A 144,179-nucleotide genomic window follows, 5' to 3' on the forward strand; every position below is an offset into this window, starting at 1 on the left:
TATCTGTTATCATTGTATCTCCTGAAGGACTCAAGACAATCCTTAGAATATAGGATATGCTCAATAAGTGTATTTTTGACATTATTGTTTCATTAAACTAGTTTAAAGAAAGCGAAAGTGAAGTTGCTAAACCATATCTGACTCTTTGCGACCCCATGGATGGTAGCCTACCATGCTCCTCCGTCTATGGGATTTTCCAAACTGGTCTTTTAAACTAAAAGACCACTTCAGGTTTTTTAAGTTCTGTGGTGTCTTGCTCCTTTTATTTCATGGATATACATAAAATCTCAAGCACTGTTAAATACTTTCTAACACTGTCACAAGAGAAGACTCTACACATGGACATCACCAGATGGTCAACACCAAAATCAGATTGATTATATTCTTTGCAGCTAAAGATGGAGAAGCTCTATACAGTCAGCAAAAACAAGACTGGGAGCTGACTGTGGCTCAGATCATGAACTCCTCATTGCCAAATTCAGACTTAAATTGAAGAAAGTAGGGAAAACCACTAGAGCATTCAGGTATGACCTAAATCAAATTCCTTATGATTATATAGTGGAAGTGAGAAATAGATTTAAGGGACTAGATCTGATAGACAGAGTACCTGATGAACTATAGACAGAGGTTCGTGACATTAAACAGGAAACAGGGATCAAGACCATCCCCATGGAAAAGAAATGCAAAAAGGCAAAATGGCTCTCTGGGGAAGACTTACAAATAACTGTGAAAAGAAGAGAAGTGAAAAGCAAAGGAGAACAGGAAAGGTATAAGCATCTGAATGCAGAGTTCCAAAGAATAGCAAGAAGAGACAAGAAAGCCTTCCTCAGTGATCAATGCAAAGAAATAGAAGAAAACAACAGAATGGTAAAGACTAGAGATCTCTTCAAGAAAATTAGAGATATCAAGGGAACATTTCATGCAAAGATGGGCTCGATAAAGGACAGAAATGGTATGGACCTATCAGAAGCAGAAGATAATAAAAAGAGGTGGCAAGAATACACAGAAGAACTGTACAAAAAGAGCTTCATGACCCAGATAATCATGATGGTGTGATCACTCACCTAGAGCCAGCCATCCTGGAATGTGAAGTCAAGTGGGCCTTAGAAAGCATCACTACGAACAAAGCTAGTGGAGGTGATGGAATTCCAGTTGAGCTATTTCAAATCCTGAAAGATGATTCTGTGAAAGTGCTGCACTCAATATGCCAGCAAATTTGGAAAACTCAGCAGTGGCCACAGGACTGCAAAAGGTCAGTTTTCATTCCAATCCCAAAGAAAGGCAATGGCAAAGAATGCTCAAACTACCGCACAATTGCACTCATCTCACAGGCTAGTAAAGTAACGCTCAAAATTCTCCAAGCCAGGCTTCAGCAATACATGAACCATGAACTTCCAGATGTTCAAGCTGGTTTTAGAAAAGGCAGATGAACCAGAGTCAAATTGCCAACATCTGCTGGATCATGGAAAAAGCAAGAGAGTTCCAGAAAAACATCTATTTCTGCTTTATTGACTATACCAAAGCCTTTGACTATGTGGATCACAATAAACTGTGGAAAATTGTGAAAGAGATGGGAATACCAGACCACCTGACCTGCCTCTTGAGAAAGCTGTATGCAGGTCAGGAAGCAACAGTTAGAACTGGACATGGAACAACAGACTGGTTCCAAATAGGAAAAGGAGTATGTCAAGGCTGTATATTGTCACCCTGCTTATTTAACTTATATGCAGAGTACATCATGAGAAACGCTGGGCTGGAAGAAGCGCAAGCTGGAGTCAAGATTGCCGGGAGAAATATCAATAACCTCAGATATGCAGATGACACCACCCTTATGGCAGAAAGTGAAGAGGAACTAAAAAGCCTCTTGATGAAAGTGAAAGAGGAGAGTGAAAAAGTTGGCTTAAAGCTCAACATTCAGAAAACGAAGACCATGGCATCTGGTCCCATCACTTTATGGCAAATAGATGGGGAAACAGTGGAAACAGTGTCAGACTTTATTTTGGGGGGCTCCCAAATCGCTGCAGATGGTGATTGTAGCCATGAAATTAAAAGACGCTTACTCCTTGGAAGGAAAGTTATGACCAACCTAGACAGCATATTAAAAAGCAGAGACATTACTTTTTCAACAAAGGTCGGTCTAGTCAAGGTTATGGTTTGTCCAGTGGTCATGTATGGATGTGAAAGTTGGACTGTGAAGAAAGCTCTGAGTGCCAAAGAATTGATGCTTTTGAACTGTGATGTTGGAGAAGACTCTTGAGAGTCCCTTGGACTGCAAGCAGATCCAACCAATCCATCCTAAAGGAGAACAGTCCTGGGTGTACTTTGGAGGGACTGATGTTGAAGCTGAAACTCCAATACTTTGACCACCTGATGCGAAGAGCTGACTCATTGGAAAAGACTCTGATGCTGGGAGGGATTGGGGGCAGGAGGAGAAGGGGATGACAGAGGATGAGATGACTGGATGGCATCACCGACTCAATGGACATGAGTTTGGGTGAACTCCGGGAGTTGGTGATGGACAGGGAGGCCTGGCATGCTGCAGTTCATAGGGTTGCAAAGAGTCGGACATGACTGAGCGACTGAACTGAACTGAACACTGTCAAAGACAGAACTTCAACAGTGGAAGCAAATAACCTATGTTCATAATTTACACATATTTTGACTGTCCTCTAAAATAATTTCCTCTGTTGATTTTACACAGGTAAGAAAGAGTAAGCTTCTGTGGTGCCTTTCTAAGTCACTTCATTTTGCTCTTCTATTTTTGTTCAGCAAATGTTATATTTGCTGAAAATCCGAGTGCCTAAGACTCCCTGTGTCCTTTCATAATCTGTTAGCATGCAGTTGTTCATCATTTGGATTTCACTGCAGTGTAGAAATGACCTTAGTCTTTCCTTGAGTCATTTAATTTCCATCTTTCTGGCCTTTCTCAAGGAGTCTCCTCAAAGCCTGTAATCTCAAGTACCGCTTCTTTTCCTTCTTTCTGGGTTTATAGCCACCCTGCTTGAGATTGCCCAGCCTTTCCTGCAGTTAGACATGGCCATGAGCCTGAGTTCTTACCAAGAGGTGTGGTGATGGTTACAACTACCAGATCATCTGTTTAAGGATGTCTGGGGTTTGATTTCAAAGAATCCAGGAAAAGGGGACATATCTGGGGCACAGAATCATATGACCCTAACTTGAAACTGAGTGATGGGCACATGGGGATGAATTATACTACATTATCCCCACTTTTATTTCAATATATTTGGAATTTTCTATTGAAAAATAAATTCAAAGGTGCTTGCCCTAGTTGTGTTGTCTCCTTTCCTTATCACTGGCTGGAAATAGAAATGACTGGAGCGAACTTGGAAAGCACCTGTGCAGGATGGCAGAGCCAGCCCCCCAGCCTGGGTCCTGGAGCAGGACTTGTCCACCTGTCTTGTAGACTTCCTGAAAGAGAAATTGATTTCTCGCTCATTTGAGCTATTGCACTGTGGGGTCTCTGATATCTACAGAGTTCTCTACATAACTCAAGCCCCTTATTTAGTTACATTCTATTTCAAAACAGACTGGACCATAAGGTCTTTGGACCATGAAGAAGGCTGAGTGCCAAAGAATAGATGCTTTTGAATTCTGGTGTTGGAGAAGACTCTTGAGAGTCCCTTGGACTGCAAGAAGATCAAACCAGTTAATCCTAAAGGAAATCAATTCTGAATATTCATTAGAAGGACTAATGCTAAAGCTGAAGCTCCAATACTTTGGCCACCTGATGCAAAGAGCCAACTCATTGGAAAAGACCCAGATGCTGGAAAGATTGAGAGCAGGAAAAGAAGGGGATAGCAGAGGATGAGATGGTTGTATGGCATCACTGGTTCAATGGACAGGAATTTGAGCAAACTCCGGGAGACAGTGGAGGACAGAGGAGACTGGCTGTGCTGCAGCCAAGGAGTCGCGAAGAGTAGGACACGACTTATCGACTGAACAATGAATTTCAAAACAGTCTCCTTTACTCTAACAGCCAGCATAATCTCACTCATCTTCCCCATTCCTTTACTTTTCTTGGGCTCTCTTATTGGTCGGCAGGGTTTTAGAACTCAATCAACATGTACTATGGTTACATTTTTTTTGTTCCTCTGGAGATCAGGCTGAATCACAAGCCATACAAACACCTAGATGGCACCAAGACTACCTTAAATTGCTCACAATCCAACTCACCGTCAAAACCCTTATAAAAATGTCACTTTTTAGTCTGCAATTCTATTATTTATACAGTTATTGACAAACTTGATTTAGAAAGGAACTATACGTTACTATAGCAAAACTTAGGATGAAGTAGTAATGTAGAGAACATGTCAATCAGATAATAAAAGGTTAAGAAAATATTTAATTTTCTTCACACAAAATATGTTTGTATTCTAAACCAGTATTCTTGCCTGGAAAATCCCATGGACAGAAGAGCTTGGCAGGCTACAGTCCATGGGGTCACAAAGAGTTGGACACAACTAAACGTGAGTGCACACACACACACATTCTAAACCACTGTGTAGGCTGCATCTGATCCACCAGTGTTTTGTCGCTCACCTCCCCAGGCCAGCACAATCCAACACAGTGCTTTCAGGATCTTTGAATTTCAGTGTGTATACAAGGCAAATGCTCCCCAGTCCAGAAGTTTCTGTCCTTCCCTGTGGCCTCACACCAGCCTCTTCCACACTGACCCTGGCCATAGATTGGGCTTAACATGTATAGCATGAGGTCCGTGGGTTAAAATAATTTTCTAAAAGGAGTTGTTAATCCTTGTGATGAATTGCCAAAGAAGGTCACAGACTCTTTCTCCAAAGGTCCTTAGAAATAAAGTAGATTTTCACAGAATGACTTTTAGAGGAGGTCCCGTGAAGGTCAAAGGATGAACTTAGGTAAACCAACAAAGAGAAAAGCAAAAACAGGATGCAAGCTAATGTTTGTTATTCGTTGAAACTAAACAAAAGGAGGAGTTTTGGGAAGTTCTCTTTTCAGGGTTAGACTGCAGGTTTCACTCTACTCACTTTTGCTTACAGGGAAAAACCTAGTCAGCTGTAAGTACAGCCAACTATTCCCACCCTCGGCCCCCCAGTATTGTTCACACTCCACACTCCTCCCCCCGTCCTCCTGTCCACATCCTTCAGGAGAATTCTGTCTTTGCCAGACTAGTTCCTGAGCTATGGCTGCCCAGGTTGAACGAAGTGTGGGCAGGAATCGAGAGAATTGGGTTTACATTAAGAGTAAATAAGGTTAGAGAACAAGGAAAAGGCAAGAGCCAGTGTGGGCTAGGATCTGGAAGTTTGGAAGGACTAAAGTTATCACAAGTTCAAAAAAAGCTGACAAGAAATGTGAGATGTAAATATCTATATCTATCTATGTATATCTATCTAGAGACAGAAAGAGAAGAGGACTGAGGCTTTTAAGAAAGTTTTGGAGGTTAGTATCAGAGTCCTTTGGTATTTTTTAAAGAGAATTCAGTGAGGCTTTAAATTATTTTTCAGTTGCTTTTTAAAAGTCAGACTGGGCTTCAGCTTTAAATGGGATTATATGACATAGCAGACTACAATTGGAAAAAATACTAGTCTGTCCATCAAGTCAAATATTCCAACTTAATCATACACTATTTATTGAATATTGATCACTCTATTATGTACAAACTGAGCTAGGCACAGTGTCTTGGAAACAAATTAACCAAAAGAAATATTTCACCAAAATATTTCATCGAACAGTTTCTTGGATAACCGAAAAGAGGAATCTCAAGCAAAGCTTTGATTGACTGCCATGTAGACCTCATGAATGGACAACTGCATCACCATGTGAAGGTCTTCTGCCACAGAGAAATGAGACATGAGGCACTGTAACAGCAGGTTCTTCTACACCCTCCGAACAACCAACATTTTCCAGTTCCAGGAGGCAGACCTCTCTGAATCACCTACCACCATCCCTGAAGTTGGTCTACTGCTACTTTTGCTAGTTCTGCCACAGGAAAGGGGCTTTAAGAAGGGTATACCCTTTGCCTACATAGGAGTGTAACTCCTCTCTGACTCTGGAACTCCCTCTGTATTAAACTGTGGGTGGTGCTGGGAGGCTGGGGTGGGCCAGAGATAAAATGCATTCTTCATCCTCCAGGGGCTTCTGCCTGAAGAGAAGATGGGTGACCAACCGTGCAGCGCAGGGGCATGGGTGCTGCCAGAAAGGCAGTGCGAATGTGAAGTAGGTCCCGCGTGGAAACAGCAAAAGCGGCCCTGCCCTGCGGGGGGTGTGGTCAGAGTGGGCATCTGCACCAGGAGACATTTCATTAGAGTCATGAATAACTAGGCGAAATGAACCAGGCAAGAAGGCATGAATAAGGAAACCCAAAGAGCCTTTCAAGCAGAGGAAACTTGCTCTGATTTCATCAGCACCTCACAACTTGCCCTCAGGGTGTATTATTATCTTCATGTTGTATACAAAGAAACAAACTCCAAAAGGTTGAGGGGCCTACCCCACACCACTCATCTTTAGGCAGTGAACCTAAGGTTTAAACTTAGCACCATACTCCCTACCTCTTTACAGAACCTGGTCACTGAAAGGGAATCCTTCTCATTTAGTGATATCCACATTGACTTCCCTGGGGGCTCAGTGGGAAAGGACCCGTCCAACAGTTCAGAAGACGTGGATTCAAGCCCTGGGGCAGGAAGATATCCTGGAGAAGGAAATGGCAACCCATCCAAGTATTATTGCCTGGAAATCCCACGGACTGAGGAGCCTAGGGAGCTACAGTCCATAGGGTCACAAAGAGTCAGACATGACTTAGTGACTGAGCATACAGGCACCCATCTCTCACACCATATCCTCAAGCACACTTACAATGAGCATATACGTGCTCAGTTGCTCAGTCATGCCTGACTCTTTGCGACCCTATGGACGGTAGCTGCCCAGGATCCTCTATCCATGGGATTCTTCAGGCAAGAGTATTGAAATAAGTTGCCATTTCCTCCTCCAGGGGATCTTCCCAACCCAAGGATGGAACCCTCATCTCCTGCATCTCTTTACATTGGCAGGCAGATTCTTACCACTGAGCTACCTGGGAAACCCAAGGATGAACACAAGTGTCCCTTAATCATTCTGGGAAAAATATCCAAAGTATTATAGACTCAAAAGATCATGAAATTTTTATCATTTTTTCGGACAAAATTTTGTAACAGTATCCCGCCCCCACCCCCCGCACACACACACACACACACACACACACACACACACACACACACAGTATATCAACATATGAAAGGGACTGGGAAGTCCTGCAAAAATAATAGGCCATGAAAACTTCCACCCTACCTCCTTTTTTCCTTTTCTTTCTTTCTTTTTTTAAAATAACATTTATTAACACCTTTAAAGACATTCTATATTTAGTCTTTTTATTGTACTGATGAGAATATTGCAGTCTACAGAGGGTGGGAGCTGCCTTTGGGTATGTGTTAATGGCAGAGTCAGAACCCAATTCAACAGATTTCCCTCCTGTCAACACTCTCTTGGGTAAATCACACTTCAAAGTGTCCATTCCATACCTCCAATATATAAACAGTACACACAGCACAAGAGCTGATAACCTTGTAATTGTCAACTTACAAATTACTCTCTTAAAAAAAATACAAAGAAATCCCTAGGTGAGAGCTGAGATGATGTATACAAATTTGAAGTGTGTTTATACACACTATTAATCGCCCTTGTCATGGTTTACACTAGTTATCCAAGTCTTGCTGATATCAATTGTTTATCTTCACAGACTTCCCACTGAAATAATAATACTAATAACAACTACTAGCTCTTTTTTTGCTCTCAATGTGAAGGATAACATTAATATATTGATGCAAATTTCCAGTGTTTATCTTCATGCATGCACTTAAATGGAACCACAGCTGAAGAAATCACTTCTTAACAAGATAATCACAAAACAAATCTTTGTACCAAGTACTTCATTACTAGATCAAATTCCATTATCACTAACTAAAAAAAAAAAAAACTTTGGAATCTGGTTGGAATCAAGACAGCAAAAAAAAAAAAAAAAAAGGTGGGAGAGGAGATTGGAAATCCTTTTGTTTTTGCAAAGATTCACATTATAGCACTATTTCTTATATTAAAATTGAAGTTGTTTGACTGGAAATTCTTTAACGTACAAATTTAAAAACATATTTCAAGAGCAGTCAGTACTCAACTTCGTAGAGTATTTATGAATAATAACATACTAGAAAAGGTCAATTGGGCTTTCTGTCTAAAAAGTTAAATATTCAGCGCCTGTATTCTGCATTTGTTACCAAAGTCCCCTTTATCAGCAGAAGGAGGCAAATGATACCCTGAAAATGTTTTAAACGTGCAACTTTGCTTATCTTCCTGTATTAATGATCCTTATGGCAGTTGTTACATTAACCTTATCACATTGCACAGCAATAGGGGAAACCGATTGTGAAAAGAAGAAAAAGAAAACGCATTTAGTTTAATCTTGAAACCTTTTTTTTTTCTAATCGAGCATTTTTCTGATTGTCAAGGAGGGTGAAAATGAAAGTTAGATTCTTACTGGGTTTTCTTAAAACCTCAAAGAAGAAATGAGACATTTCCAAATGGGTGACTCATTAACCATCATATACTGTGAAAAGGACACAAATTAGACTATCGACGAATGGCTCATTCTATGAATTCTGGGTTTCCTGAGATCCACAAAGAGGCTCTGACTAGGAGACAGTCAATGGCTCCGGAGAAAGCCAGTTTCTCTTTCAAGGCTCCAAATCACTTATTTGTGGATATGTTATTCAAAACTTGCCATTTGCCTCTAAGACGTCTATGTCCTTCTTCATACATTTGTGTGCACATAGAGGAAATTCAAAGGCTCCATCTTTTAATCCCTTTTACCTTTGACAATAGTAAACCTGACCCTGAGACCCTTCTATCTTCTTATTCTCTCCAGGTCCTTGAGAAACCACCTAACTTTATGACTAAAATTAATGTTTTTATTCAACTGCAGATGCTTGAGCTCAACACCCATACCAGCAGGGTGAGAATCAGCCCCTTTCGTTCCTTCAGCCAGGTAATATGCTTTTTCCTTTTTTTTTTTCTTTCTTTTTTTCATTTTCCTTTTAATGCAGAGCAGGGCTACTGATTACAAAGAGGCAGTCTGACTCCAGCAATAGGTCTTCTTCACTAATCCTCACTGTCATGGAAATTCCAGCTGCTACAAGAATAAGAGGCTCAATCCATATTTGCCAGCTCTAATATGAAATCTGTCAGAACCCAAATTAATGAGTTCCAAATTCCTTACATCACGATAACAGGTTAAGACTGGTCAATTAATTACATAAATCCTTCCCGATTCATTGTGCGTTTGCAGCCCAGATTGTGTCTTACATTACTCCATGACACAGGCCTTTTGGCTCCTGTTGTTCTGCAGAAAGGCCCCATTTAAGTGGAGGCTGCCTGCCACGGCAAAATGTTAAATGTCACCCGTTAAATTTGCACTTTTCTATAATTGCTTTTGTTAAAAAAAAAAAAAATTAAATTACAGCACAGGGCTCCCAATACACCACTACGCAGAGGGCTGGGGTTGTACTGAATGGATCCCAGGGCAGGCAAGCTGTCTCTTAAGGTTTACACAGGTGTGATAGTTTACAGTCTCCTTTTTACCTGGTGCCTGGTAGGCAGCAGAGCCCAGAACGTGCACGTTTATGAAAAATATACCAAATTTCCCTAAGATCGATGGCAACAGAAACATGTATTCAGAAGATTCTTTTATGAAAAGATTAAAATAGGATTCTTTAGCCAGCTTCCTTTTTGTTTACCAGTGCAAGTATTAGATATATAAAACACTTGATCTAATCACCTTTTCAGGACTATATATTGTACAGATGTGAGTTATACCTGTTCAGGTCTTTGTGTTGAATGTTGCTGATGGTTTTGCTATTTGTAACTGGCACACACCTACAGAGGGCGAATAATTGAGGATTAAGATCGCAAAAGACTTTTTAAAAAGTATGCAGACTTTAATCCTTATTAAAACATCAAAATGCACCTGGAATTACAATGGTTAGATTTAGATCTAGAACCGTAAGGGGTCCAACTTCCGAATTCCAAGGGCCATCTCTCTTCACTGCACTACACTTCTGGTGGAGTGGGCTCATTATGCACCTAGTTGCTCTGTATCCGATGGAACCAGTGCCGGTTGTATTTCCTGCGTCATCCTTTCGACAGCTGGCTGTTCTGAGAATAAGTAAATGAACAGATGACGCTACGAAGTACCGACGGAAACCTGGGTAAGGCGTGGGTTCTTTCCCCTTGGAAGCCCCACCATCACACCACCGGGCAGAGGCTAGCCAGACCCCAGGCGGCGCGTTCTCCCACGGATCGCCGGGCCACCCGCTGGCCTGGCAGCGCCCCCCTCTGTCCTCCTGCAGCCTTGCACCGGGTCTGCTACCGGCCGCGGCCTTTTTTCTAGGGTAAAGGAAGCTCGGCCTCTGGGCTCCCGGCCCTAGTGGGGTAAGGGACTTGTCTTTCCCTATACATTCCCCCCACACTCCCTCCACACACACGCACACATCAAACGTTGACCCAGGGCTGTTTCAGGACCCAGAAGCACGCGCTTCTTCCTCGGCGACCCAGTACCGCAACCAAGCGCACCTGTCCCCTCCCTACCCACCAGGAAGGGGGCGCATTAACGCGAAGGCGCCTCCACCGTAGGGTTTATTTAGGGCTCTGGGGAGACTACAGGGGAGAGGGGACAACCAACGTGTGCGGTGCGGGCGCAGATGAAACATTTGGAACGCGTGGGCTTCGCCCCAGCTCCATCGCGACCCCGGAGCGCTTCCGGGCCCCTACAGGCCACAACCACACCCTAGCCGGCGGCGCGTCTTCGCCCTCTCTTGGGCCCGGCGGCGGGGTCGAGGGCGCAGCGCCGCGCGAGCTTCTGCAGAACAAAGACGAGTCCAGCCCTAGAGTGAGAACCGCCGCCGCCGCCGCCGCCTCCCCAGCTCCGGCCCGGCCGCCCTGACCCAGCTAAGCCTGAAACCCACCCGAGCGACTGGCGGCAGCCGGTTCCACGCCCGCTCCCAAACCAGCAGGGCCCCGGAAACGACTGAACCTGCAGTCCCCGGGGGTCATCGATATTCAAACCTCCCTCCCGCACCAAGCCCGTCACCTCAAGCCCCTCTGCATTATTATTTTTATTATTTTTTTCAAGCCGCCAAGCTGTCATTCTATTAGGAAGGGGGCCTCGCGGTGCCCACGTTCGAGGCAGGTGGGCAGGGGAGGGGGCACTGCAGGTCGGAGCTGTAAATCCTGTCTCTTTGCGGTTGTTGTTCCCACTCACCACCCGCCGCCCCCCTCCACCCGGGTTTTTTTTTTTTTCCTTTCTTTCCGCCTAGCAGTTGCTATGGGTTACCAGGACGGTTGCCATGGGTTACCGGACTGAGGCCGGCTGGCTCGCTACCTGCCACCCAGTCGCCGCGGCCGGCGGAGCGGCCCGGGTGGGAGGCAGCGGGAGCGCGCGTGTGCGGGCAGCGGCGCGGGAAGTGTGCGCGAGCCGGCCGGACGCCGCAGCCAACAGGCGGCCTGGGGGCCGCAGGGGGAGCGCCGCCGCCGGTGGGGTGGGGGGCAGAGCTATAAAGAAGGCCCGGAGGTAAGAAGCAAGCAAAAACACAACCACAAGTTATGCCCGTGCTGTGCCTCTAGCAGCAAAGACAAGCGGTGTGGGGTTTTGGATGCGTCTACACTTCTCGTCGGGGGAGAAAGGGTATTTTCCTGTTTAGCATAAACCATCTGTATAGTGTCTTTAGAGTTTAAATTCCGCAGAAAAATTGTAGCTAATTTTTTTTTCTTGTTTCCTATTATTTTGAAAGGAAGTCTTTGGAATTTTGGAGAAAAGGGGTCAACTACCAGTTTGCGCAGCTAAAATAAATTAGCGTCCAGTGCACTGTTCCTAACAATGATCTAGAAAAGTTTCCATCAAGAGTGAAGAGCAATTGTGTTTGACTTAAAGGAACAATGGTGACTCGTTTGTGAGCTGCATATGGCAAAGAAGAAAGCCAGAATCCTTTGTAAATATTTCAAATTTAAAGCAATTGTTGCTTATGTACATCCTAAAGTTTTTGAATTCCATTCTACTAAAATGTATTAATTCCGTATGACCTTTATGTGCAAAGGAAAATTGTACCTATGCTTTGAATGTCTAATTACAATAATTTCAGACAGTTTTTTGTATTTGAAAATGTGTGTATATACATATGTTATATATATATAATAAAGGTCTATATTCCAAACAAAAGCAGAAAATAGTATGAAATAAATTGTCCCTCTGTTGAAAAGATGCTGCATTGTATTCACAAAGTGACTTAAATTATTAAGAAGAAAACTTACTTAGAAATAGAATAAGCTTTTGCTATTTTTGTCATAAAATTTTAGAAGCCTTTCATGGAAAAGGGTCTTCCTTTATGGCTGAAATATTGAAAACCTTATCTGTACCACAGCTGCTCAATAATGAATCCTCAAGGCACCAAAAAACATAAACTGAGTTCAAAACAGCATTCAATTTAATGTTGGGATATAATGGTAATTGTGGCTAAGCAAAATGAATTTGTTTAAATTCTTAAGAGCCATAAAAGAATTTTTTTTAATCTTACTATAGTAAGGTTATTGCATATCACTTGTTTGTATTTAATTATTTAGTAAAATGTGAACCAGAGTTAAAAAGCTCCTGCAAGATATTTAATATCTTAAGGTACATAATTCAAGAGTAGCATTTGTTTTTTCTCAGTAATTTTTAAAACTTGAAATTTTAACTCAATTTCTTTAATCACTTTCTTCCAAGTGAGACTTTAAAAGAAGCCCTAAGTAACAGGTTGTTGACTTTCATTGTTGACACTTTCGGATTATACATAAACTCAGTTCTGAAACAGAACACATAAACTAGCTTAATAGGTGAATAGCGTGCCCTTTCAGAATTAGCCAGAGAAACATAGTTTTGCTGTATATAAATCATAAAACATCCAGGTTAAGAATTCTTTAAATTTGTTACATTTTAAATAGTTTTAAATAAACATCTATTTTATTTAGTTATGTAAGTACTTGTTTTCTTTCTCTAAAGAAAGCTTTATAAAAATATGCCAGAGAAAAATAAGAGACTTGAACAAAGCAAGAAAGCCACTAGGGGCTGAAGTTCATTTAAATCTCTCAGCTGCTGGGAAATCAGTTTTAAGAAGCCAGTACTTAGATATCAAAACAACCAAACCAAGGCTATGCCTTAAATGTATACAACTACAGTGAATATGAAATCAAATTTTAACAAAATTATCCATTAAAAATTACTGATGATTCAGAAATATACTGAATTTAGATCTAAGTCAGAAGAAATATATTGTATAAAATAAGCAATCCAACAAACGTTGTTTTTTTCATGTTTAATGTGAAAATGACGATCTCATGAAGTTTACATACCACAGTATTACGCATTACTTAATATCAATTTTGACGGCTATAGTTTCGTCATCTAAGAATTACATTACAATTGGTGGCACGATATATGCTTTTCAAAACTACTGTAAAACATAACATGAATACAAATACATATTGCCAAGGAGCTGGTGACCACACTGAAATGACTGAATAGCAAACTTCACATGTCAGCAAGATAAAAAGAAACTGCTAAATCTTTTTTCCTCCAGTATTAAAATAATGAGTCTTAGATGATAAAGTAATAAGTTCCAAGATACATTAAATCAAAATATTTACAAAAAATTCAATAACATTTTAGACCAAATAGAAAACAAAAAGGCAAAATTAAGGAAATCATTTGTATTCTACATTTAATTTTTTTCTGTTGACTCTCAGTTACAAGCATTTCAAAGACTTTTTAAAATAATACAGTAACTTTTAATAAACTCCTAGTTAAAATGAGGGTGAGGTAACATTTAATTAAAGCAACAAGTTATCCCCCTTATATAAAGATATCTTCTTGTTAATTTCAGAGATATTTCATACCATTCAACAAGGAAGAAATATGAACAGTTATCTCAAGAAAATGCTGCCTCATCTGAAATTTGAAGTTCAATGTAGTATATCTAAGATATTTTATCTTTGACCACTATAAAAAGAGACATTTTGTTAAATTATACCAGTCCTTAGGCAGATGCCTTAAAAGAAAGGACTTTTTAAAAATGAATAATTAATTCTGAAATTAGCAAGTTCATATCCTTTTCTATATTATGGGAATATTTACTGGCAAATTTTATTAATTTTTATAAGATCCTACTTTTAACTTAAAGTAACAAGCAACCGTCACAGATACTGAAAGTTATCTAGTGCTAAGAAATTGCACATTAAGTCAGAAAATAAATCATGAACCTCTAATTCTAATTACACACAGATAATGAAAACAAATGGTTGTTCCCAGAAACCATGTGTTAAAGCTGATTTTGGACAATGAAAATGTATTTCTGAATCTATATATTGCAGATTCGTTACCGCTAAGCCACCAGGGAAGCCCTCTATATATTGCAAATATAAGCAAAATGACTAGCGCTATTTCTGGGCTTTTTATTTTTAAAGATGTAAACATTATTTTAACATGTCTCTATTCATAAGATACATTTTCCGTCTAAGTGTGAAATAGAATAATGGAAAGGTTAAACACTCTTAAAATATTTCAATCAACCATTCCAAAGCTCAGTGTTTTTCCAGTGCAGAGGAGGGACCCACAAAATTCCAGCTGCCTGTCTGAGAGGCATTCTGGTCTGTGCCGTCAGTCATACACATACCTGCTGTGTTTATGCTAACACTGCCCCAGTAATACAAGAAGAAATGCTCCATCTGGATTTGAAATGCTACCTATTTACCTATCTTTTAAAATGCAATAAAGCCAACTAGATTTTGTTTAAACATATAAATCATTTCATCTGAGGGCAGGATCTCATTTTACCAATAGCGTGCGCTGATCAAGGAGAGTGCTGCATTCACAGGCTTTTAGCTTTTCACAGAAGCTTAGCCAAAATAAGACAACATAAAAATACCACTAATAAACAACACAACATCTTTACAAATTTAAATACTTAATATGACAGTGAGCTTTAGGTAAGAATATATTATTCGCAAGCTTTATTCTCTATGACTGGACACAATTTGCTATTCCTAAAATGGTAACATTAGAATTATTTTTCAGGATTCCTGTGGAGCTGTGCTCATTTTACATCCGTGCGAACTGCTGTCATCACTACTATGTCCAAACCCAGAGGATGAACTGGAAAAGAAGAGAGGGGGGAAAATAATAAAAAGAGGAAATTGGTTTTCACAACACACTCAAAGCCTGAGTAACAGAGGAGAACTTTAATTATCTCCAGTCACAAAGAGAGACAGGAAATTTGGACTTTTAATTAGCCATTTGGAGTGCAGTTGGATATTTTTTTAGCTAGATAATTTAAACGCGAATAATTCAAGTCTGACTAAATGAAAGTCACATAATCAGAATGCAGATAATTGAATTTCTACTGCATTCATTAATTCAGTGTGGAGGTGTGTGTGAAGACTACTATGATGAGCTGTCACAGCTCAATAAAATCTCAGTCAATTAATTTTTTCATTATCTTAGTATTACATCAACAAAAAGTGGAGTGTATATATGTCTATACACACGCATATGTGTACGATGTGTTATATAAATATGTATACGTTAAATCAAAATGCAAGGAAATACCTTTCTGAATCATAATCTATATCGTTTTCTTTTTTTCCTTCCTCTTCTTCAGGGAAACGTCTGTTCATCAAGGCAAACTTGTGAATTGCTTCTTCTACAGAGTACTTAGTCTGCCCAGAAACACATGCCTCGATGTCTTCTGAATTCAGATGACTTTGCAGGAAGAGGTGAAGGCTGCTATCTGAAAGCAGAAGTGCATTCTGTAGAACCCTATGTAAAAGAAAAAAGAAGACATGATCAGTGCACAGGGAGGGACAGTTAGAGGATGGGAGAGAGAAAAACATTAGAAATGTGCCACTGACGTGATTTCTCTACTCTGGCAAACTTGGCATCAATTACAGACTCTCCCTATTAAAAGGATGAAAGCATATGTTAACTTTTATTCGATTATTTGGAAATTTAGGTGAGTAAAAACATGAAGCTAATAGTTAAGAACATCTGTTAAAAGAATAACTTCAAGGACATTTCTTCAATTTAACCATCTGTTATGACCATGTGGATTAATTATGGAAATATTTTGCTTAGATAGTCAGAGAAATTTATTCTGCCTTTAAAAAATTTACTGCCTACCAGCATGTCAGTTCTGTGATCTTTATTGGCTAGGCTGTCATGAAACATCAAAACTTTCAACAACTATTAAAAACTGTATCAAAAAGTCAATACATTTCTCAGCATGTCTTACATTTTCAAACTTTACAAATTGCTTATATATAGGTTCACAAGGGCTCAATTGAGAGGGAGCATTTTTTGAATAGTTAAGGTTGACCTGAAATTTCTCCAAAATCTTCAGCATATTTTTAAATGAGTCACTCAATAAAATTGCTCCCAGCCAGTTTTACCATATATGTAATTAAAATATGATAAGTCTATAACAAGTACATACAAGCCTTCCCACATTCCAAGATCAAAGTTTACAAAGGGAGTACAGATTTCAGCTAGTACATCATGGAGAATGAAAAAGTGCCCTGTAGCCAAAGATATACATGCTCAAATTCATTTTATCAGTTAATGTGTCTTTTCTGACATGCATATCAAAGAACACCCTTATGTTTAAATAAAAACTGGTTTTCTCTTTTTAGCAACGATTTTGACATATGATAATTTAGTCTCTGTTAATAGTTCAATAATGATATAACACAAAACACTAAGACCGGATGCTGGGGACAAACCTGGAACACTGAAACGCAAGTATAATTCTGTTCAACACAGGATTTTTCATATGGAGATCTATGAGAAATAGCGTCTTTCAGACCAACAAAACTTACCTTATATTCTGCATGTTTAGATGCAGAAAACAAGTTAATTAGAAAAGTAAACAAGTTAATTAGAAAAGTAAATCTCTTTTGATCATTCATATCAATTTACTTAAAAACCAAGGTCACTGGAATATTTCCTTCTCTTTCAAAGAAGACAGTTATTTCTTAAAGAAGGCAAGCATCTAAAAATACACAGTATCAAAACCAGAATCTGGCTGTCCTCTTTGCTTCAGATAGGTTTACAAATGGTTTTTGAGAAAACTTTCTTTACTGACCTACTAAAATGAAAAGTAAAACCTTTGTGCGTTTTTAAAAGGCAAAGCCTCAAGCAAAATAGCTAAATATTTCTACTCTTCCATGTCCTCTGCCCTGAATTCCCTCAGTAAATGACCATATCACATGATAAAGATTAATTTACCAAGTACAAGGAGTAAAGTAGTAAATCCTTTTTACTACTCTTTGAGATTTATTTTCTACATTTATAAATGTTTACCACTCTTGTTTTAAATGCTTCAAATCAAGAGAAGATTTATACAGCAACGACCCATTAATATTAACTTGCATTTGCTGTGAAGTTTGAACTGAGTGTTTCCTGTGTCCTTTTGTCAGTGGTTTCCTGCCCACGATGTTACAAGTAACTGTTCATGGGATTATACTTACTGCTTTGTTTCTGTTGGAAATGTGTTTTATTTTCTTTATAAAATAATGGGTAATCTTTAAAATTGATTTTGGATCCTTCGAGGCATTACACTACAAAAGTAATGAGCACTAATGCCAATGATATTGGACACAAATTCATTTTAGCTTTATTTCATGTCTAAAGCAATTCTATTGAGCCTTGAACTGGTCACACACTGTTATTAACTTGCTAGTAACCTAACACATGGGTACAGCAAACAAAAGTGATCAGAGTCCAGGTTGATCAGAACCTCGAGGCTACTGTCTTTTTTCTTGAACTATAATTCAATTTCCAATTTTACTGTACATTAGACTCATTATTTCCGTCTTGTCTTTCTGCTTCATACTGCCATCTGGAGGACACATAAGTGAACAGCCAGAAGGAGCTTGGCACACCTAGTTCAAAATTCTGAAAGGGGAGAAGGATGTGGCTGGGAACATCTGAAGACCCGTACACAGTCTTGAGTGCAAAAACATCTGCCCAGTTTAGGTTTTGTGAATTTCCTCTGTCTGGTTAGCTAAATTTATGCCATTGTACTCCATGGATAAGTTTTAAATAAGCAAAAATAATTTTTAATTGTATTTATGATTTTTATTTTCAGTCAAGTGTTTCATTCCAAAATTAAAAATACAAAATTTTCAGTGTTTTCCCATCTGGTTCAGTAAGCATAATTAGTTCATTTTAAGTAATATCTGATTTACTATATATCAGAGTATTGTGACTGCCATCATAATATTAAATCCTATTTTTACTCTAGTCATATTTATACCACATTTTCCACAAATTTAATAGCAGAAAATCAACTTCAAACGACATCAACTTCAAACTTAAGGAGTACTTTGTAAAACAGTCAGTAAAATGTCACCTTTATAAGTCTCCATAAAAATAAATGTATATAATTTTCAAGCCCTCATAAAAGGAACAAAAAATAGCCTCGAGAATTTTAAAGGAATTTTAAGCACAAGGTATTTATAACATGAGTCAAAAGTTATTCCTTTCTCCATAATAACTTTAAACAAAGCCAAACCTGTTTTTGCTCGAATTAAACACATTTGAAAATCTGGTTTTCCTCAACACGAGTTTATTAGGTGTATTCTATATTGCTTCAGCTGAGAATATATATAGCTATGCAAATCATGTAACCCTAACTAAGGATGCCCTGAGTCTACAGAACCCAATATAATGATATATATACACATCTGTATAGCGGGTGGAAGGTTAGCAGTTTGATGTAGACAAAAAAATTAATTCAGCCTGTTTACCTCTTACCATGAGAAAAAAACAAAACCTACAAATCTTCATTGAAGACATTCATGATCTGTGCTGTGGTGCCCTCTATTGAACATAGACTTATAAAAATTGTGTGTGTGTCTATGTGTGTGTGTGTGTCTGTGTGTGTATAAAACTAGCTGTAGTGTTTCCATGATACCTTTTCATAAAAAATCTTTTATATAAATTCATTAAATTTTTAAGACATACAGAACTGTAATATGAAAGTCTACCTTGTAAGGTACGTGTAGTTATATTAATGGGATGAATTCAGTAAAGAAGAAAAGCTGGCACCCACTTGTGATAGCAAAGTGCAAAAAAATAGTAGGAATGCCAGTTTCGTAGCTGGAGACTTTACCAACAGAGCTATAATTTAGTCTATAACTTCTTTGTTCATAACTATTAGTAAAAGTGACTTACAATTTAAAACTAGCCAGGGAGGAAATCCCAAAGGGAGATTATACCCAAGACTGAGGAAAAATGAATATATTTGAAAAATTTCACAATCATACCAACTTTAGCTGGCATTTAAGAGTTCTAATTATAAAGCTGCCAGTTCCTGGGATTAATATAGTGCCTCCACCTTTCTTATAATTTCCTTATCTATAAAACTGAGATGAAACTTGACCCCTAATATTGTCATAGGTATTGAGATAAAACATGTAAAAAGCTAAACATAGCCAGTCTTCAATAAAATGGTATAAATTCCTCTTATTTGGTACCTCAGCAAAGGAACAACTTTCTAATTTCTCTGTGAAGACTGCCTGGCTATGTACTTTGCTATCAAATATGTATTACTTCACAAATGACCTTAAAATGGAAAAAATACATATTTATATTATAGATACACACCTATGCACAGAAACAGCAGTATTTTGGTTTCAAAGAGGTTGAACATATATAACACTCTTGGTTTATAACTTCAAAATTTATATAAAAACCAAGTTTTTTAAGAATTCAAAAAGCAGCATGTTTTATTTGGGGCATTTATTGGGGAGCCCCCTAATTTCATTCCCCTTCATCATCACCAGTTTAAAAACCACGTCTTAAAAATACATGCTAAAAAGGGAATTCCTGGTGGTCCAGTGGTTGGGACTCTGTGCTTCCACTGCAGGGAGTTCAGGTTCAGTCCCTGGTCAGGGAACTGGGATCCTACATGCTGTGTGGTGCAGCCAACAATAATTAAAAATACACGCTAAAAATCTACAATACACAGGCATATTCCGTACTTTAATATAGGGGTGTTTTCTTCTTAAATTCCAAAAGTGCCTTACAAACAAGGAACAGGCTACCAATAGTAGCCTCACTTAACGGGTAACCAACAGGGCCTCAGAGGACACCAAGGTGGGGCCAGGACACAGATGGCTGAGTTGCACGTGGCATCCAGGTTCCCAAAGTGGGCTTAGGCTGGGGGGACAGAGGGGTCCACTAGAGGCAAAGACATGCAAGGTTGCTATTTCTACACACACGGGACAAAGAACAGGACTATGTATCAGATTTGAGGGGCACAGAAAAGACGGTGGGGAGGATAGCAGGGGCCACAGCATTCAGAGCATTTAAGTGAGGACTGAATCCAATGGTGTGGTATTAGACTCCTTGTTTCCTTCAGGAGCAGACTACATAGAAGAACCAGCTTTCATTTTTCATGTGAAATTCATCTCTTGGAGACTAATGTTCACAGACCATAATGGGACAAATAACTCACAATGGTGTCTGCTCCATGATTTGACTTCTGGATGACATCAAGATTCAACTTTGATGAATCAAGACATCCCTGATAAGTATGCAGTTGCCTCCCCGCTAGAATGGAAGCTTCAAGAGGACACGGATATGTGTCCGTCTTGTGCAGTCCTATATCCTCAGTACCCAGCCTGGTCAAAAGCAGTCACTTCATACATTGGCTCACTGAGTCCTTTCCCAACCCTCCTTTGAATGACACAACTATCCAGGAGGTCGGTGATGCGTGTATTACATTATCGCACTTTCCAGCAAACCAAGGCTCACAGGAATGATTGACTTTTCTGAGGTTACAGAGCCAGAAAACAACCAGGAGCCAAGATTCACAGGAGAGCTGGAACCCAATCCCTCGAGCTCCTGACCCAGGACACTTTCCATTATGACCTCTGCATGAAATTCAACCAGCAAACTGCCAAACCATACAGTGTGCAAGAATAACCTAGAGTAACTAAGCACAACCCCTCAACAGCCTACTGACTCTCACACCAGCATGAATTTGGTTGCCCAATTGTGCAAGGAAAGGTCATGTTCAAAACAATGAAGTAATTCCTAGTCAAAAAAACACATGCCTTGAGCTTAACAAGCAACATAACCAAAGAGACACATGGTGTCCTTTGATGTCAAATAAGGATACTTCTCTACAGAAAACAGGCAGCTCCCCAGATGCTTACGGAGACTGCAGGATATGACTAGCCCTGTCCAGGACTCACTGGCGATGGCTGGTCTGCAGTTTTCCCCAGTAGCATCTGGAGTGACAGGCCACTCTGCAAACTTGTCTGTGGCGATCAGCTCTTTAGGGAGAGGCCATCAGCCACCTGGGTCTCATATAGACAATTAAAATTGGAGCTATCCCCAAAGGGAAAGGGCAGGAAAAACTTGAGCAGGTCTTTGTTCTGTCATGCCTATGAAACGCCACAGAACATCACTGTTAGGATTTCTGAGGACTTGGCTTGGTTAGATTCTTCTGTTCTCTTGTCATTTTTATTCCTCTGTTTCTACCCTCCCTTTTTCTTTTCCAGCCCTTCCTCAATTTATAACCTTGGCTGTTTCTGTATGTCTCCATGACCCCTTCAAAGGAAAAGCATGATACCAATCTAATAGAAATAAATATTAATATTCATGTGGATACTTAATACCCAAGCCTTTGATGAGTGAGCCATAGAGAGAGCAAGCCAGAGGGCAGTATGTTATTTCAGGCTAGCTCGAAGGTGCCAAGTAGAAAATTCAAGATGGCCTCAGATCCTGAAGCTAGTAGAAAAAGAGTTCAGGAGACTGGGCCCTGCCAGTAACTAGTAGTCATAGGACTCAGCTTATTCCCTTATCTATAAATAGGAAGATAGAAAAATTAGCTCAAAGCTATTTCATGTCTAAGTGCATTAAAATAGTAGCTGGCGCTTGGATATCACACATTATATTTCAGTCTGTTGTGAGAGCTTTACATTCATTAACTGATTTAATCCTCTTGACAGCCTTATGAAGTAGATACTATTATCACCCCACTTTACAGGTGGGCAAACACAAGCACAGAGGAGGTAAAAGGCTTGCCTAAATTCCCAGCTAATAGGTAGCAGAAGCAGGATTTGAACCCAGGCAGTCTGCCTCAGAGTCTGTGTGCAGATTAGTGTGTTGTCCCATGGGATGAATATTCCAGGATTACAGAGTAGAAATTAAAAAAAGAGGAATTATAGCAGTATGAATTCAAGTCACTTTCACTGCCGTACCAACCATTACCAAGTGTTCCAGAGCTAATAACCCACTGTGTACATGTGTGCTAAGACAATCAGTTGTGTCCAACTCTTTGCAATGCCATGGACTGTACCCGCCAGGCTTTTCTGTCCATGGGCTTCTCCAGGCAAGAATACTGGAGTGGGTAGCCATTCCCTTCTTCAGCAGATCTTACTGACACAGGAATTAAACCCATGTCTCTTACATCTCCTGCATTGGAAGGCAGGTTCTTTATCACTAGCACCACTTGGGAAGCCCTAATAACCCACTAAGACTATTTAAACACCAATAAATACTCTCTTATAAACATTCCCTCCAAAGAGTAGCAACAAGTTATTCACTCAGAGGATCTCAGAACAGTGTTAGCAGCCCACTGTAGAGCTGATGTTGGTATGTCGATCCTAAACGTTGTAAATAAAGAGAGTTTCTAAGAAGTGCCTTTTAATAAGGCACATTTATTTCCTGGCAAATTTTACTCTTGTCAGCTAAACTCCCAAGCAATTTGGCTCCGCTTTATAGCTTAAGGGAGTATATATTTATTATCTGATTCAATTAGTTCATTGTTTTCTTTCTGGAAGGTTTGGTCCTGAATATGCACTGTGTGAGGTATGCCACAAGGTGGTGCTCTAATATAGGAAATGACTGAGCACAGCACAGCACAAATGGATTTATAGTTCTGAGGAGGATTAGTATTGGCTTCTATTGCCCAATACCTGAAAGTTACTGTAGAGGACTGAATTGTGTCTCCTTGAGAGAGATGTTCTTCTTAAATCCCAGTAACCTATGATCATGACCTTATTTGGAAATAAGGTTTTAGCAGGTGTAATTAAATTAAGGATCTCAAGACAAGATGATCCTGGATTTAGGGTGGGCTCTAAATCCAATGATTGATGTTCTTTTGAGAGAAAAGAAAGGAAATCTGAGACACAGGGAAAAGAAAGACATGTAAGGATGGAGGCAGGGATTAAACTAGCTTCCCTGGTGGTTCAGACTCTGCCTACAATCTGCCCAGGTTCAATCCGTAGGTTGAGAAGATACCCTAGAGAAGGGAATGGCAATCCACTTCAGTATTCTTGCCTGGAGAATCCCTTGGACAGAGAAGACTGGTGGCCTAAAGTTCACGGAATTGCAGAGAGTCAGACACGACTGAATGACTAACAACATAGGAAATAAATTATTGAGCATCCCTCCAAAGCAGATTATCAACATTTTACAAACAGGAACATTCTCTCCGGCTTGATCACAGGACCCTCAATTCTTACAGAATGCTGTGCTCGCATGTCCCATCTGGCCACCAGAGTTTCTGCACACTTACTTTCTGAGGAAATCTTCTAAACCCTGACGGCGCTGATCTACATGCTGGCGATTGTTCATGTTGAAAAATAGGTTTTTAGACGGAAGTTCTGGCAGTTGTCTTATGAGAAAGAAAAAAAAATTTTTTTTAATCATCAAATCAAGGTGATTTAGTTACAGAAATCCCTCAAAATGAAAGCAAATCATGCATGATAATTATCACACAACTATTATATAATTATACACATTTTATAGTTATATTATACAATAAGGATATGAAAAAATCAGTTAACTTAAAGAAAAAATATTTTTAAACATTTTTGAGGACTTTCATGATCAATACTCATATAAATTAGTATAATTCAAGTGGTAAATTTTGAATTCAGAGGCAACAGCCAAAAAAATAAAGCTATATATTGCAATTGAGAAGAAAGCCTACAAAATCCTTCCTATATATCAATACATGTCAATTTTTTAATTGATGTATATTGTTTACAATCTTATGTTAGTTTCAGGTGTTTTCCATTGTTTTTCAGGTTGTTATCCATAAATTGTTACAAGATATTGAATATAGTTCCCTGTGCTATTCATTGTTACTTATTTTATATATAGTGGTGTGTCCAATTTTTAAGTATTGAATATAATAATAAAGTCTTTTTCAATATACTCTTTAAATCACTTACACCAGTAATGCATTACTTTGGAGTCTCTGCCTCAGCCACACAAATTCTCTATACCTTCTTCTCACACAGGATGTTTTCATTGTAAAACACATGCTATTGGTCTGTTTAAAGAAAACAAAAAACATAAGCCAAAAAAGTGCTTTTCTTGTATCTTTAACACTCTATATGTCCCAACATTCATTTAAAGTAGGATTTTAAAAATCAAAAATAGATTTGCATTTATGCCAGACTCAAATCTTGCATATAACCCACCAACATAGCATCCATGAAGACAGCTGGGGTGACATTAATGAGCAGTGATGTCCTGGGGCAAGGCATGAACCTGCCTTTCCCTGAGTCCTGACGTAGCTTCCTGCTCATCTATAGCACTCCTTTCAGAGGCAAATCATAAACATTAGGCAAAATCCTGAAGCATAAATGATCAGTAAAAGCTCAGGGTTATCCACTGCATTTAACCCCATCCATCCACCCATGGAGAAGTCTTTGGGGATTAGCAACACCTTCTCATGGTCCTCAACATGACATTGCAGAAGGCCACATCCTTGATACGGCCATCACCACAGACCACACAAATCACCAGGGATCCTGAAGTCACCTTTAAATAAGAGATCAGCATTCCCCTTCTCTACTAGGTGTGCAAGAGAGTGTGATCAAGTGAAAGAGGCGTGTGGTGCACAGGACAAGTATGTGTGTGGAGCCAAAGTCCAGTCCTGGCTCTGCTATAAGGAAAGTGACTTGAACTCCAGTTCCTCAGATGGGAAAATAGGGATGAGCTAGCACATCCCTGTTTCCCAGGGTCATTGTCAGGACTGACAATATGCAATGGTAAATGTTATCTCAATATTATCATTAGTTACTAGATGTAACTGGTACTTTCTGTTACTTTAAGGCAGATTTAGGAAAAGCCACCCTCAGAGTCCCTACCTGAAGCAAAACCTCGATGCTTCTCCTGTGGGTTTTACCCAAGGCTGTTTCTCCTTTGTGTAAAATAAGAGACTGGCTTATGTCTATTTGTTTTGTAAGAAGATCTCTATTCTGCCTATTAATTTCAACATTCTATTTAATAATCTTTATACTACCAAATGACAAATTTTTTTGCCCCAGAGATTGATATTATTTCAAAAACTGTTATCTACCTGCTTAATATGCACCAAAGGCTGTTTCCTCTGGGAAGTGTCAGTGATAGTAGGCATTAGTTCCTAACCGTCCCCATGAGATGTACAGCACAGTTCCTGGTATTCCTGAACTTTATAAAATTCAAAGAATCTCAGGATGCAGAGAAGTTAAGAAATTTGTCCACAAAGTAGTTCCTGGCCTAAATCTCATTGTGGACAATTTGGCAGCAAAACGCGCTAGATGGAGTTTGTAGCACAATAATAACATTGTGTGTGTGGATTTCAAAGCACACCAGGCCCTCCCTCTGATGTGACCCTTGGGGACTCAGTCGGCAGGCCGTTTACATCAGAGTTTGTGCCCCAGCGAGGCCTGGGTGGGCATCCTCTCAGTGCTCTCTCCCCAGAGAGGACCAGGCCACTGCAGAGGCCTCCTGAGCCTTGGGCACAGACGGAGTCCAGGTCAGCTCCCTTCATTTCTCTGCTCAGAACCACTGTGGATGGAATAACTGGAGATCCATGTGGTGCCCACACCAGACAAAGGTGTATCTATAAGTCCTTCATTTGCAGGACAAGCTCAGGAGAGAATGCATGAAGGGCTACTCACCTCGACCATCTGTTAGTTTAAAATTCCAGGTAAATGCTACGACTTCAGAGTTGTCTGGTATTATTTCCCTTGAGGCTAATTTAAATGGTTTAAACACCAGCTCCTCTACCTGCAAAGCTCTATGGGTCTATGGGTGCAGTGTCTAAGCAAGGCTAACTAGAACTATCCAGGCTCCCCACCCATTCCTAATCATACAACAGGTGGAAGCCTCTTCAGGATCAGGTTACACTGAGAAAACTAATTTATTAAGTTCCTCTAAATTTAGTTGCTGACTTCTAGAACATGTATTTATTGTCAATTTATTAGAATCTCAGAGAAATGCCAATCACTACCACCACAGAAAAATGCCGGAGCACTACCAAATAGTACTTGTGGAACCCATTATTTCTGGCTTTTAATGGACATTTGTGAACTCACATCAAGTTATTTATGTAGAAAAGGATCTATACTTTCATTAACTCCCTGAGGATAATTCAATTTCATACTTACTATAAAGTGTGTCAATAAATATGTCAAAATTTGACCCACAAATTTTTTAGAGGAAGTCAGAAGCCAACTAAAGAATTTCATTTTCAAATGCTCAGTCTTATATACTCGTGTTATAATTTTCCACACAGAATGCATATCTAGAGTGACCTTATGGGTAAAACCAAAGCAAAATCAAAATACAAGGCATACCCTGATAATGCCCTTCAACACCATCATAAAAAAAAAAGCATTCTGAGTTTTTACTTATTTTCTAAGTTGAGGAAGTTTGAAAGAAAAAGGGAAGAAAGGAGAAAAAAGAGAAGTTTAGTGGCATTGAGGTGACCAATATAACAATTTAGCTACTAACAATGGGAAGAGTAAAAAGTGGCTAAATTTTATCTCACTTGTATAATACTACACAGTTACTGATAAAATCTGAGCCCATTTCTATGCTCTCAAGAGAAGTCTGAACTAAATCAGACAGAAGAAGTGACTATCTTCATGGTCAAGGGCTAATAAGCTATACACACCTGTGGGCCAAATCCAGACACCACTTGTCTTCACAAATAAACTTTTACTGGAACACAATTACACTCATTCATTTATGTATGGTTTATGGCTGCTTTCAGTTATTCTGAGAGTCTGTACAGCCCACAAAGCCAAAGATTTTTACTACCTGGCCCTTTACAGAAAAAGACCTTTATTCAAGATAATTATAGGAGGCCACACAACACACAATACTCCTCAAAAGATTATGATACAGTATTATTTCCTAATAAAATAAGTCATTTCTAGTTAATTACTTCTCTTAATTACTCAGAATTGAGACCAAGGCAAAAATAATTGCACATATTCATTTCCCACTTTTCTGTTCTACATATAAAACACTGCACATCTCTTTTCCAGAGAACTGTACATCCTCTCAGAACTTATGATTTATCAGGTAATATAGTCTGCAGAAATATGCCATAACAGATCATAAAGAAATACCATTAATGAGCTATAAAAACTCTTTGTGAATTTTAGATGTTTCACATCTTCAACATGAAGGCAATAAACATTAAAATATTAATATTAACAAAGGTACAACAAGGAATTCAAATAAGTCCATTTTTCAACTTTAGGAACCATCATATTACTTCATTTAAGAGAAAAGCATTAGTTGCAATCATTCAAATTCAGTTCTTTGAATTAGAAACATTTTTATAAATTTCACTTATATCGTAGTACCCATCAAATGTATGCTACCTAAAAATTACTATGATTTCTATGTACTATTGATGGCATACTTACATGAATACATATCTCATAGTCGATATAAGAGTGCCAGAAGTCCTCCTTCTGAATCCTAGGATCTCGAACCCAGACACTTACAAATTCCTGTAAGGGCATCACAAAGAAATATGTTTCCAAATTGCAAGTAGGGCTCAGAAGGGCTGAGAGAAATGACTGTACTAGAACAAAACTGAAAGGCTCTTTAACTTATGTGGTTGTAATCCTTTAAAAAAACAAGAAGTTAATGAATCAAGCACCACAGGAAGTCCAAAAAACACTATTGCCACAAATGGAATTTTTACAATAACGCAAAACCGAGCTGGGCGCGATTTGGTTTTACAGGTTATATGAAGACAATAAGAACAGAGTATTCTGAAACTGATTTTCAATTTTTAATCATGAAAAATAGGTTCACATTTTTATCAAGTTTTAAAAAAGGTCATTTCATACTTTCTTCATTTCTCTGCATTAAAACTACAGGCCCTGCCTGATAAGTTACTTGCTGCTGCTACTGCTAAGTCGCTTCAGTCGTGTCCGACTCTGTGCGACCCCAGAGACGGCAGCCCACCAGGCTCCCCCGTCCCTGGGATTCTCCAGGCAAGAACACTGGAGCAGGTTGCCATGTCCTTCTCCAGATAAGTTACTTGCTAGAACACTAACAAGAAAGAGTGACAAAGGTCGTGTGAAAAGCAAGCAAGGAGGGCTGAAAATCACTTTTGTGCACCCCATGCCTGAGAATAAGCAATACTAACTCAGTAATATGAACAGAAAGATGGGTACTTTTAACATATGTTTCTATTCTTAAAATATACTTTCCCATGTGGTAAACTACTTCTTCATAACAACCTCATGTTATAGGTAAAAGTTAGAGAAGTTAAAAAAATACAGAGTAGATCATTTTATTCCTTTTTAAAGATAATGAGAACAGGAAACACAGGGTAAAATTTAAAATACTTTTTGAAAAAGTGCTCTTCACTACGTCAGCTTAATTTTAAAATATGAAAACATGTACAACAAAAAATTGTTATGTTTGGCATGATAATCTTTGAAAGTATTTATTCATTTGGTGATTATAAATTTGCTAACTGAATTTCATTTTAAATATTTTTAACCTTTTGTTTTGAAGAAAAAAAAAAGACTTCAGGACTGAAATTGTAGGCATTTCTACTGCTTTGCTTTAGCACATCTGAGAAGCAGGCTGTCAATCCTCCAGAGCAGCAGCAGAAGAAATATTATGGAGTTTTCTGGACAAAGAACCTCCATTCTGTTATGCAGATAATAAAATGAGAGTCTGCAAGACAGAAAATTAACAGAAAGGGAGAAAGACAGTCCACATTCCCTTAAATCACTTTTGCTACCTGTAAGTCTCAGCTTCTAAAATAATACTTTGTTCTTGCATTGGCGATTTCTACCCAACTGCTTGTTCTCAATACGCATACAGAGGTGATGACTTAATGCTCCAAAAAGACTTATTTTGAAATCTTTTCATTATGTATTTTTAAAGTCATTTAGAAGACAGACAATAAAAACAAGGCAATGTTCTAAACATTTTGGCCATTATTTCTTAAACACATTCTTAATTATAAGAAGGATTATAAAAACAATTGTTGATAAGAGCCCCTCTTACATAAAGTGTGGCTGGTTCAGTGTAAAGCAGATTCTGCCCAGGGGCAGAAATGAAACAGAACCCAGGCACCCTGCCCTCAGGACACATTTCACCTCCATCTCCTACCAGAGTGTGTACGTAACTCATTTTCCCGCAGTGCTTTTCACGCACCCATAGTTCTTAGAAGGAATGAATCAATCATCAGTGAATCAATAAACAGAGGGACAAATAGGTTAAGAATAGGAGAGAAGACCAGAGTCCAGGGTAGACCACATCTAACCCTCTAAAGTGTCCCCACACACTCAGGGCAAGACAGAATGGTGACAAGGGCTACCAAGGTTATCCTGCCCCCATTCAGCGGGACTAAGGGAGAAGTCCCCTAGTCAACCAGTCACATGTAAGCCACACTCCCTCACAGGGTGCTGGCAGCTCCACTTTTCCACTGGAGAAGCAGAAGTTCTTGAAAATCCCACAGGGAAAATTAAATATTTCCAACAGTTCAGTGTTCCACATTAACAGCAGAAGACACACACCCGTTACTGAAATAGTGAGCCTTTCCCCAGGTTTAACAAAAACGAAAAGACAAACAAATGCATTTGTCAATTTTATACAAACCTGTCATTTAAAGAAGGGTTTCTGAACTAAAATTATAGAATCCACAGTTACTACAGCATCACAGACTCCTTGACCACTCAACATATTATTAATCGAAGATGGTAGTAATGACAAATATTTCTCAAAAAAATCAGAACTTTTCCCCCCTGTTTGTCTGCTATTGCCCAACTACTAACATCTAAACTTTGAGTAATATGTCCCTTTTCATGGAAAGAACACTGAAATTATGGTCACAAGACCAGGGGTAAATTCTTGTTCACTTCCTAAATTATGTGCTTATTCACTGAGCCTCTGTTGCTACATCAGGAAAATAGGAATGATGGCTATCCAACCTATCTCAGCTGTTCATTAAGAGGATCAAATTATAAAATACCTGTGAAAGCAGCAGGAAAATTTTATTGTGCTACATGAAGTCAAATATTATATAGAAAGGAAAGTGCTTATAAACCCAAAGCATGAAGGTCTTCCCATAGACCTTGGTAATAAGCAATTCAGAAACGCTAACACAATTATCTTTTTTAAGTACAAATTTATTAATTTAAGAACCTAGTAGCAAATACTTTAATACTGTAATTTTTCAGTAAAAGGCAGAGAGACCTAAAGATTTCACAGGACTTGCTCGGAGCAGGCCCCTCATAATATTTGTAGAAGGAATGAATATCATAATGACAAATTAAAGTAAGGAACCTAGTTTCCTCATCTTACTGGGTTAGAATTCTCAGATTCTACCTTTATTAATACTCATTACATCTAATTTTTATGTAGGGAAGGATATGTTGAAAACAGATTCTAAAACTAAGCTGGGGGAAAAAAATCTCCGAAGAACACAGCAATGCACTTTAAATGCACACTCAAAATTAACTATGGTGCTAAGTCTCCAAATACTTTCTCAGTCCTGAAAATCTTTAACTTGGTTGAAGTGCTAAATGGTAAGCTTCCTTCCTTCTCATTCCCTTCCACATCTCTGTGGCCCTGAGAGCCATCCCAAGCTGCTGTTCTTCACATCCTGTTACCATTCCAGGGTGACCTCATCCAAACATATGGTTTCAAGCACACAGCACGAACTGATGATTCTCTCTCCATCTCGGTCCAGGCATCTCCCCACATATCCAGCCTCCTGCCTAGAAGGTTCACTTGAAAATCCCATTAGTGTACAGAGTCCACACCCTTCCCACATCCTCCTCCTCATCTCATCCCCAGCAACCCAAGCCAAAAATCCAGAGTCCCCAGACTTCTGTCTTTGACACACTGACCAAGCCCTGCAGTTTCACACTCCTTTGATACACACACCACTCTATTCCCTCTGTGAGTGCTCTGACCCAAGGACGGATAGCATGCCCAATGTTAATGCAAGTGCTACTAATTGATCTCTGGGCCTGTATCCAATTCATCCCCCATACGAAAACAAGAACAGTTCCAAAGCACACATCTGATGATGTCATTTTCCTGCTGAAAATCCTACAAACCTGTCCCATGACCTTCAAGATCAAGTTCAAACTCTGTAGCTAGCACAATACAGCCTTTCATGATTTTCACGCTACTTATCTCCAAAGACGAAGCTTGGGTCACCATACATGATAGGTCATTTCACACCTGCACGCCTCTGAACACGCTGTTCTCTCTGCCTGCACTGCAGTCCTCATCTCGCTTTCTGCTTTTTCCTTTATTGTCATCATCTGGTTCTTTTATTTTTTGCTAACTCAAATCTGTTTTCAAAACGTAACTCAGTCTCTAGAAATCCTTCTGGAATTCCTCTGGAAATCCTCAGATTCCTCCAGTCTGATTAATTTGACCCTTCTCCAAGCCCCTATCGCCTCCGGGCAGACCTTGGGCATCCTCTCTTTTCACCGTGCCTTGTTGCACTGTACTTACCTGCAGGCCTCCTTCACTAGATGCTAAGCTCCTTTAGGGTAGCTTAGGCTTTGCAGTATAACTTAAGTGCCTGGCACATCCAAAGCAGTCCATTAATATCACTTAATGAATAAATGAATGCCTGTAGGAATAAATGAATTGTCTTCAGGGGGAAAAATAAAGATGAGATCAAACTTCAACTGAAATAAAAACCTCATCCACTTGGGCTCTTGGACTCCATGAATTAATGATAAGTTATTTAGCAGCTGGTCTAAAGTTTATCTTAATTTAACAAACCCCTTCCTCTAAGGGCGTGCCAATTAACAGCACATGGCTACAAGAGCAATGTTTAAGATCTATGAGAATCAACTGTTTTTCGAGCACCCTAAAGAACTCCAGAAGCACCTATTTACATAGAAATAATTGAAAATCATCCTGAGAGCTCCAATAACCGGAGTCCCCTAAGACTTCTACCAGATGACAATTTGTTTGCCTAGTTGGAGTTAAAATACGTACTTGAAAGTAATAAAAGTACATTTATTTTAAAATATTCCATAATTCAGATGGGCCTCCCCTCCCCCACACCACAATTAGTAGGAATTAGTGAAGTTTCACGATACTTCCAGCTATGAACAGCACACCCAGGAAGCCAATGTTCACCTATAATCCCTTAATTAGACGCATCCCTCATGATCCTGCCCACCATCCTTCAAGGGAATGTTGACAGCCTGTCAGCCACAAAGGACAGCTCCAAGTTCCATACCTAGAATCATATGGATTTCCTATGAAAATTGCTTCTGCAGCAGCAGTCAGTCAATTTAATAACCTTATTAAACACTTTAATGACTTCTTGGGCCTAATGATTATTTCTAGTATGAAGGAAGAAGTCAGGCAGAGTAGAATTAAAAATTTAAGCTAACCGATCCCTACTGTTCTCCATGTGAAACAGGCTTCTGAAGAAAGATTGCTGCACTGTTTGAAAATCTAATTCCTATGTTGTCTTATAATAATCACGCCTTGGTTTCAGTGTACCCCCTTCCCTCCCCCAGCCCCATTCCACATTCAACGTTTATCCATGTATCCATCTACCTTGTCTTTTTTCCCTTAGTCCTTATATGAGATGAAATCAACAGTAAAAATCATCATACTGAACAAAGCATGCATATGGGTCATGCACTGTGGTGTTTTACACATGTTTTCCTTTAATCTTTACAACAATCCTAAGAGGTCAGTAATATTATTACCCCATTTTACAGACTTTAAAAAAAATTGGCTTCTAAAGCTTGAACAACTGGCTCAAAGTCAAATGGCCATTAGGCTCAGCTAGCTTTCAAACTCTGGTCTGCCTTGCTCCAAAGCCTGGGCCTTACACACATTCTATCTGGTGGTTCTTAAGCAATAAATAATAAATCTCCAATTTCACTGTATTTTCCACTTCACATAAGTGCATTATTCTGGAGTGGAAAAAATTATTTTCTTTGCTCTTAGCTACAGCATCAGTTCAACCAGCATGCTCTTCTGAAATTCTGTCCCACTAGCCTCTCAAAGGCCTTATATTTTATTTTCATATTTGTAGCACCAAGCACAGTACTGGCATCCATTAGTAAGTACTCATGAAATGCTTGAGAATTAATTAACCAAGTGATTTCCTAGAAGATTCAAAAACAAAGGATGTATAGGTTCTGTATGCTGAAAATTATAAGATGCTGTTGAAAAAAATCAAAGAAGTATATACTTCTTTGTATATATTTATGGATTGGATGGTTGGCTGGCAACACCAACTCAATGGACATGAGTTTGAGCAAGCTCTGAGAATTGGTGATGGACAAGGAAGCCTGGCGTGCTGCAGTCCAAGGGGTCGCAAACAGTCAGACATGACTGAGCGACTGAACTGAACTGAACTGATACTGAAGCTGAAACTCCAATACTTTGGCCATCTGATGCGAAGAGCTGACTCACTGGAAAAGACCCTGATGCTGGGAAAGATTGAGGGCAAGAGGAGAAGGGGGCAACAGAGAATGAGATGGTTGGATGGCATCACTGACTTAATGGACATGAGCCTGAGCAAACTCAGGGAGAGAGTGATGGGCAGAGAAGCCTGGCATTGCCGCAGTTCATGGGGTCACAAAGGGTGGGACATGAGTTAGTGACTGAATGAACAATAAAACTTTTAGAAAAGAAATATAGGAGAAAACTTTTGCAACCTACAGTTAGACAAAAAGCTCTTAGATTTGACAGCAAGAGTATAATTCATACAAGGTAAGAGAGCTAAGGACTTCCCTGGTGGCCCAGTGGTTAAGACTCAGCACTCCCAATGAAGGGGGCACAGGTTCGATTCCTGGTCAAGGAACTAAGATCTTGCATGCCACACACTCCAGCCAAAAAATAAAATACTATAAATAAATCATTTAAAATGTTAAAAAAAAAAAAAAAGGAAAGAGAGCTAAATTCTACCTCACCAAAATTAAAAGCCTTTGCTCTGTACCTCCTGCAAAGAGGCTGCAAAGACAAATTGCAGACTGGAAGAACATATCTGCAAATCACTCAATCCTCAAAGGACTTATAGTTAGAATATATAAAGAATTCTTAAAACCCAACATTAAAAAAAAACAACACACAAAGAATTCAACTAGAAAATGGGCAAAACACATGAAGAGACATTTCACTAAGGAAGACAAACAGACAATGAAGAAGCCCATGAAAAGACGTGCAACATCATTAGCCGTTGTGCATGTTTGTTAGTCGCTCAGTCATGTCCAACCCTTTGGGACCCCATGCACTGTAGCCCGCCAGGCTCCTCTGTCCAAGGAATGCTCCCGGCAAGAATACTGGAGTGGGCTGCCATGCCCTTCTCCAGGGGATCCTCCCGACCCAGGGATCGAACCCAGGTCTCCCGCATTGCAGGCAGAGTCTTTACCATTTGAGCTACACAGGAAGCCATTCAGTTCAGTTCAGTTTAGTTCAGTTCAGTTCAGTTCAGTCGCTCAGTCGTGTCCAACTCTTTGCGACCCCATGAATCGCAGCACGCCAGGCCTCCCTGTCCATCATCATCTCCCGAAGTTCACTCAGACTCATGTCCATCAAGTCACTGATGCCATCCAGCCATCTCATCCTCTGTCGTCCCCTTCTTCTCCTGCCCCCAATCCCTCCCAGCATCAGTCTTTTCCAATGAGTCAACTCTTCACATGAGGTGGCCAAAGTACTGGAGTTTCAGCTTTAGCATCATTCCTTCCAAAGAACACCTAGAGCTAATCTCCTTTAGAATGGACTGGTTGGATCTCCTTGTAGTCCAAGGGACTCTCAAGAGTCTTCTCCAACATCACAGTTCATAAGCATCAATTCTTCAGCGCTCAGCGTTCTTCACAGGAAGCCATTAGGGAAATGCAAATTAATACCACAATGATATGCCACTACATACCTATCACAGTTTCTAATGGTATTATCACTATTTTTTTATTTTAGCCATCTTGACAGATATACTTTTTAAATCTTCACTGTAGTCTAGCTTTAATCTTTATAGTATAGTTAACATAACTGTGTTAACTGAAAAAACATTTACTCGGATTACAAAAAGATGAATACAGACAAAAGATAATGCCCAAAGCAGAAGGTGTTAGGTGCCAGTGAGTTTCAGTTTTTTATAGCCTTGATGAGAATTTTATATCACAAAAATGAAAACTTGTTTCATTTTATACTCCCTTTCTCAGAACATTTTTTTCTATTCCAAAGTATATACCATTTTATATGTTCATGTATTTGAACTGGAAGACTCATTCATTGAATTAAAATCTGTTGAGCCCTGGCTCAGTGCCAACAGAGAACAGAATTTAACCCAACACCTTATTCACCAGGGTTCTAGCCAGGACTCCCACATAACAATCTCAAAACGAAAATTGAGCCCATTTCACACAAACTACATTCTTTTACAAATAACAAGCTTGAAAGGCAGAAGAAATGTACGAAGTAACCTTGCTTTATTTCCTGATAACAATTATAATAAATAACCTAAAAGACATACTACAAGGGATGTTACTTGTCACTTTATAGCTTGAAGTAGGTTTAAATGCCATGCTCTGGCAGTTTTGAACGATGACTTTTAAGAAAGCTTTTATTACTTCAGGATAAATAACTGTGGGTGAGCTTTGCCTTTTACATGAATTAGAATAATTTGTGATGTTACAAGCTTCTCTACACAAGCAGCATCCAGAATTAAGTACAGTTACCTTTCTGCATCTCATAACAAATTAGGAAAAGTGAGTCGAAAAAGACTCACCTTTTACAACAAGAAATAATTGCCAACCTGTGTTAAACTACACCACAAGAACACGAAAGATCAGCAAAATCCAAAATATGAAAATGTCTACAGGTCAAAAGGTGCAGTTTCTTCAACAAATAAATTGCACAAGGGGGAAAAAGGGCAGAATAAGAGGTTTTAAGCAATCTATTAACCAAATGCCATGTGTATTCCTTATTTGCATCAGGATTAGAATAACCAAATATACAAAGTTTTCTTCAACATCATCAGGGAGACTTGCACACTAATATTTGATGGTATAAAGGAATTAATGTTAGTTATTTAAGATGTGATAATGTGGTGTGTTTCTAAGAAGGGTCATTTGTTAGAAATGCATACTGAAATATTTACAGATGAAATTACACTGTGCCTAAAATTCATTTCAGATCATTCACCGGGTGGTAGCAGAAGGAAATGGGTGGGGGTGGGGCTTGGTCATGGATTAATAATGTGTTAATTGTTGAACCCTTAGGCATATAAGGGTTCATTACACTGTTCTACTTTGTATATGTTTAAATTTTATAATGAAAAGTTAAAACCAGTAAAAGAAGAGAAGCAAGAGAGGAAGAGAAAAAGGGATGGAACTCATCTCAAGAGGACTGCTTTACGAAGAGACACATGTGGCACCCGAAAGTGAGAGGAAGTCAGAAATGTGAATCTAAGAGCTAACCTGAGTTCAGCCTGTACTAACACCACCAACATAATGACGTCCTAACACTTACCTACCTCTGGAAAAGAAGAGTTTCTCACTATCATAAAAATAAAATATTATGTAACTAGAGAGAGACACAATTGCAAATTCAGATGATAACACCATGAAAATGAAGTCCCCCTCCAACTGCACTCCTAGTTTCTTGTCCACCTATCTAGGACTTTTATATATTTTTAATATTATATATATATATATACATATAACTGGCATATATATGGATATAGCATGTATACATGTGCCACATATATATAATATTATATACATAAGTAACATATCAGTTCAGCTCAGTTCAGTCGCTCAGTCGTGTCCGACTCTTTGCGACCCCATGAACCACAGCACGCCAGGCCTCCCTGTCCATCGCCATCTCCCGGAGTTCACTCAAACTCATGTCCATCGAGTCGCTGATGCCATCCAGCCATCTCATCCTCTGTTGTCCCCTTCTCCTCCTGCCCCCAATCCCTCCCAGCATCAGTCTTTTCCAATGACTCAACTCTTCACATGAGGTGGCCAAATTACTGGAGTTTCAGCTTTAGCATCATTCCTTCCAAAGAACACCCACGGCTGATCTCCTTTAGAATGGACTGGTTGGATCTGCTTGCAGTCCAAGGGACTCTCAAGAGTCTTCTCCAACACCACAGTTCAAAAGCATCAATTCTTCAGCGCTCAGCTTTCTTCACAGTCCAACTCTCACATCCATACATGACTACTGGAAAAACCATAGCCTTGACTAGACAGACCTTTGTTGGCAAAGTAATGTCTCTGCTTTTCAATATGCTGTTTAGATTGGTCATAACTTTCCTTCCAAGGAGTAAGCGTCTTTTAATTTCATGGCTGCAATCAAGTGATTCTGGAGCCCAAAAAATGAAGTCTGACACCGTTTCCACTGTTTCCCCATCTATTTCCCATGTGATGGGACCGGATGCCATGATCTTCGTTTTCTGAATGTTGAGCTTTAAGCCAACTTTTTCACTCTCCTCTTTCACTTTCATCAAGAGGCTTTTTAGTTCCTCTATATATGTGTCTATATATGGATGTGCTCACTTGTGTCCAACTCTTTGCAACCCCGTGGACTGTAGACCTCCAGGCTGCTGTGTCTATAGAATTTTCCAGGCAAGAATACTTGAGTGGGTTGCCATTTCCTTCTCCAAGGGATCTTCCCAACCCAGGATTGAACCTGAGTCTCTTACATCTCCTACACTGGCAGGCAGGTTTTTTACTACCAGAGCCACCTGTACATATATGTATAATTTTTAATGCAAATGGGAGCACACTGTAAATACTGCTTCATACCTTGGTTTATTCATTGCACAATCTTTTAGAAATCTTTATGTGTGAGCACATAAAACTCAATGCTATTTGTTTTAAAACAAATTGTTTACTTTAGTACAGTTTTAAACATACAGGAAAACTGTTCAAAGATAACAGAGAATTCTCATATATCCTATATGGGATATATGGAAACTATATACACAGTTTCCCTGATTATTACACCATATCACATATGTAGGGAGGAAAGGAGGAAGGAAAAACAAATTGATTTCTGGCGATTGGGAAAGGGGCATGTCTTGTCTTATCGCTGCCCTTTAAATGTCCCCAGCATCGCAGGACACCAGGTAGAGGCCTTGCTTATGGATATTCTTCAATATTATTCATGGGTTCCAGGTTAGTCAGTTTCCAGTCAGAAATCAACATTTAAAAATGCTTTCCTAGAGCAAGCCCAAAACGTTACCATCAATCAGCCTAAGTGTATCTTGGACATCTAAGTGTCAAGCTCAGAGCCAACACATCCAAAATAGCAGCACCTCCCTTCTAACTCTCCCTGTAGGGGCCTGAGTGGCTGGGTCCTCATGGGGCCTGGAACTTTCCCAGACACTTTGGTTCTGCTCTGCTCAGGGTACCTGCTGCCACAGAGCTAATGGATTTATTGTCACTCAAGTGTCAATAAATGGTGAAGTGAAGTGGAAAGTGTTAGTCGCTCAGCTGTGTCTGACTCTTTGTGATGGCACGCACTGTAGCCCCAGGCTCCTCTGTGCATGGAATTCTCCAGGCAAGAATACTGGAGTGGGTAGCCATTCCCTTCTCCAGGGGGTCTTCTCAACTAGGGAACGAACCTGCACTGCAGGCAGATTCTTTACCATCTGAGCCACCAGCAAAGCCCTAATAAATGGTAACTGACATTATATCCAATATAAAGTACATGCATTTTGAAGGAATAAAAACTCTTATCCAAAAGGCATGAACCTCTAGAAGTTTAACTCAGCCATCATGACTCAGGAGAGCTGGGGAGACACACACACACAAAACAGGTCTCAGCACACCCTTCCTGTCACATCACATACACAAGACTGTCTCACTTAAACCAAGAAAGCCCTAGGCAGAGGAACAAACCCAGTTCCTTGGAGGGGCTAGAATGTCACACTTCATGAGACTGTAAACTGCTTATTTACATATCACATAAGATGAGCTCCATGTAGCTGGAGCCAAAGGGCCTTAGTAATATAGAAAACTCAAACTGTTCATTCTGGACATTAAAATATACAGAGAGCAAAAATGCCTGACTCCACAAAAGACACCGTCTGAAACGTGTTTCCTGTCACAGCCACCTGCCTTTTCATAAGGGTTCTGGGTTCTGTCTCATTAAACAGAAGAGTTGATTCAGTTGGGTCCATCTAATTATTCTTATTAAAATATGTAACCATAATATTTTAATTGTAAATTAAAGCTGCATGCATGAATGAATCTGAATTCATTTTAATTTTACAATGGCCCAGTGCCAAGGCCTTTTTATGGGGAAGATCCATCAGCACGGATACTGCTCTCGTGGGAATTCAAACCAATGTGCAAATGGAACATGTTTAACTAACAAGGGAGCCTCTCCCTCCCTGCTCTCCTCTCTCTAGATTTATTGCAGTAATAAAGCTATTTTAACGAGAGAGTGCAATTGACTCCCCACCACCCTCGATCTTTAAAAGAAAAATTTACCAAACTTCTAGGCTGGCACTACCAGTTAGGTAGAACCAAGATGTCAGTCCGGGGCCATCTGCATCTTAAAATTTCTTTTTTTTTGCCACACTGCATGGCTTGTGGGATCTTAGTTCCTCGACCAGGGATCGAACCCAGGCCCTAGCAGTGAAAGCATGGAGTTCAAACCACTGGACTGCCAGGGAGTTCCCCGGTGTGCATCTTGAACAAGGATGGTAACTAGGTCTCGATTCATGTGCCAACCTCATGATTAATTAGCAACGTTTCCTGTGGGCACTGAGTGCAAAGTGCTTATACACACACTGCCCCCTGGGTCCGGATTCTAGAATAATTAGGGATACTGCATTCAGCCCTCACATACCCAGTTGTGGGGGAATCAAATTCTTTTCCACTAAACAGCCACCAGCCACTAGAATATTTAAAGTCTCCACCAAAACCTCCTCCACTGCTAACTGGCACTGACTCCAGCATGCTGCTGGGTAGGTGCTGATATAAAAATACCTTGATAACTGAGGCTTGAGGAAAGCCTCTTCTTGACTTATAAGCTGAGGCCTGAAAAATAAGGAGTCAGTCAGCCAAGGTGGTGTGAAAGCAGTGGGGAAAACATCTATGAAAGCGCAGGAGCCCAGGGCTAGCAGAGCAATAAAGTCCCTGAAATAAGGAGTGAGATGGGTGCTGGGTGGAGGAAGGGTGGGAGACAAGCCTGGGGAAAGAAGCAGGGTAAGATCATCTGGAGCCTTAGAAACCACATTGAGGAATTTGCACTTTGTTCTAAGAGCAACGTGTTAGAAGCCAGGAAGTTACTCTGACCACATGCAGGAAATGAACTGATATGTGACGAACATGAATGTGCTATGGCACATTGAGAATCTTGCTTTGCTGTGCTGGTTTCTTGCTAACAGAGGCCAAAGTAAATTTCTAGACATTATACCTCTTTCTCCTTATGGGTATTTTCCTTTTCAGTTGAAGGACTTTCCAGTTTAAAATTCTTTAACGTTATGCAGCTGCACTAACACTCTGTGTGTGCAATGTGCTCAGTCATGTCTAACCCTTTGGAACCCCACGGACTGTAGCTCACCAGGAGTCTCTGGCCATGGGATTCTCCAGGCAAGAATACTGGAGTGGGCTGCATTTCCTTCTCCAGGGAATCTTCCTGACCCAGGGATTGAACCCAGGTCTCCTGCATTATAAGTGGTCTCTTTAGTGACTGAGCCACCAGAGAAACATTAATGTTATAATAACATTAAGGTTATGATGTTATATAACCTTAATGTTATAATATTGCATAATTATTTATAATAAAGGACTTTCACAAGGTCAATAAAATGCTTTCTTTATGTAGTCGGTTAAAATTTGTGTCTAGTTTTTATGAATTGAAATGAACTAAAAATTAACATCAAGCAATTAAACCAGCCAAGTCAAAAAGAAAAAGAAACGCTGCTTCTAACCGGAAAAAAAGTCTCTGTTGCTTTCATGGGGAGCTTTCCCCACCAAGAGAACAATTTTTAAAATGTGCCTTTGGAACAATGCTGGCTGTCAGCACAGCGCTGCTCCCTTGGCATAGCCTGCCCAGGGCTCAGGCCGATACAGGTGTGTAGTGAAGCATTCAGCTTACCTGAAGGGAGGTCTGGCCTCTGCCTCTGACTACTGGGAGGTGATCTCTAGGGCCCCAGAATGTCCTGACTGACAAGAGTATCTTTGTTTGCCTGGGCTTTGACCACAGGACAGTCTAACAATGTGAATAGGTTGGAGGCTTAAGGTCACGCTGTATGAGCCATGACCTCTGGAGGAACTGGAGACTAAAGGCCTGATCCCAGGAGCAGTGGACACTAAAGACTGACCATGCAGGCAGGATGCTGTTGTTGTTGTTCAGTCGCTAAGTCGTGTCTGACTCTGGGACCCCATGGACTGTAGCACACCAGGCCTTCCTGTCCTCCACTATCTCCCGGAGTTTGTGCAAGTTCATGTCCATTAAGTCAGTGATACTATCGAGCCATCTCATCCTCTGCCGCCCTCTTCTTCTCCTGCCTTCAATCTTTCCCAGCATCAGGGTCTTTTCCAATAAGCTGGCTCTTCGAATCGGGTGGCCAAAGTATTGGAGCTTCAGCATCAGTCCTTCCAAGGAATATTCAGGGTTGATCTCTTTTAGGATTGAGATCAATATCTGAATATCCTGGTTTGATCTCCTTGCAGTCCAAGGGACTCTCGAGAGTCTTCTCCAGCAGGCAGGATGAGCCTCAGAGAAATCTCTGGACACCAAAGGCTCTGGGGAGCTTCTCTTAGGCATTATCATACAGAGGAGAACTACTATCACACCCAGCAGCTCTGCATTTGGGCCCTTCCCCAGGCTGACCCTCTTTACCTCTCCCTTCAGCTGATCCTAACTGGTATCCTTGCTCTGTAATAAACCATAACCGTGAATGTAACTGCTCTCAGTGAGTTCTGTGAGTCTTTCTTGTGAATAATCAAAACTGAAGCTGGTCTGGGGAACCCCTGAACTTGAAATCACTACTGGAAGTGATGGCAGTGTGAGGACTTGCAGTTTGGCCAGCGTCACAGAGAAGGTGTTTCCTGAAGCAAGCAGCTTGGTCCCAGTACTGTTTAATACAAGGACAAGGAAAAACCATCCCTGATCATGGTACTGTGTGGAGCTCACTCTGTGAGGATGTTAGGGAGACTGACTGGAAAGGGATACAAGGTACCTTCTGGGGTTCTGGAAGCATCTATACCTTGATCTGAGTGGTGGTTACACAGTTGTACACATAAGTGAAAACCTACTGAGCTGCATACACAAGATATGCGCATTGTATGCATTTACTGCAGTTTACATGTGTTATACCAATTTTTAAAAACTAAAAAACAAAAACACTGCCTTTGAAAATGGGGTGGGGGGCAGCCTGGACTACAAGTGTGGAAGTGGGCTGGACTACTGAAGAGACTCTGAACTCAAACACGGGGCTGAAAGAAAGAATGAGAGATCTAGCAAAGAAGTTTTCTGGAAGAATTCTCTGAAATGGATTGTTTAGGGTTTTACATTTGGGGAAAGCAAACTAAGGACCATGCAGCCGTGTCTGACTGTGTCTGCGACTATGTGTGTATACACGGAACTGTTGTGTGTACACATGTGACTGAACCTGAAAGGTCCAACGAAACTACTGAGTTTCATTCAGCTCATCTAGTAACGACATGTGTACTACCACAATCATCAGGGCAGACAAACAGGTTCTTCTGAGAGAGACCGCTCAACCCAGGGCTGGTGTGCTGGTCATCCTACCCATCTTTCAGCCAGACAGCAACTCAGCAAGCTGGAGTCGGAAGCCTGGGAGGCCAGGCTGGGATGGGGAAGGGACAGCCTTCCCCAAATTATGTGAAACCAACCCCAGAGATCTAAGAGGCAACAAGCAGGACAAAACTGAAACTAGTGGCAGACAGTTACCCTGGGTGGTTACCAAAGGTGGGGGAATTCAGAATTAAGTAACGGAGCAGAAAATCCGAGACAGCAGGCCAAAGGGAGACTGTTCAAAGCAAAGCGGGGAGCAGAGCCTGGGAGAATTCTGAGTCATGGAAAACGATACTTTCAGAAGCAGTGGATGGGAGTGAGCAGAGAGAAAGCACAGCCACTGGAACCAAAGAATAAGGGCCAAGATGGCTGCAGCGATGCTGGGGAGAGAGGGTGTGGGAGCAGGAAGACAAATGCTTTGTTCTTTCATTAGCCCCCTTCTATGATGCCCTATGGTATCTTGGCTTTCCTCTACAGATTTATGGTTAGAGAACAAAGATCCAACCTCAAGTGAGTCAAAGCACATGAAGTCTTTATTTTCTGATTTCTTAAGACATACCTCTTTCTGCTGTTCTGGAAACATCTTCAACACAGAACACGATCAATCTGAAAAATAAGATACAACACTTGGTGATTTGGAACCTCCATACAGGAGTAGATAGGCCCCTCAGGGCCTCCCACCCAAACTCTCACTGAGAACCTGCCCTCTGGGTCTCTGAAAAGTGTACCTGTGCTCCTCCCAGACCCCAGACCCTGTAGACTACACCAGAATGAAGATCGGTCCACCTGGGGATTGGGCGTTTGGGACATGGCAAGACCAAGGCAGCTAGATGATGACAGGCCTTCGAACTGAAGATGAGGCACAGTCAGGCCAGAGTCAAAATCTTGGGGAAATCAGAAGGGGCTGGAGATGTCAGTGAGCAGAGGGGCCATGAGGCACAGCAGGGCATGCTGGTTAGCACTGAGATAGAATGAAAAAGATACCCAGAGATCCACCACTGAGAGAGGCCCTGACGGTTTCACTATCAACCCTGTATCACTATCAACAGCCCATTCCTTTGACATTTAAACTACTCCGAGTTCAGATAAGAGATGGTGTGGCCTCAAGAAGGACAAAGGTTGGAACCTTGACTCTGACCCACAGTCAATGCAGGCAGCCTATCGGCTGATTCCAGACCCTGCATGTCCCTAGGATTGTCTATTGTTCCTTAAACTCTCATTTATTACAACAGCTCATTGGAGTTAACACCTATTCCTTGCCCCCTCCCGCACCTCCCCCCCAAAAAAATTAAGTCCCCCAACTATAGACATGCACACGCACCTTACAATTGAAAGGTGGCTATGACTGCAAAGTCAGAATCTGCCTTTATTCTGATAAAGTACATCTGACCTCATTTTTCCAGATGATTATCATCCACAAGTATTTCCTGAATCTCTAAAAACATCCCTGGAACCCTAGGGAATACGAGGAAGCAGGAACACCAGCTCTGGCCTCCAGTCCCACGTGGTGTTGGGGAGGAGAGAACCCAGAGCAGACAGAGGAAAGAGCTCCTGCAGGAGGAAAGCAAGCCTAAACAGGGAGGTGGGGGAATGTCACCTGGGAAAGCTTTACTGAGAAAGTACTTAAGCTGAGGCCTAAACAGTGGTGTGATTTAGCCCAGAAGGTAACAGGAAAAAGGCATTTTAAGCAGAGGGACTGGGATGAGCAAAGGGGCAGAGGCTGGAAGGAGGAGCAGCTCAAAGAGTTTTGGTTATTGAAGGAATCTCTGCATCCCCTGAGAAGTAGGCCATGGGTTGCATCCATCTGGGGATTTGGCTGAAACAATGATTGGGCGGGTTCTTGACCCCTTCTAGATCCTCCTGCCAAGTCCCACTCCTCTTCCACGATGCTGCCCAGAAATCACCTACCAGCTCTTGCCCCAGCTCTTGGCCCCCATTACACAGCGAATTATGCGATTCCCTGCTGGCATTAACCTCACTTGCATCACAACCTTTGTATATTCTCTGTCTCCCCAATTGGCTGAATTTCTCCAACAAAGCATTCTGTGTTTCCTTGTGTAAACTTCACAACCATCCTGTGAAAGAGATTTAAATGTCCTTACTTTACAGGGCTTCCCTGGTGGCTCAGATGGTAAAGAATCTGCCTGCAATGAAGGAGACCTGGGTTGGGAAGATTCCCCTGGAGAGGGAAATCGCAATCCACTTCAGAATTCTTGCCTGGAGAATTCCATGGACAGAGGAGTCTGGTGGGCTACAGTCCATGGGGTCACATAGAGCTGGACAGGGGTGAGCGACTAAGCACACACTTTACAGGTAAGGAAATAGAAGGAGGGTTAAGTTGCCCCAGGTCACAAAGGAAGAGAGAGATGGCAAGTCCACTTCCCAACCCTTGTCTTCTCATTGCCCAAGACTGCCTTCATAACTGTGTGATGTAGACAAATGGTTCAAAGTTTGGGTCTTAATTTAATTCTCTCCAAAGGGTTTGAGTTTTCCAACCTCTCCCAGCCAAGGCAGAGGGACTCTGCAATTCCCATGGGGCATTGGCTACCCTGAGAAGCTAAAGACCAAGTCAAACTGTAAAAATAGGAAGCTAAGAAGTTTAAACCTGTCCCAAAACATCACAGAGAACACATGGTCAAGCTTTAATATTTTGAACCTGGATAGTGGGATAGGGGTGCGGTTAGGGGGCAAAGAGCTTTATTTTCCACTGATACACTTCCATATTGTTTGAATTTTTCCATAATTTTACACTTTATGAAGTAATAGTCATTTTAAAATAGACACCATAATTCTATCAGAAGTGTTAAAAAAAAAGAGATGACAGGCCCAACATAGAGTTACTTGTGCTCAAACCAAGACTTAATTCCTAACCCATCTGCCATTACAAGGCTGCCCAGGTGGTGCTAGTGGTAAAAAACCCACCTGCCAATGAAGGAGACACAGAAGACTCAGGTTTGATCCCTGGGTCGGGAAGATCCCCTGAAGGAGTAAATGGCAACCCACTCCAGTATTCTTGCCTGGAGAATCCCATAGACAGAGGAGCCTGGTGGGGTACAGTCCATAGGGTTGAAAAGAGTCTGACACGACTGAAGAGACTCCGCACGCACTGCCGTTACAACCTTTCCCAAGAGTGCAATCCTAATCAGTGTGGAATTTTCTAGTCAGCACCAATGAGGCCGCTCTTTCGATCCCCCAAAGGAAGATGAGGTAATCCCCCGTCTGTCCCCCCAGGGAGGTTACCTAAGCCAGAAATGATCCTTTTGCTTGTTTGCGGCTTCTTTGTCTTGCCTCTGAAAACCTCTCCCTCTCTGCAAGCCTCTGGAGCTCCTCTCTGCTTGCTGGGTGGAATCTGACAGATTCATGAGTCATTCAATATGCAAATTAGATCCGTAAAATCTATCAATACTTGGTTGCATTTTTGTTATTCTACAGAAGAAATAATGACTCAAACACAAATTATAGAAGTTTTTACTTCATGTTAAATAAATAGCAGATTCAAATATAGGAAGAGATGCTACCTTTACAACATGTGACACACCGATAAAGTGGGGGGAAAAAAGAAAATTATATACTTTTAAAAAGAAAATAAAGCAATGTATTTGATGACTTTTCTTACTCTCCCTTTGTGGGGGGGGAGGGGGAACAGCTCAGTTAATTTCACTTTCTGTGTTTGTTTCATTTCCTCCCACAATGTTCAGCAAGCTTTCTATTAAAAAAAAAAAAATCACTGACTTCTTATTTTCATCTATTTAAGGATATACCATCAGTGGGGTTATTTAAAATTCAAGGTTTAATTCAGTGCCAGTTTTCCCCAGAGCAACTCTTGTTGGCACCTATGTCCTTTGCAGGTCTGCAGTGGGGACTGCAGGTGGGGATAGGGGTGGAGGGCACAGTCCTCCCCTCCTCTGGGGGAAGTTCTTGGCCAGGGTCTTGCTGCAGGGGGTGGCTCTACAGGTATCCTGTTTCCTATCACCTGGGGGGCCCTCCTCAGACACAGAAAACAGCCTCAGGGATGGGCATCGGACTCCAGAGAAGCCCATCCCTAGGGTAGCCAGGTGCCAGAGGCGTGGCCTGGCGTGGAAAGCAGGGAGGGCTGGCACCGGTTTCCTCTCAGCATCTGCAGTAGGAAACACCAAGACTTGGCAGCTCTCTGGGTCCTAAAGCTAGGAAATGATGGTGAGAAAATGGAAAGATAACAGTGCTTTAACTGGAGTTCTGCAGACCAGAGCTTATACTTAAAAAGAAGTCATGATGTAGATAAAAGATCTCTTGAGATATTAAAGAAACTGGCCACCAGAAAAGCTGGGTTTGCAGAAGCCAACTTCAGCTCCTGATGTGCACACGGCTGCCTGCACCGGCACCATAACTCGGAGGTCTTACTTCCCCAGGGGCTTAAGTGCCCAGGGTCTCCGGTTCCCACGCACAGCATCCTTACGATAAACAACCTCTTGGTCGAGCTTGAGGGAGATAGCAATTCATGTAACCAAAAGAGCTCAACAAAAAAGAAAAAAGAGCTGCACCAAAACATGAGAATGGACAGAAGTGGGGCGTCCATGCACTTTTGAGGAGGGCCAGCAAGGTGTGCAGAACCATCCGTAAACCAGACGCATGTTGCTCTTCTTAGAGCTTTATAAAGGCAAAACTCAAATGGAAAAATAAGATGAAATATGAAATTCAGTTAAAGACAAAAATTATCATTTTTTTGTCTGGAAAGACAAAATTACCATTAAATTTTCCCAGCATTTATCATGCAAATACTCACAAATATATTAAAGAGGCTGGCTGTTGTTCAGTCGCTAAGTCATGTCCAACTCTTTGCGACCCCATGGACTGCAGCACGCTAGGCTTCCCTGTCCTTCACCGTCTCCCAGAACTTACTCAAACTCAGGCCCATTGAGTTGCTGATGCCATCCAACCATCTCATCCTCTGTCACCCCCTTCTCCTTCTGCCCTCAATCTTTCCCAGCATCAGAGTCTTTTCTAACGAGTCTAAAGAATGAGCAGCCTAAAAAAATTACTGGTTCATAATACATAAAATAATGAAATACTAAATTGCTAATCTCTAAGACATTTCTACAATGGGTTCCAATTATGGTCATAACTCCAGTACTCTTGCCTGGAAAATTCTATGGACTGAGGAGCCTGGTAGGCTACAGCCCATGGGATCGCAAAGAGTCGGACACGACTGAGCGACTTCAGTTTCAGTTTCAGGGCAAACGTAGGGTCTGAAATCCAGAAACAAGAAAAAATATATACATACGTATAATATTTTAGCCTCACAACTATTTTGGAGGCCTTTAGGATAAGTGCTACCTTTGACTTACGGATGCTCCAGACACAAGCATGTGCATGACCTCTCCTTCCCTTCATGCACATGCTAAGGAGAGTTACTGAGGGATAGCAAAATACAACCAGGATAAACAGAGTTCAAGGGGGAAAGTCATAAAAAGCAGATGAAGGAGAGAGGAGGTGACCACTATAGCAGACAAGCAGGCAATACTGGACTTCCTAACTTGTGCTGTGACATCCTCTCTCCTCAAAACAACCCAAACTTCCCAGATCAAATCCGAAAATATTTTTCACACTTCCCGAACAGTCTCCTTCCTCTTTAATGCTACTAAGTTTCTCCTAATTAGTGATTCATCTGGTCTACTCATTTTCCCCTTGTAGAAAAAGCTGATAAATCTCAGAAGCTGGGGGAGGGGTATTAGTAATTTAAATATTTAATGTGAGTTAGTCCAATTGGATTGCATTTCTATTAACCAAGAGCGATCAGTCTTCACCTACTCACTCCCATCCCCCACAGCACAAAACCATGAGCTCTTGGTTATATGGAGTTCTTTCCAGGCTGATGTATCCCTCAGCGCCCTGCCACAGGACCATGAAAGACCTAGGCACACAGCCTCCTGAAGAAGAATAGAAGATGCCCTGCTCTTTTCTCCTGTCAACAATTGGAGAGGCATTCTTTCAACTCTCCACTCACCCTACCCCTTCACTTGATAAGAGGACTTCCCATCAAAATACTACCTGATGGTAGCATCAAAAGAAAAAATATCTGGAGGTCCAGTGGCTAAGACTCTGTACTCCCCAGTGCAGGGGACCTGGGATCCTTTGTGCTGCAACTAAGACCTAGCACAGGCAAATAAATAAATATGTTTTTTCAAAAAAGAATAAAATGCCTAGGATTAAATGTATCAAAAGTGCAAAACATAGTCTGAAAACTCAACACACTATTCAAAGAAATTAAAGATCTAAACAAATGGAAAAACATCCCATGTTCATGGATTGGAAAACTTCGTATTGTTAATATGTCAATTCTCCCCCAAACTATTTGACAAATTCAGCACAATCTATATCAGAATCCCAGATAAATTCTTGCTAAAAACTGACAAAGCAATTCTAAAATTCCTAATTGCAAGGAACCCAGAACAGCCAAAACAACCCTGAAAAAGAAGAAAAAAGTAGGAGGACTCTTATTTCCTGATTTCAAAACTGGTTACAAAGCAACAGTACTCAAGACAGTGTGGAACTGGCACAAGAATAAACAAATAGATCCACGGAATAGAACTGAGAGTCCAGAAATAAACCCTTACCTCTATGATCAACTGATTACATCAAGGGTGCCAAAACCATTCAGTGGGGAAAGAACAGCCTTTTTCATAAGTACTCCTGGGACAAGAGGCTAGCCAAGAACTAAGTTGGACCCCTACATTATGCCATATATAAAAGCTAATTCAAAATGGACCAAAGACCCAAGTGTTGAGAGCAAAAACTATGAACTCTTAGATGAAAACAGGTAAATATATTCATGGCCTCAGATTTAGCAAAGGATTCTTAGATATAATACCAAAAGCATGAGCAACAGAAGGAAAAAACAGACTTCATGAAAATTAAAGTTTTGTGCTTCAAAGGATACCGTCAAGAAAGTGAAAGTCAAAGCACAGAATGAAAAAATATCTGCACGTCATTCATCTGATAAGGAACTTGTATTCAGAATATATAAAGAACTCTTACAACTCAGTAATAAAAAGACTTAAGGATCTAAAGTAAAACAGGCACGGTATAAATGAAATTTTCTAAGAGACTAGAATTTATATGTTCTCACCAAAAAATAAAACGTAAATAAGTGAGATGATGGGTGTGTTAATTAACTCAATGGGGGAATCCTTTCACAATGTATACATATACCACCGTATTGTACATTTTAAAAATTTGTCAAATGTACCTCAATAAAGCTGTAAAAAAAATACTAAAAAGACTTACTTTAAAAATGGGTAAAGGATCCTGAATAGACATTCCTCCAAGGAAGATACACAAATGGACAATAAACACATGAAAAGATGCTAGATGTCAATAATCACTGGGGAAAGCAAATCAAAACCACAGTGAGATACCACTTCAGTTCCATTAGGCTGGCTAGAATAAAAAAGTCAGATAATAACAAATGTTGGCAAGAATGTGGAGAAATTGGAACTGTCATATATTGCTGGTGGAAATATAAAATGGTACAGCCCCTTAGGAAAACACTCGTATTTTCTCAAACAATTAAACAGAGATACCATTTGACCCAGCAATTGCATTTTAGGTATATACTTAAGAAAAATGACACAAATGTCCACAGAGAAACTGGTATATAAATATCAGCATTATTCATTACAGTGAAAAAGTGTAAACAACCCAAATGTCCAGTAATGGACAAATGGGTAAACAAAGTGTGGTATATCTATATAACGGAATATTATCTGACAATAAAAAAGAATGAAATACTGACACAAGCTACAACAGAGATAAACCTTGGAAATATCATAGGAAGTGAAAAGAAGCCAGTCACAAAAGTCCACATATTATGCAACTTCCATTCACATGAAAATCCAGAATAGGGAACTTTATAAAGACAGAAAAGAGATTTGGGGTTGCTTAAGGCTTGGGGCGGGGGACAGTGGGTGAAAGAATGGAGATGGGGGTTACAAAGGGTGATAGCTAAAGGACAATGAAATGAAGTAATGAAAATATTCTAAAATTGACTGTGGTGATGGCTGCACCTATCTATGAAGACACTAAAAAGCACTGAATTGTATATTTTAATTGGGAAGTTGTATAGTATGCAGATACCACGGCAAAGCTATTAAAAAAAAACAAAGGTAGAGTACTATCTAAAACCCTTCATTCATACCCCTAGTGTCAATCATCCTGCAAACCACATCTGCCAAGAGAAAAACCCTGCAGGCACCATCTCTCCCAGCCCTTGTGGCTTCCTCATCCCTACCTGGTTCTGACCCCCTCCCACCTTTGCCATCTCTTCTTCTAACCCTGTCTTCCACCATGCCCCAGGAACCCTCAATCCCAAGCCAGCAAATGTCTCACAGCTGCATTATCTCAGCAGCTTTAGCTGAGCTTAGTCCTGGCTTCTCCACTCTCCTCTTCCCTGTAACCCTCCCAGGCTGAGGCTGCTCATGTCCTCAGCACTCCCATTTCTCAAGATAAGGAGAAACCAAATTCCCCTGGTCATTGTCATCTCCAGACAATAATTGCCAAGAAGCACCCAGAACCTAGGCATGGGATCCAACTCCCTTTTCCTCACCTCCCAGCATCAGTTCCTTCTCCCCTGACTCCTGCTCCTCATCTCTTCATTTTCAGAGGCCTCCTTGTGTGTTCCCCGCCACTTTTTCCTGATCCCTCCAATGAGGACCTCATTCACAGCATGACCTAACGGTCCCTGGTCTCACCCTATTAGCCTGTTCCTCTTCATTCCTGTAACCTAATCCTTTGTTTATCAATAATTTATCAATCACGTGGCCACATCCCAACCAGGAACTGTTCTTTGAAACAGAACACTAAAAGCCTCCTCTGACCACCACAGCCAACCCTTCCTTTTCTCACTTTCTCACTGTCATACAATTTGCTCTTCCACTTGAATGGAAAGCCACCAGAAGTTTTGATCCTACCCTCTTATTCCTGCTCCAGACTTCACTTCCTTACCATTCAAGTTTTCTCCCCTCCAGCATCCTTATTTTCCTGTTCCATTGACACACAGCCCCTTTTATCTACCAGTCCCCCAAACACGGATCAACATAGCCTCTGTCTCCTCCACTTCTCTCTTGTCCTGTTCACTGTCGAAGAAAAATCCAGTCATTTCTGTGACAGGCTCCATCTCCAGGTTCTGAGTTCCAGCCTAGGTGGGATCCTCCAGGGTTCAGGAGTCCCTCCGCTCATCCAGCAGCTTCAGACCATTATATCTCATCCAGCAGCCTCCTCCTCCTCCTGGCCTACTCCCACTTCATCAAACAGTAAGACCATCAGGTTTATACTCTTCATCTTGGTCCTCTGCTACCTTGAAATCTACCCATACGTTCACCCACTTCCCTTAGTCTCCAAAAACACAAAACATAAAACTCTTCCCTGTCTTCATGATCTTATCTTCCCTACCTTCTTCAATACATCAGTCCATCAATAACTCCAGCTTCTTTCTTTTCACTAGTCCCTTCTCCTTCCCCAACAAGCAAGCTCGGGTTCCTCTCACCCCAGTGTAGAGGGGAAGGCCTGGCTAGTCCATCAGTCTAGGAAGGACCCGGCACTGCGGTAGACATCAGAGACGGGAAAATGACCAGGTCCTGGGTTTACTTACATCAGAGTGGGAGAAGAAGGAGAGTTATCCAATAAATGGACAACTCATCCATAAAAAAGAATGAAAGTTTGCCATTTGCAAAACATGGATGGATTCAGAGGATATTATGCTAATGAAATAAGCCAGACAGAGAAAGATAAATACTGTATGATATCACTTATACACAGAATCTAAAAAATACAAAACCAGTGAATATAACAGACTTCCCAGGTGGTGCTAGCGGCAAAGAACCCTCCTGCCAATGCAGGAGACATAAGACATGGGTTCAACCCGTGGGTCAGGAAGATCCCCTGGAGAAGGAAATGGCAACTCACTCCAGTATTCTTGCCTAGTGAATCCCACAGACAGAGGAGCCTGGCGGGCTACGGTCCACAGAGTCGCAGAGTCAGAGTCAACTGAAGTGACTTAGCACAGCATGGTGAAAATGACAAAAAAGAAACAATCACAGATATAAAGAACAAATTAATGGTTACCACTAGAGAGAGGAAAGGGAGAAGGTCAGGATAGGAGTAGAGGATTCAGAGGTACAAACTATTAGGTACAAAATAAATAAGCCACAAGGATATATTGTACAACATAGGCAATATAATCAATGTTTTATAATAACTATAAATGGAGCATAGGAGAAGGCAATGGCAACCCACTCTAGTACTCTTGCCTGGAAAATCCCATGGGCGGAGGAGCCTGGTAGGCTGCAGTCCATGGGGTCACGACACGACTGAGCAACTTCACTTTCACTTTCATGTGTTGGAGAAGGAAATGGCAACCCACTCCAGTGTTCTTACCTGGAGAATCCCAGGGATGGGGGAGCCTGGTGGGCTGCTGTCTCTGGGGTCACACAGAGTTGGCCACGACTGAAGCGACTTAGCAGCAGCAGCAGCAGCAGCTTTTAAAAATTGTGAACCTACATTGTACACTTGTAACATATAACATTGTGCATCAACTGTACTTCAATTTTTAAACACTCCAGGGGGAACAATCGCCTTGTGCCAAAGTCCCAAGGCAGAACAAGCCTGGCTTACCTGGAGCTAAGGAAGCCATGGGGATGGAGCTGGTGGAAGACAGAGAGGGGCTCAGAAAGGGAGGCAGGCGCCCTGTGGACCTCAGTGAAGAATCTGGACACCCTGCGGGCATTTCCAGCAGGTGAGAGACAGAATCTGACTTACAGACTATCAGGGCCAGAGCAGAAGCAGGGAGGTCTGTTGGGAGGCTACTGACGTGGTACAGCTCACAGGTGGTGGTGGCCCAGACACAGAGCAGCAGCAGAGGGAGGTATGAGAGGAAGTGGCTGTTGGTGTACTTCCCCCTTTGTGCATATCCAGCTGGACAAGAGAGTAAGCAATGACCCACGGCTGCGAGGAGAAAAGGACCATGGCATCTATCTATTCAAGAAAGGTTCAAGACTTCTTGGTGGTCTGCGCTCCCAATGCAGGGTGCACATATTCAATCCCTAATCAAGAAACTAAGATCCCACATGCTGCAGAGTACAGCCAAAATAAATAAATGCATTTCAAAATAAATAAATAAAGTTGTTTGTTTTTTTTTTTTAAGAGAAAGGTTCTGGGAGACATGCTTCAGGGGAAGAAGACAGACACTCACGGTAGCTCAGGCCCTGCAGGTGATGAGTGAGGTCCTGGTGGGGAAGAGGGTGTTCTCCCCACCTCCACACTGACACCAGAGGCTAGTCTTAACTTGCAGATGGTGAGTGGCCTGTGCTTGGTGGGGGACCTGAGCAGTTTTTGTGGTGAGGCACTACGCATGGCTTCCCAGCAGAAGCCACAGGCTCACACTCACCTTCCGCTTTAATCAGGGCAATTCCCAAAGGGTCACCACAGCCTCGTCTCTGCTGCTCCACACTCGTTCTCTGTCTCAGTCACCACCCCCATCTCACACCCAAAGGAGGCCACAATCAGAACCTCCTTGTGCACATCCCCATCCAGACATCCTCCAGGTACCTCAAACTGACTGTGTCCCATCCAGGCTGGCTGTCGCATGCCACCTCTTCCTGCCCGCCCCCAGAACACAGCCAGTTCTCCCTCCTCTTACGCCATCCGTCTTAGTTAATGGTGTCAGTATCCACACACTGACGCAAGCAAGAATCCCAGACACCATCTTTGATTGCTTCCTTTCCCTTACTTTACAAATCCAGCTGGTCAACAAGCCCTGACCATCCTCTCTCTCTAAAGCCCATCCCCTGCTCACAGCCTCCAATGTCTCTAGCCTAATTCAGGCTCTCGACACTTCTATCCTGGACTCGAGCTGGAACAATGGTAGATTCCTGGGCCGGTCACCCTTAGCAAGTGCTTATAAATGATTTTTGAACAAATGAAAGAATGCATAAATAAAGAAAACGATTGAGGGAACAGATGAGTGAGGAAATCAAACAAAAGAATCAATGAATGCCGTGTAGAAACAAAGAAAACTAAAAAAGATACAATCTAGTGGAAGAAATGCAGCCAAGCAGGTACAAGGTATCAGGTGACATAGTGCTATAGCGTGGGAGGGACGGAAAATATAGAGATTGTCTTCCAGGTGTCAAGGATGAAACTGGGCACTTCATATATGCTTCACACATGACTCACCCAGAAACCATGTGATATACTGTGCTCCAGATGGGGAAATCGGCATTCAAAGAAGTTACTGAAAGATAACTACCCAAGGCCACCCAACACATAGGGGCAGGGCTCAGACTCAAACCTAGGTCTGCAGTCCCTAAATCCCATGTTGGTTAATGGGCAAAGGCTTAAAGGAAGGGCCAGACTCCAAAAGATAATGATAATAATCAACACCCAGAGAGTCCTTCTGCCAACGGTCACTGTGCTCAGCACTCTAACACGTATCCTCATAAAAAATTCTATGAGATAGATGTGAATATTAGCGCCATTTTAGACTTAAGAAAACATAAGTACCAAGAAGGTAACAAGTAATTTGTCAAAGGTCATACAGCTACTAAGCAAAAGAATTGAGATTTGAGCCCAGGTGGTCTTGCTGCCATGTCCTGTTGCCCTAATGATGGAGGTGAGATGCCAGAGGTGGGTTCCAGGTGGGAGGAGTGGTCTGATTACCCAGAGAAGCAAGAAGTTACAAATCACTTTGGAGAACAGGAAGTGGCTCATTGTGGCTGGGATCAAGAGGTGGTGGAAAGTGGGACTCCAGGGAAAGGTAGGACTAGACAGGCGGCTTCCTATCACCTGGTCCAGGCCATTGGCCTGTCTTGTCTGATCAGGTTCCTTCCTCCTCCACAAGGTAGTCAGCAGTTGGAGGAACACATTCACCATTTTCTTAACCAAGGTGTTCCGTTTTCTTGCATCTGAACATGGAAAAGGCAAAGGAATAACTGACTGGTTCAAGGTTTTACCGTTAACTCCCCCATATTCCATGGAGATAAATATCAGTGCCATGATCCCTTGGCACTGATCTTTTTTAATTATTTAAGATAATTTTATTCATTTGTTTTTGGCTGTGCTGGGTCTTCATTGCCGTGCGGGCTCTTCTCTAGTTGCAGAGAGCAGGGGCTACTCTCTAGCTGAATTGTGTGGGCTTCTCCCTGTGGTGGCTTTTCCTGTGGTGGAGCACAGGCTCTACGGCATGCAGGCTTCAGCATCTGCAGTTCCCAGGCTCTAGAGCACAGTCTCAGTAGTTGTGGCGCACAGGCTTAGTTGTTCCACGGCATGCAGAATCTTCCTGGATCAGGAATCAAACCCATGTCTCCTACATTCACAGGCAGATTCTTTACCAGAGCCACCAGGGAAGCTGTGGCACTGATTCTAATACATATTTAGTTTGAAAAGATTGCCCTATTTTAAAAAGTCCTCTCTGATTTTTTTCCTGGTACTGTAAGTGTCCAATACATTGTCACCTTGCTGTGCTGTACTTAGTCGCTCAGTTGTGTCCAACTATTTGCGACCCCATGGACTGTAAGCCCACCAGGCTCCACTGTCCATGGGATTCTCCAGGCAAGAATACTGCAGTGAGTTGCTATACCCTCCTCCAGGGGATCTTCTTGACCCAGGAATCGAACCGGGGTCTCCTGCATTGCAGACGGATTCTCTACCAGCTGAGCTACCAGGGAAGCCGTTACACCTCACTACTATGAGGTTATACACAAGTCTGTCAAATACAAATTTCTGTTAGGAACACTTTAGCAGAAAAAACGAAAAGGCAGATCCCCAAAACTAACTTTTAATTTGAAAACTTCTTTGGGAAATTAAAAAAAAAAAAAAAAGAAGAAGACCAGGTCTACCAAATAATCCAAACAAGTCCTTGGGTCATTTTTGAGCCTACTGTGGTCATAATCCATCAACCGCAGGAAAAGGTCATCTTGGAATCTGCAAGTGCTATTCTAGTTCCTTCTTTCTTGAAAATCTCAGGGGGGAAAATGATCACAGCATCAAAGCCTCCCAGCTTGAAAGAGACCAAGATGGTCCTTCCCCATGGTCAGGAGGACAGACTAAGTAAGAGAGCCCAAAGAAATGCCCTCTGACCTCTGAAAGCAAATATTCTAAAGCAAAAGAACTATTTTGCATTTTTTAGTTCAAATTAAATTTAAAGTGGTATAATTCAGGAAGTTTGAAAAACAGAGAAGTAAAATTACCACCCATACTTAGGATGACCATATGGCCTGGGTTAGTCAAATCAGTACTGGCTTATACGGGTCACTCTGTAATTGTTAATAGCACGCACACACATACACACATTTTAAGAGTGCTCAAAAGTATTGTGGTTTAAATGGTAAGTTATTTCTGGTCATCCTAGCATAATTCACTGTTCAAAACAATCATCACAGTTTTGGTATATTTCTTTGCTGACTTTTTCTTACGTGCATATTTTTTTATCATCATAATCAAATGTTTTCACAAACCTAGATCTTTTCTTCAATTTTCATTACAACAAAAATAGCATTCTATGTTCCTAGATAGTTAAGTCACAGCATTCCACTGAGTAAATGTTACCTTTCTTCTATTGTTGAACATTTAGGCGGCTGCAAGATAGCTTTAAAGGCAATGAATTTGTGGGGTACTTGGCTCAGAGGTTAAAGTGTCTGCCTGCAACGTGGGAGACCTGGGTTCGATCCCTGGGTCGGGAAGATCCCCTGGAGAAGGAAATGACAACCCACTCCAGTATTCTTGCCTGGAGAATCCCATGGACGGAGGAGCCTGGTGGGCTACAGTCCACGGGGTCACAAAGAGTCGGACACGACTGAGCGACTTCACCTTCACCTTCACCTAGAGGACCAATGTATAAATCTCAAGAGAAATTTCAACCTAAGTGAGGAAGAGTCAAAAAAATTAGTAATTAGGAGGAATTTCACTAACTCCATTTTTATGAACAGGGGAGTCCCCTCTTTCCCTCTAGACCAAGCAATTTCTGCATTCTTCCCTGATTAAGGGCTTGCCGGATTCAATTCCAGCATGCCTATGTGACTTTTCCATTTGTGCCCATACAACCCATGCTCCACACAAGCAGAATGAACCTCTCCATACAAAATTCAGATCAAATGCCTCTTCTGCCTCAAGTCCACCAACACTGGCCACTGCAGTGAGAATAAACTCCAAATCTCTGACCATGACTTAAAAGCCTCCCCGCTCCCCACCGACTTACAGACCCTGTGGTCTGATCGCAGCCTACATTCCTACTTTACCTACTTCCACTCTCTCCTTTACTCTCTGCCCTTCTCTCCATCTCTTATATGTACCAACTTCATTCCATCTCAGGCTTCTATACCTACTAGTCCCTCTTTCTAAAACATTTTTCTCTAAATCTTTTCTGATTGTGTCCTCAGCTCAAATGTCACCAGAGTCATCTCTGCTGCAACACCTTAACTAAAAGTTTCCTCCCAAAGTCATTCTCTTTCCAATTACACTACTTTATTTTCCTTACAGCACTCAACACAACCTGAATCTATGTTATTTGTTTATAGGTGTATCTGTCCCTGTGATGTGGGCTCCAAGAGGGCAGAGACTCTGGCTAGTTCACTGCTGCACCCCAGAGCCACCTCATAATAGCAGATGGACAGCATATAACTAGAAGGAATGAATGACACTAGACAGAGAGTCACCATGAGAACAGGTACCTATTCAATCTGAAAAGTACTAAAATTCTGAAAGAGATGGGAATACCAGACCACCTGACCTGCCTCTTGAGAAAACTGTATGCCGGTCAGGAAGCAACAGTTAGAACTGGACATGGAACAACAGACTGGTCCCAAATAGGAAAAGGAGTATGTCAAGGCTGTATATTCTCATCCTGCTTATTTAACTTATATGCAGAGTACATCATGAGAAACGTTGGGCTGGAAGAAGCACAAGCTGGAATCAAGATTGCCGGGAGAAATATCAATAACGTCAGATATGCAGATGACACCACCTTTATGGCAGAAAGTGAAGAAGAACTAAAAAGCCTCTTGATGAAAGTGAAAGAGGAGAGTGAAAAAGTTGGCTTAAAGCTCAACATTCAGAAAACTAAGATCATGCTATCTGGTCCCATCACTTCATGGGAAATAGATGGGGAAACAGTGTCAGACCTTATTTTTGGAGGCTCCAAAATCACTGCAGATGATGACTGCAGCCATAAAATTAAAAGACGCTTACTCCTTGGAAGGAAAGTTATGACCAACCTAGATAGCATATTCAAAAGCAGAGACATTACTTTGCCAACAAAGGTCCGTCTAGTCAAGGTTATGGTTTTTCCAGTAGTCATGTATGGATGTGAGAGTTGGACTGTGAAGAAAGCTGAATGCCGAAGAATTGATGCTTTTGAACTGTGGTGTTGGAGAAGACTCTTGAGAGTCCCTTGGACTGCAAGGAGATCCAATCAGTCCATTCTAAAGGAGATCAGCCCTGAGTGTTCTTTGGAAGGAATGAGGCTAAAGCTGAAGCTCCAGTACTTTGGCCACCTCGTGTGAAGAGTTGACTCATTGGAAAAGACTCTGATGCTGGGAGGGATTGGGGGCAGGAGAAGAAGGGGACGACAGAGGATGAGATGGCTGGATGGCATCACAGACTCGATGGACGTGAGTCTGAGTGAACTCCGGGAGTTGGTGATGGACAGGGAGGCCTGGCGTGCTGCGATTCATGGGGTCACAAAGAGTCGGACATGACTGAGCGAGTGAACTGAACTGATTAACCCCTTTGTGTTGTTCTGCAAAATGATCAACCACTACTATTACGCACAAATAATGAAATTAATGAAATAAAATGTTCATCCAAGAACACATCAACACCAGTATACAATATTACCTGGATTAAAGGAATTAAATTTTTGCTTTGTAGTTCTCTCCACCAAAATATAAAAAAAGAAAACCTTTAGCAGTCTGAAATAACTAACAGGGGTCTCTAAATGGCATTTAGGTCCATGACCAAATTTTTAAAGGTCCACAGTAAAATGGGAAAAAGAAAACACTGCATTGAATTTCTAGAAAGCTAAAATCTTTCTATGTAAAGTACTCTGCCTTATCTTTAGATTACGTCTTTTCTACTTTCGGGGTATCAAAATAAGCCTCTCTTTTGTAAGAAAACAATAATTGTATCTGATCTGTTTTGAGGAGGTTTTTATGCCCTTTATATAAAAAGCAAACGGTTGGCGATCCTGTGCTAGGCCTTAACTTTCTTCTATCATTTTAGAAACCCAAGAACTCCGTAGAACTGGGTATCATTCATCTCTGTATTCCCTGTACTCCTTCTCAACTGTGGCCCTTGGAGGTTTTACTAAGCCCACAGGTGTACTGACACTAATTCTGCAGCACCGGGGGCCCCTGGCTCTACAGTGAAAGGTCAGGATCAATCAATCAATCATTCAATCAATGAGTGACATCTATCACGATAGGGAGAAGGGTGGGCAGGAGATGGGAGATGGAGTTGAGGGAGACTGGCATGCGCAATGCATCCAGAAAAATAACCCCTCCCTAATATCAAACCAGGCTTCCCTGGTGGCCCAGTGGTAAAGAACCCACCTGCAATGCAGGAGATGGGGGTTCAATCCCTGGGTCAGGAAAATCCCCTGGAGAAAGAAATGGCAACCCATTCTAGTATTCTTACCTGGGAAATCCCATGGACAGAGGAGCCTGGCGGGCTACAGTAAAAAGAGTTGCAAAGCGTCGGACACAACTGAGCGACTAAACAACAAACAAACAATATAAAAACTACCTGGAAAATTATAAGTGAAAAATTTAAGCGACTTGTCTAGCCCCTTAACAGAAGTCATTGTTGAACCCAGAGAAGTGAGGACAATGAAGCCACAAGGATGCCCAGTGGTCAGCCGGCCTTCTTCGCTGCCTCCCAGTATGTGACCAAAATCGTGGGAAGCTGTCAGTGCGGCAGCTGTGAATTCATAGGCTGTGGTGAATTCATGACCAAGGGAGTCTGGCCGGGAAAGAGCTTGGGACAAGGTGTCACAAAACTGACCAAATTAAACTAACCCAGTGGGAATCAGTTTCAAAGAAGGCTAATCTTGTGATCTTGTCAGCAATTTTTAGAAGTCCAAAGGTTAACAAAACACCAAGAAGGAAAACAAATGCAGGCAGCTGGGGAGTGGGAAAGAAAACCATGACTGGCCTCTTCTCGGGGCAGACTGGGCATCCTGGAGTGAGCAGAAGTCAAGATTTGAAAACTGTTAGCCGCATAAAGCTTGGGAAAGGGTGAAACAGAGGGGAGAAGCATCATGCTCATTAACTAGCTCTGTCCAGGCTCGGGGGCTCCGGGTGCCGCTGCTTTGCCTGCCTTGGTGGAAACCAAGACGGGATTCTATCCGAGTCAGGCCAGAACTCACACGCCACCTGGACCAGAACACAGGATTACTGGCTCCAAAGCCTGGAGCTCACACACCGTTCGACCTGGCATCCCTACATCTGGGAAGGGATCTTCGAGAAGGACCAGCACCTAGGCGCTAAGCCACACATCTGAGTCTGCTCACCATGGCCATGTTTATTGCTAAAAAAGTTGAGACCACCCGAATGCCCATTCCTAAGGGAGCGATTAAACAAAGTGAACCCCATTCACAAAAACCTTGTCGTTCAAAACACAGGGTAATATGGGAGTACTAAGGGGAGGGGGCGTGTCCATGACACACTAAGGGGAAACGACAAAGGGGAAACTGCAGAACAGCAGGCAGGGTGATTCCAGTGTTTCAGTATGGACATAAATGTGTATACACACACTGATATGCACGGGGATGCACAGAAAAAGATTCCAGAAGGATACACGCCAAAGCGTATGCATGTATATATACACGTGCATGTGAAAGCAGGGGAGAAGGACCCATTTTCTAATTTTTTACTTTATACACTCCTGGACTGTTGACAACTTTTTTTTTTAATATATTGCCTTTGTGATTTGAAACTATAGATCAAATAAACCTGTAAGGACATAAAACATATATAAAATAAACAAGACCCCCTCACCCCAGTCATCGTTATTCCTCTTGCTCAATCAGGAAAAACCAGTCACTAGGACGGAAAGCAAGGCTGGAGAAGGGACTGCTCTGGCTTGCCCCCCTTCTCCACCAGCTGCTGGATATTTCTCCCTCCCTTAGCTGACACATCAGGTTGTATTTTTATTTAGTTCTGATCAAGAACAACACATACTTTTTGAAGCAGGATTTGCACTAGCAGAGAACAAAATAAGAAGTGCAGAAAAATCGGTTCAGGAGTGAGCTCTGCCCAGTCTGTGGCAGTATCAGGCGCTGACAGCCAGCAGCTTTTTGGCCGAATGTCTCCTTGATACGCCTTCCTGACTCCACCCACAGAGTCTACACCCATCTCTGAATTTTTTTTAGGGGGGGCCACATCATGCGGTTTGTGGGATCTTAGTTCCTTGACCAGGAATTGAATCCAGGCCCTTGGTAGTGTAAACTCAGTGTCCTAATCACTGGACTGCTGGGGAATTCCCTATATCTTTTATTTATAATGCATCCTCCCTTTGCTTCCAAATGAATGTGAAGTAGTTCTCCAATAGATTTAAGGCAGCAAACAATAATTGATCTAATGATTGTAAAGTTATTAACATAGGCACTGAGGTAAGAATGAGGGAAAAACGAAAATCTTATTTGAAGTATAAAGTCCTACCACTCATAAGCATATTTAATTTTTGATTGCTATACACTAACGCTCCTTAAAGCCTGTACTTCAAAAGCAAAGTTTACAACTATCAGGAAAATAACCTAGAAAGACATTACTACAATATCTACTTCCGATTCACTGAATAAATCTAAATTCAGTAAGCTTCCTCAATGCTCTTCAGAGGCCACTAACATTTTTCATAAGCCTTCCTCCTAACTATATAATGTATAACAAATCTTCTGACACACACCTACCTTGCTAACACAGCAGTTAGATCATCTTCAAAAACTTAGCTTGAAAGGCAGCAACAAAATGTTTAGAGCTCAGGTTTGGAGCCACTCACATCTGGGTTCAAATCCCAACTATGCCACTGATGGCTGTGTGAGCTTGGACAAGCTACTTAACCTCTTTGAGCCTACATGTTCTTATGGAAGAGGGGGAAAGCATTCTTAATAGTGCCTATTTTATAAGGGTACTGTGAGAACTATTTAAGTAATTTAAGCACTGAGCAAATGTGCAATAAAAATTAAATCTGATCACTGGCTAAATTCTTGGTACTTTTTTTTTCAAAATATTTGTAAAAACAATGGAAAGTGCAAAAAATTGCATTACATTGAGTAAAAAGCTAGATTGGATATATGTATGTACACGTGGGTCTCCAAAGATCAGAGAAAAAGTAAGACTTGCCTCTCTCAAAGGATGCAGACAGACCCTTGCACATTTAGCTATAATAAATACCCATAAATAACTACAAACACCATGGCAAAAATTACTGGACAAACAGAATACAGTATCAGAACAGAAAACATACATTAGCCTAGCTATTCATGGTTGACTGCCATGGGAAATGGCGGAGATGTGATCTAATAATTCACGTATCTTAAAATCCTAGTATATTCAATGGCTTCCAAAGTAGCCCCATCCTGAATGTGACTTCACACCAATGACTCTATAAGAAGTCTTTCCCCTAGCTTCAAAGCTGAGGACACTTGGCCTATCTGAAAACCATCATTAAATCTCCCTTAGCTTCCATTTTCCAAGTTAACTATTCTGGAGTTATTTAGTAGCTCCTGCTAACCAGAACAAGGAAAGATTCAAGTGTCTTTTCAAAGTTTCCAGGAAAATGAACAGAAAGCACAGAGAGAAATAAAACAGCTATCATTATGAGTGTCAACTGCATGCTGGCAGCATGCTGAGTATATTCTGTGCACTGTCTCATTTAATTCTCACAACTGTCCAATTCACAGAGGAAGATACTAAGCCTTAGAAAGAGGAAGTAACTGGCTCAAAGTAACCACCACAAGATCACCCACTTGCTCGGGGGCAATGCTGGAATTCAAACCCATCTGTCACTAGATGACTGCTACTCCCTTTTCAGATCTTTGTTCCCGTCTCACTATCTCTGGGGAGCTTCCCCTAACTTCCTCCAGCAGAGTCAAATCCCCCTCGTTACACTTCCCCTGCACCAAGCTCTTCCTCTGTGGTTCTGATCTCAGCGAGATTCTTACCCTTATTCATTTAGGCATTGAGTTAATGTCTATCTCCCCACCAAACTGTAGGCTCAGGGACAACACAGCTCACACTGTTCTTTATTTAGAATCTCTGGCCTAAAGGGAGATCTCTGCCTTAAGGGACCAGGTAATTAATGGGTTCTCTACATACATTTATACTGACTGAACAAATAAATGGGAGAAAACAGTGCTCAGAAATCACTCAGCCACACAGGCACTGCACTAAGGAAGCACAGGCAGCCCAGTGTTCATTGATGTATGGGCATCGTAACACTTGAGACAGAGGTCTTCTTTGGAACTGAAGAGGATCTCAGGTACAAAGCCTCGCAGATGCTGCTGTACACGGCAGCATCCTCGCAGCTGAAGGAGAGCAGTGTGAGGTATGGACTCTTCATCAACCTGGTTAATACATTATTAACAATAAACTGCTTTTCTGATTCTTCTGATTGATTTTTCACTACATATGGCTTCTGTTTTATTTTTCCTGCAGATTAGCTTTCCAATCCCTTCCTTGAATATCTTTTTTCTTAAAATACTTTAAGCAGAATCACATGTCATTCACAGGCTAGGTTCTTAACACTCAATTGTGAAACTGAAAACAACTGTAATAAAGGAAACTATATATACACACATACACACACAAAGTTACCAAATCTATGTACTTCTCCACAAGCCACTGTCACAAGGAAAAGCCCAAGTGTTTCAGAATATCGTATTTTTAAGCAAGTCATACAGCACCATCCCACATTACACTCACTCCCAATGTAAAAATACTAAGCCAGTAGAAACATTAAGTTCTTTATGAGAAAGGAAAATATCCACAGGAAGCTATTTTAGTCTAAAAAGATTTTAAAAAGAAAATTATATTTGTTACTTGTCAAATAGTGAGGTTCTCAGGGTTTCAGGATTTTGATTATCACTCAACAATAGGCTTGATTTCACAATGTTTTTATTTTTTTTGCCACGAGTGAACAACAAACTTTAAGAGGTGAGAAAAAGTAGAGAAAAGCAGGAGATGGAGTTTTGCTACATGAATGTTCAGGATAGAAAGGAAAATTACGAACTTAGCCACATTGGTTTGGCAGAACCTAAATTCACATAAGGCCTAAACTATCTGCCCCTTTTCAGTAGGCATGTAATTCCTCTGCACATTTTTTCCAGAGATTTAGAGATGTTGCAGGTCCCACCAGACAGGCCAAGCAATCTTGAAAAGTCCAGTTAAGCAACCTCCCAACCAAGAAAAGTGCCTCAGGTGAGTGACACTATAGCCTTGGGGAGGAAAGAATTCATTTACAGGATCTAACAAGATCACGTGTCTCTTAGATGAACGGGGCTTCCCTGGGAGCTCAGCTGGTAAAGAATCCACCTGCCAGTGCAGGAGACCCCAGGTTGAATCCTGGGTCGGGAAGGCACCCTGGAGAAGGGATAGGCTCCCCACCTCAGTATTCTTAGGCTTCCCTGGTAGCTCAGCTGGTAAAGAATCCGCCTGCAATGTGGGAGACCTGGGTTTGATCCCCGGGTTGGGAATATTCCCTGGAGAAGGAAACGGCAACCCACTCCAGTATTCTGGCCTAAAGAATTCCATGGACTGGATAGTCTATGGGGGTCTCAAAGAGTCGGACTGAGCAGCTGAACAACAGCAACATCTCCACTTACTCCTCCTGGTGACTCTAATAAGAAGTTGACAGTGCCCAAAGTCTCTGCTTTGCTGAGAAGCTGAGCCCCTCTGCCTAGCAAGCAGTCCCACATCCAGGGAGCACACCTGGGCATCAGGCTCACCTGTCAGCCCTGGCGGAGGAAGAGAACCCTCACAGACCGTCTTCCAGTTGTCAAATACTAGGCAACCCATTCCAGGCACTTCACACGTAGTACACACATGACTCAGGCAGAAACCATGTGCATCTTGTGCTCCAGATGGGGAAACCAGCTGAGGGAAAGGAAAAGATAGGGCTCTCAACTGCCCATTCACCACCACCCAGGACCAAGGAGACCACAGCCCAGGCTGCTGCTTCACAGGGAGCCCTTAGTCCTGGCTAACCAAAGACTGCCACTTCAAATCACAACTCAGCCCTGTCACCGACATTACCATATGCTTGTGAGTCAAAATCACATATGCTTTTATTTCCTGTTTGCTCTCTGTCTCCACAAGATAGCCTGTGACTCTTCTGCTCAAGAAGCCATTCTACATACTGAGAGGCCACAGCCCCCAAATGGCCAAGGCCGGAAGGCAGTCAGCTTCTGAAAGACAACAGGGCAGGACCAGCCATCAGCCCCTGGGGACCTGCCGAAGCCACACAGTTGGGGTTGCTGCTCCTCTCTCTGCAGGAGAGCCACTGTAGACACCAGAGTGCTCTCTCTCCAGACACTGAGTCCTGGGATCTAGCACCAGGTACCAGGGCTTCCCCGGTGGCCCAGTGGTAAAGAATCTGTCTGCATTGCACAAGATGTGAATTCAATCCCTGTTCAGGAAGATCCCCTGGAGAAGGGAATGGCTACCCACTCTGGTGTTCTTGCCTGGGAAATCCCACGGACAGAGGAGCCTGGCAGGCTATAGTCCATGGGGCTGCAAGAGTTGCCCATGACTAAGCACCTAAACACCACCCCCAGCCCAGGTACTAGGTAATGGCCCCTCATCCAGATATACCTCCAGGGTTGCCCAGTGGTCAGAGTCAGGGGATGAGGCGTGATCATCATGGTTAGAGGTCAGGCTGCTCAGGGAAAGGAGACAGAGACGACGAGGGGGAGGGGGAAGAAGATTCTGAAGGCAGGGCTCAGAAACGAAGCCTCCCTCCCCTCTTAAGGAAACTTGACCAGCGCCCTAACTGAACCCACTGTCACGCTACCTACTGAAACACTTGGGCACTAGGTGGCCGCCTCAGCCCAGCTTCCAAGGCCACCGTCTTCTGGCTTCACACTCCTCAACACATTTTCTGCTCCCTCCTCACCACTGCACCCACCACTGAGATGAGAGCCCCCTCCTCGTCTCCCCAGCAAGAGGCCTGGTGTCCCCAGATGCTCCCCCACCTCTCTCTGCCTGGCCCCGCCTTACTCTTCCCTCATTAGGACAAAACATCAGCTGCAAGCACTCCCACAGCCCTTGGAAAGGCCAGGAACTACTCCAAGCACTTTATACACATCCATTCCTTTCCTCAGCACGAGAGCCCCTTCAGGAGGCATTATTAGTATCCCCACTTTACAGATTAGAAAACCGAGGCACACAGAGATGATGTGACTGTCTCAACGCCCCACAGGCAGCACCCAAGTCCCTGCTCCCAAGGAGGGAGCTGCAGTGCCTCTTACAACATAACTCCAACTGCCACCTCCTCCCCAGGTCTCCCCTGGCCTCTGCGGACACCTCGTGCAGAGCGCCTTGCAAATCTCCAGACCACTTTCCACACTGGCTAGAGTGAGGACTGGCTAGGTTCTTGTCTTCTCCCCACTCTTAGACTAAAAAGCCCCTGACTAAGGCCTTCGGGTATTTCTACATCATCTTTGTATTAGTTTCCTGTTGCTGCTGAAACAAACTGCCATTGACTTAGTGGCTTGAAACCACACAAATTTATGATCTTAGTTTTGTAGGTCAGAAGTCCAACACAGATCTCTTCAGGTTAAAATCAAGGGCTCGGGCTGTGTTCCTCCTGGAAGCTCTAGGGGAGGATCTGTTTCCTGCCTTCTCCCAGTTCCCAAGGCTTGGCTCATGGCACCTTTCTCCATCTTCAAAGCCCACAACATATCATCTCTCTGACCCTTCTGCAGTCACATCTCCCTCTGAACACAGCTGGGAAAGGTTCTCTGCTTTTAAGGATGCACATGACTGTATTAAGCTCACTTGGATGACCCAGGATAATCTCCTCATTGATCAAGGCCCTTAACTTAATTATACCTGCAAAGTCCCTTTTGGCATGCAAGGAAAAACGTTCACCGGCTCCAAGGGATAGAATGTAGACCAATGTGGAGGCTGTTATTCTACCTACCACACTCTTTGTACATAAACCTTGAACACAATGGCCCCCACTGAACTTCAGGAGCTGCACCAATCCCCAAAGGCTGGATTATATGGCCCTTCCATGGCCTCTGATTGAGGTGGACATTAGTTCTGTACCTCCCAAATCCACCAAGAATTCTTTGAAGGAGTACCCCCAAACAGAGATAGTGATAATACATGGTAGACATCTAAAGATGTCTGATAATCTGGGGATCAAACACATTGCTAAGGAATTTACCGCATTCAGCTCATCAATCCCTACCTCAACGACTATTTTCTATATTTTGCTCTGTATTTTACTTTTATTATTTTTTAAAGCGTAACGCTTATTTCAACATGTAAATAATGCCCAAAGGTCAAGAGTAAAGATTCTCCTTCTCTCTTCTGCCCCTTAGTCATTTTTTGGTATCCTTCCAGAGGCGTTTTCTGCAGCTGCAAGTAGGATATATTCCTATTTATTTCCTGCCCCCAACTCCCTTTCCTGTAAATGCTAACATCACTTACAGTCCTTCCCATGCCTCACTCTTAACACAGACTGCTCCACAGCTGTCCACAGAGCATCCTGGTTCTCTTTTTGGGTACTATTCCACTGTGCACAGCCAGAGCACAATTCAGTTCACCACTCCCCACACTGACAGATACTCTTTTGCCATTAGAAACAGCGCTCAGCAAGTTTGTGTGAATTTGTCTGAAGGATACATGTCGCTAAGTGGACTGAATCAAGCAAGGCAATGTGAATGATTAACTCTGGCAGGTTCTGGCAGATGCCCTCTGCAGGGGACTAATACAAATCCACGAAGTGCATATGTATGAGTTCTGTTTTCCCACATCCTCCCTAATGTGGATGGTTATCAAATTTTTTTACTTTTGCCAACCCCAGGTAGGTGAAGCGTAGTATGTTTCAATGCACTTCAATTGGTATTTTTTAAATTATGCATGAGGTCAAGCATTCTTCATGTGTTTAGGAGTCATTAAATTACTTTACATGGACTTTTTGTTCATATCCTTTGACATTTTCCTACACCGTTCTGTTCTTTTCCTTATTAATTTGTAATTCTTTATGTATTAGGGAAATTAACCCTTAATGCATAACATGAAACATATATATTTTTCCATTTTGTAATCTGCCTTTAGTTTTGCTTACAGGGGTTTTGCTATGCTGTTTTTAAGTAATGAATTGTATCAATTTTTTCCTTATGGCTTCTAAGTTTTACAGCACACTTAGAAAGCCCATTCCTACTGAAAAGTTATAAAAATATTCTCCTTTGGATTATTCTAGAGATCAGTCACCTATGAGCAGTGAAAAGTTCTTTTCTATGGTCATGGATTTACATCCTGGCTATAATGTGCTTATCACATGCAAACAAATTTTAACTTTATAAAGTAACTTTTATTTTCTGATACTCTGCTGTTTATAAAGCACTGTCCCATGACAGTCAGTGAGACAGGCAGTGCATGACTTATCTGTCTTATTTTATAGAGGATATCTTCCTAAGCCAACACCCAGAGAGGTTAGTCTCCTATCCACATCCACACAGTATGGTCCAGACTCACACTGAGGACTCCGGAAGCTCTTCTCTCCTCTCCCCTCCACTGCCTCTCTTCACAAAAGGACATCTATCTCATTAAAATCTTAAAGGACATCGCCAAAGGCATTTCTAAATAACTTCAAAAGAATGGGAATAACTTTTCTATTGAAAAGACAGTATTGGACTTCCCCAGTGGCTCAGTGGATAAGTATCTGCCTGCCAACTCAGGGGATACAGGTTCGACATGCCAAGGAGCAACTAAGCTCGTGAGCGGCAACTATGGAGCCTGTGCTCTAGAGCCCGGGAGCTGCAACTACCGAGCCCAGGTGCCACAAGTACTGAAGCCCACACACCTGTGCACCGCAACAAAGAGTAGCCCCCACTAGCCACAACTAGAGAAAGCCCACACGAAACAAAGAGGACCCAGCACAGCCAAAAAATAAAATAAATTTTTTAACAAGGCCTTGAATGCCATGCCAAGGCCTTGAAAAAAAAAAAAAAAACCCACAGTATTATTTAAATGGACCACACAGTGATCCATTCAACAGTGACTCATCCTCAAATGCCTGTGCCAATGTTCTCAACAACAGGCAGGATTCCGTGTTCCTACAGTGTGCCTATATAACCCTGCAACATTTACTGAAAATTAAGAGATGCAAATGTCCCCAGATCCCAAGGCTTCTGAGTGGATCATCAAGAGCAGCGCTTCTCATTTTGTGGTGAGTTATATTTAAGCTATGGAGGGCTCTTTTCAAATGACACATATCCCAGCCTTCTCATCACCCACCCCCCCAAGGGTATCCCCCCAGGAGCGTATCACTTGCCCCCTCAAGTATACTGATGGAAGAAAACGTTTGAAAACCACTGTCCAGAGCACAGAGTTGGTATCTGCACAATTCCTGTATACCGCACGGCCTTGGTTCTCCCACCAACCCGGACTCTTCTGCCATAGTGTCCAGTTGCCCTAATGAGGTCAGTTCTGAAGTTCCCCCCTCCGGTCCTTTGTGCCTTTTGCTTCCTCTGACATCCCCCTCATCCTCTTCCCTCCCCAACCCACAAAGAGGGCCCCTTCCCACCCTGCAGGTATTGGTTTAAATGCCACCTTCTCGGGAGCCTTTCCTTACTGCCCACTAAAGCAAATTCCCCCCAGTAGCGCTCCATCCTTTTATTCCATCCTTTTATTTTCTCCTTTAAATGCGTCAGTCTGCATGATTTTTATCTATTAATTTACTTTCTTGTTTATTGTCTGTCCTCTCAAAAGTCCCACAAGGGCAGGGGCTTTGTTCATGTCATTCACACTTTATAACCCTAGAACGGAGCAACGTCTCTGGCATATAATAAGTGCCCATTAAAAAATGGGTCAGTTAAAAGTTGGCTTAAAGCTCAACATTCAGAAAAGTTGGCTTAAAACAACCGGTCCCATCACTTCATGGGAAATAGATGGGGAAACAGTAGAAACAGTGTCAGACTTTATTTTGGGGGGCTCCAAAATCATTGCAGATGGTGACTGCAGCCATGAAATTAAAAGACGCTTACTCCTTGGAAAGAAAGTTATGACCAACCTAGACAGCATATTCAAAAGCAGAGACATTACTTTGCCGACTAAGGTCCGTCTAGTCAAGGCTATGGTTTTTCCTGTGGTCATGTATGGATGTGAGAGTTGGACTGTGAAGAAGGCTGAGTGCCGAAGAATTGATGCTTTTGAACTGCGGTGTTGGAGAAGACTCTTGAGAGTCCCTTGGACTGCAAGGAGATCCAACCAGTCCATTCTGAAGGAGATCAACCCTGGGATTTCTTTGGAAGGAATGATGCTAAAGCTGAAGCTCCAGTACTTTGGCCACCTCATGGAAGAGTTGACTCATTGGAAAAGACTCTGATGCTGGAAGGGATTGGGGGCAGGAGGAGAAGGGGACGACAGAGGATGAGATGGCTGGATGGCATCACGGACTCGATGGACGCGAGTCTAAGTGAACTCCAGGAGATGGTGACGGACAGGGAGGCCTGGTGTGCTGCTATTCATGGGGTCGCAAAGAGTCGGACACAACTGAGCGACTGAACTGAACTGAACTGAACACTTGATTGAATTAGTCCTAGCTAATTCTCTCCATTTCTGCATCACCATCAAGTTTTTAAGTAGCCCCAACCACATGGGCTGGGAGGATGGACACTGGACAACTTGCCCGGCCCCTCCTGTTGGCCATCTCTGCTCATGATTACTCAATCATTTTGGGAAAAGAGAAAGCAATTTAGCCAGCAACAGTCCAGGGTGGCATGTGTTGAAGACCACGTGCCTTCCTCAATTGTTTTCTCTTTTTCCTTCTGGTCTAATTCCACTGGACTGTGGAGGATGAGACTGGAGAATGATGTTAAAGTCACACCATTCATCATCAAAAACAGCAACCCAACTAAAAATAACAGACTGTTAATGATGGGGCCAGACACTGTGTGAAGAATGCAACATGAATCATCTCATCTAACCCTCAAGAGAGCCCCTCAGGCAAGTCTCACTACCTCAGTTTTACAAATGAGGAAAAAGCGTGCAAGGTCATAGAGCTAGTAAATGAAGGAACCAGGACCCAAACCCAGCTAGCCAGACCCAGGAAAGCCCTTGTCCTCCCCACACAGTATCCCCTACATCTAACACAGCATCCAAGTTACATGCTTAGAAATAAACGCTAAAAAGGGAAGTATGAGAGGAGAATACTAACCAATAAATAGAATTATTTAAGTCTCAGATGCTTCAGGGATGTGGAGATTGGAGGCAGAGTTCTGTCTGTACATGAACTGGGAAAGTTCACAGCCATACTTCCAGAAATGATTTTTTCATTCTCAGAAAGGAGGTAATATTGAGACAAGTGTCGTGTCTTCCTCTGAAAGACCTCTTTTTAGGGTCATTAGCTATAAAGGAGGACCCCTAAGAATAACTAGAGGGCAACAACAATCCAATTCAATGAGCAATTACTGAGAGCCCACTATGTTTAAGAGTTCTAGGTTTGGTCCTGACAAGGGCTGTTTTTAATGGTTAAGGCACACGCCCTGAGTTCTAAGATGTAAAGATGTCCAGATACAGACATGAAACAGTCTCCTTGTAATGCAAACTTCACTCTATGTGCCAAAAGAAATAGCACTGGTAACAGGGTTACAGGAAGGAGGAGGGTGCAAAGGGAGAAGCTTCATGAAGGAAAGGAGGACCTGACGAGGCCTTGATGCTTGCATCAAGCAGGGAAAACAGGACCAGCCTGGGGTGATTAAGGAGTAGCACCACTTGGGAATTCCCTGGTGGTCCTGTAGTTAGGACTCCATGCTTCCACTGCAGGGAGCACAGGGTCAATCCCTGGTCGGTGAACTACAATCCTGCCAACTGTGATGTGTGGCCAAAAAAAAGGAAGCAACAGCATCACTTTCAGTAGACCTAAGTGTTCAGCCCCCCAGCAGTGGAGGGCCTGCATTGACAGAATATCATGAGGAGGTAAGCTGGGAAGAGCTCTAATGGGCATCCTAAGATGGGGAAGTCCTGAATGATGAGAGGAGGAACACTGACTTCTCTTAGAAGGCAGGGATGTAGTACTCAGAAGCCTGCCATGATGGTGATGATTCATCTGGGGATGGGGTGGAGGATGGATTGATAGGCCATGAGCTTCATCAGAGAGCTGCTGGAATGCACCAACCAATAGAAGAGATCAGGAGGGTGGGAGATGGCCAAGCACATTTCAAAATAACAAGAAGCAGAACCCTAAGGATTTGGTGGGGAGGGGTGAAATCATTTTGTGTGATACTACAATGGTGGACACATCATATATTTGTCAAAACCTGGCATGTACAACACTAGGAATTAAGTGAACCTCAATGGAAAGTACAGACTTTGGGTGACAAATGTATCAATACAGGTTCATTGACTATAATGACATACATGCCACTCTGATGCCAAGGCTGATAACAGGAGAGGGGAGGCGGGTCATACATAGGATCTCTCTGTACGTTCCATCAGTTTTGCTGTGAACCTAAAACTGCTCTTAAAAATCAAACCTATTAGGGCTTCCCTGGCAGTTCAGTAGTTAGGACTCCGTGCTTCCACTGTAGGGGGTCCCAGTTGAATCCCCAGTCGGGGAAATAACACTCCACAAGCTGCACAGCACCCCCCCCCCCAAAAAAACACATCAGGTTTATTTAAAAAGATGTATGGGGACTTCCCTGGTGGTCCAGTGGCTAAGACTCTGAGCTCCCAAAGCAGGGGACTCAGATTCCATCCATAGTCAGGAAACTAGATTCCATACACCGAACTAAAGATTCTGCATGCTGCAACGAAGACACGGCACAGTGAAATATTTTCTTTAAAAAAGATGTATATAACAAGAATAACTTGGAGACAGCGTGATGGAAGAAGGGCGTCAAGAGTGACTCACCAGCCAGGGACTGGAAGAAGACTGGGGTCACAGGCAGAATGGGGAAGCTGGAAAGGAGGTCTGTTTTTAGAGGTGAGAGAGAACAAAGACGAGTTCAGCTGGGAACAAGCCAGGATGATGGTGGACATCCACACAGAACAGCCTTCAGGCACCTGAAGAACAGTTTGGGGCTCAGATAAGAAAAGGGTAGAGGCATGCAAACTGGAAGCAAAAGCAAACACTACCTGTTCCTCTTTTAAAGTGATAAATTGTCTTTCAAAAAGGAAAATCATTGCAACACACCGGAAACAGTCTTCCCACTTTGTTGCAAAAAACTCTTGCTGGGGAGGCAAGTTTATTTACAAAGGAAGACAGCAGCACCAGGGGTTGTGATATACTAGTCACTTTCAACTCAGCCCAAAGTGACACCAGTCCAGATAGGAAGAACTGGCAAGTTATCTGAGGCACAGCAAGAGGGGCATTTCACCTTTAAGCAAACTGTCCCCTAACAAGGTTTTCCAGGTGGCACCAGTGGTAAAGAACCCACCTGCCAATGCAGGGAGACCTAAGAGACCTGGGTTTGATCCCTGGGTCAGGAAGACCCCCTGAAAAAGCAAATGGCAGTCCATATCGTCACTCAGAGTATCAGACATGACTGAAGAAACTTAGCACGCATGACCCCCTAACAAGAGTAGGAAGGACAACGTGAATGCCCAATAGCCTGACTCCCAACCCTGATTCTGCCCCTCGCCTGGGGAGATTGTTTCACATCTCTGTGCCTCAGTTTCATCATCTGCAAATTGGGGATAATGGCCTGTTTCATGGATCAGCTGTAAAGATCACACGAGCACATGTGGAGCTCAGCTACTGCATCAGCTACTGTCACTGAGCATTACTTTCTAGAGTTTTCCAAGACTCCTGAGGAAGGAAATGCTGAGGTCTCTTCCTGATTATCACAGAGCAACTGTGCCTTTTTAAAAATATCCCCTTCAAGTATCGGATTTGTCAGATGGGACAGGAATATTTACAGAAGCAAAATATTTTAAGTCTATATGCTCTGAAACAGCCCACACAAGAAGTGCACACCTTGGCCTTTCCCTGTGGCACAAACTTACCCACAGTTTCTTGGCATTGGGCTTGACCCAAGAAGAAAGAGATAACACATAAAGTTATTATGTGTTAATAACTGTTAATAGTGGGTAAAATGCCAAACATAATATTCCTTAAACTAGCTCCCCAAAGCACTGACTGCAATCCAAAGCATCTGACTCATATCTGTCCACAGACCCAGTCTGGCAAAGGTCTCACCTCAAACAGAGGTCACATTTTTTTCAAGGTTTCCCAACCATCAGGGAAAAGTGCACGCTACAAAAAGCCGGTATCAGGTCTGCACTCCTCCATAAAAGGTGAAACTGATCTCCCAGTGTAGGAATTTTGAGGTGCATCTGGGCAGAAGCAGTCCCAATTCTCAGGGTCTGATCACCCAGAGAGAGCTGACAGAAAGGCTCCACATCCCCTGCTTTGAGACACTAGAATCTAGAATCTAGGGCTGTGGGAACACCTGCCTCCTCCTCAGCGGTCCCAAATGCCACTCTACAGCAAACAGGGCTGATGTGTCAGTGAGGCAGGGGAGGATAATGATCAGTAATAGAAACCTCCTTCCTGTGTGTTATACTCATAGTTTCTAAGGAACAGCAGTTCCCTGCCTACAGTGCCCCTTATTCTGTTCTGCACTTTGAACTGTTAGGGTTCCTAAGTCTGAGACGAACTGGAGAGCATCCATAGTCATAAAGATAAAGACCCTGTAGCTCATGGGTAAGGGAGGAGGGTGAGGGGCAGGGCTGAGAGACCCAGAGAGGGACCCAGGAGATGGTGGAAGATCAGGAGGCCCACAAGGTGACTGCTCAACTCACCTAGTAAACTCTTCTGAACCAGCAGAGCACGTGGTGGGGTAGATTTCTCAATCAGTGAAAGATTTCGCCATCAAGATGGAGAAATGGGCTTGGACTTCTCTGGTGGTCCAGAGGATAAGACTCTGAGCTCCCAAAGCAGGGGCCCCGGGTTCGAAGCCCACATGCCACAACCAAGCCCACATGCCCCAATGAACAACTAATGATTCCCATGTGCCACAGTGAGAAAATCCAATGTGCTGCAACGAAAATGCAGTGCAAACCAATTTTTTTTTAAAATCTGACATATGTGTATATATATTTTAATATCTATAATTTTGGTTTTGACATTCAATCTTTATTCTAAGTGGCATTTACTTTTGTGAATGGTGTGAGGCTTGGATCTCATTTTTTCCTAACTGGACAGATAACAGTCCCAATAAACTTTACTACAGTAAATTTAATCACATGATGAATTTCTATCTTGACAAGGGAACTAATTCTGGACTTGCTATTCCTGGTCTGAAGTAACGTATTTTGATGTCCAGTTGAACAATACACTTCAAAATATATTGCCTATTAGTATAATGTATTGATATTTTCCCAGGAAAATTTTTATCAATTTGTAAAAATTAAGTGACTTTAAAGTGCTGGCCTAAACTAACAGCAGGTTCATGACCTATTAGTCTTATTTAGTCACTGGAGCATCAAGCTTTGGCCTGACTTCCCAGTGATTCACACCCTACATGGAAATCTCAGACTTCGTGGAATTTCACTTGATTTTACAAATCCCTCAGCAATAACTTTCCAACACTAAAATTCGACCAACAGGCCTGAACAGCATCCTTGTGCCTTAACCAATACATGTTCTGACTCCTTCCTCGCTTTCTCTCAAAACAAGTTTTATCCTCCTGGCTCTCATCACACAGTGCTATAGATTCCCATCTTAAATCACGGCAGAGTGGTTCCGCTAACAAGACAACATGCCAAAAGATGATGTATTTTAATAGTGCTTCCAGGACACTTTGTTGGCCTCTCCCACACTGGAGAAGAGGGTGGGAAAGCTGGGAGTCTTTTGGCTTTTTGTAATTCATTCACCTGGCACCACTCATTCCAAAGGGAAATACTGGGTTGTGATGGAAAGAATATGAGACTGGAAGTTAGGAAACCTGAGTTTTATAGTCCCCTTTCTACTTCTAAGTAGCTGCATGGCTCAGATTAAGCTATTTCTAAAATTAGATTATAGGAATAGAATAGTCATTACCAAATTTTCTTTCTACCATGAATGACCCTTTAAGAATCTAAAGGAAGGACCTCCCTGGTGGCCCAGTGTTTAAGACTCTGCACTTCCCTGTAGGGGGCACAGGTTAGATCCCTGGTCAGGGAACTAGGATCCCGAATCCCATGCAGACAAAAAGAATAAATAAATGAAAAAGTAGTTTTTAAAAAGAGAATCTAAAGTAAGCCGTGGATTCTCACCTCTAGAATAATATACTCTTGTACAAGAGTATGAAATCATATGTTTTCAGGGAGTTCACAGACTCCCTAAAGCCTATCTCTGTATTCCCAGGGTCAAGATCACTGAGACCTACCACAAACTTCTAAAAAATAACACAGAATACAACAGAAATGTATGTAGAATCACAAAACCTTAAGCAAAGTTGAATCATTTCCAGAACTAAAAGCATCTTCTTCTCCTCAGAGACTGAGAGGAGGAAGTGGTTTCTTAGGGTAAAATAAATGAAAATGCCAATTTAGGGCTGCCCTTGATTGAGGTCTGGCTAAGCCCTTTACCTACATTCAGAGAGGAGTGCCTGAGGGAGAGTACCCATTCCAGAGCCAGGCTGCCTCGTTCAAATCTTGGCTCCATCATTTATTAATTGACTTAGGCTTTGTGCCTGTTTCTTCTTCTGTTATTGAAAAGGGGAGAAGGGAAGGAAAAAAAAAAAAAAACTAGGGCAGAATAAAAACAATACATATCTCAAGGACTGTTAATATACATATGGTACTTGAAATCAAGCCTGGCAGACGCTAAGCCCTAAATAACAATTCCACGTTATAGAAATCTGGGACACATTTGCTGGGTGGTTAAGATCTTGAGCTGAAGAGTCTAGGGAAGCCATAGATATCTTGATAACTCATTTTCCCTCAGATGTAAACAGAATCTGCTTCAGAGGTTTGTTATAAGGATTAATGGGCCTGCCATGCTAAAAACTCTTTTCACAATGCCTAGCACATAATCAGTGCTCAGTAAATGTCAGCTATTGTTATGAACAATTCTGGAAGGCAAGGATTATCAGTACCTTTTTTTTAGTTCTGAAGAAAGGATAAATCAGAAAGTTAAGTGTTCTGCTGACAGTACCTCAGTTAGTAAATGATTCCCAGATTTCAACTCCAATGAATCTGAAACCAGAAGTTGTAACCACTATCACACACAGCCCCTTAATTTGAACAGGGCTTAGAGAACAGAAAAGCTGATTCATACCTACTAATTTTAAGAGAGAGAGAGGAGGAAAAAAAAGACTGTTGGTGATAAGAGTCTTTTATCCAAAATGCAGGGTATTTATTCTCCAGGGAGGTCAGTCATGACTAGCCAAAAGCTACTCTTAGAAATGGAAAACTGGAAAGGCTGGACCCTGGTCTCATTGATTTCAAACCCCTGGCGAGTAGTTGTTAAACCATAGCCCTCACATCAAAAGAGGAAAAAGAAGCCATTTCCCATAATAGCTGAACAAACAAACAGAGTTCCCTAAAATGCAAGTAGAGACCCTAAGGCTGAGAAAAGTATTATTAAGAATGCTCCAAAATCACATAGAAATGCCACAGTAGAACACAACATTAGTCTTTAAACAACAAACTTTTATGCGGGAAGGAATGAAGATGTTTATGTCTGTTTCCAACACCAAGCTCCAGGAGGCCTTCCCTGGAGGAAGTAAAATAAGAGGAAGTTCCTACCACAGCCCACTGTTGCAGGAGGAAAAGCAGAGGTTCAGTCAGTCAAGAAACCCCTGGTGAAGGGCGGTGTCACCTGAGAGCCACACCCCACTCCTCCAACACCAGTTTCCTCCCTAATGAAATAGTCACCTCAGAAATGAGAATGAAATAGACCAGCAGGAGAAACAGGGTGGTCCACTGAAATACAGGTCAGTGCTAATCACCTTTCTTCACATCTTCTATATATTTACTTCTGGGTGTATGGTATTTTTTTGTCTTCTTTCAAAACAGTCCCATTAGTCAATCTTAAATCTACCATGCCTTTAAAAAGCGGGATGGGGTTGGGGTACAGTGCTTAGGACTAGGCATCACTGATCATTGGAAGGGATGGTAGAAACAGCAGGAGCATCTCATTCAACTGCATCCTTGGAGCTTGGTCCATCGGATGGAGTAGCCAGTTCCCCCCTTTGGCTGCACTCATCCCTGCCGCCCAGCCCCCTCCCAGGGGCTAAGAGGGACTTTATGCATTCCCAGACTACCCCCACCCCCACGCCCCTAGAGGTGTGGAGAAGGCTGCGGACGGAGGGGGTCAGAAGCCCACCACAATCTAGGCCTGTTTCTGCGCTCACTGGCTGGATGACTCTGCTCCCTGGGGCCTTAGTTTCCCAGCCTTAAAATGAGAGGTTTGAAGGAGATCACATGAAAGCCTCCTGCCTGCTCTAAATTTCTAAACCCATTATTCTGATACATAAACGTGTTCTGCAGAAATAGAAGCCCTTACTGGCAAGCAGGGCTTGTGGTTCTACGTCCCCCTTCCATTCCCCTCAATCCCCCGCGGTGCATCTTACCGAAGTATGATACATCAGAACTGAAAAACAGGCTGTTGCTTTCCCGTGGCACCAGACCTAGTAATCAGTCAAATCAGTGGATTTTCTCTCGGGTCTTTTCCCTCAATCCCACAATCCCAAGAAAACCCCCTGCCTACCCCTCCCAATTTCTAAACTCAAAGCTATCCTTTCGTGAATTAAAAATACCCACCCCAACCCGGCCTGGTGTAAGGTGTCTCAGCACATTTCCCGCGCCCCGCGCCCCCCTCCGCCGGCGTCCGGGATTCCACCTCTGCCCCACCTTCTCCCCGGGGTGCCTTTTTAGCAGGATCGATCCGATCCGTGCCCTCCCCTGGCAAACCAGCCGACCGATTCCTCTTCCCCGGCAGGAAAAGAGGCAACGCCCGGCTCCAACCCCAGGAGACCCAAGCATCTTCCCCCCCCCGCAGAGAGAGGCACCTGGGCGCAGAGGAAAGGGCCTCAAGCCTCCGCGAAGGAAAGGGCGGCTGGCTAGTCCCTGGTCGCGGTTCCCACCCGGCGGCGAGGGGGAGGCCTTCCCGGCCGATCGCCTGTCACTTACGGGCGGCACCTCCAGGCAGAGCCAGGCAGAGCAGGGCCAGCGGGCCAGCGGGTGGCGGAGTTTGCTGACTCAAAGGCGCGGCAGCGGCGGCGGCGGCGAGCGCCGAGGAGCGCACACGAGCGCAGCCCCGCGTTCCCCGTACACGTAGCGGCCCTGCGCCCGCGCTCCGCGCCCGCTATCGTGGCCGCCGCACCGCCCAACCCAGGTACGGCCCCGCGGAGGCCTGCCCCGCCCCTGCCGCGGACCTGGAAGCTGCCCTCGGCCCCCGAGGCTGGGGAGAGCTGTGCGGCCGCTGGGGGGCGCCACGTAAAAGCCACCAGGAGCTTGCTAACCCCGTCCCGCCCCCTTAGTTACCTACGGAGAGGATGGTTGAATGGGAAGAGTGATAGATAATGGTACAATGTCAATGGTAGAACCTAGGTGGTGGGCATATGAGTGTTTACTGAAAAATTCTTTTGACTTTTCTGTATGTTTGAATTTTTTCACAAGACATCCTGGGGGAAAAGAAATGAGGTCTGTCAAGGTGGCTGAATCAGTAAACCGTTTTCCAAGTGGCATCTTGGGTTACATCTGACCCACCTATTCGCGTGGAAAGCCGCAATAATCACTTAAACCGCTAAGGGGTGACTACATGACAGAATAATAAAGGCAGTGTTTTTAAAAATCCACTGAGTAAATGTTAAAGATTTTACTGGTTTTATTCAATGATTCATGATTCAGTTCAGTTCAGTTCAGTGGCTCAGTCGTGTCCGACTCTTTGCGACCCCATGTATCACAGCACGCCAGGCCTCCCTGTCCATCACCAACTCCCGGAGTTCACTCAGACTCACGTCCGTCGAGTCAGTGATGCCATCCAGCCATCTCATCCTCTGTCGTCCCCTTCTCCTCCTGCCCCCAATCCCTCCCAGCATCACAGTCTTTTCCAATGAGTCAACTCTTCGCATGAGGTGGCCAAAGTACTGGAGCTCCAGCTTTAGCATCATTCCTTCCAAAGAAATAGCCAGCATCCAGTTCAGCAGATAGGAAGAAGCGCTAAGGAGTTGTACAAAATAAAAGGCTCTTACAGACATAAGGCGGGGAGACAAGGAAGTTATCCTAGCAAAAATCGGATTGGTCATGGCAAGATCACTTTTTTCTAGAAGACAGAGGTCTATCAGGGAGACAGTCACACTGCTGACCAGGTTGATATTAAGTTCCCATTTTGTGATGTCTCAGCAGATGGCCATAGTGGTAAAGACCCAACTGCCAATCCAGAAGATAACAGAGCAGGTTAGATCCCTGGGTTGGAAAGGTCCCCTGGAGGAGGGCATGGCAACCCACTCCAGTATTCTTGCCTGGAGAATCCCATGAGCAGAGGAGCCTGGCAGGCTACAGTCCATGGGGTCCCAAAGAGTCAGATGTGACTGAAGCAACTTAGTACACAGTGCAAGTGCTCACCATAAGTGACTCCTTTCTGGGCCTATTCTCTCTCTTTTAATAGGAGTCTAACATTTCATAATTTAAACACGAATTTTCTCACTAGACACAGCCAGTGCCATTGATCATTCTAGGTCATTCCAGGCTTACCTGAAAATATCCAAGTCTATATTCCACACTCAAATTGGCTTAAGAAAACTTCTAAATCTACAATGTTGTGTCCTTAACATCTGGGATCCTAATAATTCATTGCTAAATCTTGGATCACTTGCATTTAATTTCCTAAAACCGCAACCCAGCTATAACACACAAGTAAATGTAAATATGATCACTTCTGAGAATCAAGTTAAATTATCTTTTTCAAATTCTTTTCCCTATGCTGCACAAAGCATTGACTAGAAAACAAAATGCAGTATGTGTCTAAGATCCTAAGAGATTCTGCAAAATTAAAATCTTTCTAAGTATATTATCAATAAGAGCATGATTTTACAATGTGGGCAGAGCATTAAAAAATAAAATAAAAAACCTTTGGAGAGTCTATAGGAGTCATTTAAATATCTGACTTCCACAGAAAGGAAGAATATGAAAAAAATTCAGAATAGAATAAAGTAATAATGGATTTTAATCCACTCTATCAGGGTAGCTACTAGGTGGTGTTTCTAGTTTAAGAATTGTAATGTACAACCTGAATCCAGGGGACTGAGCTAAGTGACCATCACATTTTTAGATTGTGACTTTTTATTATACTATCAGGGAGAAGACTGGACTCTCTGGTTCTTAAGAAATCCTAGGATGCTAATAAAATCACCATAAAATTGCTATTAAGAAGAAATCCTCTTGCCAGTTCCAATCCTACCTCAACTCTGGCTTCTAGGGTCAAGTTAACTGATTCAAACCCCAACTTTATCACCTCTCACTATGCGATACTGGGATAATGAAACTCTCTGGGCCTCGTTTTACCATCTGAAAAAAAAAGAGATGATAATAATAGCACCTGCCTCATAGGGTTGTTGTGGGGGTTAAGTGAAACATTTCAGGTAAAGCTCCTGAACTATGCTAGAACATAGTAAGTGCTCAATAAATTTTTATTATTATAACTGTTATTACAACATTATTCTCTTCTCTAATTTCTTTTATCTCCAAATGCCCTTAGTTAGACATATTAAGGAAAGCCAACTGTATCCCCTACCTCTAACTCAAGAATCAATAAGAAGACAGAGTCCATCTGTCTCCTGGGGAAATTGCAAAATGTACAGACAGTAAAAATAGAATTTGCCTGGACTTGATCTTCAGCAGTTATAATTAACTGATACAATACAGTTATTCTATACTATCCAAAATTTACATGAATTGTCCTGCCTTCTTGAGAAACACTGTCATGGTACATATTCATTCTGTAAAAAAATGGTCTTATCATTCATCAAACAACTAATAATGAGATGTGAGCAAAAAAATTTAAACAAATAATTTGGATTTTGATTTCTCATTTTACATCATCTTTTTGCAATAATATGAAGACATACTGATTAATGTGAATAAAAAGAATTTCTCTTGACTGTCATTGATGGAAAATTAATCAGTCAATCTAAGAAAGAAATGGAAAATTTTATTAGTGCCAAATTGAGGATTATAACCTGGGAACAGCCTCTCAGAAAACTCAGAGAACTGTTCCACCCATTAGAGGTCAAAGCATAGTTACATAGGTTTTTGAGATAGAGGACTGTACCTTAAATGACCTATTAATAGTTTGCACAATCTGGATCTGCAAGTACCAAGCAGTGGGTCATCATGGTGCCTTACAAGATTAAGAAGGAATGTTATCTTTAAGGAGTTGTCTTCTTGGTGCTAGGAGAATGTTGTTCTTTATGATTGAGTAGGCATTTTTGCTGCTGTGGAGGTCTGGTCAATGTATAACGCAGATACACAACACACAGTAGAGTGGGAAAAGAAGGCCAAAGGCCAGAGAAAATTTTTCATGTTTAAATTTTCCTTTACTTGCCTTAGAATATGAGCTTTTATTTCCTCATGATCAATCTAATGTGTTTTTTCAAAATACCTCTCTTATGCATCCATCCCCCCCAAAAAAAGCTAGAAAAAAGTTTTGAGACTGCTTACTTACTTGTAAGGTAAAGAGGTTTAGACTTCTCCATCTACTCACTCCTCCATCTTCCTTATGTGTTTATTGACTACTGTTCTGCCAGTTAACACCCCAAACCTGTTAACTTTGGCATAACCTTTGACCAACTCCCGTCCCCTGATTCACTCAGATCCAAGTCCTGTATATTTCTTCTCAGTTAGATCTTGGTGTTACCTTCTGCTTTCCATTCTCGTGTCTAAACTCTCAGTTCAAAATCCTACAATAGCCACCGTGTGGGACTCTTTCCTGTAGCCCCTGTTTTTCTTGTTTACAGGGAATAGACTCCAGCCTCCAAGACCTTCCCTGAGTTCCAAAGGGTAGATTGGAACAGTTGCTAATCAGGGAAGAGAGAATATGCAGAGACACAGAAAGAGATGACTTGAGGCCAGACTGAAGGGAGGGCGGGCCCTGCAAACACCGTGATCCTTATTTGCAACTCAACCAGTGAACCATTGCTATAAAACTCCTCACCAAATCCTCCCAGTTTGGGACACCCAGGTTTTTGAGGCACAAACCCTATGTGTTCCCATTTGCCTGGCAAGTCAATAAAGCTATTCTTTTCTACTTAACCCAAAGCTCTGTCTGAGATTCGATTTGGCACTGATGCAGAGGCTGAGATTTTGGCATCATTTACAATGGTCTGATTAAGTAGTTTTCAAATATTTTTAGCAACAGGATATTGTCTTCACAAGAACCTCATTTATAAACTAGTGAAACCAGTATTTCATTACTATACATTTATTAGAAGATTTCAATTTTGTAACATTAGTTTATCATAAAGAAATTAATGTACTCCCAGAAGTTGCTTTGCTGAATCAGTTCAGTTAAGTCACTCAGTCGTGTCCGACTCCTTGCGACCCCATGAATCCGCAGCACGCCAGGCCTCCCTGTCCATCACCAACTCCCGGAGTTCTCTCAAACTCACGTCCATTGAGTCGGTGATGCCATCCAGCCATCTCATCCTCTGTCGTCCCCTTCTCCTCCTGCCCCCAATCCCTCCCAGCATCACAGTCTTTTCCAATGAGTCAACTCTTCACATGAGGTGGCCAAAATACTGGAGTTTCAGCTTTAGCCTCATTCCTTCCAAAGAACACCCACGGCTGATCTCCTTTAGAATGGGCAGGTTGGATCTCCTTGCAGTCCAAGGGACTCTCAAGAGTCTTCTCCAACACCACAGTTCAAAAGCATCAATTCTTCAGCACTCAGCTTTCTTCACAGTCCAGCTCTCACATCCATACGTGACTACTGGAAAAACCATAGCCTTGACTAGACAGACCTTGACTAGACAGACAGGCAAAGTAATGTCTCTGCTTTTCAATATGCTATCTAGGTTGGTCATAACTTTCTTTCCAAGGAGTAAGCGTCTTTTAATTTCATGGCTGCAATCACCATCTGCAGTGATTTTGGAGCCCCCCCAAAAAAGTCTAATAGTTTCCACTGTTTCCGCATCTATTTGCCATGAAGTGATGGGACCAGATGCCATGATCTTCGTTTTCTGAATGTTGAGCTTTAAGCCAACTTCTTCACTCTCCTCTTTCACTTTCATCAAGAGGCTTTTTAGTTCCTCTTCACTTTCTGCCATAAAGGTGGTGTCATCTGCATATCTGAGGTTATTGATATTTCTCCTGGCAATCTTGATTCCAGCTTGTGCTTCTTCCAGCCCAGCATTTCTCATGATGCACTCTGCATATAAGTTAAATAAGCAGGGTGACAATATACAGCCTTGACATACTCCTTTTCCTATTTGGGACCAGTCTGTTGTTCCATGTCCAGTTCTAACTGTTGCTTCCTGACCTACATACAGGTTTCTCAAGAGGCAGGTCAGGTGGTCTGGTATTCCCATCTCTTTCACAATTTTCCACAGTTTATTGTGATCCAAAATCAAAAGTTTGTGAATGACTCTTGGAGTCTCCTATCAGGGTCAACATCCAACTTACTTCTCTATTCAATTGCTCAATTCTGAGAAAATTCTATTCTATGTTGAGAAGTATTTGTAAATAATAAGAGCTTGTAGAGGAGTTTTGAGAGTCCCTGGACTGCCAGGAGAGCAAACCAGTCAGTCCTGAAGGAAATCAACCCTGAATATTCATTGGAAAGACTGATGCTGCAGCTGAGGCTCCAATACTTTGGCCACTTGATGCAAAGAGCTGACTCATTGGAAAAGACCCCGATGCCGTGAAAGATTGAAGGCAGGAGGAGAAGAGGACAGCAGAGGACAAAATAGTTGGATGGCATCACCGACTCAATGGGCATGAGTTTGAGCAAGCTCCGGGAGATGGTGATGGACAGGGAAGCCTGGTGTGCTGCAGTCCATGGGGTCGCAAAGAGTCAAGACACCTGAGCGACTGAACAATGAGTGGTTGCCCTACGGTTATAGTTTATACCAGAATGACTGGTCCTACTACTCATTTATCACTTGCAAGTGAGCTGTCTCACCACCAGACTTCCTCTTATGGGAAATGCACCGTCTTGGGGGAACTGTCAATCAAGGGTGGTAGGGGAGGCAGGTTCTGAGACCCAAGTGAGCCAATCAGACTCTTCTGGAAATTTGAATTATGAGGGAAATAGCATCAGATCAGGAAATTAATTCAAGCTCCCAGTGCTGGGAGCCTGGGTTCAATCCCTAGTTGGGGAACTAGATACCACACGCCATAACTGAGAATGTACATGCCATAACTGAGAATTTGCATGCCACAATTAAAGATCCCACAGCTAAGACCCAACACAGCCAAATAAATAAATAAAAGCATTGATTTTAATGCCAGATTTTACTTCATTATTACAAACTAAAAATAACAAATTTTTTGGTTAAAACTGACCAAGAACAAAGTGTAGCATTACTGAGCATATCCTGAACATAAATCCAGGTCCAAGTCATGTAACTTCTAGGCCTTTGATACAAATTGCAGTATAGTATAATTACCACCAACCTCAACCAAAGAGCCAGTGGAGAAGCCCATCATCTTGGATGAAGCAGTTAGAGGTTCCTGTTCTGCATTTATGGTAGCCCTTATTTTACATCTACGGCACTCCTTCTGGATCATGGGTGCGTTACAGCCAATAGCCATGCTGAGATAGTAGAGTGCACTGGTTAGGGCTCCAGAGTCAAAGGAATCTAATTCCAAAACTTTTACTTGGTAGCCAATTGACCTCAGGAAAATCATTTCATCTCTCCCAACCTTAATTTTCCTAACTATGAAATAGGATTCACACTACAAGGTTAGAGGAGATAAAGTATATAAATAACTTAGCCCAGTTTTGCAACAGAATTTTAAAAAAACTTCATAAATATTACTTAGTGTGCAGTAAAATTCATATTTTACACCAAGACAAAAAAAAAGGTAAACATAAAAAATTATCTCTGCCCTTTGGCTTCATCTCTCTCCCCTTTTGTGCACTGTGTGTCTGCATTATGCATAGACCAATCTGCCCCATTTTTGGACATTCTCCTACATCAACAAGACAACTCCTTAAAAGATAACATTCCTTCCAGATCTTGTTAGGGGCTTAGATCAAGATGTGTAAACCGTCCATAATATGCGTCATTTAATGTACAGCCCTTTGTCTCAAAATATTTGTATAACTGTGCCCTGACATATATGTGTATGCTGTTGTGGTACACAGGCTTCTCTAGCTGCGGAGCATGGTCTTAGTTGCCCCGCAGCATGTGACATCTTAGTTTCCAGACCAAGGATCGAATCCATATCCCTTGAACTGGAAAGCAGATTCTTTACCACTGGACCACCAGGAAAATCCCACATGCCCTGACTTACCAGAATAGTTCCCAGAGCTTTCTGAGATGTTCTTCCAGGGTTCTAGTCCTCAGATTTGGCTTGAATAAAAATTTCCCACTTCTTTCTTAGATTAACTGTTTAATTTTATATATAGATATAGGTATTGATATATGGTCTAGAAGTCCAGACTCAAACTTTGAACAGATGCCACCCCTGAGAAGAATGACTCAATACTGCTGCTGGTCCATGTAACACCTTTGTGAGAATTTTTTTTTTTTAAGCTTCTTTTCTTCCAGACAATTTACTGCCATCTGCTGGAAAACTATCATTTAAAAATGCTAAAACTGACTACCCTGTGACAAGAGATACCTAGCGTTGTTCAGGACACAACCTGCACAACTGTGCTGCATGACCCTAGAGGCCATGCCCTTTATGGGTAATGATTGAACTTCTTATAATGATACTGAGATCCAGTTACATTCTGAGGTTTATTCAAAGCAAGTTAAGTTGGCCACATGAATAAACATTAGTTTTCAATGTGTTAAAATTTAGCACATAACACATTTCAGTGTACAAAGGTGGCTGGATGCCAAAGCAATGAGATTTGTGGGTTGTCATTGCCAGCATCAGAGACTCAAAGCTTATAAGTGCTGGGAGGGCTTAAGTAGTAGCAAGCTTGGGTATCAGATAAGACACATTTATTACCTCTCAAATCCTTCCTTTTAGATGGCTGCTGCTGCTGCTGCTAAGTTACTTCAGTCATGTCTGACTCTGTGAGACCCCAGAGATGGCAGCCCACCAGGCTTCCCCCGTCCCTGGGATTCTCCAGGCAAGAACACTGGAGTGGGTTGCCATTTCCTTCTCCAACGCATGAAAGTGAAAAATGAAAGGGAAGTCACTCAGTCGTGTCCAACTCCTAGAGACCCCATGGACTGCAGCCTACCAGGCTCCTCCATTCATGGGATTTGCCAGGCAAGAGTACTGGAGTGGGTTGCCATTGCCTTCTCTGTTTTAGATGGCAGGAATGCAATAAATTCTTGCATAACAAAGTATCATTTCTCAGTAGTCCCAGGCATCCATTTTCTTGCTTTTCTTTATGTTTCAAATATCATTTTGAAGCACCAGGAATTGATGCACCAGCCATTTGCTCACAGCAGCTTAAAATATTTTTGCAATATTGATTTAAATTAAGTATTAAATTAATTCAGTTACATTTCTGTCTGTGTGGATTTAGATTCACATGGTCAAAATGTGATGCCAATTAGCAGTGAATGTTAGAACTGTGAAGAATATTGTTTGTATGAAAGTATTAAATAATATTCCATTCAGTTCAGTCGCTCAGTCGTGTCCAACTCTTTGTGACCCCATGGACTGCAGCATGTCAGGCCTCCTTGTCCATCGCCAACTCCTGGAGTTTAATCAAATTCATGTCCATTGAGTCAATGATATCATCCAACCATCTCAACCTCTGTCGTCCCCTTCTGCTCCCACCTTCAATCTTTCCCAGCATTAGAGTCCGTTAATTCATCCAAAAAAATCAAATTTAGAATTGCCAGTTTATTGAAATAAATTAACAAATTTTGTTTACTAAACAGAGTTTTTTTTAACTTTAATAGTGATATTGAATGTTTAAGAAGAATTAGCTTTTAAAAAACACTGGAAACATTCAGTAAAAATATGTTCAAAATTTGTTCATTTTGAATAAAGCTATGTATAACTTTTAATTCTTTGATCGTTACTGTCAATAGAAGAAAAATTATGTAAAAAGATTCATTATGATCATAAAATTAGTGATTTAGTTAAAATAAAGATCTTTATGAACAAAGTGAAGTGAAGTAAAAGTCACTCAGTCGTGTCTGACTCTTTGCAACCTCATGTACTATACAGTCCATGGAATTCTCTAGGCCAGAATATTGGAGTGGGTAGCCTTTCCCTTCTCCAGGGGATCTTCCCAACCCAGGGGTCAAACCCAGGTCTCCCACATTGCAGCCGGATTCTTTACCAGTTGAGCCACAAGGCAGGGAGGGATATTTATGAACAAAATACAATAATTTATGAATTATGAATGTATTACTTTATTGCTCATACAAACATCGCCAACCCAACAGAACATCCAGATATGCTCAATAATTGAATTTAGTCATCTTTGGTATTTCACTAAACGTCAATCACATAAAAACATGACTATGAATATATTTTTCAATTTTGACATTAGGAAGTTTGATCTGTCAAAGTAGAAGAATAGATTATATTTCATTTAACAGTTTGTCAGGTTGATTTATAACTGGTAAATATTTAGACACATGATATGCCTGTCTTCATTTTACTCTTGGCCAAGGACTTATAAGCACATTTATGGAGATATAATGAATAAAATAAAATTAATATCAAACTGCATAGAAGTATCATTTCAAGATGCGTCATACACCTAAATGTAAAAGGTAAAATTATTAAGCTTCTAGTGAATATTTAGAATGCTATTTGTTGAGTTTAAGGCATTAAAAGCATTACTCATCAAGAAAAACTTGAGAAGTTGGGCCACATTAAAATTAAGAAGTTCTGTTCATCAAAGGATACCATTAAAAGAGTAAAAAAAATTAACCAGAGTCGGAGAAGATGCTTGCAATATATGAAATCTGACATAGGACTTATATTCAGAGTATACAAACTACTCCTAAAAATCAATTTTTGAATAGTCAGACAACCCAAAAGAAAAATAGGCAAAATCTTGAACTTCCTAAATGATGATATTCAAATGAATGATAAACATAGAACAAAGTATTCAGCCTTATTAATCACCAGAGAAATACACGTTAAAAATGTCAACTAGAATACGACTAACAATACTAAATTCTGCCAATGATGTGGCGCAACTAGAACTCTCATAATCCACTTGGGAAAATCCTTTGATGTCATCTATGTAAGCTGAACATACATATACGATGTGGCCTAGTAAGTGCATTCCTGAATAGATGCCCAACATAAATGCACACACATGTTTTTGAATACATGTAAGGATATACAGGAAGGTTCTTAGCAACACTATTCATAATATCCCAACTGTCAATAACCCAAATGACCATGAGCATCAGGAGAGAAAAATAAATTGTCCTGTATTTGAAATGAAACAGGACCCCATGGTCCTTCCCACCATGTCCTCCACATACCTTTTGCTGTGGAAAAAGTTAGCCAAAAAATAAAAGTTTAATCAGAGAAGTGAGAAAACGCAGAAACAAAGATAAACAGTCAAACAAGACTAAATAATAACAGTTTAGTCACTAAGTACAGTAAAAACATCTTTAGTTCCTCTTCAAGGGCCATAGATAATAATCTGAGCCATATCCTGTGAGCTATCTTGTGGATACTGAAACCTCCCACCAGGTGGAAGAAGTTAACTACATGACATAAGCTGCCAGAATTCTGGGAACTAGCCTCAAGAAAATGGGAACAAACCAACCCTAGAACTGAAGATTAACTGTACTTAAAACAATCAAGATGACACTTTCTGTCTCAAGACGACTGTCAGAGCTGGCTGTGCTGTTTCCACATGTAGCCACCTTCTTCCATTTATGAAAGCTCTTGCCCAGTGGTTGTCAGTGGTGGGGCAGGGATGGGGGGAGTAGGCCTTTGGACAGGAGTCCACCCTTCCTCACCCTACACCCTTGGTTCCCAGAATCCAAAATAAAGCAAACTTTCCTTTCCACCAACCTTGCCTTTTATCTGCTTTTGAGCAGCGAGCAGCCAGACCCCACTTTCAGTTACATAGTCATACAACACTGAGAGCGAATGCTCCTACTGCTGTGCACAACAATGTGAAGGACTCTTATCCCATATTGTTCCATGAAAGAAGCCAAACTCCAATACAAAACAGGCAAAAGTCGTCTGCAGCATTATTAGTCATGGCAGTGGGAGGCTGTGACTGGAAGGGGAGTGAGGCAATATTCTATTCCTTGACCTGGCTGGTGTCTACACAGGTGCATAGGGAGAATGGACACACAGAGAGAGAGAAAGATCTGATCAGATTCCCCTCACACATCTCACAGCTCAGCCTTTGCCAGCCAAGAGACCACTGTATCTAATCTCCCTCCTGTAAACTCTTTGTGTGCTTGGTGCTCAGTCATGTCCGACTCTATGAGACCCCATGCCTAGGCTCCTTTGTCCATGGGATTCTCCAGGCAAGAATCCTGGAGCCGTGCCCTTCTCCATGGGATCATCCCGATCCAGGGATCAAACCCGCATCTCTTACATCTCCTGCATTGGCAGGAAGATTCTTTACAGTTTGAGCCATCAGAGAAGCCATATAAACTCTTCATACTCCCTCTAAAGGTTCTTCTCAGAATTTCCTCTTGGGAATGGGGAACTGTTGACTCCTAGCTGAAGCGCTTGGTAATTCTCCAGGACGAGGACCTCAGGGAGGGTCATCAGTGCTCCACTGCGTGAGATATCTTCCCCTGACACTCTGTGGCAGCCTCGAATAACCACTGAAGTCAAGTCCGTGGTTTTGCTGGTCCTAACAGTGGTCCTGGCCTCCCCTTCATGAGATTATTTTTTCATTGCTTCAGTATTTGGCAGTTTTCACTGCCTTTGAGGATCCTGATAGGCATCATGGGAAAATGTAGATATAGCTTTAAGAATTTCCCTGCTCAGCGTTTGGATATTAAAGAAATGAAGTGAATGGATATTTTTTTTAAAAAAAAGGAAAGAAAAGAATTTCCCTGCTCAATATTTACATAAGCAAGAAGAGCAGCATTAAGAATTTGAGCAATATGACTTCCATGAAGGTCTTCATTCCGCTCAGGTAAAATCTTCCCTGGGCCAAAGTCATCTGTTTTCAGCCCTGTGAAGCTTGCTTGAGCCAGCAATGAATGATTTTATTTGGTTGAATTTTTTTTAATGTGGGCCCTTTTAAAAATCCTTTTTGAATTTGTTACACTATTACTTCTGTTTTTCATGTTATAATTTTCTGGCCTTGAGGCATGTGGAATCTCAGTTCCCTGACCAAGAATCAAACCTGCATCCCTTGCAATGGAAGGTGAAGTCCTAACCACTGGACCTCCATGGAAGTTCCTGTTTGGTTGAATCTTATCAAAGTGGAATAAAAGGCTTTTGTGAGCAAATTTTTTTGCAATCTCAACTAGATGTGACTATCACATTAATTCCTGCATAGTGAGGCATTTTCTTATTTAACACACCTTGTATACAGTTTTGCGCATGCTGCCCTGCCTCTCTGGCCTCCCAATCCAGAAACACAATTGATAACCTACTGTCCATCACGGTGACATCATTATTGTTGTTGCTGGAGGCAGCAGCAGGAGCAGCTTCCTGGAGATGATCAAAAGGAAAAAAAATACAGGATGAAGTGAGGCTCAGGGATGCAGTGGGATGGAGTGGGGTGTTCTTTAGTGTTTATGACTCAGCCCCTTTTTAAAAAAGAAAACTCAAATTTAATGGTTTATTTTGTCTGCATGAAAGTATGTTATGGCAAAACATCAACATCAGCTTCAACTAGCTGGCAGCAAGATAATTGTTAACAAGTTCACATACTGTAATAAACACCTTGACTCCTGTGTTTTTGTTTTTTTAATGTTCTTTGACAGCTTTCAAGTCTCACAATTCGCTCATGAGTCTGGTGCTCCCCACTTTGCTACCAGCAGGAAGTTCAAACACATACAGAATCCTCACCTTGGCCTTACTTCGTAACATTAGAGTACCCTCACACCGTTCTCTTTTCCCTGCTCTCTCAGCTATTCAGACCTGCTTAAGAGCCAGCCTATTCTCCTCAGTGGATAATAAACCTATTCATCCTCCCTTTAAAAAATTTGTATGTATTTATTTGGCTGCACTGGATCTTCATTGCAACATGTGACATGTGGCATGTGGATCTAGTTCCTTGACCAAGGATTGAACCCAGATCCCTTGCATTGGGTGTGCAGAGTCTTAGTCACTAGACCACCAGGGAAGTGCTTTCATGCCTTTCTGGTCTGTATGTGGCATCATCAGTTTCAACATCCCAACCAAATTTGGGATTGGGATCCATTCTATTTTTTTCTGAGTGGCCATAACATATTCCCTTAGCAAGTGTCCCTTGTATCATATTCTTAGGTAAAATTTGTACAGATGTGCTACAGATTCAGAGAAGGCAATGGCACCCCACTCCAGTACCCTTGCCTGGAAAATCCCATGGATGGAGGAGCCTGACAGGCTGCAGTCCATGGGGTGGCTGAGGGTCAGGCACGACTGAGCGACTTCCCTTTCACTTCTCGCTTTCATGCATTGGAGAAGGAAATGGCAACCCACTCCAGTGTTCTTGCCTGGAGAATCCCAGGGACAGGGGAGCCTGGTGGGCTGCTGTCTATGGGGTCGCACAGAGTCAGACACGACTGAAGTGACTTAGCAGCAGCAGCTACAGATTCACTAGGGTTTAAAATAACCCCAGGTGAAGGCCCCAAAATGAACTCCATATCTAAGTATAAAAAATGGTACATGTACCTTAATGGCCAAATCATAACGCTTTGAACTATCACCTGCTTGAGAGCACAGTCTCAGCTTCCCTTCCCTCAGACCCCTCCTCCAGGTATCGTTGGAAGCCCCCAAAGCGGTCCTCATGTGTTGATAAATCTGTCAGCATCAGTCACCACCTGGAATCATCATATTCTTTGTCTATTGCTCCAACAAACCCACGTTACTGTCCACTGCCAGTAAAGCTACTTCAAGGAAGTTCGCCTTGGTTGTTGTGATGGAGCCAAGTTGGGAGAGAAAATCTGTCTTTTTCCTCTTGTATGAGCTTCCTCCCTGACCCGGCCCAGACACTCCTCCACATTGCTCTCCAGTGAGTGAGACAATGCCCCAAGCTTTTCCACTTGTTTTGTCACTGCACAGGAGAAGACAGTCAGCCCTTTCCTGAATGCAAGCCCTCTTTGAGAAGCATTCTAGGAACTCAGATTGTCAGACGATCTGACAGCTTTAGAATTGTTTCCTGCAAGCCATAGTTTCCTCTGCCACCCTGGCTGTCACTGGCTCTACCTGACAACCCCCCCAGCATCTCCTGGTTTCTGTCTCCTTGGCAATAGACAGGCCTGAAGGAGCACACTTTCCATCTTTTCTCCACAGGACAAAATTAGGGTGCCCACAAGTAGTTCACCAATGAAACAAAGACAATCGGATAAAAAGAAAATGGAGAAATAAAGGAGCAACTGATCTGAACAATGAGCAAAATAAAAGAATAAAATTAGCATGTGGGCCTAGAGATTATCATACTAGGTGAAGTCAAACAGAGAAAGACAAATAGCATATGATATCACTTATATGTGGAATTTAAAAAATGATACAAATGAACTTATTTACAAAAACAGAAACAGACTCATAGGAAATAAATTTATGGGTAACAAAGGGGAAAGAAAGTGTGGGGAGAGATAAATTGGGAGTTTTGGATTAGCATATACAGACTGCCGTCGGACATGACTGAGCGACTTCACTTTCACTTTTCACTTTCATGCACTGGAGAAGGAAATGGCAACCCACTCCAGTGTTCTTGCCTGGAGAATCCCAGGGACGGCGGAGCCTGGTGGGCTGTCGTCTATGGGGTCGCACAGAGTTGGACGCAACTGAAGTGACTTAGCAGCAGCATACATAAAATAAATAAACAACAAGAATTTACTGTATAGCTATACAGTATATTCAATATCTTGCAACAAACTATAATAGAAAAGAATCTGAAAAAAAAAAAAAAATATATATATATATATATATGGGCTTCCCTGGTGGTAAAGGATCCACCTGCCAATGCAGGAGACGCAGGTTCCATCCCTGAGTCAGGAAGATCACCTGGAGAAGGAAATGGCAACCCACTCCAGTATTCTTGCCTGGAAAATCACATGGACAGAGGAGCCTGGTGGGCTACAGTTCATAGGGTCACAAAGAGTTGGACACGACTGAAGCAACTGAGTATATGTATAGGCTTTCCTGGTGGCTCAGATGGTATAAAGAATCCACTAACACAACATTGTAAATTAACTATATTTTAATTTTTAAAAGTTAACAAAAGCGAAAGAAAAAATGTAAGGATGGAAAGAAGTAGTGAAAATGGCAGGTTATAAAAGGTATGTAAATTACCCTTTCTTTTTTGTTTTCTTAGAGAAGGCACATAGAACAGGTACAAAGTGACAACTGTAATTTCATTTTCTCAATTTATAATCCGTAATTTCATTTTCTCAAGATATAATCCATTTCTCTATTTTGTTTATGAAAATAAATCTGACTGTAAACCCTGCTCCACTAGATTAGTGGGAAAGTCAATCTCAGGCATTACTAAATGCCTGTTAATGTCTTCCCCCACAGTCTGATTCCTGCCTCCATGCCAGGCTAAAAAAGGAACCAGAGATTTTACTCAGAGCTAAATATTTGAGGAAGCTTTAGATTTCTAGTTTCCACTGGTTCTCACTGAGATGCTCATTGACCAAACTCTCACAGTCCTTTCATGTTATTTCTGTGCCATGGCATTTGATGAAACTGCACACACACACACAAAAAAAATGCATGTTCTAAGCACGTTAACAAAGACAAATAAGTAATTCCATTAGAGAAAAAGATATCATAAGTACAAAATAGGCAGAAGAAAGGCAAGAACAATTGGGTATTAAAAAATTGCAAATAAAAATTCTGGGGAAAATTATACTCAATGAAATTTAAATCTCAGTGCACGCACAAGATAAACTCTAGGCTGGACACAGGTGAAGAGAGAATTATTAAACTGGAAAACATAATTGCAGCATTTGCCCAGGGTGTATCAGAGACAGTTGAGAGATGTGGCTAATAGCATTGACAGAGTCCAAAATACACACAAGTGGTACTCCAAAAAGAGACACTGGATTGAAAGGTTGTAAAGTGATGTTTCAGTTCAGTTCAGTCGCTCAGTCGTGTCTGACTCTTTGCAACCCATGAACCATAGCACGCCAGGCCTCCTTGTCCATCACCAACTCCTGGAGTCCACTCAAACCCATGTCCATTGAGTCAGTGATGCCATCCAACCATCTCATCCTCTGTTGTCCCCTTCTCCTCCTGCCCTCAATCTTTCCCAGCATCAGGGTCTTTTCAAATGAATCAGCTCTTTGCATCAGGTGGCCAAAGTATTGGAGTTTCAGCTTTAGCATCAGTCTTTCCAATGAGTATTCAGAACTGATTTCCTTTAGGATGGACTGGTTGGATCTCCTTGCAGTCCAAGGGACTCTCAAGAGTCTTCTCCAACACCACAGTTCAAAAGCATCAATTCTTCGGCGCTCAGCTTTCTTTCTAGTCCAACTCTCACAACCATACATGACTACTGGAAAAACCATAGCCTTGACTAGACGGACCTTAGTCAGCAAAGTAATGTCTCTGCCTTTCAATATGCTGTCTAGGTTGGTCATAACTTTCCTTCCAAGGAGTAAGCATCTTTTAATTTCACGGCTGCAATCATCCAGAATTGTTAAAAGTCATGATTCTTCACATAGAAAGTTCACTCTAAAATCCAGGAAGAAAAATAAAACTAAACCTACACTTAGAGTTGTAAAAATGATATTCTAGAACATTAGAGATAAAAGAAAATCTATGAAGCTGCCAGAGAGAAAAAGTAGATTACAGGAATTATTTACACTGACCATAACCTTTGGTTAAGAATCCACCTGCAAAGCAGGAGACCCTGGTTGGGAAGATCTGCTGGAGAAGGGATAAGCTACCCACTCCAGTATTCTTGGGCTTCCTTTGTGGCTCAGCTGATGAAGAATGTGGCTGCAATGCAGGAGACCTGGGTTCAATCCCTGGGTTGGAAATATCCCCTGGAGAAGGCAGAGGCTATCCACTCCAGTATTCTGGCCTAGAGAATTCCATGGACTGTATAGTCCATGGGGTCACAAAGAGTCGAACACGACTGAGCGACTTTCACTTCACTAACCTTCTCACCAGCAGCAACAGATTCCGGAAATGCTTAGCAAAAACAAATGACAATCTGGAATTTTTTTTTTTTTTATCCAGCTAACTGATCATTCAAGAGTGAAATCAAATTTAAGATACACTTAGATGAAGGGAATTTCCTACCCACAAACAAACAAAATCAGGGCTCCTGAGGTAGCTACAGCTCTGGCCCACAGGGAGGTCAAGGGATGCCAAGAAAATGTACTGGCTCTGAAAACAGTTGCCACGAATTTGTGTCCCACGTGCCAGGCACCATCTTACTTTATCCTTCAATGCCCCCACCATGGGAGTAGTCAAAGTACATAAATGTCAAACGGGGGAAATATAGTGTTACACGTTACTATGCCTCTGCAATAACTCATTTGCTTGACATCTTTAGAGGATGCTGCTGCTGCTGCTAAGTCGCTTCAGTCATGTCCGACTCTGTGCGATCCCAGAGACGGCAGCCCACCAGGCTCCCTCGTCCCTGGGATTCTCCAGGCAAGAACACTGGAGTGGGTTGCCATTTCCTTCTCCAAGAATGTTATATATTTTCCAGGTGAGATGAAGTAGAAAACAATAACACTCCCCTCACTAGAAAATTCTGGCCAGCACAATTGCTTGCAACAAACTCCACAATTATTATGAAGAATGTACAACCCTATTATGAAAGCCCAACACCTCACAGATAAGAGCCCCTTAAAATTCAGCCAGACCTCTTCTCCTTTTATCTACTGCAATTCTTCACTATGTGGTAGCCCAGAAAGCAAAAAGGGAGAGGAAATGCTAGAGACAGATATGACAACACCAGCAAAGAGAGAGGAAAACTTTTTGAAAGCAAGTCTGAGAAGATCCCTGTAGTTCCAGCCTCACAAGACTGATGTCCACCCTCCCCACTAGACTCTGAGCTTCCTGAGGACAGGACCTGTGCCTGCAGACATCTGTAGCTCCAGACACAGTGCCTGACACACAGAGAGTAGGGCCTTAATACTCACTATGATGGAAGGGGGAGGAGATGAGGGAAGGAAAGGAAAGAAAAAAGGAAGCTGAAAGGAACGCTCTGAAAAAAAAAAAGCAAAAACCCCAAACCTGCTAAGAAAGCCCCAGTCAGCTGATCCTAAGGTGTATTAACCTATTTTCTCTCTCTCCCTCATTTTTTTTTTTTTTTTTTTTTTTTTTTGCCCACGCTTTGTGGCATATGGGATCTTAGTTCTCTAATCCAGGATCAAACCCATACCTCCTGCAATGGAAGCACGGAGTTTTCACCACTGGAGGACCACCAAGTAAGTCCTTATTTTCTCTATTCTTTATTCTCCTGGGGTCTTGATCCTGGAGAGACTGTCCCTCCCTACCTCCCTAACCTGGGCCAGCAAATTCCTAGAAAAAGCAAATGACTCCCCTGCAAGTACGCCTTTAATATACAAATGAACCAACCAATCCAGAGCTCAAGTCCTAACCCTCTGGTTTATCAAACTCTCACACACCAAGCCAGTATTCTCCCTGCCCTAAATTGCCCCAGGCTTCCCTCATAGCTCTTGGTAGAGAATTGCCTGCACTGCAGGAGACCCCTGTTTGATCCCTGGATCGGGAAGATCGCTGGAGAAGGGATAGGCTACCCACTCCAGTGTTCTTGGGCTTCCCTGTAGCTCAGCTGGTAAAGAATCCACCTGCAATGTGGGAGATCTGGGCTAGACCCCTGGGTTGGGAAGATCCCCTGGAGAAGGAAAAGGCTATCAACTCCAGTTTTCTGACCTGGAGAATCTATACAGTCCATGGGGTCACAAAGAGTCGGACATGACTAAGCGCCTTGCACTTTCACTTTAAATTGCCCCAGGGTCAGGTGCTGAAAATTAGGGACTACCCAAATAGCCCAGTGTGTGGGTGTGCTCAGTCTAGTGTCTGACTCTTTGTAGCTCACCAGGCTCCTCTGTCCCTTGGACTGCAAGGAGATCCAACCAGTGCATCCTAAAGGAAATCAGTCCTGAATACTCATTGGAAGGACTGATGCTGAAGCTGAAATTCCAATACTTTGGCCACCTGATGCGAAGAACTGACTCATTTGAAAAGACCCTGATTCTGGGAAAGATTGAAGGGGGAGGAGAAGGGGACGACAGAGGATGAGATGGTTGGATGGTATCATCGACTCATGAGTTGGAGTAAACTCCGGGAGTTGGTGATGGACAGGGAGGCCGGGCGTGCTGCAGTCCATGGTGTCGCAAAGAGTAGGACACAACTGAGAGACTGAACCGAACTGAACTGAGGCTCCTCTGTCTATGGAATTTTCCAGGCAAGAATACTGGAGTGGGTTGTCATTTCCTACTCCGGGGGATCTTCCCAACCCAGGGATCAAACTCCCCTCTCTTGCATTTGCAGGCAAATTTTTTATCACTGTGTTACCTGGGAAGTTGTAAATAGCCCAGAGCCTGCTGAAATTATTTAAACTATCTATTCAGTGTACCTACTCTGCCTGGCACATTCCTTCCCAAGAGAATCTCAATAAGGCTCTGGGCCAGGCTCTGCCCTCTCCCACTCTCCTGTTACCTGGCTGTCCCTGATCCTTCCCCATGTGGCCTTGTGTGGAGGGTGTGGTGGGCCTCCTGTATCTACAGATCAGCGTGGATAAACGTCTTCATGACAATCATGTCCATATCTGTGGGGCTTAGCTATGTCTGATTAAAACAAATTCTAAGTACATTTTTAATACACAAAGTGGCCTTTCTTTCCGTAGAAATATCTTTCCAACTAAATAACAGAATTGTGTAGAGACTAGAGATAGCTTTTGTGGATTTTTCCTGTAATATCTATTTCATTAAGCAAAGGGAAATGAAGAAAACTCCACAAATTATATAAAAAGAAAACAAACAGCCCATATCTTTGCATCAAGCCAAAGATATGAGTCCTTTAAAGAGAGAGTCTCTTCTTTTCTCCCTCAGGTACACTATGGTCAAGCACTGAAGAGATAATAGCTTGGTTCTGGAATTTTTTAAAGTATTATTATCTAGAGAGCCCGGTTCAATTTCCAGTTGAGAGAAGATGAAATTAACAATACAAGTAGCATTGAATTGTGTGAAGCAATATTGAGATAGAGCTAATCACAGTCTGTTCTGTTCCACTGCCTCATTTGGAATATTTCTCTTTCTTCAGTTTCACTGTGATTCACTTTTCCTGGAAATCAGTGTGAACAAGACGAACCCAGTTCAGGCTGTTCTGGAGTTCTTTTCCTATACAGAAATGAATACACTCCAGCTGTGTATCAATACCCTAATTAGAAAACATCGCCTCCGTACTTATTTTTTCTAAATATTGAAATATCTTTCTTTGTTTTCCACAATTCCCTCTGTGTAAGTAAGGCCATCAGAGTAAACCCACAGCCATAGATCATTGAGACCCTTTTCTTCTCCCCTGCTTTGGTTTATATTTATCTTCTTAAAGTGTATTAATTCAATCAATATGTATTTCTTGAGCACCTACTAGCTGGCAGTCTACTAGTTGGTTCACTAAATATTGTCCATTTCCTCATGGAGCTAATAATCTAATTAGAGACACAAATGTTAATTTAATAAGCACAAGTTAATGATTAAATATTTCTATGTCAAGACTGAGATTAATTTCTACCAGTCACTGAAGGAGCAACTTTTAAAAGGGAAAGTTCAGGCACTGAGTGCAGGCAACCATAGGGTTAATCCTGACAGAGAAATACAAGAAGCCAAGAGAGCTAAGGAAGAAAGAAGAGTAGGCTGTGTAACTTCACCCCAGAAAGTATCTCTCTTTCCTTGTGTCTCTAAGTCGTCTTTTTCTGCACTCCTATCCAGTCAGCTTTTTCTCCACAGCAGTTTAAACACAACATGTATGGTCCGGGAAACAAATTATATCCTTAGGTTGTTCTCAGACTTTTTCAGAATTGTTTTGAATTATTGAAGCAGTTCTAGTCAGTGCTCAGGTCTCTATCAGCGAGCTGGACGAGAACTGCTAAGGGCAAGAGGACTGCACACTGAGGTGACAGCTGGGCCTGGGGAGTTACCCTGGATGCAGGCCTGGCTTCCACATGCTAAGTTCTAGCCATCATGAACCACCGCGGCAGGATATTTTAAAGATACTAGCTCATATCCTTTCTTCTCTCCCCACCCCTTGCTCATCCACAGATGTTTTCCTTTGGTTTCCAAAACCCTAACCCCTCTGAGATTAACCTAAGCATTCCTGAGTACACCAAGAAAAAGCATTAAGAATGCATTTGATCCAACGAACAGTGGCCTAATAAAGAGGAGTTTCTTTTTTTCTTTCAATCAATAGATAGTCCTGAGGTAGGGCTTTGTTATTTGGGTTCAGAAACTCTTTGATACCAAGGCTCTGGGGCCACATCTCTTGAGTTCGATCTGCCTTCCCATCGTGGTTGTAAGGCAGAGTGAGCACATTCTGTGTAGCAGAGATAGTCACCCTTTATCTCTGTGGCATACTCCATTTTCAGGGATGCTGGCCCAGATTCCAACTTCCAGCACCCTTCCACCACCCCATTCCCCACTGAGATCTCTCTCTGGCCACCAAAACCTCCTAGAACAGCACTCAAGTAATAGTTGATGAGAGTTAGTGAGTAAATCCTGTTACCTTGACCCTGAAACGGGTGATCACATTAAAGTGAAGGCTCTACATTGCTCCCCAGGGGGAAATAGGTCTCAGTTACCCACACTGGGTGACTTGCTTTGAGAATTCATCTTTTATTGACTTCTTGGCCTTCCTGGTCTCTCTTCCCCACTTTTCTACCAATGTTTCTTGGAAACATCTTCCAAAGAAACCACTGATACTCACACCCCTATTTCAGAGTTTACTCCTAGGGTAACCCAAGCTAGGACAGGAGCTGATGACAGCAGAACCAGAAGCTTTATTGTCCTCCTGGCTTTCACCTCTGAGGAGAGGGGGAGTTTCCCAGAAACCCTCTGGAGATTCCTCTTACAGCCTATTGATCCAAGTGGCCCACGTGGACTCTCTCAGCTGTTGGGAGGCTGGAAGAGCGACTGTGGTAGAGGATGGACAAAAGACTAGGGCTTGGTCATGGTGCTTGAGTTGGCCAGTGTATTTGCCAGGATAAACCTCAGGAATAAGGGAAGGAAAATCCCAAACAAGAGTGACTTAGACAAGGTAAAAGGGTATTTCATTTTCTCACATAAGAACTGAGAGCCCACTACACATTGGTCAGGGGACTATGCTTTTACTTCGTTGCTCCTTTGGTCCACAAGTCCTGACTTCCACCCCAAGTTCACCATGTGGTCTGAAAGATTTCCTATGTGGCAGGTATTGTTCTAAACATCTCATATGCATTGTTTTGTGTAATCCTCTTAACCTTGTGACTTAATTGCTATTATTACAGAGATACTAAGGGGTTAATTAACTTGCCTGCTGCAGAGTAGCTGAATCAAACACAATCTGGATCCAGAGTTTATGCTCTTAAGTTGTGCTTTTAATATAGTATAGCCCTGCCCAGAAACATGGATGTATCTGCATTTATTTAAGCATTCTTTAATGTCTTATGCATTTTGACTATACTTATTACTATTAGAGACCTGAGTTCTTAGACTTTTGTATCAATAGAAATTGAAAACAGGCCAGATAAGGAACTCGGTCAAGGCTTTTTGGGACTCGTGGAGCTGAGGGAGCGGGAGCAAGAATAAGGAACAGGTGCCCTTGCTCCTGTGTGTATGTTGGTTGGGGGTGGGGGAGGCAAGCTGGTCGAGCTGGTCCTTTAAATGCTGAGATGGCAGAGGCGGGTGTTTTGTGGGGTGGGTGTAAGGGGTGGCTTAGGCGGTCTGCCCATCCCCTTGGTGGTGCTGTGTGCAGAGATTATGAATACTGTCCTGCATCATTCTCCCTGCACCTTAGAAGTGGCAGTTGGGTCTTGGCCCTTTAGTATATTAATGTGCCCTTTTGTTCATTACGTGCCTCACTTCCGCCTGCGGGCAGGATTTTTAGTCTCCTATGGTTGGTTTGTATTCTGTTGCTGGAGGAGATCTTTGTTCAGATGCAAGCACTGAGGTAAAGGGCCTCAGGCCTCAGCCTATCTCATTGCCTATGTTTATCTTTCTATTGTTAATGGCATTTTGGAAACTGTTTTCTTTATGGCTGGGGTATCTAAATATAATGAATTTTTTGTATATTGGCTCTGTATCTCTCCATCTTACTAAATTTATTAATTTGTCTGAATAATCTTGGGTTTTTTTGTGTAGACATTGATCATCTGTGAATCAAACCAATTTTGTTTATTCATTTCTAACCCTAATACTTGCCTGCTTTTCTTCCCTCCTTCCTTCCCACCTTCCCTTCCTCCCTTTTCTCCCCTCTTCTTCCCTCTCCCTCCTCCTTCCTTAATTTAATGGCTAAAACTCTCATACAGTGTAAAATAGAATAGTGTATATTTTTCTTTTTCTTGTTCTTGATTTTTAAGGAGACCGTTTCTCATGTTTTATTAATTGGGATTATTTTGACTGTAGGTTTTCGGTAGATACTCTTTATCTGGCTAAAGAAAGTTCACTCTGTTTCCTGGTTTGCCAAGGTTCTTTTTTCACAAGTGCTTTCTCTACAACTATTGAGAATATAGTGATTTTCTTCTTTAATCTATTAATGTTATGAATTACATTTATAAAACTTTAAAAATAATATATTTATTTATTTATTTATTTGACTGTTCTGGGTCTTAGCTGCATCATGTGAGATCTAGTTCCCTGACAAGGGATTGAACCCTAGCCCCTGCATTGGGAGCATGAAGTCTTAGCTGCTGGACCCACAGGGAAGTCCCCTACATTTATAAAACTTTTAATGCTAGATTGGACTTGTATTCCAGGGATAAACTGAATTTAGTTTAGGTGTATTATCTTTTCTACATATTGCTGTGTTCAGTTTACTAATATATTTTTTAGGGTTTCTCACCTACGTTCATGCATGAGATTGGGCTGTAATTTCCCCTTTTTCTACTATGTTATTTTGTTTAGGTATCAAGGTTGAGGACTGTTTCTTCCCTTTGTATTCTTTGGAAGTCTTTTATTAAACTGGAAATGATCTATTTCTTGAAAGCTTAGGAAAATTTTCTTATTGTCATGGTGATTTGTCCTATTTTTTGAACATTGTCTTAACTTTTTATTTTTAAATAATTTCAGTTTACTGAAAAGTTGCACATACACTAGAAAGAATTCCTATATATCATTTACTTGGATTCCCCCAACTGATACGCTTTTATCTTATTTGCCTGTTATTCTCTTTGTATTGCATACATATTTTTCTGAACTATTTGAGAGTAAGTTGCAAACATGAAATTTCATTATCCCTTAATTCTTCAGGTAATGTTTCCTAAAAACAAAAAATGCTCTTCTACATAACTACATACAACCAAAAAAATTAACATAGATATTATATTTCCATGTATCCACAGACCTCATTCAGATTTCACTGTTAATCCCAATACTGTCGTTTAAGGTCTGAGATCCAATTCAAGGTTAAAACTGCAGTTACTGTTATGCTTCTGAATCTTTATTCTGGAACAGTTTGTCTTTCATGACCTTGATATACTTTAAAAGAACAGTTTCGATACTTTGAAAGTTGTGCTGAAATTTGGATTTGCCTAATTCCCCATAATTATGTTCCAGGTATGTACTGCTGACAAAGAAAATACACAAGTAATGATGTGTTCTCAGTGTAACATATCAGAAGGTGCATAATGTCTATTTGTTCCATTACTAGTGATGTAATGGAACTTGGTTAAGTTAATGTCTTAACTTAATGTCTTGGTTAATGTCTTAACCAAGCACTTACTTAGCACTTGGTTAAGTTAATGTCTCCCATGTTTTCCCACTGTAAAGTTAATTAGTAAATATTCTGTGCTATTAATTAACAAGTAATCAATTACTATTTTGTGAAAAGAGACTTTAAATATCCTGTTCCTCATTCAACTTTCAGCCATATAATTTAGGATTTATTGATTATTCTTATCTGAATCATTTATTACTATTATAGTGGTGGTCAATTGATTTTTTTCTAATTCTAACATTCCTTCTATATTTATTTGTTGGCATATACTAAAAGGTAGAGCTTTACTTTCTCCATTTGTCTATCCATTTTTTTATCACAATAGACTCAAAGATTCCTTATTCACTATGTTAAAATCTGATGTAATTATTTATAAAAAAACAAAATTATTTTTATAGCATATATTATTACATATTGTACAGTGGGAACCCCTCAATACTGGTTTTATGCCCTTTTGACATGCTCCCCATAATTCTTTGAGGATTTTCTTACTTTTCAGTGCAATAAGAAGTTCAAGGTAATTTCTCCACCCTGGACCTCTGTTTCAGTCATTTCTCAAGGAGCCTTGATTCCTTTTCCGGGAGAATGATATTTAGTTAACTTAGAAATGAAGACCTGAGTACAATGCACATTCATTGTGTCTGGTGTGTCTTGCTTCTAGTTCTAGGCTTGTTACTGTAGATTGAGTTAAGCTGGTAGCTCAGGTCTGGCTTCAAGTCATTTAGCCTGGTACAGTGGCAGATCTTCCCTGGTGGCTCAGAGGTTAAAGCATCTGCCTGCAATGCGGGAGACCTGGGTTCAATCCCTGGGTTGGGAAGATCCCCATGGAGAAGGAAATGGCAACCCACTCCAGTACTCTTGCCTGGAAAATTCCATGGATGCCTGGTAGGCTATAGTCCATGGGATCGCAAAAAATCAGACATGACTGAGCAGCTTCACTGGTTCACTGGGGAGTGCAGTTTCCCAAATGCCCAGCAAGGAACCAGCTACTGATTAGCTCGAGCAATATCTACCACACATCTACCACTATGAAGTGAAGTAGCTCAGTTGTGTCTGACTCTTTGCGACCCCGGGGACTGTAGCCCACCAGGCTCCTCTGTCCATGGGATTTTCCAGGCAAGAACGCTGGAGTGGGTTGCCATTTCCTTCTCCATGGGGATCTTCCCAACCCAGGGACTGAATCCAGGTCTCCCGCATTGCAGGCAGATGCTTTAACCTCTGAGCCACCAGGGAAGATCTGCCACTGTACAGGCTTTAAATGACTTGAAGCCAGACCTGAGTTACCAGCCTAGTGAGTTCCCACCACTTCTTTTCATCAAACCAAAAATTTGCAATTTTGGATATAATAAGAATTCTAATGGCTTAAATAAGTTCAGTTCAGTTCAGTCACTCAGTCGTGTCCGACTATTTGCGACCCCATGAATTGCAGCACACCAGGCCTCCCTGTCCATCACCAACTCCCGGAGTTCACCCAAACTCATGTCCATCGAATCGCTGATGCCATCCAGCCATCTCATCCTCTGTCATCCCCTTCTCCTCCTGCTCCCAATCCCTCCCAGCATCAGAGTCTTTTCCAATGAGTCAACTCATCGCATGAGGTGGCCAAAGTATTGGAGTTTCAGCTTTAGCATCATTGCTTCCAAAGAACACCCACAGCTGATCTCCTTTAGAATGGACTGGTTGGATCTCCTTGCAATCCAAGTGACTCTCAAGAGTCTTCTCCAACACCACAAAAGCATCAATCTTCGGCGCTCAGCTTTCTTCACAGTCCAACTTTCACATCCATACATGACTACTGGAAAAACCATAGCCTTGACTAGACGGACGTTTGTTGGCAAAGTTATGTCTCTGCTTTTCAATATGCTATCTAGGTTGCTCATAACTTTCCTTCCAAGGAGTAAGCATCTTTTAATTTCATGGCTACAGTCACCATCTGCAGTGATTTTGGAGCCCAAATAAAGTCTGACACTGTTTCCACTGTTTCCCCATCTATTTCCCATGAAGTGATGGGACCAGATGCCATGATCTTCGTTTTCTGAATGTTGAGCTTTAAGCCAACTTTTTCACTCTCCTCTCACTTTCATCAAGAGGTTTTTAGTTCCTCTTCACTTTCTGCCATAAAGGTGGTGTCATCTGCATATCTGAGGTTATTGATATTTCTCCCTGCAATCTTGATTCCAGCTTGTGCTTCTTCCAGCCCAGCATTTCTCATGATGTACTCTGCATATAAGTTAAATAAGCAGGGTGACAATATATAGACTTGACATACTCTTTTTTCTATTGAAACCAGTCTGTTGTTCCATGTCCAGTTCTAAATGTTGCTTCCTGACCCTCATACAGGTTTATCAAGAAGCAGCTCAGGTGTCTCGTATTCCTATCTCTTGAAGAATTTTCCACAGTTTATTGTGATCCACACAGTCAAAGGCTTTGGCATAGTCAAGAAAGCAGAAATAGATGTTTTTCTGGAACTCTCTTGCTTTTTCCATGATCCAGAAGATGTTGGCAATTTGACTCTGGTTCATCTGCCTTTTCTAAAACCAGCTTGAACATCTGGAAGTTCATGGTTCATGTATTGCTGAAGCCTGGCTTGGAGAATTTTGAGCGTTACTTTACTAGCGTGTAAGATGAGTGCAATTGTGCAGTAGTTTGAGCATTCTTTGGCATTGCCCTTCTTTGGGATTGGCATGAAAACTGACCTTTTCCAGTCCTGTGGCCACTGTTGAGTTTTCCAAATTTGCTGGCATATTGAGTGCAGCACTTTCACAGAATCATCTTTCAGGATTTGAAATAGCTCAACTGGAATTCCATCACCTCCACTAGCTTTGTTTGTAGTGATGCTTTCTAAGGCCCACTTGACTTCTCATTCCAGGATGGCTGGCTCTACGTGAGTGATCACACCATCATGATTATCTGGGTTGTGAAGATCTTTTTTGTACATACAGTTCTTCTGTGTATTCTTGCCACCTCTTTTTAATATCTTCTGCTTCTGATAGGTCCATACCATTTCTGTCCTTTATTGAGCCCATCTTTGCATGAAATGTTCCCTTGGTATCTCTAATTTTCTTGAAGAGATCTCTAGTCTTTCCCATTCTGTTCTTTTCCTCTATTTCTTTGCATTGATCGCTGAGGAAGGCTTTCTTATCTCTCCTTGCTATTCTTTGGAACTCTGCATTCAGATGCTTATATCTTTCCTTTTCTCCTTTGCTTTTCACTTCTCTTCTTTTCACAGCTATTTGTAAGGCCTCCTCAGACAGCCATTTTGCTTTTTTGCATTTCTTTTCCATGGGGATGGTCTTGATCCCTGTCTCCTGTACAGTGTCACAAACCTCTGTCCATAGTTCATCAGGCACTCTATCTATCAGATCTAGTCCCTTAAATCTATTTCTCACTTCCACTGTATAATCATAAGGGATTTGATTTAGGTCATACCTGAATGGTCTAGTGGTTTTCCCTACTTTCTTCAATTTAAGTCTGAATTTGGCAATAAGGAGTTCATGATCTGAGCCACAGTCAGCTCCTGGTCTTGTTTTTGCTGACTGTATAGAGCTTCTCCATCTTTGGCTGCAAAGAATATAATCAATCTGATTTCGGTGTTGACCATCTGGTGATGTCCATGTGTAGAGTCTTCTCTTGTGTTGTTGGAAGAGGGTGTTTGCTATGACCAGTGTGTTCTCTTGGCAAAACTCTATTAGCTTTTGCCCTGCTTCATTCCATATTCCAAGGCCAAATTTGCCTGTTACCCTAGGTGTTTCTTGACTTCCTACTTTTGCATTCCAGTCCCCTATAATGAAAAGGACATCCTTTTTGGGTGTTAGTTCTAAAAGGTCTTGTAGGTCTTCATAGAACCATTCAACTTCAGCTTCTTCAGCGTTACTGCTTGGGGCATAGACTTGGATTACTGTGATATTGAATGGTTTGCCTTGGAAATGAACAGAGATCATTCTGTCATTTTTGAGATTGCATCCAAGCACTGCATTTTGGACTCTTTTGTTGACTATGATGGCTACTCCATTTCTTCTGAGGGATTCCTGTCCACATAGTAGATATAATGGTCATCTGAGTTAAATTCACCCATTCCAGTCCATTTTAGTTCACTGATTCCTAGAATGTCAACGTTCCCTCTTGCCATCTCCTGTTTGACTACTTCCAATCTGCCTTGATTCATGGACCTAACATTCCAGGTTCCTATGCAATATTGCTCTTTACAGCATTGGACCTTACTTCTATCACCAGTCATATCCACAGCTGGGTATTGTTTTTGCTTTGGCTCCATCCCTTCATTCTTTCTGGAGTTATTTCTCCACTGATCTCCGGTAGTATATTGGGCACCTACCGACCTGGGGAGTTCCTCTTTCAGTATCCTATCATTTTGCCTTTTCATACTGTTCATGAGGTCCTCAAGGCAAGAATACTGAAGTGGTTTGCCATTCCCTTCTCCAGTGGACCACATTCTGTCAGACCTCTCCACCGTGATCCACCCATCTTGGGTGGTCCCACACTGCATGGCTTGGTTTCATTGAGTTAGACAAGGCTGTGGTCCTAGTGTGATTAGATTGACTAGTTTTCTGTGATTATGGTTTCAGTGTGTCTGCCCTCTGATGCCCTCTCGCAATACCTACCGTCACTTGAGTTTCTCTTACCTTGTATGTGGGGTATCTCTTCATGGCTGCTCCAGCAAAGCGCAGCTGCTGCTCCTTACCTTGGGCGAGGGGTATCTCCTCTCGGCCGCCCCTCCTGACCTTGAACGTGGAGTAGCTCCTCTCGACCCTCCTGCGCCCGCACAGCCACTGCTCCTTGGACGTGGGGTTGCTCCTTTCTTTTCCTGAAGAATCCCAGACGAGGCCCAAGATGAAGGGTTGTTGCTGAACTGCGAGAGACGCCAGGATTCTTGGCCTCCAGAGGAGAATAATTCAATCCAGGGCCAGAGACAAGGCTTGATTGCTCAGAGCTTTTGCATATAGAGTTTTATAAAAGTGTAAAAGGGATAGAGAAAGCTTCTGACATAGACATCAGAAGCGGGCAGAAAAAGTACCCCCTCGCTAGTGTTAGCAATGGAGTTATATACTTTTTAATTATTTATTACAGTGGATCAAAAGAATGTCTGGAGGTTGTAAAGAATGGCTTAAATAGAGGATGATAATAACAACAAACATTACATACTAGACAGTATTTTGAGTATTTTGTATATATTAACTTATTTAATTTTCATAAAATTTTATGAGGTGGTACCATTATTTCCCCCATTTTATTAATGAGAATTTTGAATCATGGGATGTTTAAGTAACTTGCTTAAGGGACTCAACTAGATCCTTGTATAAACAGAATTAATCAAACAAAATAAGGAGACCTTCTGTTGTGATGCAATCACAAATATAATATGCAGTGTTTTTGCTAAAAGATTATGAACAAAGTATTGCATTTCTTTTTCTAAATCTAATTATTATTGAATCTTCATTCCACCAGGCTGGTAGAAATTCAACCTCAGTCATTCTTGGGGCTCCCTTACCTTCCACACAAGAGTCTAGAGAGCTCTAGGGCATCTAGAAAACAACAGAAGACCTCAGACTTCTAGCTCATATCCATTCCATCAGTCACCACTCATATCCTCATTTCCAAGGCACAAGGTCCCTGTTCATTCTGGCCACCCTGCAAAGTTAGAGATTCCCTGCAGAGGCTATGATCTCTGTGTCTGGGTCTAGCTTGCCTGCCCCCTACTGGGAACACTACCAAGTTTGAGCCTGTTGCCTACCCAGGATCTATTCTCCATCCATCATCCTCCCTGCCCACTCCTGGATTCCCAGCATAATTTTTTCACAAAAGGCAGGAATAGCCATTTTTAAGAAGTTTCTTTCTTAAAGGACACTTAAAGAGCCTAACTACCTTCTTGGAGTGCAGAAGAGAGGAAATCAAGGAAAACAAAGCATAGAAATTATCCAGCCCCAATTCTAAGTGGTCCAACTGATAACTCAAGACCAAATCCTTGCTGGTCCTAACAGAACAGTGATGAAATTCCCTGTAAAGTGATGCGTGGTCTTCATCTTCTTATGTGGGGCAGATCCAGCTACAGCCATGCCATACAACCTAAGCACCAAATCTAAATGATACCGCATGTAAAATCTTGATTGATTTATTTTCTGACTTGAAAGAACAAGCAAGTAGAGGGCTTAAAAATGTGCCACCAATAACCAAGTTCTCACAAAACCCCTTTGGAGGACCAGTGAAAAGAGGAATTTTTCCCCTTAAAGATCCTCCTCTGATGGCAGTCCTTCAAATCCACATAGTAAAAGCCAGAGTCCTTTCAGTGATTTTCAAGGCTCTACATGTTCTATTCCCATCTGCCCCCAGTCAATGTTCATTTTAAGCCTTATCATTGGAAGCATAAGGTTCCATCTGTGTTGACCAGTGCTTGATGTGGTCACAGCATTTTGGGGTCTCGTGCACAGATTTGTGGCTCTAGAAATTTGCTTTTGTCCATAAGCCAGAATTAAGCAAACAGACTTAGGTTAACCATACCATTTCTGTTCATTAGTTTTACAGTGAAGAGGACATAACCATCCAATGAAAGGAATAGATGTGTCCTCTATCACTGTATTCCTCTTCTGCCCGGGGGGCAGAATTATTGACCAAAAGTCTTCCTCAAAGCATAGAATCAGGGTATGGATTTCTGGAGGTCAGGGTGCAGGGTCAGACAGAAGGTATATTTACAGGTGACCCTTGAAGAACACCGGTTTGAACTGTGCTATCTACTTATGCAAGATTTTTTTTTCCACTAAATACGTACATGATCTGCAGTTCATTGAACCCCAGGATTCGGAACCATTTATATGGAGGGCTGACTATAAAGTTATAGGTGGATTTTGACTGTGGAAGCTGGCACCCATAACCTCTGAGTTGTGCAAGGGTCAACTATATTTAATCCACAAACTGGATGCTCTCATACACTTCAATGGCAATGGCAAATTGGTGTACCTTGGGGAGCAATTAAGTACAATCTATTAAATTTTAAAAGGCATATACCCTTTGATATAATAATTTCACAACTAGGAATATAGTGTGGCTTTCACTTATGCAAAGGATATATATGCAAAGATATTCACTGGAGCATTGTTTAGAAACAGTCTAAATATCTATTACCAGGGAATTGGTTAAATAAAGAAATGGAATATCAGCTGATAAAAAAAGAATGAGTTAGTTATGAATTGAAAAATAATAATGTCCAAGGTGAATTTTTAATCACTTTGTTAAAAGTTATATAGAAACACTATGCATATACTTGTATAACCCATGAAGGGTACATGAGAAATGGTAATAATGGGTAGCTATGGACAAACTGCTGGGGTCCACCTGTACCAGTCAGGGAGCCTCACCAGCTCTGAGGTCAGGTAGGTGAAATCTGCTTAGCATCCCTATGATAGGGAATAAGGTGAAGACCTTTTAGTGACCTTTGTCTCTTTGTGTCCAGAAATGTCCCTCTACCTTGAAAAGTACTTTGGGCAGTGTGATCAGATTAAGTAAATAGGCTGGGAAGTCAGTCCATCTGGGTTTGAATCCCAAATCCACTGCTCATAAATCCTGCAACGTTGTTCAAGTTACTGAACTCTGTGATACAGTGTTCTCATCTAAAAAATGAGATCATAAACTGAAAATATTCTGAGCTGTGTGTGCAGTGGGGGGTGGGGGTTGAATGAGTTAATATATGAAGGAAGTTTAGTTTTTGGCACACAGTAAGCACTAGAAATATGTGATCTATTATCATTATTATACCCAGAGAGGGAAGGAAAGTAATCTCTAATTCTGGCCATCTTAAGACAAGAATGCTTGTTTTCACTGTATAAACATTAGTAATGTTTATTCTTTTTTTCTTGATGATGAACATGATTTCCTCCAGGGGAAAAAAATTATTATGATGAACTGAAAAAAAAAATCCAGGTCATGGTCAATTTGAATGAACTATCTAGTTCTCTCCCAAGGTACACTGGGGCAGATCATTCATTCATTCTTGAGCATTAGGGTCAGATTCCCTCTCTCCATAGAACTGGCTAAATGTACCCAGATTTATCATGCATATCATCTTCTCTTTATTAATTCTTTCTTGAAGGAGAATATAAAGGATAAAAAAATTTATATTTGTATAAAGTTTGATCTCTCTTAGTTATAATCACATCACACCACACTGTCTTGATACTTCATCCAGATAATTTTAATTGACTTTGACAGCCCTGAAGTCAATCTCATCTTCACAGTCTGCTTCATACCTCAGTACTTCTCATCAGGTCTCCCCATTCCCAGGTCTCCTCCTGAAACTCCAATCCTCACATTGATGAGCAAAGTCCTTCCCTGCTCAGAAGTTTCGTTGGCTCTCTCAACTGCATAGAGGAATAAGTACTAATTTAAAAGTTTTAATTCCAATCCCAAAGAAAGGCAATGCCAAAGAATGCTCAAACTACCACACAATTGCACTCATATCACACACTACCAAAGTAACGCTCAAAATTCTCCAAGCTAGGCTTCAGCAGTACATGAACCGAGAACTTCCAGATGTTCAAGCTGGATTTAGAAAAGGCAGAGGAACCAGAGATCAAATTGCCAACATCCGTTGGTTCATAGAAAAAGCAAGCAAATTCCAGAAAAACATCTACTTCTGCTTAATTGACTATGCTAAAGCCTTTGACTGTTGATCACAACAAACAGTGGAAAATTCTTAAAGAGATGAGAATACCAGACCACCTTACCTGCCTCCTGAGAAATCTATGCAGGTTAAGAAGCAACAGTTAGAACTAGACATGGAACAACAGACTGGTTCCAAATTGGGAAAGGGGTACATCAAAGCTGTGTATTGTCACCCTGCTTATATAACTTATATGTAGAATACATCATGAGAAACGCTGGGCTGGATGAAGCACAAGCTGGAATCAAGATTGCCAGGAGAAATATCAATAACCTCAGATATGCAGATGACACCATCCTTATGGCAGAAAGCTAAGAGGAACTAAAGAACCTCTTGATGAAAGTGAAAGAAGAGTGAAAAGGCTGGCTTAAAACTCACCATTCAAAAAACTAAGATCATGGCATCTGGTCCCATCACTTCATGGCAAATAGATGGGGAAACAATGGAACCAGTGAGACATTTTATTTTCTTGGGCTCCAAAATCACTGTGGACGGTGACTGCAGTCATGAAGTTAAAAGACGCTTGCTCCTTGGAAAAAAAGCTGTGACCAACCTAGACAGCATATTAAAAAGGAGAGACATTACTTTGCTGACAAAGGACCATATAGTCAAAGATATAGTTTTTCCAGTAGTCGTGTTTGGATGTGAGAGTTGGACCGTAAAGAAAGCTGAGTGCTGAAGAATTGATGCTTCTGAAATGTAGTATTGGAGAAGACTCTGGAGAGTCTCTTAGACTGCAAAGAGACCAAACCAGTCAATCCTAAGGGAAATCAGTCATTGGAAGAACTGATGCTGAATCTGAAGTTCCAATACTTTGGCCACCTGATGCACTGGAAAAGACCCTGATGCTGGGAAAGATTGAAGGCAAGAGGAGAAGGGGATGACAGAGGATGAGATGGTTGGATGGCATCACTGATGGACATGAGTTTGAGCAAGCTTCACGAGTTGGTGATGGACAGGGAAGCCTGGCGTGCTGCAGTCCATGGCATCGCAGAGTTGGACATGACTGAGTGACTGAACTGAACTAATTAAAACCAAAATAGAATAGCAAGCTGGGGGTTTTTATTTTGTTTGTTTGACTATCTTGTTGGCAAAAATTTAAAAAGTAAAGAATGCATATATTGGTAAAGATGTTGAGAAACAAGAATTCTCATACACTACTAGTGCAATTAACCATCTCTCTGGGGATACATCTGAGAATATGTATTAACATTTTTAATGTGCATGTCCTTTGCCTCAGCATTTCCAGTCTGGAAATTTAAGAAAATAATCCAAATATACAAAGATGGTTGCATAAGAATTAAATGTAGCTTTAAATGATAATAATAGAGAATTTGTTTTCCATTTGTGGTGTATTATAGCATGGAATACCATTAAAATGATTATACAGATTTATATTTATTGACATAGAAAAATATCTAATATATAAAACAATGTTTGGCACATGGTAGATATTCAATAATATTTATTGGATGAATCAATTTATAATAGTAGTTATAAAATAATATATATGTTTCTATTTTTTTTAATATATGTATCTCTGTGTTACATTATATTATATATATGTCTCTGCCTCTCTCTGCCCTACCCCCTTTCTCTATCTATCATTTACCTATCTCTACCTTACTGGGTTTTTCCAGTGGTCATGTATGGATGTGAGAGTTGGACTATGAAGAAAGCTGAGCACTGAAGAATTGATGCTTTTGAACTGTGGTGTTGGAGAAGACTCTTGAGAGTCCCTTGGACTGCAAGGAGATCCAACCAGTCCATCCTAAAGGAGATCAGTCCTGTGTGTTCATTGGAAGGACTGATGCTAAAGCTGAAACTCCAATACTTTGGCCACTTCATGCGAACAGTTGACTCATTGGAAGACTCTGATGCTGGGAGGGATTGGGGGCAGAAGGAGAAGGGGACGACAGAGGATGAGATGGCTGGATGGCATGTCCGACTCGATGGACATGAGTTTGAGTGAACTCCGGGAGATGGTGATGGACAGGCAGGCCTGGCGTGCTGCAATTCATGGGATCACAAAGAGTCAGACAAGACTGAGTGACCGAACTGACTGACTGAACTGACCCTTAGTATCTGAAAAACATCCTAGACAGGTATTGATTTAAAAGTGGAGAGTAGAGTTTGGAGAAGCAGGGTTTCACTTTCTGCTAATTGGTCTTTGGCATTGGTTAATTTTTTTAATTAGCATATATCAATTTTATGATTTATTTCAATTCAGGAAGATCAAAATCATATTGTGTGGAATGTACAAATAAATAGAAATTCATATTTATGATGGAAGGGTAAATTCCTACAATCCTTACAAGGATAATTTGGCACTTTGTTTCCAATTCCTTAAACATTAGCATAGCACATGATGCAGCAATCTCACTTGAAGGAATTTGTACAAAGGAAGCAAATAAAAATTCCCACTAAAATGCCTAATAAGAGAAGGTAGTTAAGTAAATTATAATATCCATATGAGAGAATAATGTCAGCCAAACAATATGTAATCACATTTTGGGGATGTTAAGAAATGGTCCCCCATATTTCCTTGAATCACTTGCTGTCTTCCCATTCAGTATGTGTAGTCATCATCTCAGTGGAAGAGTGAAAGATTTTTAAGGTTCAAAAGGTGAAGAGGCCAATGTAGATAGATGAAAATGAGCTCAGACCAGATACTAGTCTTCTCTTCTCTTCCCCCAGCCTTGGGCAGAGAAAGGGGAAGGATATTTAATCTACAGAGTCAGTTTCTACTCCTAGATGGAAAGGGGCTTGAAAAAAATATTAATTCACTTATATAAAAGAGTTTAAAGAGTTATGATTCTTGCACAACTGAGTTTATATCTAACAGATATAAACTTTATATTCTAAGATTTTTTACAGTGTGCATGAAGAAGATTGAAGAATATATATCAAAATATTCACATAATGAATTTTTCTCAATTTTGGCTCTTTTTTAGAATGAATAAGAATTACCTTTGGAATTGAAAAATAAAACAGTGTTAATAGAAATGCTCCTAAGCACAACTTTTCTTGCTTTTCCTTTTAATAATATCCTGTAAACACTCAGTCTCTCCACTTTGCTGTCACTATCAAGGTGCTATATTAATAGCTATTGTCTTTGCCAAGCTTACCTTTTTTACTCTGTATTAAATCCAGTTTTCTGGGAATTTTTCTCTCAATCATGTTTGTTTTTTCCAGGTTTCCATGGTGAAGGCAGAAGTAGGCGCTGACAGCTGTTGTCATGGATATAGATGACACTAAGTTGGCTTAAAAGTATGTGATGACAAGATAACAAAAGTAATTATATAGTCTGTGAGACAAAATTGTCATTCTTTAAAAAAAAATTGTCAGTGAAAGATTTGACAGTGATTTCCATAGAGCATTTTCTGCTTTCATTGTTCTTTTGTGAAGAGAGATGCCTGGTGGTGTAAAGGTCAAACCTGGACATGATCTTACTGTAAGCTTACTGTAAGTAAGCTGATCTTACTTCAGTCACTAATCCACTGTGTTCAAGGTCCCCTGAGCACATTTGCGAAAGGGTTTAAACAGTGACCTGGAAGAGCATCCCAGGGTTCAGAATAGTGCCTTAGCTCCAGCTTTAAAAACATTTTTGCCTGCAGGTTTCTCTGCACATTATGTATTCTGAAAATAATAAGGTGTTTAATTCACAGACAATGAAATTGAGAAAGAGATAGATTAAAAGTTGGCCGAGGTTGAGGCTTCTCTGGTGGCTCAGTGGGAAAGAATATGCTGCCAATACAGGAGACACGGGTTCAATCCCTGATCCAGGAAGATTACACATGCTGTGAAGCAGCTGAGCCCATGGGCCATAACTATTGAGCCTGTGCCTAGAGCCCAAGAACCACAGCTACTGAGCCCACATCCTGCAACTACTGAAGCCTTCATGCCCTGCAGTCTGTGTTCCGCAACAAGAGAAACTACAATAAGAAGCCTCTGACTGCATTGAAGAGTAGCCCCTGCTCTCCGCACAGCTAAATAAATAACACAATTATTTTTTTTAAAAGTTGACCAAGGTCGCTCAGCTGGGTTGGGAGGCAACAGAGATCCAAACCCAAGACTTCAGCTGGAACACTAATCACTACAGGAAAAATACACAAGCAACAACGTTTATGAAGTGCCTCCTATGAGCAGGAATACAGCAGGACTTATTCATGGTGTTTTAAATTTCCCCACAGCCATGAATGCTGAGGGAGAATTATCATTCTGGTTAAACAGATGAGGAATGGGAGGAACTAAAAGCATTTGTGATTTCTCCATAGGAAAGGGCATCTCAGGCATGAATCCAGGAATTCAGGTTCTACGTCAAATGACCTTGAATGAGTTTTGAACATCCTTTTCTGCGAGGCTTGTGGAACCTTAGTTCCCTGACCAGGGATTGAACCCAGGCCCTCAACAGTGAGAGCACAGAGTCCTAACCACTGGACCTCCAGGTAACTCCTGAACAACTTATAACTTTAACATTACGGTTAAAATGAAGGTCAGATTACCTCTGGGTAGGGGTGAGGCTCGATTGGAAATGCCCATGAATGAACTCCGTGGGAAGAAAGGAACGTTCTCTACCTTGATCTGGGTGATGGTCTGATAGTTGTATCCCTGTGAAAGCAGTCATTGAGCTGTAACTGTAAACTTAAGATTTAGGCATTTGATTGTAAGTAAATTTTATCTCAATAAAGTACCACAAAAATATTGCTCACTGTTCTACCCCAACACCTGCTTTACATCAGTGTCATCAGCTATGATAAACCTAGACAGCATATTAAAAAGCAGGGACATTACTCTGCCAACAAAGGTCTGTATAGTCAAAGCTATGGTTTTTCTAGTAGTTGTGTATGGACGTGAGAGTTGGACCATAGAGAAGGCTGAGCACTGAAGAATTGATGCTTTTGAACTGTGGTCTTGGAGAAGACTCTTGAGAGTTCCTTGGACTGCAAGGAGATCAAACCAGCCTAAGGAAATCAGTCCTGAATATTCATTGGAAGGACCGATGCTGAAGCTGAAGCTCCAATACTTTGGCCACCTGATGTGGAGAGTTGACTTGTTAGAAAAGACCCTGATGCTGGAAAAGATTGAAGGTGGGACGAGAAGAAGAGGACAGAGGACGAGATGGTTGGATAGCATCGGTGACTCAATGGACATGAGTTTGAGCAAGCTCCGGGAGGTGGTGAAGCACAGGGAAGCCTGGAGTGCCGCAGTCCGTGGGGTTGGGTGGCAAAGAACTGGACATGACTGAGCGACTGAGCAAGATCAGCATGCATGTGCAAGGATGTGATATCTTCTTTTTCACTTACTTTGATAAGAAAACATTTTCCACATTGTATCATAATGTGCATATTTGTCATCTTGAAATGATGATGTTGAAATGTTTAGAAATATTTTCCTATCCTTTCACTTGATACTCAAAGCCAGTCTGCCAAATGGGAAAAACAGACATTATGTTCCCATTTAGTAAATAAAGAGAAATAAGACTCAGGGAAGTAAATAACTGATTTTATTTATAATGATTTATTTTCAATCTGCTTTCAAAAAATATTAGAGGTATCAGTTAAGAGACTTGTCCAAAGCCCTGAGGAAGCAGGGGTAGAACAAAGACTAACTCTGGGATTGTCACTCATTCCTCTGGGCCACAGGTTCTTTCAGCTGCTCCCATCTGTGCATCTGACAGGTGTGTACTAGGGCTCAACGCAACTATTCACGTGCCACCTGGACATCAAACTGGTCTCAGATTCTTTCAGGCGAGAAGGTAAGAAAGAATATGCAGCACAGTTACATACCTAAAGTTCTCCCCCTTTGTAAAATTACATAAACTACACATTTTAATTGTAGAAGAATTGGAAATCCAGATTTGGAAAAATTCAAATAATCAATGAAACAGCAATGCTCAGACATAACCACTGCTAGTACTTTGGCCTGCATCCTTTCAGACTGTTCTTTGTGTTGGTATGTGCATAGCCATATTTTCTTTAGGTTAATACCATATCACAATATTTATTCATATTTATAAACACAAAACTGCATCATCTCAATAACTATATACGCCTCATGATGTAACCACACAGTTCTCTTAATGTAACCAACCCTATTTTAGCATCACATGTTACTTCTAATATCCCTGTATTGCAAATAATGCTTCTTTTGAATAATCTTAAATGTATATATATTTTACATTTAAATATATATTGTATTTGTTTTATTTTCTTAGAATACATTTCTAGAAATAGAATTGTTGAGTCAAATTTCTGGGTTTTAAAAACATGAATATATTTTAAAATTACTTCCACAATCATATTTTATCAATAATGACAATTCATGAAAAAAAGTCATTTCATTTTTACCACCTAAACAAACTTTTCTGGTATTTTTGTTTTTCTTTTTAAACCTTGTCCATAAACATAAATAATTTATACAGCTATAGTTTACTAACCTTTCTATCTTCTTTTTTATTGTAACTTTATTATAACCTATTAGCACCTGCTCTTTCTAATTTTCATTTGTAATGATTATATACTAGTTTATCAGCTGGAAACACCGTCTCTATTTAACAGGCCCTTATTGTTGGACATTCAGATTGCTTTCAAACTTTCAATTTTATGCTCTTTTCATTGCTGTAGATGCAGGCCTAATAATATTTTGGCTAGTTTGAGAAGTCCAGTATTGGCCTAAAAGGCATGGTTCTTAGGTTAGTCCAGTGACCAACCACAGCTTCATGATGACGGGCACAACAGAAGACCTTGCAGAGCAGGGCTCTTAGCACCTGGAGCTATGGCTGCTCCCAGTATCAGCAAAATCAGGAAAGGCTATCAAGGGCCTAGGTTGGGCTTACCTAGTCCTGCTTCTCTTGATTTACCTCTGCCTCAAGAACTGGTTTTAAAACCCACTGCTTCTAAGACTTTCTCTAAAGACTCCTCATCATGTAGAGATGCCTGTAAATACCACCAATCCCATCCATACCCCACCATGCTTGGTTATATAGATACTGCTCTACACAACCCTGGGGCTTGCAACCCAGTGAGGTACTCCCATTCTTACCTCAAATCCAACCCCAAACTAAAATACACAGTTAGGAACCCAACTGTTAAGTTGAGCACCTACTTTGCAAGGAAATTAAAATCATTTAGAAATTTTTTAAAAAGCAGTCATGAGTAGGGGTTATGTAATAGATATTATGTATTTGTTAATACAGATGGTCCTTGACCTAATGATAGTTTGACTTACACTTCTTCAACTTCAGGATGGTGTAAAAGTGATACAAGTGATACAATTCAGTAGGAACTATACTTTTTTATTGAAGTAGTTGATTTATAGTCTTGTATTAATTACTGCTATACAGAAAAGTGATTCAGTTATACATGCATACACATACATATATGTATTCTTTTTTTAAGTCATTGAACTTTTCATCCATAGGCTTTTTTTCACTGTATCTGATTTTTTTTAGTGGCCTATAAAAGTTTCCAGTTACATTTTGTTATGGAAGTATATTTGATTTACAGTGTTGAGCCAAACTGCTGTACAGCAAAGTGACTCAGTTATACACATATATAAATTCTTTTTAAAAAATATCCTTTTTCCTGGTTGATCCCAGGAGATTGGATACAGTTCCCTATGCTATACAGTAGGACCTTGTTGTTCATACCTTGAATTTTGAATTGTGATCTTTTCCAGCCTAGAGATTCATAGTATGATACTCTCTCCTGATGGGCAAGGCAGCAAGCCACAGCTTCCAGTCGGTCATAAAATCATCTAATTAACAACCATACATTTACAGCCCTTCAGTATCCAAACAACCATTTTGCTTTCCACTTTCAGAACAGTATTCAATAAATTACATGAGATATTCAGCACTTTACTACAAAATAGGCTTTGTGTTAGATGATTTTCCCAGTTGTAGGCTTTTAAGTGTTCTGAGAATGTTAAAGGTAGGCGAAGCTAGGCTATGATGTTAGGTAGATTAGGTGTATTAAATGAATTTTTGACTTAAGATATTTTCAATTTATGACAGATTTCCTAGTTGGGACATAACCCCATTGTAAACTGAAGATCTGTACTTTATTTATATTATTTCTTTGGTCTGTCATAAACATCTTTCTGTCTGTAAGCACTGACATTATTAACATTATCCCCATTTCCCAGATAAAGAAACTATAACATAGAGAGATAAAAATCAACTAACTGGCCAAAAGTTATATAGTTTTGAAGTGACATAGCTAGATTTTTAAACTCCAAACCTATTGACTATGCTATCCTATGAGAAAACACTTTCTGTTCTACCTGCGCCACCAGAAAATTCTTCCATAATCTCACCTCTCAGTGACAGGCACAAATTAAAATTTCATGCATACCCTTTTCCTTTCAGTTCAGTTCAGTTGAGTTCTCAGTCGTGTCCTACTCTGTGACCCCACGGACCGCAGCACGCCAGGCTTCCCTGTCCATCACCATCTCCCGGAGTTTACTCAAACTCATGTCCATTGAGTCAGTGATGCCATCCAACCATCTCATCCTCTGTCATCCCCTCTCCTCTCACCTTCAACCTTTCCCAGCATCAGGGTCTTTTCCAATGAGTCAGCTCTTCACATGTGGTGGCCAAAGTATTGGAGTTTCAGCTTCAGCATCAGTCCTTCCAATGAATATTCATGACTAATTTCCTTTAGGATGGACTGGTTGGATCTCCTTGCAGTCCAAGGGACTCTCAAGAGTCTTCTCCAACACCACAGTTCAAAAGCATCAGTTTTTCGGTGCTCAGCATCAGTTCTTTGGTGCTCAGCTTTCTTTCTCACATCCATACATGACTACTGGAAAAACCATAGCCTTGACTAGATGGACCTTTGTTGACAAAGTAATGTCTCTGCTTTTCAATATGCTGTCTAGGTTGGTCATAACTTTTCTTGCAAGGAGTAAGCATCTTTTTATTTCATGGATGCAGTCACCATCTGCAGTGACTTTGGAGCCCAGAAAAATAAAGTCTGCCACTGTTTCCACTGTTTCTCCAACTATTTCCCATGAAGTGATAGGACTGGATGCCATGATCTTTGTTTTCTGAATATTGAGCTTTAAGCCAACTTTTTCACTTTTCTCTTTCACTTTCATCAACAGGCTCTTTAGTTCTTCTTCACTTTCTGCGTAAGGATGGTGTCATCTGCATATCTGAGGTTATTGATATTTCTCCCAGCAATCTTGATTCCACCTTGTGCTTCCTCCAGCCCAGCGTTTGTCATGATGTACTCTGCATATAAGGTAAATAAGCAGGGGGCAATATACAGCCTTGACGTACTTTTTCCTCTTGGAACCAGTCTGTTGTTCCATGTCCAGTTCTAAATGTTGCTTCCTGACCTGCATACAGGTTTCTCAAGAGGCAGGTCAGGTGTCTGGTATTCCCATCTCTTGAAGAATTTTCCAGTTTATTGTGATCCACACAGTCAAAAGTCTTTGGCATAGTCAATAAAGCAGAAATGGATGTTTTTCTGGAACTCTTGCTTTTTCCACGATCCAGCGGATATTGGCAATTTGATCTCTGATTCGTCTGCCTTTTCTAAAAGCAGCTTGAACATCTGGAAGTTCATGGTTCACGTATTGCTGAAGCCTGGCTTGGAGAATTTTGAGCATTACTTTGCTAGTGTGTGAGATGAATGCAATTGTGCAGTAGTTTGAGCACTCTTTGGCATTGCCTTTCTTTGGGATTGGCATGAAAACTGACCTTTTCCAGTCCTGTGGCCACTGCTGAGTTTTCCAAATTTGCTGGCATATTGAGGGCAGCACTTTCACAGCATTGTCTTTTAGGATTTGAAACAGCTCAACTGGAATTCCATCACCTCCACTAGCTTTGTTCGTAGTGATGCTTCCTAAGGCCCACTTGACTTCACATTCCAGGATGTCTGGCTCTAGGTGAATCATCACACACCATCGTGATTATCTTGGTCGTGAAGATTTTTTTTGTACAGTTCTTCTGTGTATTCTTGTCACCTCTTCTTAATATCTTCTGCTTCTTTTTCCTTTAATGCATATTATTAATGTTACATGTTCTACATATAAATAGTGTAATATTCTATATAGTTCTATATTAGCTGTGTACCCATAAATTTCTCAATTTCAGTGTTCATCATCAAAATTCTTTCAAATGGCTCCATTAAGAGTTCATAATATATCTGTGTCATAATTTACCATTCCTTTAGTGATTGACATTTCATTAGTCATGTGGCATTGGAATTTCATTTTTATACATCATTTAATAATTTTACAGGAAAAAGAGTTCAATATACACTTATTGAGTCACCTACCCCCTGAAGACAGGTGAGGGGAAGTACATAAATGTTTTATCTTTCTTCTTTGTCTCAGTGGACATTTTTAACCTAGCATAGTTACATGGGTGTAAGGAAATTTTTTAAAAAATGATATGAATGTTAATACTTCATTAATAAAAAATAAACACTATAGGAACAATCTAATGAGGTACTATTACTGTTCTTTCTTAAAGGATCCTTCACTTGCTTGATTTTCTGTCCTGAGTTTATTTATTTTTTCTCATGCTGGTATTCTGCCAGATTAACAAAATTAGCTTCATCCAATTTTCTTAGAGTTCTCTGTGTGAAAGACAAGGAAGTCATCTGTATTAGTTATCTATTGCTGCATAACAAATTAGCAGCTTAAAGCAGAAAACATTTATTAGCTCACACTGTTTTCTGAGAGTCAAGGATCTGGGAGTGGTTTAGCATAGTGTTCTCACCATATAATGTTCCTCTGACTCCAAACTCAGTCTGGCCCTGTTGTAACGGCATAGCTGACACACCGTTCATGCCTATCTTTTTGCCACCACAATGCTCATGTCCTCACTTACTCTGATGGAAACACAGCTTGATGCTATGTTTCCTATATGTCCTCTCCCATAAATGCAACCAGTCTCTTCAAAGCAAGACGCATTAGGGAATAACGGTGGCCAGGGAATGTGGCAGATACTTTATATAACACCAGTGATCCCAAATTAGGGGTTGTTACCCTTCAGGGGAGAATTGCCAACCCCTGGAGACATTTTTGGCTGTCACAGCAGGAATGGGTGTTACTGGCATCTAGTGGGCAGAGGTAATGTATGTTATTTAACATCCTACAGTACATGGAACATTCAATATGTCAGCATATCTGGAAGACTCAGAAGTGGCCACAGGACTGGAAAAGGTCAATTCTCATCCCAATTCCCAAGAAGGATGGTACTAAAGAATGTTCTAACCATCGGACAATTGCACTCATCTCCCATGTTAGTAAGGTCATGCTTAAAATCTTGCATGCTACACTTCAGCATTATGTGAACCAAAAACTTTCAGATGTCCAAGGTGGGTTTAGAAAAGGCAGAGGAACCAGAGATCAAATTGCCAACATTCGCTGGATCATAGAGAAGGCAAGGGAATTCCAGAAAAACATCTACGTCTATTTCATCGACTACGCTAAAGTCTTTGACTATGTGGATCATAACAAAGTGGAAAGCTCTTAAAGAGATGAGAATACCAGGCCATCTTAACTGTCTCCTGAGAAACCTGCATGTGGATCAAGAAGCAACAATTAGAGCTCTATATGGAACAGCTGACTAGTTCAAGATTGAGAAAGGAGTATGACAGGCTGTCTGCTGTCACCCTGTTTGTTTAATCTATATGCTGAGCACATCATGAGAAATGCCAGGCTGGATGAGTTACAAGCTGGAATCAAGATAGGCAGGAGAAATATCAGCAACCTCAGATACGTGGATGATACTAGTCTAATGGCAGAGAGCAAAGAGAAACTAAAGAGCCTCTTGATGAGGGTGAAGGAGGAGAGTGAAAGAACAGACTTAAAAACAATATTAAAAAAAACTAAGACCATGGCATCTGGCCCTATTACTTCTTGGCAAATAGAGGGGAAAAGGTGGAAGTAGTGACAGATTTCCTCTTTTTGGCTTCTAAAATCACTGCAGATGGAGACTGCAGCCGTGAAATCTGAAGACAATTACTTCTTGACAGAAAAACAATGACAAACCTAGACAGTTGTATTGAAAAGCAGAGGCATTATTCTGCTGACAAGTCTGTATAATCAAAGTTATGGTCTTCCCAGTGGTCGGTCACATACGGTTGTGAGAATTGGACTGTAAAGAAGTCAGAGGAACTGTAAAGAATTGATGCTTTTGAACTGTGGTGCTGAAGACTGCTGAAAGTCCCTTGGACAGCAGGAAGATCAAATCAGTCAGTCTTGAAGGAAATCAATCCCAAATAGTGGAAGGACTGATGCTGAAGCTGAAGCTCCAGTATTTTGGTCCTCTGATGTGAACAGCTGACTTATTGGAAAAGTCCCTGATGCTGGGGAAGATTGAGGACCAAAGGAGAAGAGGGTGTCAGAGGATGAGATGACTGGATGGCATCACCAATGCAATGGACATGAACGTGGGCAAACTTCGGGAGACGGTGAGGGACAGGGAGGCCAGGCGTGCTGCAGTCCATGGGGTCGCAAAGAGTCAGACACAGCTGGGCAACTAAACAACAATACATGGAACAGCCCCCACAACAGTAATTATCCAGCTCCAAATGTCAGTAGTGGCAAGGTTGAGAAACCGTGCTATACACGGTCTCATTTAGTCCTCACAGAAGCCCCACAAGGATCTTATCCCCTTTTTTCCAGATAAGGAGGTTTTCCTTTCCTAAGAAACTGAGGCTGAGAAGTTTTTGCAGTTCCACCCTGTGGTGGTAGAAGAATTTGCACTCATGTTTCAGTGTAGAAAAGCTATTGTCTTTTTTTCTGTTACTTCCTGCAAGGAGCAGGGCTCTCCTGACTGCCATTCAGGAACAGCTGGGCGGGACAGAGCATGCTCTGTGCCAGTGCTGTTCAAACTGCAGTTTCCCATCTGTTAATACGTTGTACACAAAATTAGTGGTGGTCTGGGATCAGCAAAATAATAATCATAATAATAAAAGAAAAATATTAGAAAACATGTAGTATTGTTTTGTGAAACTTTAATTTCAGATATGTGGGTGGGTGGGTATATACACTTCTGTTTCTGTGAAATTTATATCTTCTTAAGGTTCACCATCAAAATGTTTGAAAAGCCTGCTCCACATAGTTGCTGAGTTGTGGGTGTAACCCATTAAGAAATCCTTAGCCATGATCCCTGAGGATAATGAAGCCAATTTGATCTAATTCATGGATGATAAGAAAGACAAGTAAAACTGGGTTGATTATATACTGGACACACTATCTCTGCAGTAATCATCCATTCATCAAATATTTACTAAGCATCTGCTCCACCTGGACCTGTTCTAGATGGTAAAGGTACTGCTGCTGCTGCTGCTAAGTTGCTTCAGTCGTGTCTGACTCTGTGCGACCCCATAGATGGCAGCCCACCAGGCTTCCCTGTCCCTGGGATTCTCAAGGCAAGAACACTGGAGTGGATTGCCATTTCCTTCTCCAATGCATGAAAGTGAAAAGTGAAAGTGAAGTCGCTCAGTTGTGTCCGACTTGTAGCGACCCCATGGACTACAGCCCACCAGACTCCTCTGTCCATGGGATTTTCCAGGCAAGAGTACTGGAGTGGGGTGTCATTGCCTTCTCCAAAAGGTACAGTGGAGAACAAAACAACTATGTTCTAATGGAGCTTACATTCTGGTGGAGGAAGGCAGGCAACAGTCATACAAAGAGTAGAAGTGACCCACCTGATCTTTCTGGGAACTTCCTTCCCCTCAACATCCCAGTCAGTCATTCCATTCAAAGGTGATACCCTGGTTTCTGGTGATTCTAGTTCATATCTCCCTTAAGAATCAGTGCAGTGATCAGCCTCAGCACACACGGAATTCAGAGACAGGAAAAATTGAAGAAGAGGGCTGAAGATGAGTGAGAAATCGGATAATACAATCCCCAAAACTTATAATTTACTAGCCCTTTTAAAATACTGTTAGGATGCTTCAGAATTAGAGTTTTTAGCCCTTTAGTTAAAAATATTATAAATTCAAGAAACTTGTCTTCCCAATTTGTTTTTTGAAGAGCTGTTTTCTTTATCTTTCAGAGGCATCTATCTCATGCTTATAGATGATGAACAATGCATCTGTACATAGGAGTTATGAATGAGTTGTGAATTATTGATATGGAATTAATACATAATAAAACTAGTGCTTCCTTTGTCACTGTGATACAGTGACACTGTTTAATATAGATGTACTGTTAGGATGTGTTACACAACTTGGAATTTTACAAGATGTATACATACATGAACTACATCTGACTAGGGCTGGAAGTGTCTGGTTTGTGAAGTGAGTTGAAAGTTTTTGGTCAAAGGCAGGTAAGGACATTACAAAGGATAAACCTACAAGTTTAGACGGAAATAGTCTTTAGGCTCTGGGAGCATGTGGATGTGTGTGGTGCTTGAGCAGATTAACTAGTTGAGCTTTTATTTACATCTTTGTCAAATGGTTAATCAGAACCAGTTGTGTGTGTGCTAGACACAGAAGATCAAACAGTGACCAAGATATAATCCCTGCCACCTAGGGGCTTGTCATAGGAAGACAGGCAAATGAACCAGCAATTATAATATCATGCAAGGTAAGAGGTGCTATGGGGCAGTAGCAGGAAGCTCACGGTAGGAAGTCTAACTTACAAATTTCTTTTCAGAGGGGGAAATGTAAAGTAGAAGGTAACAGAAGGCAGAAAGATTTCGTAAGAAATGGAGGAGATAAGTAAAAGAAGGGAGATCACAGAAGGGCAGGGCCTGTCTAAGTCTGTGTGAGCATTGTAAGCGGTACTTTGAGACCTCTAGCCTACCAGTAATTCCAATTTGGGTTTAAGTAAGTGTTAGTCAGGAACTAAAGAGCCTCTTGATGAAAGTGAAAGAGGAGAGTGAAAAAGTTGGCTTAAAGCTCAACATTCAGAAAACGAAGATCATGGCATCCGGTCCCATCACTTCATGGGAAATAGATGGGGAAACAGTGGAAACAGTGTCAGACTTTATTTTTGGGGGGCTTCAAAATCACTGCAGATGGTGATTGCAGCCATGAAATTAAAAGACGCTTACTCCTTGGAAGAAAAGTTATGACCAACCTAGAGAGCATATTCAAAAGCAGAGACATTACTTTGCCAACAAAGGTCTGTCTAGTCAAGGCTATGGTTTTTCCAGTGGTCATGTTTGGATGTGAGAGTTGGACTGTGAAGAGAGCTGAGCACCAAAGAATTGATGCTTTTGAACTGTGCTGTTGGAGAAGACTCTTGAGAGTCCCTTGGACTGCAAGGAGATCCAACCAGTCCATCCTAAAGGAGACCAGTCCTGGGTGTTCCTTGGAAGGAATGATGCTAAAGCTGAAACTCCAATACTTTGGCCACCTCATGCGAAGGTCTTTGAAAAAACCCTGATGCTGGGAGGGATTGTGGGCAGGAAGAAAAGGGGACGACAGAGGATGAGATGCCTCGATGGCATCACTGATGGACATGAGTTTGAGTAAGCTCCAGGAGTTGGTGATAGACAGGGAGGCCTGGTGTGCTGCGATTCATGGGGTCACGAAGAGTCAGACACGACTGAGTGACTGAACTGACTGAGTCACTCTGTGGTGTCCAGCTTTTTGCAGCCCCATGGACTGTAAACTCCTCTGACATGGGATTCTCCAGGCAAGAATATGGGAGTGTGTTGTCATTTCCAACCCCAGGGGATCTTCCTGACCCAGGAATCGAACCTGCATCTCTTGCATTGGCAGGCAGGTTCTTTACCTCTAGTGCCACTTGGGAAACTTTGGGTTTGGGTATTGTTTCTATGACACTGTTAAAGTACATACATATTAAAAGGATGGGGAAGGAGGGTTAAAGTATTTCTTTAGTTTGCCTATTTTACTGTGAAAAAATATTTTTGGAATGGGTAATGGGACTCTTTTTAACATAGTAATTAAATTCCACCACAGAAGACACTGCAAGATTCTTTTCCCTTTTCCATTTAACAAATACAATTGAATAAAAATTCTTTCGCAAGCAATCTGCCTTTCTCCCCTCTGCAGACTTCATGGGAGCCTCCTGTGGCCACTCTTAAGTAGCTACAACACTCACACTCGAGCTCCAGCTGTGTCCATGTCCCTTCCCACAAACCTCTTTTCCCCTCACTGGAGATGGCTACATCTCATTTAACATGCCTGCAAATATTACTTAGATATGGTTCTGAAAGATAGAAACAGGACATGTGGCTTTGAAAAACGCTACAGAAAAGAACTAAAATAGTAGTCTTAAACCAACTTTTAGTTATAGAATTACTTGAGAATGTGTTCCAATTATGGGCCATTCTCCCTGACACACACACACACCACCATTCTCCCAAGACACACACCCACCCACCCACCCACACACATGCACACACTCTCTCTCACTCTCTCTGTTTTGCATTGGGCCTCTGGCATCAGGTTAGGAATGTCTGGTTTAAAGCACAGGTATGGGTAGTCCCCTGTAGAGGAGACCCAGGGCAGCTGTTTAGGAACCAGTGAAGGAAAGGAGAATCTCAGGAAGTGAGGATGAGGGACTAGAAATCTAATGATTTTTCCAGATATTGGCCCTGGAAGGTAGTAGTGTACAATGAATAAAAAGAAAGCTATGCCTCACTGATAATGTAGGGTAAAGATTCTTAACCATTCTTTTAGAGAGAAGGTTTATTCACACACTTTAGGCTATAGAACAGGCATTGGCAAACTACTGCCTTTAGGGCAAATCTGCCTGTGCTTATTTGATCAACTACCTGTACTTTGGCCACCTCATGTGAAGAGTTGACTCATTGGAAAAGACCCTGATGCTGGGAGGGATTGAGGGCAGGAGGAGAAGGGGACGACAGAGGATGAGATGGCTACTTGATGGACGTGAGTCTGGGTGAACTCCAGGAGTTGGTGATGGACAAGGAGGCCTGGCGTGCTGCAATTCATGGGGTCGCAGAGTCAGACATGACTGAGTGACTGAACTGTACTGAACTGAACCTGTTTTTCAGTGATCCAAAAACAAAGAATGGGTTTTACATTTTTAAATGGCTGAAAAAATATTGACAGATATTTAATGACTTGAAAATACATGAAATTCAATTTTCAGTATCAATAAAGTTTTTTTGGAATATAGCCACACTCATTCATCTATGGCTGCTTCCCTGCTACAGTGGCAGGGTTGGTAGTTACCATAAAAATCATATGGTCCACAAAAGCCAAAACTATGTATTATGTGGTCCTTTATAGGCAAAGTTTGCCATCTTCTGCTTTAAATAAAGGTATAAGGCATGGGACTTCCCTGGTTGTACAGTGGCTAAGATGCTGTGCTCTCAATGCAGGGGTCCCAGGTTCAATCCCTGGTCAGGGAACTAGATCCCACATGGTGAAACTAAAGATCCCACTTGCTGGAACAAAGACCCACCTGGTGCAGCAAAATAAACAAATATTTTTAAAAATAAGCATCAGAAGACTTAAGTGATGAGGTGAATTATTTGGGGCTAATATCAATGAAATAATTATTCTCATAAAAACAGACTTCTGAATTTCTTATACACCAGTTGTACTAGACAAGAGATTTTACAAAGATCTTTCTTATGTACTCACTTTCATATTAATTCTTAGGGAACGTATCATTAGAACTAAAACAGCTTAAAAAATGCAATAAATCTACATATTAACCATTAATCTAGGGTCATTCCTTACTTAAAATACAGGGGAAAATCAAGAGATACAAACATCAAGGTATAATTTTAGAGTTGACTTACTCTACTTTCCATCCCCTTAACAAACAGAATTGCCTGTTCGCTGATTAGTATGCACAGTCATTCTGCAAACTTCAGCGCTGTCATTATTTATTTTAGCATCTCTAACATCTTTCTATGCTACAAATCAGAGTACTGTGACAATCACACAACTTAAAAAAAATTTTTTTTCCTAAAATTTAGTTGACCAATTTGGTACAAGAATCCTTTCAATGAGCATGAAATATGATACCTCTCAGGAAAATTTCAGTTAAGATCTAAGGATTCTTTTATGATTCATAAGCTAGTGAAAGTGTTAGTCTCTCAGTCATGTTTGACTGTTTGCAATCCCATGGACTATAGCCCACCAGGCTCCGCTGTCCATGGAATTCTCTAGGTAAGAACACTGGAGTGGGTTCAGTTCAGTTCAGTTCAGTCGCTCGGTCATGTCCGACTCTTTGTGACCCCATGAATCGCAGCACGCCAGGCCTCCTTGTCCATCACCATCTCCCGGAGTTCACTCAGACTCGCGTCCATAGAGTCAGTGATGCCATCTAGCCATCTCATTCTCTGTCGTCCCCTTCTTCTCCTGCCCTCAATCCCCCCAAACATCCAAGTCTTTTCCAATGAGTCAACTCTTCCCATGAGGTGGCCAAAGTACTGGAGTTTCAGCTTTAACATCATTCCCTCCAAAGAAATCCCAGGGTTGATCTCCTTCAGAATGGACTGGTTGGATCTCCTTGCAGTCCAAGGGACTCTCAAGAGTCTTCTCCAACACCACAGTTCAAAAGCATCAATTCTTTGGCGCTCCGCCTTCTTCACAGTCCAACTCTCACATCCATACATGACCACAGGAAAAACCATAGCCTTGACTAGACGGAGCTTAGTCGGCGAAGTAATGTCTCTGCTTTTGAATATGCTCTCTAGGTTGGTCATAACTTTTCTTCCAAGGAGTAAGCGTCTTTTAATTTCATGGCTGCAATCACCATCTGCAGTGATTTTGGAGCCCCCAAAAATAAAGTCTGACACTGTTTCCACTGTTTCTCCATCTATTTCCCATGGAGTGATGGGACCGGATGCCATGATCTTCATTTTCTGAATGTTGAGCTTTAAGCCAACTTTTTGACTCTCCTCTTTCACTTTCATCAAAAGGCTTTTTAGCTCCTCTTTGCTTTCTGTCATAAGGGTGGTGTCATCTGCATATTTGAGGTTATTGATATTTCTCCCGGCCATCTTGATTCCAGCTTGTGTTTCTTCCAGTCCAGGGTTTCTCATGATGTACTCTGCATATAAGTTAAATAAGCAGTGTGACAATATACAGCCTTGACGTACTCCTTTTCCTATTTGGAACCAGTCTGTTGTTGCCTTATCCTTTTCCAGATCTTCCCAACCTAGGGATCAAACCCAGATGTCTTGCAGTACAGGCAGATTCTTTATCATCTGAACCATCAGGAAAGCCTGTTATCCTAAAGATATTTGTTGCCTGTGTTTGAGAATTAAACTGCTGGCTTGTTGTTGCATAGGAACAAGTTGGTAATAATAGTTAATTTGACACGTTAGGAGAAATTATTCTAAAAATTTGCCAACTTTTAAAAAATATTTTATTGTAGGATTTTTCTTTGGGTTAGAGATTGCTTTGCATGTTCATTTTGAAATTTGGTGGGTCGGGGGAAGGGTCAAGGAGAAATCAGTAAAAATCAATTCATAAACGAATGATAAAAAAAAAAGTGGATTATTTTTTAACTTTCTGTTGAAAACCTATAAGTCTGCCAAAGTTAAAAAATTGTTGAGCCTTCTTATATACCAACCTTTTCTTTACAAACTATTGATATAACTTACATACCATAAAATTCACCAGTTTAAAGTGTACGATTCAATGACTTTCAATATATTCAACCAGAGGCATGATTCTTAAATGTGGCATATTTTTTTTTGGTTGACTGAACATGGTTTCACAACTGAATGCCTGTTTTATTCAATGCTTTATTTTTAGGTCAACCTGCTTGGGTATTCTCACTAGTGTCCATCTTAAAATGTAAATGCCACCAGGAAAAGTAGTATGTCTAAAATAGACCTGCATCCACCACCTAGGACAGTACCAAACAAGAACAGAGCAAATGGAGCAATTATTTCATAATAATTGTACCATTTTTAATTGGAACCTGTTTGTTGGAAGGGATGATTGTGATTTCCACCATAGATTTAATTCATCCGTGAAAATGAATATGTTCTCACAATCTCTAAGTTCTTACTTTTCCTCCTTCCTCTTCTTTCTTTCAGCTCAAAACAGCAAACTAGGACCTTTGAGTCCACTTTTCTTGGAATATATATGCTGGATGGGGAATGTGCATTTGCTACTGAAGACAAATACTTATGTTCTGGTTAGACAAATGAGAATAGAAATTATCAGAGGTTTAAAAAACATTGATGAGCACAAGGGAGACCATTGCAAATTATGTGGGGGTAAATGAAAGTAGGCTTCATGATTTTGAAAAAACAGAAAAAGAATGAATATTCCCAGGTGTATTTTTATTAATTCAGGTACTTGACTCTCCCAAACTACAGAACTTTAAATTTTAAAATATATAATTTTGCCCTTTTCAGTCTTAATTTGAGGCCCATATACAGAGCTTGTTCAATTTAGGGGTTTACTATTTTTTGCCTTTTAAAAATTAAGCTATTATTTTTTGTTGAAGTATAGTTGATTTATAATGTTGTGCTTTCTGCTATACAGCATAATGACTCAGTTATGCACATATACACATTATTATATTCTTTGCCATTATGGTTTATCCCAGGATGGATATAGTTCCTTGTACTATGCAGTAGAACCTTGTTTCTCCTTTCTAAATGCAATAACTTGCATCTATTCCAAGCTTAAAACTCCCAGTCCCTCCCCCTCTTGCTTGATAATCACAAGTCTGTTCTTTATGTGTGTGTATGTTTCTGCTTTGTAGTTTCATTTGTGTCTTATTTTAGATTCCACGTATAAGTGATATCATATAGTATTTCTTTCCTACTTACTTCACTCTGTATGATAATCTCTAGTTGCATACATGCTGTTCCAACTGGCATTATTTCATTCTTCTTTATGGCTGAGTAATATTCCATGATATATATGTACACCTTCTTTATCGATTCATCTGTCAGGGGAGTTTTCCATGTCTTGGCTTTTGTGAATAGTGCTGCTGTGAACATAGGTGTGCATGTATCTTTTTAAATTATAATTTTGTGCAGGTATATGTCCAGGAGTGGGATTGCTAGATCATATGGTAGTTCTATTTTTAGTTTTCTGAGGAACTTTCATAGTGTTTTCCATAGTGACTGTACCAACTTACATTCCCAGTAACAGCGTGGGAGGGTTCCCTTTTCCCCATACCTATTTTACTCTTTTGACAGATCCTTTTGGAATTTTTGAATGGTAGCAACACTATATTTATTACAAGCCCAAATTTAAATAGTCTCCCCCCACCCCCCTATCATTCCCTTCCTCAAGCTGATGCCAGGCCCTCTTATAGGGGCTAGGCACACTATAGTGAAAAAGACAAGTACTTGTTTCCATGACACTTACATTCTAGAAGAGAAAACAAAAGTTCAGAGTTCTTTTCTGCCTTCAATTGGTAACACCCACCTGTAGTGAGATCAGTATTCTATTTATCTATGATAGTATAAGAAAATATAATTTAAGAAGCCTCTCCTATTAGGTGCTCTGGTGCTAGAAAGTTGCTGAGCATGGCTTTCTCTGGAGAAAAACTGGATTTCAGAGTAAAACTGAGTTTTCCTTTGTATTGCCACTCTGTACAGCAAAATGCATGATAGCTGCAGTATTCCCTCTGCAAAATTTACAGACTCTTATCCCTTTCAGCACATCAGAGATAAATTTCTAGAACTCTGAAATTCCTGGTGCAGAGGAATTAAATGTCCATGAAAGCTAAATAAAGAGACCAGAGGAATGAGAAGGTGTGGTAGGAACCTTATGGTGACACTATTTGCTAGAAAGATGAATTTACTTAAAAGTGAGTCCACCCTGGGATCTATCCAAAGATACTGAGTTATTGAAATACCAAAAGGCCTTGTTAAGTGCAGGCCTGAATCCTGAATGTAATATGTATCTTTTTTGGCTTATTAATCACATTCTCAAATTTTTCAGTGCCCATTCTCATCTAGATTCTGCCCCTACCCAGACATCTGCCTCTTGATTCTCTCCTACTGCTCATCAATGGCTAAGAGCTTTGAGATACTAAAAAGAGAACTTGGAGAAAAATATAAGCTATAATATAACATACCACAACAACTACTTCAGGACATTGTATTAGGGTGCTATCAGTATCCAGTAAAGGCATCAGGGGAAGAGGTAGGAGATGGTAGATACCAATGAGCCTGATATATATAGTCATATTGGAGTATCATGGTAACGAAAAAGGTTGCTATGAAAGGTCACTTTAGTTTCAGTGTCGTTTTCTCCTTTAAGAAGCTAAAATGCAGGATTTATGAATAATGATAAAAGATTGAATGTATGGGAAGAATGACATCACCAAGACGGCAGGATAGTCCATTCCTGACTTTGCTCCCCCTGACAAGAACAACTTAGAACCACTGAAGAATAAGACATCACTGAGAGAATCCTAGATCGTTGAGAGTGAGACCCCTGCACCACATGGCCATGCTGAGAGGTCTCCTTTGAACTTCCAGTTCCTGTAGCAGTCACAGAGCTAAAAGCAGTTTTAAATATGAATGTTCTTGTCTTACTCTTACAGGTCAATTTTCCCCCGATAATTATACATTTTGTTCATAAAAAATATGTACCATTTTTTCTGGAAAGCACTCTTCCAGTGATTGATCTAATTGTATTTCTCCATACCTCTGGTTACAGTTGATAGTTCCAGGGAGGGCATCTAACCCAAGCAGATCTCTTACAGGATTTTGAATTGGCCATCAGAGAAAGAAAAATTCAGTTTCTGTAGAAGCAGACTTGGAGACCTGGGAGCTGTGAGCACTTGTTTTTGATTTGCAGAAATCAGTTCCAAAGAAGAGAGCCAATAACCAGAGATGGTGAGTCTTGGGGTTGTGCCAGTCCAGGGCTGCAGTCATCCTGAGGTTTACAGTGGAGAATGGTAATATTTATCTGGTTCTTATTAAGTACTGGAGATTCAGCTCTAGGTGTTTTTCACTGAATACCGAAAAATCCTGAGATAAAAACTGTCATGATCATCCTCCTAGTTTTATGGATGAGAATATTGAAAAATAGGTTAGGCTTCAGAACGCATGCTCTGAACCACTATTGTTTTGTTTCCAGGCCAGCAAGTAACTTCCCTTATCAATGTTTGAGTTGGGTATCTCCCACTTTTGGCCAAATTACGTAATATGTGTACTAATGCACTAACCAAAGGAATATCTCAATATATGTCCAAAGCCACTTTTAATATTCCCCCCCTTGAGGTTTTTCCTAGCTTCCCTTTCTCACTAAATGACATTGTCATCCATTACAGAAAAAAATGGCATCTTAGGAATTGTTCTGGATCCCCTTCTTCCTAACCTCCACATCACCTCATTTTATATGCAAAACCACTTTATTATACAAGCATATACTGGGCAGTTAATATGGACAAAACTCTTACCTTCAAGCCAGTCCCCTTCTCTTTATTCCCATAGTTAATGCTCTGGTTCATACAACTGACCTTGACCTTCCTTCAGCCTTTTTGTGCCCTTTTTCCTCACCTGTAATCTGGGGTCAATCACACCTATTGCAGAAGGCTATTTTGAGAATTAAATGTGATAAAGTATAAAAACCAGTAGTCATTCAATTATCAGAGTATTTCTTCTAAGAATGAAACCATTCTTATGTGTGATCAGGGAGATTTTCATACTGCTTGCTTTTACAGTAAAAACATGGGTTGTAATGGTAAAGATTCGATGAACACAATTTCATATTTTTGTGCTTTTCCAGTTAACATGATTGCCTGAAGAAATCTTTTGACATAAATTCTTAGAACACACACATAAAACCCCACCATAAGACCCAACAACCCTAAATCCTCCTTCCTTATACTCTACTAGCAGATATGCTAAAGATTGTTATGTATCTGAGTAGTGCAGCACATTTACAGGAAATACATTCATAAGGAGAACTGAGGTATGAAGTATTATTAATGGGATAGGCACCTACTACAACCTTCTTAGTTATACCAAATCACCTACTGGCGCTTTAAGTTGTTAAGATTGCTCCGCTTGTTTAGCAAATGCTCAAAGGTACAAATTCATTTATTTAACAGAAAAGGGTTGATGTATCATATATGGTTGGGCTTTCCTGGTAGCTCAGCCAGTAAAGAATCCGTCTGCAATGCAGAAGACCCTGGTTTGTTCTGGGTTGGGAAAATCCCCTGGAGGGCAGGGCAACCTACTCTGGTATTCTTGCCTGGAGAATCCCCATGGACAGAGGAACCTGGCAGGCTTACACAGAGTCCATGGAGTTGCAAATTTGTTGGACACAACTGAGCAGCTAAGCACATCATACAGTGTACATACAAACACACACGCTATTCACATTCAACTTATATTTTTATCTTTTCCTTGATGCCAATCTGTCCAGGTATTTGAACACATTTCAGGCCTTTTATGAAAAACTTCAGTTTTATATATGGGGCAAGTTTTTTTTTTTTTGTAGTGGCATTATTTTTTTTGATCCATGAGATCAGGGAAACTGCTATCTACACATCTGACTTCTTCAGAGGAACTGATGTCCATCTTGGAAAACAAAAATCAGAAATGTTCACAATATGGAACAAATCTTTTGACTAAACACCTGACTATAAAAATGCAAGGGAGAAAATGAAAACAGATAAAACTTTAAGACTATCCATGTAACTTCAACTTCAGAATGGGAGAGGTATTTTCAAATATGACATGAAATCCAGAAGACAAAGACTGACAAGTTTCCCTGGTGGTCCAGTGGTAAGATCCAGTGCTCCTAATGCAGGGAGCCCAGAGTTTGAACCCTGACAGGGAACTATATCCTGCATGCCACAACTAAAGAACCCATGTCACAAAAAAGATGGAAGATCTTCGTGCTGTGACTAAGACCTGGTGCAGTCAAATACATTTTTTAAAAAAGCTGACTACATAACATTTGTTACAACAAAAGGATCTCATAAATCATGTCAAAAAATTGGCAGGAAAATTATTTGCAACACAAAAATATTACATAAGTAACTCCCACCAATTAAAAAAAATTTGTAAAACTACCAATAAGGAAATGCAAACGGTATGAAAAGGATGCTCAACAAAAATATCAGACATGCAAATTAAAACAAGATGCCACTGGACTCGCAACAAAATCAGACTCAGTATTAATCTGCAGGACAAATGAAGATGTGGGATAATGACTACTGATAGAAGAGTACACCAGTACAAGCTTGACTTCAAAAATTTCTGGGAATCCATCTGTATCTACTCAAGTCTTACTATACATTATGTAAAAAATGTTCACAATCATCTAAAAGCAGAAAACTACAAACAACCTAAGTGTTCATACCCAGTAACTGATTCAGTTGGGGAATCTCCATACAACAGCTTACAGTGTCCCTATTAAAATCAGATAAAAAAATTCTTATTACCACTTACAAAATACTAAGTGTCTCACACAATTATTATTTCATCATGATTTATGTTTCACAGATGAGGAAACTGAAGTACAGAGAGGTAAAATAATTTAAGACACTACATTACACTGCTGGTTTTGAAGAAGGGGCCAGAAACCAAGGAAGAGATGGCCTCTAGGAACAGAGATAAGCAGATTTTGCCATCAGAGGCTCCAGAAGGAACCAGCCCTCACACTGTATTTCGAATTCTGGCCTCCAGAACTAGAACAAATGTGTTGTTTTAGGCCATTCAAGTTTGTGACTTTTTAAAGTACCCACAAGAAACATACAACATAAGGAATATTAAAATACATGGACAACACAGTTTGCAGAAATGCTCTAACGCTTAATGCAGGGTCATCAATTTCTGATCAAAACAAAAAGTTCTTTATCACATACAAACCCACTGTTCAGAGCAAACAGTAGGTCTAGAAAAAGGTTAACAAACAGTTTAGTATTTTTCCTTTTCTCTGTATAAACTTTCAAAATTAGTAGAAATGTGTCTGTCATAACAGTCCTCATAATACCTATGATTTAAGATGGCAGTTTCAACAGCCTTAGATACAAATATCAAAATTTCACTTTGATGAAAAAAGTTCCTCTTAAGCATCACTGGAAACTATATTTTAGTAAGAAAATCTTTTCATGTTAATACATATTCCAGTTAAAACTACTAAACTCAAAGGGTCTAAAACAGGTACTCTAATGCCTTAAGTGGTGAGTCAATTCCTAGGTAGGTTGATAAGAAGTCCAGGGTTCCCGAGGACAAACAGGTCTGGAGCCCTAGAAAAGGAGAAAAGGGGTCTGGGGCTCTCAAGGAGAAAAGGACAAATTCTTTTCTACGTTGCTTTGTCTTAGACAATATAACAATGTTATCTTGCTAGAGGACATGTTTCTCCTTAACAAAAAACCTTCTGACTAATCCTGTCATCTTAAAATGTATATTATGGAGTGGGTCTAGTAAAATCAATTGTTCATTCTGATCTTAATTTAAGATGTTGTTGGGAGTGGGTCTGAAAAGAGTATATAAGGCCTTGATAAGACTAGCTAGGGGGGCATTCCCCATCCCCCTTCTGATGTGTCAGAAGCTTCCTTTGTCCCTTTTCTTACTTTAATAAAACTCTGCTACACAAAAGCTCTTGAGTGATCAAGCCTGGTCCCTGGTCCCAAAGCTAAATCTTCGGAGATCACAAATCCAACATCATCCATGGTAAGCTATCAGTGATATCACTGATCATATTTATAAACATGATGTTATTAATTCAATGAATATGTCTCTACTCCCACCATAAAGGTCACCAGATAAAGAAAACAGAAAGTCTAATCACATAAAGGAATATAAAACTATTTATTGACCACTGTTCACCAGTATTTACAATAAAGTAAACAATATACAGTTGAATAACATTCTGATTACTACAAAGTTATTGTTTTTCTTGGCTTCTGCTGAACTAGTACCCAATATACTGAGAAAATTGAGCCTTTGTGTAAGGAATGGATTGGAGTCAAGTCTGAAAAAACATGTAGGTCAAGCATAGATTAGAAAAGTTTGTTCACTCATTTATTCCTGTAGATTGTAAACTGCCAATATTTTAAAACTATCTGATTAGGTTTCAATGAACAAATCTGAGACATCCCATGCATCACAACATTTCCTAAATATAGCACAGAGACTTCAATTTCTTGTAAAACAATGGTTCACCAAAAGGAACCATCAAGTGTCCATTTAACTAAGTTTTGCTTTGCTATATTAAAACATACTAGAATTTTTCTTTTTTCATTCGGTTGGGAAGGTTGCTGATAGTGATAAAAATTCTCTTTCCAGGGTTTCTGCATATAAAACTGCATTTATATGCAGATTCTGATAGGGATGCTTTAAAAAATTACCCAATTTAAACTCCTTAATTTATCTAATTAATTGCAAAATTATTTAATTTGAAAGGTTAAGACTTAAATTTTTAATCTAAGTTGAAGTTCTTATATTGCTCAAAATGATGTAATTCCAGAACATGGGCTTATCCATGGTTATGCAAGGCTGTTGTTTAAATATATTTACCAAAACAAAAACCACAACAAAAAATTAACTCCCAAACAATTTACATGTCTTTTATGTATACACATATAAAAAACTTAGAATGGTCCTCAGGCATATATGAGTTAAATGCAAATTCTAAATTCTGATTGAGTAATGACTATGGAGATTTCCTCCAACATTTAGAAAAACTGTTCTCTAATGCTGAGGAAATAATATACCATGGTATCAAATTCTTTCCTACTGAAGGAGGCAACTACAGAAAGCTTTTATTTGTTCAAAGTAACCAGTGCTACAGATGGAAAAAAAACAAAAAACCCAATGTAACTTCCCCAATATTACTTCGAAACAAACGTATCAAACCTGATTTTCATTAGAATGTAGTTATTTCTTCACACTAATAAATCAAAAAACCAAGACCCACATTTTATATATATATATAAATATATATAAAAGGCAATGCAAACAATTATTGAGCCTCATCTTCCGGACAAGAATGCCAAGTTAGTCTCTCTTCATAAAAAGCAATTACAATTTGAGGACACTTCATATTTGCCTCTTTTGCCAGTACCAAGTCTGCCTCATCAGAATCTTTCCTGTCATGAGAGAAAAAAGTATTCAGTTAAAAAGCCTAAACATTTTTTTGTCAAGTGATAACCATGCATTTTAAAAATCGTAATTCAATCAAAACATGTTTAAGTGCTTCAAGAGGGTTATGTGGTTACTTGTAGCTGTGTTCCAATAAAATTGCATTTTCTAAGACAGGTCAGTTTGCCAATCTCTGCTTTAGCTAAGTAAAAGCAAATCATTCTTTCAACAGATAACTACTTTCTACCTAGAGTTTCCCTGGTAGCTCAGTGCCAAGAATCTGCCTGCCAATGCAGGAGACAAAGGTCTAATCCCTGGCAAACCACTCTAGTATTTTTGCTTGCAAAATCCATGGATAGAGGAGCCTGGTGGGCAATAGTCCTTGGGGTTGCAAAGAGTCAGCCACGACTTGGTGACTAAAACCAACTTGCTACCTAATGATTGTGAACTATTTATAAAGCCTAGATAGATAGGTTTTTAAAAAATTCACAACTTGTTTTTTTTTTTAAATAAAAAACATATCTATTCTTACTTTAAAATGTAACAGCAATTCACACTCACCATTTCATGAGGAACATTAATTCTCCACTGCTGTCTGTGGCACCAATTATTCGTTCTGGATCAAGACCTCTGGCAAAACCTCTTGGTTTATCAGCCTGTTCAGAAAAAGTTAAATGATTATATAAATGTTTCCACATATTTCATCATAGAGGAAACTAATATTAACTTCCAATTTGTCTTCAGGACACATAGCCTTCTGATAGTGAAACAATGATTAGAGCAAGAGTACTAAACACCTTTTAATTTCCATTAAACTTATAAGCAGAAAAAATAAATCTGGATGTCTATAAAAACATTCTGAATCATAAATCAAGAAAACAGAATTTTTTTCAAAGACACAAAGCAGGAAAAAACCCAAATCTCTTATTTTTAATTAATGATTATAAATTCTTGAAAGTATTTCAAATTACTTCTAGGAATCAGTCTAAATTACATATTTTTAAAAGCATAAACTATAAATAGCAAACCTGTAAAAAGTTTAAAAAAACCGACAGTAATCAGTGCTGTAATCAATCTGAATGATAACAAACCTTATAAAAATAAACCTGTGGCTCTCAAAAGTGTGGTCTGAGGGACCCCCAGGGATGCTGAAAATCTTCTGGACTATTTATCTTCATGATCTCCTCTTTTCATCTATCTGTGACTTCACATAATATTCACATACTTCTACCAAGCAACATATCACAGCAAACTGAATACTGAACTAAAGTCTTATTAAGACAAACACTGACAAAATTTGCAAAAATGTAAAATGCCAGGCCTTGTTATTCTTAACTGAAAATAAGGTATTTTATAAATTTCTACTTTAATTTCAAATGCAGTTAGTACTGACAGTTACAATCCATATAAACAAGTTTTCTGGGATCCTTGAGAATTTCCTGCTGCTGCTAAGTCACTTCAGTCATGTCCAACTCTGTGTGACCCCATAGACAGCAGCCCACGAGGCTCCCCAGTCCCTGGGTTTCTCCAGGCAAGAACACTGGAGGGTGTTGCCATTTCCTTCTCCAATGCAGGAAAGTGAAAAGTCGCTCAGTCGTGTCCAACTCTTAGCGACCCCATGGACTGCAGTCTACCAGGCTCCTCCATCCATGGGATTTTCCAGGCAAGAGTACTGGAGTGGGTTGCCATTTTCTAGAATGTAACAAATCCTTTTTCTCCCCATGAGACTTTTACATCATTACCTCAAGCTCTGGAGTCCGACTGCCTAGGTTATAATGATGCCCCTAACCTTTGTGGCTTTGGGAAAGTTAACTTGTGATTCAGGTTCATTTTCCATAAAATACATACTATTAATACTATCTGTTTCATAGATATTTCAAAGTATCTGAAACGCAAATTTAGTTATTCAGAACACTCCCTGGCACATTACATGGGCACAATACAGGATAACCATTGTTCCTTGGTGGCTCAGTGGTAAAAGAATTCACTGGTGAATGCAGGAGATGGGGGTCTGATTCCTGGGTCAGGAAGATCCCCTGGAGATGTAAATGGCAACCCACTTCAGTGTTCTTCCGTGGGAAATCCCATGGA

At 41.2% G+C, this 144,179-nt stretch overlaps 2 protein-coding genes across 2 annotated transcripts in view; both read right to left on the reverse strand.

Moving 5' to 3' along the window:
- Positions 1-15,164: 15,164 nt before the first annotated feature.
- On the reverse strand, positions 15,165-87,087 carry SNX10 (sorting nexin 10). The gene is given in 9 exon segments (XM_052638398.1): positions 15,165-15,253; positions 15,707-15,916; positions 23,688-23,786; positions 24,349-24,449; positions 27,829-27,915; positions 31,904-32,004; positions 80,098-80,345; positions 80,467-80,758; positions 86,943-87,087. Coding segments are annotated over 9 exon segments (1,365 nt in total). The 3' UTR covers positions 15,165-15,171.
- Positions 87,088-140,804: 53,717 nt separating this feature from the next.
- Positions 140,805-144,179, reverse strand: part of CBX3 (chromobox 3) — a 10,802-nt gene continuing 7,427 nt past the window's right edge. The window contains exons 5-6 of the mRNA XM_052638834.1: positions 142,650-142,744; positions 140,805-142,096 (exon numbers count right to left, since the gene is read on the reverse strand). Coding sequence (XP_052494794.1) covers positions 141,970-142,096; positions 142,650-142,744 — 222 coding nt within the window. The 3' untranslated portion in view covers positions 140,805-141,969. The remainder of the gene's footprint in view (positions 142,097-142,649; positions 142,745-144,179) is intronic.

Source organism: Budorcas taxicolor, chromosome 4 (genome assembly GCF_023091745.1).
Source record: "Budorcas taxicolor isolate Tak-1 chromosome 4, Takin1.1, whole genome shotgun sequence".
Taxonomy (NCBI): domain Eukaryota; kingdom Metazoa; phylum Chordata; class Mammalia; order Artiodactyla; family Bovidae; genus Budorcas; species Budorcas taxicolor.